The following is a 129,675-nucleotide window of genomic DNA, read 5'->3' on the forward strand; positions in this document are numbered from 1 at the left end:
GTCTCTGTTAGTGTCCTCAGTTGAGAGGAAATTATGTCTGGGGTCATCTCGGTATCACGCAGTGTTCTTCAAATGGAGAACGCCTGGCTTGAAGGCTTGCCAGCAGCAGAGTGAGGTTGGTGGCGTTGTTCACGAAGATCGGAATGTAAGTTGCTCAAACCAGCTAGGCAGGCTGGGAGCAGCCTCGGTGGAAAGTGTGGCCAACTGCGGGGCTCCCTCTAACGAGGAGTGACTGACCGCTGCTTCCCAGCCCACCCAGAAAGCCCACTTGCAGACAGCGTTTATGCCCCCTGGTTAAAGCTTCCAAGCTGAAGCAGACAAGGCTTGCAAAGGGCAAACATCAGAAGAAATGCACCAAGGGAGAGGGGACCCCCAACTCCATCATCAGCACCCACCTCGAGCTACTCCCCAAATCAAGCACCACCTAGTGTTGCCATGGGGACCCCAGGCCATTTCCCATTGGCCTTTTCCCCACTGGCTCCTGGGAGAGATCTTGTGTGTGTCAAGATGAACTATTTATCTGTGTTCCGTGAAATGCTGTAGGCCGTGGGCAAGACAGGGACCAGCCCTTCGCGGGAACCCCGCCCAGCCCTTTGGTAACACACCCACACAGGGCCCCAATCTCAGGGCTACGAAGTGTGAAGCGGTGTCCGAAATGCATGGGAAAAGTGCGACTTGAAGAGAATGGAATTTTCCCAGGAGCTTTTTGAAGCCCTTTCCTTTGTAAGCCACGAGGCATTTGGCAGGCCATGGCCCCTCCACTTGAGTTTGTCAGGCCCACCCGTTCTAGAGAGAATGTGCACAGCGATGGGGAGACGGGCTCGGGCAGAGATGGCGGAGAACCTGTGGCCTCACACGTTTAATCAAGCTGCAAGATGCCCAAAGTCCAGGGTTGGCAGAATCTTTCCGCCCTCGTGTGTGTGTGTGTGTGTGTGTGTGTGTGTGTGTGTGTGAAGCGAAACGTCAAAGCTGATTGGTTACTTTTTATGTAGGCTTAGCCATCATCATGCAAAACTGGTCAAGCAGTAAATACACGTATCCCGCGGACAGGTGTTTGCACATTTAAGTCCTTGCAAATAACGAAGCAACTAGTGGCCCAGCGGGTCCTGGCCGTGAGTCCCCGGCTCCTTCAGGCAGCGGCCCGGGTTCACCAGGGGGCTCAGGTGTTGTAAATTCTTGAAGCCCTTTTCGCTGCACTTTGGGCATCAGGCAGATCTTCCTCCCTCTTCTCCTCCTCTTCCTCCTCCTCGGTGCGCTTGTGTTTTAAAAATAAGTCAGACTTTAAGAAGCGGCTGTAGCTGTCGTACTTCATAAGATTGAAGATCTAAGGAGGGAAAGAAAACAATTCCAAGAGCTGAGGCTTATCCGGACCACAAATCATCCCATCAACCCCATATTTAAATACTTGCCACGAACAGAGAGTGCAGACATGGACAAGACCTTGCACACTCCCCCAGCTGCACACCCCAACCCCCCTGCTGCCTTTCGGACACACAGACACACAGAAAGCGCAGTCAGTCCCGTGGCGGGCAGAGCCCTGGCGTGTTTCAGGTCCGTTTTGTGGGCCCCGTGGCTCAGACTCACAGGAGCAGACACCTCTCTATTTCCCCCCGCAGCTGAGATTCACAGCACTGGCCCATGGCCTTGTGTCTCCACTGAATTCAGGCAGATAACACTGCGGCGCCCTTCTCCCGGAGCCTGGAACACCCGTCACTGAGACAGTGGTGTCGTCAAGCCAGGGCAGCACCAGATGCTGTCTGCTATTCTGCCAGGAAGCAGAAGCAGGCCACTCCAGGCAGGCTGGCTGTGGCCGTCTCTTCTAGGGAGTTGGGTGCCAGCTCACAGGTGACTTGTGCCTACTGACTCATCTGTCGTGAACAGTTTCACCTGTCTCACTTCATCACATCCAACGTGGTGAAATCCATGTGAAATTATAGATAGAAGAACAAGTAATCTGACCGTGGCTGTCAGAAGTCGGTCACCAGGCCTTTCTTCCTGATCTGTCTCAGTCTGGAAGCTCCTGTTCAGAGTCACAGCAGTGTGCAGCATGGGGGAGGGGGGGTGGACGGAGTCGGGTCTCCGGAAGGCGAGACCTCAACACTGACCAGACTGCACAGGACAGGACAGGGAGGACAGCTGCAGTCCCCACAGGAGTGACTTCAGGAACAGCCCCCAGCAGCAGCCTCCAGATGACTGTAAACACTGCACAAGTAGACCAGCTGGGAGCACAGCTCACAGCCCGGGGCGGCCCCCGATCTAGCCTAAGTTGGCTGCAGGCAGGGCTGTCACCTCGAGTACCACCAGTCCAAGACTCCCGTGGCTCCTCATTTCAGCACCCACACTCCCTGCCCATCCCATTTCGAGACCATTCATAATCCCCCCTACCTCAACCACACACCAAGCCAGTTGCCAATTGATGCTGATTCACAGGGATCCTCCCAAAAGGGGTTGAGAAAGGAGCCACAAAAAGGGGTGCATTTTCTGGGTATCATGGGAGAAGTCCCGGTAGCATACTGGGTACATGTTGGGCTGCGATCCCCAAGGTCAGCAGTTCAAAATCGGCAGCCCCTCCGAGGGAGAAAGACAGGGTTTTCTACTCCCGTTAAGCATGTCACTGTGTCAGAAACCCAGAAGGGCTGTTCTACCCTGTCCTATAGGTCACTGTGAGTCAGCATCGACTCGATTGCAGTGGGAAGCTGCTGTGGATTGGACCGTTACCCCAAACACGTGCTGTGCACCCTGACCTCACCTCCGGGCCTTACATAAACAACTCAATGTCAGCTGTCCTATCTTGAGTCAATCTCTTGTGAGACAGAAAAGAGATTAGAGGAGGGAACCGAGCAGAGCACAGGGGAAGTTGATACCAGGACACTTGGAGATTTCCCAGGAATGAGGACACAGAGCACAGGGCCACCCCGGAGAGGGCCCCTGGAGCCGGCGCCCTGCGTTTGTATTCCCGGCCTCCGCCACGGAGACCCATTTTGAGTCACCTCTCGCCTCTCTCCCTCTCTTGGATGGGCGCCTTGACTTGCAGGGCATCTTCAGTGGGCCCCAGAGGTGAGAGGAACCCCCACTACCCGTCCCAGGCCCCGGGGATGCACCAACGCAGCTCGGCAAGCAGAGTGGAAAGTTCCCGAGGCGCCTCGAAGGCTGAGTGCTGCCTGGTCGGCTTATCACAGGGATGGCAAATCCCTGACCACTCGGCCCGCCCTCTCTCCACACACAGACTATTTTGTAAAGTAAACGTCTTAAGATGGCTAAGAGTGCAGACATCTGCGTGGGGGATGGTCCGGAGCCTCGGGAACAAAGTGGGATCTTTCCGGCTCTGTTTCCCAGGCCAACGGTGATGCACGCCAAGGCCACGCCCGCCGAGACGCCTGGGGCACTCGCTGTGAGCTGAGTCCCCATCGCAGAGCGGTCTGGGTTTCTTGAAAGGATTAAATGACGGGGGCTGATCTTCCCCCGGTGGTGTAGTGGGTTGTGTGTTGGCTTGGTAACCTTGAGGTTAGCAATACCATGAAATATGGGGCTCTCTACATCCCTAAAGAGCTACAGTCTGGGAAACCCACAGGGGCGGTTCTCCCCTGTCCGAGGATCACCGTGAGTCAGCATTGACTTGATGGCAATGAGTTTGGGTTTGGTGCCTGCCCGATGGTCCTTCCAGTCTTGTTTAAAATCTCAAGCTATTCAAAAAACTGCACCCCCCTTGTCGACGGGCACAGACATCAGAAGTTCAAAATCCAACAATCTGATTGAGGTGAAGGAGGGCGGTAAGCGTAGAGACCCAGAGCCCACCCGGGGATAATGGGGCAATCCTGCACAGAGGGGAAGACGCACCCAGGGGGCAGTTTAGCCCAGATGAAGCACGCAACACTCCTCTAGTTCTTAAATCCTTCCTCCCCCCACTATTATGACCTCAAAAATCCCGCTAGGCTGCTGTACATACACTGGTACAGACGAGAGCTTTCAATATATGGAATTCAGAATAGACAAGCCCCCTTAGAAATGTAATGGGAGTAATCATTCCAGGAGATCAGGGGAAGGAAAGGGAGAGAAAGCAGGAATGGACAGCAATGATGGCAGAATAACCCCTCTCGAGGGGGACGAAGACCAGGATAGCAGGTGAAGGGACAGAATGGGCAGTATAAGAGATGTATAAATAGTAACAACAATACATACTATATAAAAGGTTTGCAGGGGTAGTAGAGAGGGTGAGGGAGGGAATAAAGAGGAGCTGATATCAAAGGGCTCAAGGAGAAAGACCACGTTTTGAAACGGTTGATGACAACATTTGTACATGTCTGCTTGATATAATGGATGTATGGATCATTATAAAATATGTAAGAGCCCCCAATAAAATGATTTATTAATTTTAAAATATTTTATAAAAACACAACTGCACCTCCTTAATCCCAATGTAGCCCCTCTCTACACCAGTGGCACACAAAGGGCTCTAGGCACAAGGTCAGCGGTTCCAACCCATAAGCAGCAACTCAGGAGAAAGAGAGGGCTCTCTTCTCCTGTAACGAGTTACAGCCTTGGAAACCCAAAGGGGCAGCAAGGCCTTAAGAGTCGGTATCAACTCGACACCAGTGATGGCAGCGATACTACTCATGTCACTCTCAGGCAGTGAGTTGGGCTGCTAACTCAAGGTCAGCAGTTCAAACCCACCAGTGGCTCTGTAGGAGAAAGATGAGCCTATCCTGGCTCCCATAAACGGTTGCAGTCGCAGACACACTGAGTTGGAATCCACTGTGTTAGTGGGTTTGAGTATTTGGTTTACATGGGTTACCAGAACCCCTGCTGGCAGCGGGGTCGGGCAAAGCCGCAGGGACCAACTCACGAGGGGCCCCATGAGGAGAAAGCCTGGCAACCTGGTCCCATAGTGATGACAGCTGTGACAGCCCCATGGGGCAGGTCTACCCTATGCCGCAGGGCTGGAGGGCAGGCAAGGAGAACAGCACACTGGTTATATGGAGGGCCGCCGGGAGGAGGTGTTTCCGAGGCTTGAGTCCCACCGTCTGCCAGGGGACACTACATGCTGCTGTGGTACTAGATAGACATGGTCGGCGGAGCTTCCAGAAGGAAGGAAAGAAGGAAGTAAGGAAGGAAGAAAGGAAGGCCGGCCGGGTAAGATCAGCCAACGAAAACACCCTGCATCAGGGATGCCATCTACAGATACCTCATCTCGGAGATGGCACAGGGCTGGGGAGCACCTCGTTCCACCATCCCCGGGGGCTGCTCGGAGCCAGGCCCCCCTCAGGCACCCAGACCCCAGCTTGCCAGGGCCCACCATCTGAGCAGGTTACCTGTGTCTGCAGAGCCTGCACATGGGGCAGAGTATCCTGTTCATCTGCAGTGGCTCTGAGGCCCCTGCTTCCAAGGAGGGAGAAGGAGGGCCCACCAGAGCTGGGGTGGGCAACAGAGAGGGGTCGGGAGTGGCCACCTAGGTGGAGAGGGGACTGGGCGGTTCATGCCAGGAGACCCCGGGAGATTGTAGCCTCTTCTCCTGCCCCCTGCGGGGAAGGGGCTGCTATTCCACAGCGGTGTGGGACATGGGCATGAGACAGTGGCCAAGGGCACAGAGGTCTTGCTCTGAGGCATAAGGAATAAACGCTGTCCCGGCCAGCAGCTGTCTCTACCCAGGTCTCCTCGCACTGGCCCCGGAGCCCCCGACAGCAGGGTCATGCAGCACAGAGCCCCTCAGCGAGGGCACTTAGCTGAGGAATTGGGAGACCGCTAAACACCCCCCAGAAAGTGCCCCAAGATGTGTGTGCTGTTGCTCACCACAGCCTTTGCTATCACGGAGGTCACGGCCACGACTGGGTGGCAGTAAATACTTACCGGGTGCATGCAGGCAATAGCAGGAGTCAGGTGGTACAGGCCCCGGCCTGACCCCAGGTCCCGCCCTGACCATGCCCACACGGGCAGCATCCGGCCACAACCCCACCTTTTTGTCCTCCCTTGCGGGCCCTGACTTTACCTAGCCAAGGCCCACTTTGCCCACCACAGTGCATGACAGCGAGGGGTGCGGTGGCTGACAGCTGGCCCTGGGAGGCACTCTCCTAACCACTGCACTCTCCTGCCGCTCAATAACCTGCCCCCATTACGCACAGGCCACAGTCAATGTACATGAACCTCAAACAACCCAAGACATCATTTCAAAAACTGCACTCAACACCAGGAACAACCATCCCATGTGTGTCCTTACGTCTGTTTGCCCGGAAGTGGGAGACACCGTCACCCTGGCTGTTCTGAATCACAATGGCCCCCTAGGAACAGAGAACTCACCCGACCCCTCCTCGCTGGATTTTCTAGGCGGTCTAATCGGTCAGGGAACAAATGACTGGGTCTCTTTTCCTGCGGAGGGGCTGCGGGCTTCCAGCTTCCACCTGCCACCCTTTCAGTTTGCGGCCTAGTGCTTAACCGTTGAGCCACCGGGGTCCCTTCAGGGTCCAAGAACTGAGTCTACAGCCCTCCTATTCTAGCAGGAAATTTGGCGGCCCCAGGGGAGCCCAGGCAGGCACGCTGATAGCTTATGTATTGGGCTGCTAACCACAGAGTGAGAGGCTCAAAACTGCCAGCCGCTCCTCCAGAGAGAGAGAAGGTTTTCTACTCCCGGAAAGAGTTACAGTCTCGTTCATCCACAGGGGTCCTACAGGGTGGCTGTGGGTCGGAATCGACTCGACAGCAGTGAGGACGAGAGAGGGGGGTCCTTGAGCAGCCCTGATGGTTCAGTGGTGCTTGACTGATAAATGATAGGCTGGTGGTTCAAACCCACCCGTGGCTCCATGGGAGATAGATGTGGCAGTCAGCTTCCATAAAGATTTCTTCCCTGGAAATGCTGTGGGGCAGTTCAACTGGACAAGGGGGTCCCTGATGGTAGTGGGTTTGGTTTGGGGTTCTAGAAAGCTGGGCCTGCTGGTGGGGAGAACTGACCCTGCTTCCCCCATCCCAGGATTGACCTGAGTCCATCTCCTGACCCACACCGCCTCAGTATGTTCCCAAGGAAGAGAACGTGTAGACCAGCGGTTCTCAACCTGTGGGTCACGACCCCTTTGGGGATTTCCCCCAATTCATAACAGTAGCAAAATGACAATGAAGTAGCAACGAAAATAATTATGGTTGTGGGGCCAACACGAGGAACTGTATGAAAGGGTGGCAGCATTAGGAAGGTAGAGAACCCCTGGTGTAGACAAACCTGAGGGGGCTCAAGGTGATGGAAGGGGGACATCAGAGAATGGCTAAAAACTAAAGCAGACGCTCAGCCTGAAGAACCGTGGCAGAGGAGGCAGAAAAATCCGGTTGGCAACTAAGCTGCATTTTTGTTGCCAGCTAGCTGCATGTGGGCCGCCCCACGTCGGGACCCCATCCTGGCGGCAGCAGGGCGCTTGGGGAACCACGAGCAGGGAGCCTGCCCTGCAAAGGTGCCACCTGGGCAGCCAGGGCAGCCCTCATCTCCAATCCCCGGGGGATGACCCTCCGACCGCCTGGTGTGCACGGTGCAGTGGCGGCCCTGGGAAAGGCGCCCTCGAAGACGCGCGAGCCTAACGCAGGCACAGCACTGCGCCCCCCCCCCCGCCCCCTAGTGGCCTGGCCACCTGCGCTCAAGCCTCCTGATCACCTGGACACTTCTCCGAAGGCCGGTCCCACGGCGCTTCCACGAGCTCGCGGGAAAGTGGCATGAAAAGACCATGGGATTCTCCCGTGGGCTCTCTGGAGGCCCTGGCCCATAGGAGATGGCCCCAGAGGGGACCTCGCACCTGCCTCTCCCCCTTTGAAGCCACCCACCCCCACGCCCCACCCATGACCTGAACAGGTACGAGGTAGGGGCGCCTTCACGCAAAGAAAGTTTTATTCTCGCGATTTCCTGTCTGCTTTAAGAATTGGGTTTAGTTTTTAAGTGAAAAAAATCCCTGAATGAGGATGGCAAGCCATAGCTGTACAGGTGGACCGGATGACATTTCTCTCGAACTCCCAGACGACTACTTCCTGAGTGCACAGTCCCCCGCAGACATGCGCAGGAGTTCTGAAGGGGGGCGGCTGGGGTGGGGGTGGGGGCACCTGCATGGTTCACCAGCGGGGGCGGGGGTGGGGGTTGGAACCAGGTTGGAACCGCTGGGCCTTCCTGTTTCAGCGCTCAGCCTGTAAACAGGTGTCCCCGTCACGACTCTTTGGTGCCAGCTTTGTGACAGTTCTGTGCTGGCTGTTGATCTTGCTGTCGAACGTGGCCCCGCAGGGCTGCAGAGTGCAGAGACTTTTGGTCTTTGGTGTGGCTTAAACGGTACCCTGCCCCCCACCCCCCAACAACGTGTCTGAAATCCTAACCCATTTGGAACGGAGTTTGTGCCCTTAACGCTCCTGAGCCCCGTGCCTATGGGGCTCTTTTTCAGTCAGGCGAGTCTGAGGCAGAGAAATAACAGTGTGGGCAGAGAAGCAACCACAGCGGTGGAAGATCAGAACAAGGATCGAGGCACAAGAGGTAGAAAGAGACAAGGGCCTCCCCCTCAGGCCTGCGCCCTGAATTCAGACGTCTAGTCCCAGGAAACGGGGTGAGAATAATTTTCTGTGAGCTACTTGGGGTGTCCCCATTGCGGAGGCACTAGATAACTAAGAGGGGTGGGTTCCAGAGAAAAATACATTAGAACAACTTCACCCAGGAACGAGTTCTGTGTGAATCAATCAACCAAAATCACACACAATCCCTGACAGCGAGCTCCGTGGGGCTTTCTCGGCCATGGTCTTCATGGAAGCATGTCACCGGGCCTCCCCTGTCTCCCACGGCACTGCAGGAGGGGCTCGACCTAGGCGCCTTTCTGTTCAGAGGCCCTCACAAACTGCTTGTACCTCCGCATGAATCAGCAATGTCTACCAGATAGGATGTCTTAACACAGAAACACACATAAAACAAGGTTATGCACAAAAAACGTGACCAGAGGCTCACGGGAGCCTGTTGACGGGATCCAGTTTTCCCTATATGCAGTGGCTCCGTCTTGGCTGATTTGGTGTTTGTGGCAACTTTCTAAACCAGTGGTTCTCAACCTTCCGAATGCCGCCACCCTGTAATACAGTTCCTCGTGTTGTGGTGACCCCCGACCATACACTTATGTCCGTTGCTACTTCATCGCTGTCATTTTGCTACTGTGATGAATCGTCATGTAAATATCTGATAGGCAGGATGTATTTTCATCATTACAAACTGAACATAATTAAAGCACAGTGACTAATCACAAAACCATAGCTAATTCTGTATTGTGAAATATTTATGTGTTTTCCGATAGTTTTAGGTGACCCCCGTGAAAAGGTTGCTCGACCTTCAAAGGGGTCACAACCCACAGCAGTGGGGAGAAGGAAGCTCCCCCTTCAGATGGTGTCAAGATGGCAGATTCCAATGGCCCCGAAGGGCTGCTCAGGTGGGGCACAAATGGGCCAGGGACACCTCCTCTCCCTCCTGGGATGTCAGTCAGGAGTGCCCAGGAGGAGGTCCTGGGGTAGGCTGGCAGAGGGCAGGCGAGAAGAGAAAGTCCTAGGCAGCCCCCCAAAGGGCCTGCAGCCTGGAGTGTGGCCCCAGCTTAATGAAATTGCCGAGGATGGGCGACGTGCCGGGGCCGGGGCAGAACTCCAAGCGGCAGGAGGCTGGGCGTGAGTGCCTGGGTGGTGATGGGAGCACTTTGCCCCGTCTGTAACACTCAAGAAAGACGCAAACCCCACGTGGCATGCTTTCTGCTCGCAGTGAAGGCATCGCATCTCTGCTTTTTGCCACTGTGAAGAGAAGCTCAGTGCTCTTCTGGTGCCCAACCCTCCCTTAAAGATGTAAAAAAAAAAAAACAAAAAAAACACCTAACTCCAAAAACGTAAAAGCAGTTCAAATCCTGTCCTCCACGCCTCACCCCTCAGAAGGCAAAGGGCTATGAGAGTCACAAGAAGTCAACTTTGACCTGAACGCCACGGCCTGCCCGCTGGTGCTGCACACCTGCCCAGACCCCCGGCTGTTCTCTGGGAACAGGCGGCGGCAGGCCTGCACGTGAGGGACACATCCAGTCTGCCCCCTCAGTCCAGGATGGGAGCTGTGGTCTTCCAGGGGCCAGGGTCTCATGAGAAGCAAAAAGGGTCTGGGGGAGGAATGGGCCCCATACCCCACATGACCCTCCCTGACTCCTGTCTCCATGGCTGGCCCAACCCTTATTTCTGTCTCGTTTCTCACTTCCTGACACTCCGGGCACAGTGAAGCGCTCGGCTGCTAAGGGAAAGGGTGGGAGGAAGCCCATCGGAGCCAGGTGATCTGCTTCCCCAAAGTCAAGCCACTGCAAAACCCTACTGAGGCTAGTTTGACTCCGATAGACGCAGGCGTGCTGCGGATCCGGGAGAACTCTAGGCCGACGGGCGGCTGGTTTCTTGGCTCAGATCCTGAGAATGGAGCCTCCGTTCATGGGTCTCTTCTCGGTCCCAGGACATGGCTGGGAGCGCAGACACCCCTCCAAGGCTTTCTGCTTTTAAACATCTGAAGTCGACAGCTTCCTTCCGTCAGCAAGGAGGCTGCGTTCCCCTCCGCCTCTCCCAGACAAGACCAGGACCAACGCTGGTCTGGGTGGAGGCAGAAAATCCTATTACTCCATGGAGGACCGCAGCCCTTCCCCCCTCACGCCTGTGGCTGTGCCTGGGGGCAGAGAACTCAGTAGTCTAAAAGTAAAGTCACCTTTCAAGATAGTCAGCCGCCTTTTGAGTATCACAAATCTTACTGTTCCCCAGGAAGAAGACTGTGTCTTGCTGAGGGACCCCAACAAGAGCTTTTCTGGTGTGTGAAATGGGCCGGAGAAATCTGTGGGACCAGGTTTTTGTTTTAAACCTTGCCCGTGCACCAACTCGCGTCACCCAGTTGATCTCAAAAGGCTCCGTTCTTCCAAAGAACTGACCAAATACCCCACCCCACTCCTGGCTCTAAGTGCCTATAACAAGGCTTCAGGCTATAGGGCTACAATACGAAAGCCACGGACTTTCCCAGATGCCAGCAAGAACCAAAAGATAAAATTAAAAACAGTGCCATTTACATAAGACCAAGGGAGGGGGGAAAGCAGAAAGACTTAGGTATAAACCATAACAAAATAGAAACAGCAATATGAGGAAAACTACAAAACTCTAATGAAAAAAATGAACTATCTCAATACATGCAGAGAGAGTCTAGGCTCAGACCCCACGGCCATCAAGTCACTCCATGACTCTTAATGACTCCATACACTGGGCTTCCGAGCCTGTCAATCCTTACAGGACCACACAGCCCCGTCTTTCTCCTGAGAACTGGCTGGTAGGTTTGAACTGCTGGCTTCGCAGTTAGCAGCCCCACGGTTAGGATCCCGACAAGACAGTAGTAGGTGTGTGCTCCTGGCTAGTGGTTCCCGTGTGGGCCTCCATGCCTAGGCTCTAGTCACAGGGCTTGGCGGATCACATGTGTGCAGCTGCTAAGCAGTCAGGGCACCGGCATTTCACTTACAAAGAAAAGCATGCTAGGCTGCGGTGACTCACTTGGCCCCTTCATCGTGTGGCTGAGTAACTGAGAGAATGCTCTACAATCAGCCGAGAGCTGGGAGCCCAGAAGCACATGACAGAAAAGGGGAGACAAGCGGGGGGAGCAGGGGAGGGAAGGCGTGTGGAAGTCAAAGCCATTGCTAGACCCAGCACAGCCCACGAGGAAAACGGTGGCCTGGATCAGAAGCTGAGAGGGACCATGAGAACTCGGAGGCCGGAAAATGGCCTTTCCAAATAATACTGATTCATGAGGAGAGCCCACCTCGCCAGAGCCCAGGGCCCTACCCAACCTACGACCCCTCTCCTGCCACACAACCTTAGGCTGGTCATGCGGATGTCCCATCAGTGGATCTTCTCGCAGGGTGAGGTGACAGGTCCCAATCAGCTGAAGAGGACAAAGTACGCCGCCACCTTGAGGAGACTTTCCCATTGTTTTCCCAGAATCCACTAAAGGGTAAAAGAACCATATAGACATTCTTGTGCTCCTCCGGTGGGGACCTAAGGTGGAGAGGCAGAGGCAGGTGAGCCCTGCCATGCTCTGGAAATGGTCTTAAGACAGGCACACTAGGACAACCTGGATGTGACTGACGTGTTGGCTTGAAGACTGCATTTCAGGAGGGTTACCGGATCCACAGCCTCTTCACACCAGATGCCAGTAGGACACCCTTTATAACAACCTGAGGTCCCCACTACCCCTCATGAGCCACTTAGATCAGACTAATTATATTCATCTTCCTGCTACGTCTTCCAGGACACACATGGTTACCACTAACGGAGCGCTGACCACATGACGTCCTCGCAGCCACCTGGTCATAACCTCACTTTCTACAGGAGGAAACTGAGCCTGAGAGGGAGGAAGGGACCCATCTTTCCCAGGCTCTCACACAGCCCCCTTTGCCCCTGAGTCTATTCTAACTCACAGCAACCCGGCGGGGGTTTCTGCCGGTGCACACACGTCTTTACAGAAGCAGACAACCACATCGTTCTTCCCAGGGGAGCGGCTGGGGGTTCCAGGCTCTGCCCCACCAGGCCTCCTCGCCCAGGCTCTCCAGGCTACTCAATCCCAATGTCCTTGAAGAAGGAAGGAAGGAAGGAGTCAGGTGTAAGGAAGTGCAGTCTGTGGTTATGCAGGAGCGGCGGTCTGACATCCGGGCACAGCTCGGGGCGGGAGGCAGCCTGTGTTTGCCTGTTTCCATAGGAGGGCACAGAAGCAGTACTCAGAAACAGGACCTGCCTGCATGGACGTCAGGTGCCACGCTAACCCACCGTGATCGGGACACGAATCCAACCCAGAGGCAGAGACTTCCGTGCCCCGTCAGCAGGCCACAGAGTGTGCCGCTGACTTTCTCTGCCCGGCCAGGTCATCCACCAGAGCTGGGGCCCAGTCAGTCCCCCAGCCTCCAGGCAAATCAAACCAAACCTTATTAGCCCAACTGGCATGTTCTATAAATAGCCACTGCTCAAAATCCCCAAAACTAAACTCAAGGCGGCAGCCTCCGGGCCTGACCCGGCCACTCCCTCCCTCTTAACTCCAACACCCTCCCTCCCAGCCACACTCGCTCCCCAAAACAGGCCTTCGCATGTGCCTCTCCCTGGAAGGTACTGCCCACAGGTGTCCCCTCACTTCCCTAGGTCACTCAGTCCCAGGGAGCCCTCTCTGACCTCCGGGCCCACAGCAGGGCCTTCTCCGACTCTGAGTCGGGCTCCTTCGGACCCGTCTTCTTCCTCTGCTGGACTGTTTACCATTCACCTCTCTGACCAGGCTGGAAGCCCCAGGTCCCAGCACAGTAACAGCACAAGAGCAGTCTCAAGGTGCATTCTGAGCCCATCATGGGGGTGGGGGTGGGGGTGGCAGCCCTTGAGTTGATTCTGAAGGATAGGTCCCCACCACCGTGACCAAACAGAACTGCCCCCACGGAGCTTGGGGCTGGCATCTAAACGAAGGCAGATCGCTAGGGGCACCGCGGTGGGTCAGAGCCTTTAGGTGGGCACTGCACACCTGAGCCTAACCCCAACCCCAAACTGACAGGGCCCAGCTTCACAGGACAGAGTCCAACTGCCCCACTGTGTTTCTCGGCTGCAGTCATCACAGAAGCCCGAGGCCAGGCCTCTGCTCACCTACTGGGGGCTTCAAACCACCGACCTTGCACTTGGCAGCTGAGTGCCTAACTGCCGAGCCACCAGGCCTCATCTCGTGCCCCCCGGGACCTGAAAATAAGGTGGACATTCTCCAAAAGAACTTAGTCTGGTGATGCCTGACCCAGAATAAATTCCCAACTTAAAAAAAAAGAAGGAATTGCAATTTCTCAAAGAAACCAACACGTCCTCAGCGGGCCTGCCCTCCTTCCTGCGTTCCACAGTGCAAGTCTGTCGGTGACAAGCAGCCTCTGGCTCCAGGCTAGAGTTGGCATGGCCAGCACGCCCCTGGGCTGCAGCTGTAGCACCCAACCACCAGAGAGAGGACCGGCTGCCCGACAGGTATCTAACACACAGTAGTCATGTACACCGCCCAAACGGCTCAAGTCAAAAAGTACAGCACATTCTTGACACGTTCCTAGGGCTATGGTCGGGTCACTTCTGCTTGGTGACTTGGGACCACCAGGCCCCCACAATGGGTCACCCTTCTACAGCCCGGGGACACTCATAGTGTGGTGCATGGGGCTGTGGGCCCACCTCGGGGACTCCGCTTACTGCACTGTGGTTCTTCTGTGTGTTTCGAATCATTTCTCTGTCCCCTCCCGCTTTCCACTTCAGATCACCTGTGACCACCCCAGGAGCCTCAGCCCTCCAGCACATCCTCATCTGCGGTGTCCCGAGAGGCTTCCAACTCGGTCTCCGTCTACACCCGGGGAGCTTGTGAAAACGCAGACTCTGGTCCCAGTCTTTGTGGGGTGGAAAGGCAAAGGAAGACCCAGTCGGCAGGGGCGGCTCGAATCTGGATGAACAACCGATAGGAAGGCCGACCTTCTGAGCCTTCAGCCGCTGAGCGGCCTCGCTGGTAGCTGACCAAACCCATGATCTCCACAGTTGTGACAGCTGTGGTTCTCCTCACCCACACATGGGCCCCGAGGAAGCCCCGTTTTCCTGAGCGGGGGACAGTGAGGCTGACATTTCACAGAACTTGAGAAAAAAAAAGTAAAACCAAAAAAAGCGCCTGGTCGGCAGCTTTGGCTCGGCCGGAGGCTGAATGGCTTTATCAGGTCCGGGCTGAGCAGGCTGCCTTCCCAGCTCAGGCCTCCCAGGATCCTCAGCCTTGGCCTGTCCTCACGGGCGGGCACTAAGAGCTAGCTCAGTGGTTCTCAACTTTCCCAATACCATGACCCTTTCAGATAGTTCCTCATATCGTGGTGACTCTGTCATTTTGCCACTGTTATAAATCGGGAAACCCCTGTGAAAGGGTCGTCGTAACCCACAGGTTGAGAATCACTGAGCTAGCTGCTATGGGGCCAGAGGGCAGGGTGGGCTCTGGAGGGCAAGCGGAAACCTGGAAGGATCCAGAAAACTGGCTCTGGCACATTAGCTGGAGGACCTGACATCACTGCTAGGGACTGAACTGCAACCCCCACACCTAAAAAATTACTATGTTTGGAATCCTCACGCCAATACCTTCGGCCGTCATCCCTTTGGGAGTGGAGTCTTCTCAGTTAACCCCACAGGAGGCTGTAAACTTTAGGTGTTCCCTAACCACATCCCTCCAGACCACGTAACACAGGATGAAGCCCACCACCCTCAAGCCTATTCCAGTCTGGATTCACAGTGACCCCACCGGACAGGGTTGAACTGCCTCCTGGGGTTTCCAAGGCAAAAAATCTTTACAGAAGCAGATCCGCATAGCTTTTTCCCCTAGGGAGCTGCTAGTGGTTTTGAACCAGTGACCTTTTACTTAGCTGCTCAATGCTTAACCCACTGTGATACCGTCATGGTCATTACATCATCTCGAGTCAACTTGAGGGTGTGATGAGTGAAGGGATGGAATGTAGCCTATCAATCAGGTCATAGCCAATGATGCCTCTGGGTGGGCGTGGCCTTCTCATGAGGATTCTGGGAACTTCTCTCCATTCTGCCATCCAAAGAGGCCACTCTCCCTGCTATACCTTCCTATTGACAAGTCACATGGAGCCATCTTCCAAGTCACATGGAGTCATGCTGACAGCAGCCAGAGCCCTGGAGCTGCAACCACCACCATTGGATCCACAAGACTTTCTACCCACTGGCCTGTGATCTTCCTGCTTCAGCCTCAGTACATGAGTCTAAAGAGGAATTTATGGCTAGTATCAGACACGTGGGCTTCATCTGGACTGGGCTGGGATGTTTTATTGATGCATCGTGACTTCTTGATATAAAGTTCTCTCTTATGCATACAGTTCTACCCTGCCCTCTAAGGTCACGATGAGTCGGAATTGACTTGATGGCAATGAGTTTGGTTTTTTGGGGGGAGCCAGACACACACACACACACACACACACACACACACACATCATAGGAGGAGTACCTACAAGCTAAGAAACACCAGAAAGCCAGGGGAAGCTGAAGGGAACCACCAGGAAGGGACCAACCAACTTAATCTAGGTGATTATCCTCCAGACCTGTGAGAAAACACAGCTCTGTTCTTTAAGGCCCCTTCCTTGGGGTGGGTGGGTGACTGTAAGCCGCCCCCTCCTTGCTGTGCATTGCCATTCCCTTCTCCCTCCATCAATCTGGTCCTCGGCACCCTTCACACCGAACCAGAACCACCAAGTCCACAAGCCCCTCGACCCGCCTTCCACCCCACGCCAAGCTCCTTCGGCCTCGTGTTTCCTGCACAATCCCTGTGGCGTGTGCCCTCTCGCTGTGTCTCTGTGTCCCCTCCCTCTATACACGCTTCTTCCCTGAGGCCGACAGCGAGGGGCCTCCTGCATCCAGGCAGGTGTGAGTTCTGAGCACACACCCAGTCCTCCTACTGCCATCCAGTCTGCTCCACTCGGTGACCCTGCGTGGGGCTCAGCCTCAGCACCACCTGGGGACGTGGCACCAACCCAAACCCTCTGCCCACGAGTTCGGGGGTTCACTCTGTTTCAGCGAGCCTTCCGGATGGTTCTGGGACCCCGCTCAAGTTTGTGGACTAAATTAAAACTCTGGTCTCCACCAGAGTAACAGGTAGGAGTGTGTAGCCTCGACAAGGTCATGGTCAGTGGAGCTCTGACTTGTGTCTGTGCCTATTTGATGACACGTTTCTGTGTAGCGCTCCCTAAGAATAAGGGACCAGTCCCTGGAGAAGGACATCGTGCTTGGTCAAGAGTGTGCGGAAGGGGATGGACTGTCACAGTGGCTGCAACAATGGGGTCCGGCACAGTCACAAATGTGAGGATGGCACAGGACCAGGCAGCGTTTTGTTCTGTTGGGCATAGGGTCACTATGGGCTGGAACTGACCTACTGTCCCCTAACCACAAGAACAGAGTCAGGAGCCCTGGTGGGGGGCAGTGGGTACGTGCTCGCCCTAAAGGTCAGAGTATTCAACCCATCAGCTAATCCCCGGGCGAAAAAGTGGCACTTTGTTTCCATAATGAGGTTGCCTTAGGAATCCTACAGGCTGCTCGACTCTGTCCTAAAAGGGTCAGTCCGGGTCAGAATCGACACATCGACAGCAGAGGTCTGGGTTTTGTAAGACGGGTGTAACATGCACACCCCTCTGAAGCTCCCGGCAAGCAGCTCAGCCTTGGGGGCAGCGTCACCCCTTTGCTTGTGAGGACTAGCAGTCCTCTAAGAAAAACTCTCCAGGAAATGAAGGCCCAGGATTTCCTGCCTTCCTGTGTGGACATGTGGCCCACGGCCACCCTCTGCACCATGGCCTGGGGGCCATGCCGGGAACTAGCTCACGGTACTGGGCCGCTGGAAGTCGTGACTCATGTGGACATTTGTGCCAAGACTCGGAGTTCTCCGGTTTGCTGTCCAGATTCTTCCCTGCAAACAGCTACCACGTGCTGCGTCCTCATAAAGGCCTCCCACCACCATCACCACCCCCGCCCCCATGGACTCAATCCCGACACATGGCCCCTCCATGGGGGCAGAGCCGGCTGTGCTGCATCGGGCTTCCAATGGCTGGTTTGGGGAAAAGAGATCGCCAGGACTTCCTTCAAAGGCACCTCTGAGTAGATCCAAACCTCCAGTCTTCGAGTCAGTAGCTGAATATTTACCGTATATACTCAAGTATAAGCCAAACCTAGTATCAGCTGAGGCACCTAATTTTACCATAAAAACTGCATTAAAAATGTGCTGAAAACTTGGCTTATACACAAGTATATACATAACTGTCTGGTCACCTGGGGACTCTTCAAATAGCACTGCCCCATCCCCTCCCCAAACCAAATCCACTACCATCATGTTCACTCTAACTCAGTGATCCTATAGGACAAGAGTTACCCAGCTGTTTCCAAGGCTGTGATCTCTATGGAAACAGAAGCCAACCCACTGCATGGAGTTAATTCCGACTCCGGGTGGCCCTGTTGAGTCAAACAGACTGTGCGTTCCAGTTTCCGAGACTGTAAATGTTTACAGGGGCAGACAGCCTCATCTTTCTCCTAAGGAGCAGCTAGCGAGTTTGAACCACTGACCTTGTGATTAGCAGCCCAATGATTAACCCACGGTGTCCCCAGGCCTTCTCATCTAGCTGCTGACCCACTGTGTGAGGCCCAAGAGCAAACACTGGAAACTCCTTTAAGTCAAATCCAGATCCCACTGCCTGCCAGACTCTTCCCTGGATTCACTCAGTGCCCCTGCCAGGATTGGAAGTGCTGGCTTCCAGAAGTCTACCACCTGGCATTTCAGTGAATTCTTCAAGGCCCAGGATAAACACAGGTTTTCTAATCAAGGCACAGGTGAGGCAGCTGGGTTACCTGGTCCTGCAGCTTCTGGAACATCAGAGGGTGTGGTTCTTCCAGAATCTTCTCATTGAGCCGAGACTGGCCCTCCACGTTAACCTGGGATGAGGCTTTACTGGACAGGAAGGTCATGTAGATCTCCTTGGCTTTGTCCTGCATCTGGAGGAGACACAGGGAGCCCGTTTGTTATGTGGGAGCACAGCCTTCCTGGCTGAGCCCAATGTGCCCCCACAGGCCAGGCGGGGGAGTGGGGAGGCAGGCGGGGGCTGCCGGACCAGAGAGCAGCCAGCCCTGCAGCCCAACTAAGCTCTCTCTTTGACAGCTCCCTGAGTCCTGCCTCCACCCGCTTCCACCTTCATGCACCTGTAACCTCATCGCCAGTCACAAACCCTGGGGACTGACAAGAGAAAGAATCACTGCCCCGTGAACATTCAGGATAATCCTTAGAAAACGTCTCCCAGCTCAGGACTCATGGGAATATCACGCAGCCATCAAAAGGAACAAAGTTCTGATGCAGGCTACAGCCTGGGGCCTCGAACACATGGTGCTAACTGAAAGAAGCCAATCACGAAGGGCCAGAGATTGCGTGGGTCCACTTATAGGAAATCCCCCAACACAGAAAGTGGGTTGGTGGTTGCTGAGGGCTGGGGGTGGAGCAGTGGGAGAGACCACTTAATGGGCAAGAGCTTTCCTTGGGTGGCAAAGCCCTGGGACTGCTGCACATCGTCATAAGTGCACTCAGTGGCACAGCACCGCACGTTTCACAGTGGTGCGCACAGCAGCGTGTACCTCACCGCCCTCAGCCTGCTGGTTTGCTGCGCCGCTGCCAAGGACCTCCTCGGAGAGCTGAAGAGCTGGAAGCCCCTACAGCTCCGATCCCGGGGGTCCCTCTGAGGACTGCTGATGGAGCGACACAGGGGCTGCCACGATGGGCGCAGACATAAGCAGTGCATCATTCCATTGCATGTGGGGTCAGTACCAACTCCACAGGACCTAACAATATTTTCACACACACACACACACAAATGTGAACAAGTTAAACCATGCACATACATCCCTACCAGCTAGTAAGCACCTACTATGTCCCAGACACATGCTAGGTGCCTTGCAGTCACAGCCTGACTTCCTTAAACCTCTTAACACCCAGCAAAGAGCCACAGGCCTGTTGTGCTGTTTCCCTGACACGGAGGAGAAGAACGTGGATGGGGCTGCAGTGAGATGTGGGGCTGGGAGCCCCAGAGTCGTGTGTTGCCACTCAATTCCCCGCAGATGAGACGCACTTGTCCCTCCACACCGTGTGGCCTGCCAGCCTTCTAGAACCGAAGTTTCTTTTCCAGGCAACAAGAGGAGATGGTGGCATCTCCGGTGCCTACTCCAACATGCTGTGAGGGACTCATCCTACTTGAACCCACAGCCAGTGCCCACAGAAGCAGCAGTCAGGAAGCAAAGAGCGCACTGCGCTGGGAAAACAGGCTCGACGCTCTCAAAGCGAAGAGGGCACTTTGCAGGCTCAGGTGCACCTGACTCACGCCGTGGTCTTTCCAATCACTTCACATGCACATGGGAGCTGGACAACGGGTAAGGAAGACCCGAGAATTCTCGTGGTGATGACGCATATCGAATATATGCCATGATGACGGCCATCAGAGGGCTCCCTGGAAAACAGGCTGTACCTGGCTGCCCTTTGACATGGCATCCGGAAAGACCCATTCCTGGGAAAGAGCCTGGTGACTGATACGGCGGAGGGTTGGGAAGGCCCACAGTGGGTGGAATGAAACTGTGGCTGTAACAAGGGGCTCACACGTGGCGACCATCGGGCAGCGGGTACAAGACAGGGCTACGGTCCCTTGTGTTCTACAAAGGGCACCAGGAGGTAGACCCAACTCAAGGCAGCCAACACCAGCCCAATAACAATGACTACATCCAAGCAATGGACTGAGCACTGCTGCCCGTCCCTGGAGTCCCTAAGCATAGTCCTGCTGGGAAGCCGGCTCCTAGAGGTTCTAGACGACTTTTAAGTCTTAGAAACAGAATCAAAAAGGCTGAAAGCACGCCGGCATGCTTCTGATTCCATCAGCAACACTCTGATGGAAGGGGACGCCACTTCTGGGTGAGTGCTTTGCAGAAACAATGTGCTCATCGGCAGGGCTGCAGAGGCCTGGCCTGATCCTCCAGGACCTCCCTCCAAATCCTCTTTTCCTTTAGAGAGGGAAACTTTCCTGGGCACTTACATACACACACACACACACACACACACACACACACACACACCCCTCCCCCGCTGCTCCCGCAGCAAAGATGGGGGCTGTTTCTCTAAGCCCGTGACCTTACTCTACAGCGGAAGCAGCACCGATTGCTTCTGAGGCGCAGAGTGATGGTTTGTCTGGAGCACAGGAAGGTGTGCGGCAGAAAGCCCAAGCCGAGCAATCCCAGGCACTGAGAAGCTGCTGACCTGACCATATGGAAGCAGGCAGAAAGTTTCAAGGCCGGATGCTAGGAAGCTGAGGGAAAGCAGTTCTTTTGGGGTGGTGTTATAGTTGTTCTGGAAGCTCACCAACAAAGGTCCCCAAGAACCCCAAATCTACCTCCTGTTCACCCAAGAAAGCCAGCCTCGGCCAACGCCTGCAGGGGCAGGCCCAGGTGGGGATCACCGCCCACGCCCAAGAGGGCAGCTGTTACTTATGATCAATTTGAACCGATCGCTAGTGTGCCACGCTCAAAAACGCAGAGACCTCCCCAGAGAAAGAAGGCTATGCCAGAGACGGGGGGCCGCAAGACCCAGCCCTTCAGAGCTGCCTGCCTCTCACCGAGGCCCCAGAGGCCCCGTTCCAAGAAGCACCGCGGGCCTCACCCAGCCCCCACCGTTAGGAAGGAACATTTTTGGGAAACCACTTCCTGTTTCAAAGGGACTTCATGAAAGCAGAATTTCAGAAGGTAAAACCCAACCCACTTGGTGTGATGAGAACCTCAAAACAGTGATAATCCGGGGGTTTTTCACGACAAAGAAATAAAAGGAAGGGCCTCAGCAAGCAGAGCTGCTCACCCACCAATTTGCATCTCCTGACTTTCATTTGCGCCTCTGCCATGAGCTGTGGAAAGCAGTAAACCCAGCCTGTCTTCTGTGCTAGTGTGCGGGGAGGACTTCCACCACGATGCATAGGCTTTGAATGTATTTTCCTCTCAACCCTGTGTTGGACATGTGAACATTAAATGCATTTGTAATTAACTGAAAAGAAAATGTTTTTAAAAAATCACATTTTTAAATCAGCAAACTCTGCATGGATCTTTGAAGGCGGGTTGAGTTAGGCTTTTTCTCGTCTTAGACACACATTCATGGACAGGGAGACATGCACTCTCACGTGTGACCTTGTCAATCCAGCCTATCTTAGGTGGTTCTGAAAGGACTAGCGGTGGCTCTCAATCTTCCTCAGGCCACGACCCTTTAAAACAGTTCATGTGGTGGTGGTGACCGCCCCCCAACCATAAAATTATTTTTGTTGCTACTTTATCACCGTAATTTTGCTACTGCTATGAATCGTCATGTAAATATCTGCTATGCAGGATGTACTTTCATGGTTACAAGTTGAACATCATTAAACATAATTAAAGCATAGTGATTAATCACAAAAACAATATGTAATTATATATTGTGAAATATTTGTGTGTTTTTCTGATGGTCTTAGGCAACCCCTGTAAAAGGGTTGTTCAACCCCCAAAGGGGTCGCAACCCACAGGTTGAGAACCGCTGGACTAGTGAGTAGCTTGGGATCCCTGGGTGATGCAGGTAATTAAGGTACTTAGCTGCTACTTAAAAACTTGGGAGATGCCAGTCCTCCCAGAGGCACCTTGGAAGGGAGGACCGTGCAGCTCCTTCCATTGGAATCCCTCTACAGAGCCTCTGCCTCCACAAACTGGACATCAGACTAGATGGTCCCCGGCTACCACTGCCAACAGCTCTGAAAGGGATCGCCTTAGGAGAGCCTAGCTAGAAGGAGAGAAAAACGTGGAACCGAACTCAAAATGATAAGACAGGCCAGGCTTTCTGACCAGGTAGACAGGTGGGACCCCCCAGACTATGGTTCGTAGTCACCCTTCAGGTCCAGGACTGAACTCGCCTCCCTGTTAAAAACCATCAAAAGAGCACATCTATCCAGGAGCAAAGTCCAGAGGGTTAGGGAAGGAGGAGCCAAAACCAGAAACAAAGGAAGAAGTCGGATACTGACGGTATGTCCAGGGGGATTGTAATAGAGTATCAACGAAATGTGTGTGAACTGCTGAATGGAAACTTTGTAAACCTTCAGCCCATTCATAGCAAAATGTTGTGGGTTTTTGTTTTTAAGAGAAAGAAAAGAAAACCCTGTGGAGCCTCTTTCTCCTGTGACACACATGGGGTCACCATGAGTCAGGGTCAACCTGGCAGTCCCGGTGTTTGGAGGACAGGTGGGAGGAGCCAGAGTCGAGGGCAGGCCCCCACCTCTGGCATCAGGCCCACCAGGCCCTCTTGAGTCTCCCAGGGTGAATGGGTAGGAGTGTGTGTGTCCCCCAAAGTGTCACCAGCTCAGCCCCAACCCTGGCTGGGGAACGGGCCCTGTGGTGGCAGAGCTTATCTGTGCAGAGACAGGAAGCGTGACTGAGAAGGGGACCCAGAGCTGCCGACCACAGCCGGTCACGGGACAGCCGGGTGTCCACAGCGATACTTCACAAGAAAGGGAAGAACCAGGACTGGCCAGCTATTTTGGTAGCTTCTCCAAATAGTTCCCATCCCCTGGATTCTAGCTGCTGGGTAGGCAGGAACGAAACACCCAGCCCGGGGTAGAGCCCCCACCAAGGACTCGCTGTGGGGCCTTCTCGTCTCTGGTCCTACAGGCCTACCCTGGCCACTGCCTCGTCTGGATGGGTCCCTGCCCTGGGCACCAGTTGTTGCCCTGAGAACAAGTGTCCTCTGGACACTCCCCCTCCAAACCCGGGGCCACGAAGAGTCAGAGACCCAGACCTACAGCTCCCCCGAGACCTCAGAAAGGCAGAGCCACCAACAGCCCAAAGCCGGGCAGTGTGGCTCCTGTCGGCTGAGGCCCCCTTCCAAGAAGCACGCTGCCACTCTGCCCACCTGGAAAGCCAGACATGGTGTCTGTTTACTCCGAGCACTCAATCAAATGGCCTCATCACCCCCAGCGGCTCAGGAAGTGGGGGCTCTGGGTCTCTCCCTCCATCTACTCACTCTGGACCCCTCCTCCGCTGCCACCCACCAGCTGCCCCTCCCCCTTACAGCTCAGCAGCCTGGCTTTGCTCAATCCTTCTTTCAGGAAGCTGCCACCTCCTTCCACTTCCCACAGGGTGGGCTGCCCCTTACCATCCCCCAACACCCCCCCCCCACCGCCATCCCTCTGTCCAGTCCAGAGAAGTTGGGGTAAGTGGGGCTCTCCTTCTCCAGAGATGTCAGCCCAGCATGGTCCTCTTGCAGCAGACATGGGGCAGTGTCAATATTGGCCATCCTCAGGGGAACCCCAGGTGACCCCACATGTGCAGAGCAGAGTCACCCTCAGGAGTGTCCAGGCAAAGCCTCATTTCCAAAGTGTCCTGCTGGGTGTGAGCCACTAATCTCTGGCAGGTCACTGAGCGCGTGACCATCAGAGGCAACAGGCACACTCTTCCGGGCCGGTGACCTCAAGTGATTTCTAAAAATGTGGGCTCAGATGTTCCCCCCTGACACCTCAACTCTAACACAAAGGAGGGACATGCAGCCCCCTCCTTATTCCCAAGAAACTGCTGAAGCCAGGGTCCCCTCCTCCACTCCTGTCACTGCCCAGAGAGGGGCAATGGCCCAGAGGAGGGCCCATACAAAAAGCCAAGGGTCACCTGGCTTTACGAATGCCAGGGGCAGAGACAACATGGAAACTATGGACGAAGTTCGGAGCAGACCCTTCTGAGAACTGGTTCAGAAGGTGGGAAGTGGGTGAAGAACAACAAAGGGCTGATTTGGCGGGTGGTAGGAGGGGTCGCCTGAGTCCCTGACACTGGGGCGTCTTCCCAGCACCCCAAAATAGCAGGAAGTCAGGGAGTCACGGAGCCCAGAAGGAATGGTTGCAGAGGGCAGCCAGGTGCCAATACCCCCACCTAAGTGTTCAGGTGCCAATCCACCTCCTCCCATCCTCCTTCACCTCCTGCCCCTGGAGACTGGAGTTTGCTTCCATGCAGAAAGGTTCTAGAAGAGAGGGGGGAAGGGGTCACAAGGTGCACATGGCTCCCATCAGATGGCTCCTACCTGGCCCCTGATATCAGGCGTGTGACCTACGAGGAGGGGAAAAAAAAGCCAACTAGCAACCTGGCAAGGGCTTCCAGGTAAAGTAGTTTCCAGGAGCGCAGAAGAAAGAACCCAAAGATGAAAAATGGGAGAAAAGGCAAACACTGTGGAAGGCTCGTGGGGGTGGGGTGGGGTGAGGCGGCAGTGCTGGATGGAGAGGAGGCCACAGAAGATGAAAGCTTCCCGGACTGGGTGCTCCCAGATGCAGAGGCTGCTCCCAGTGCCCACAGGACGAGCCGGCCCCTCCCTGCGAAGTCCCTGGCACGCACCAGTGTAGAGCAAGGGCGATGCGAAACAGCGCGGCACTCTTCCGAGAGAAAGGAGGCAACGGAAAACAAAACCAAGGAGTTTACAGAGTTGATGGCTGAGTCCCCACGAAAGTGGAAGACGGGGCACAATGGCTCCAAATTCTTAGTGAAGTTCATTCCAACCCAGAAATCAAGGAAGGGGGTGGGGGGGGGGGGTTCATTCGCATTCAACAAGGCTTTCAACTGCCTGCCTGCCATACCCCCCTTCTCGGGAACTCCTGCTGCCATGCTCCCCGAAAATGAGGGGCTGAATTGGGAGAAAAGAGAACCAGATCCTGAAACAGGAGCTGGGCACAGGATACCTGACTCCCTAGAAACCAAACTCACTACCGACGCACAGCGACCCTGGGCGACAGATCAGAACTACTTACAGAAGCAGATGCACAGCGACCCTGGGGGACAGAGCAGAACTACTTACAGAAACAGACAGCTTCATCCTTACTCCACACAGGTTCAAGTCACCAACCTTTCATTTGGCAGCTAAACCCTTAACAGACTTGCTACCAGGCAGGTTCCTTAGAGAAGGGAAAAGGCCCAAAGCTGCACCCAGAAAGAGGGTTATCAACCAGGCCGAGGGCATCGCTGGCTCAGGGGAATGACATCAGGTGATTCTACTACCTAAACTTGGGGCTGCCTGGTACCAACAAGGCGATCCAGGGAGGAAAAAGGCAACTGTAGTATCTTTTTTGGCTCAGCAGAAAATGAAATAGATGCGGTCGAATCAAAAAATACAGCAGGTGAGGTTTAAGAAAGCCCCTCTGCCCCACCCCCAGCTCAGTAAAAGGAAGTCAAGAGGTCACACCTAGGACCTCAGCACCTGGAGATGTAGCTCACAGAGTGGAAAGTAACCGAGATGAGACCCAACTCCTGCATTCACCTTGACCTTGACCCTCCGTGGGCCTCGGAGGTCTCATCCATCCAATGGGTATATGAGTAGTAACAAAACACCATGGGCTAATCCACCAGCATTTTCCCGGAATTTTCTTGGTTCCATTCAGTGTATTCCCACGCACAGCCACCCCATGTACAAGGGAACACACAGCGGTTGCACCTACTGTTGCAGCCATAATGTCACTCCATCTCATCGCGAGTCTTCCTCTTTAACTGATCTTCACCTTACCAAGCATGATGACTGGCCCCTCCTGAGACAATGCCCAACGTCCGTGAGATGAAGTTTTGTGACCCCACCTCCAGGCAGCATTCTAGCCATACTTCTTCCAAGACAGGTTTGTTTTTTTGGCAGTGCGTGGCACTTTCAATATCCTCTGTCAATACCACAACTCAAGGCTATCAATTCTTCTTTCGTCTTCCTTACTCACTGTCTAGTTTTTACGTGTGTCTGAGATAACCTACTTATGTTACACACGTGCATGCAAAAATGTATCGGAATCCTGGCCCCTGGACCTGCGAACGTGATCAGTCTGAGAACAAAATTTTGCTTTGTTAATGAGGTCACATGTGAATAAAGTGGCTTCTAAACTTACTCGCTTCTGAGTCGTGAGACCAGAGCGGACAGAGACACACAGGGGAGTGGCCTTCTGAGGGCGCTGCAGGAGGCAGATTACCTCCAGGCCGAGGAGCCCCAAGCCCTGCTGGCTACAGAAGCTGAAATAGACAAAGGTCATCCCCCTGAAGTCACATGGGGAGTCCAGGCTTCTAGCCTCCTGAATAACAAGAAAATAAATTTGCCCTTTAAAGCCAACAACGAAAATAAAAATGGGTGTGCCTATAGCAATCGTACCCATCTTGTAGGGTGGTTGAGGAAATTCAGTAACACCTGCAAACGCACCTGGAGCAGTCCCCGGGACAAGGTGCGAGAGCAAGCAAGCATCGCCCATTGTTCTTGCTGGTTTGCTGCTACTTTGCTTGGATGCTCTGTTTGCTGCTCTCAAGCCAGCCCCGCCCCCGGCGGCCCCTCTTCAGTGGGACACAAGGCCTGAGTGGTGTGAATACTCCAATCTTTTGAGTCGTCGCTGAGTGCGCTATGCACACCACCTGAAACCAGATCCCAAACGTACTGCTGGCACCTCGATTCCTGCTCACAGTGACCCTACAGGACAGAGGAGCTCTCCCAGGGGATTCCAGGCTTGCACATTGTTGCCAAGCAGACTGCCGCATCTTTCTCCCTTAGAGCAACCAGGGCGGTTCAAACCGCCGACCTCTGGGCTAACAACCTTGAGCTTAACCACTGCGCCACCAGGCCTTCTTGTGCACCACTCAGGGATGCCCATGATAACCACAGAGGCCCCTCAAATGGCCCTGCGAACACTGGACCAAGCCAAACACCTGCCTCCCTGTCACCTGTCCGTTCCAACTCACGGGGCCCTCACACGGCGTTTCCAAGACTGTCCAGATTTCCTTTTTTACTTTTCATTGTGAGCGAAGCGTGTGTGTGTGTGTGCGTGCGTTCTCCGATCAACATTTTTGTACGCTCTCTCAACCTGCATGAACTCTCCCAGCAGTCTGCACTCTGTACTCCTTGTCGGTCTGATCTTAACGTTCTCTTCACTGAAAAACCAAACCCACTGCCATTAGGTCAGTTCTGACTCAGGACAGGCAGAGACTGTAGCTCTTCACAGGCGCAGAAAGCCTCCTCTGTCTCCCCCAGAGCAGCTGGCAGGTTCGAACTGCTGACCTGGCAGTGAGCAGCCTGACAAGTAACCCACTTCACCCTCAGGGCTTCTTTGTGGACCCCAGAAAGTACAGGCTATTATGCGTGTCAGTACTAGATCAAGTTGATTACTAAAAGCCAAGCGCCACACATCATTCCCCTACCCCCGGCCCATTGTGGTTCTTACAGATCTGTAAGGGGCTGTGTCCCCTCCAGTCCAGCACCAGCTCTGGGCACATCCTGAGTCATTCTCGGACGAACAGCTCTGGGAGAGGCCAGAGCGGGGACCCACTAGGAGCTCTGGTGGAGGCCTGTGGCACATAAGAGCCGCTTTGTGTGGGAGACTAGACAGCTCTCACATGCCGCCTCATGGGGAAAGGCCCTTCACAGACGAGTATTCAACTCTCAGGAAATGGCAGAGAGGGGCGGGGGAGACTGCTCTAAAAGCTGACCACTCAGTGAAGACGCAGGCATGGAGGAAAGGGAGGGGTCACCCCCCCCCCGCCAGTCAAAGTCTTGACCTCCCTCCTGTGGATGCAGTGCCCACACTGTTCCATACGCCGGGCACAGAGCAGGGCATGTAGCTGGACACGCAGGTGTTCCACTAGCACCTGTCCCCAAGGGTTCTCTTCAGGAACCCTAACAGAAAGAACTGGAAAGTGTAGCTGCACCCCAAGGTAGACGGGGAAGCCAGCTCCTACACCTGGTCGGGGTAGCACTGAGGACGCATCTGTCCTCAGAAGGAACTGAGGACGTGTTTGCCAGGCCCTGGCTGGGGGCAGACAGACGAGATGCTCCAGCCTCCTGGAGCCAATGTGATGAAGGGGGCAACGCAGAGGACAAGAAGCAAATGGCACAGGCGCTAGAATCTGGTGAGTGCCGTTCACGGAGGGGCAAAGGTCTCGCCTTCCGGCCTCAAGGCCCAGGTCAGAGGCCCAGCCGTGCACCTCACACACAGGCTCCCCCTGGCTGTCACTGTGGTGCTGGGTGGGATTCAGCAGAGCTGACCAACTAGGAAGAAAGGCCTGGCAACCTCTTTCCAAAAATCAACCAAGTGAAAACTCGATGGGTCCGACCCGTCCCATGTGCAACCAAGCACGGGGTGGTGCAGGACTGGGCAGTGCTTCGTGTTCTGTTCTGCCTGGGCTCGCTGTGAGCTGGGTGCTGGCTGAACAGCAGCCAAGGGGAAAGAGAGGTCTTGGGGTGGGAGGAAACAGAGAAGGCATCTGACCATCGTGGCTCTGCATGGGGGATGCAGACAGAGAGGTGCAACAGGGTCTGGGGAAGCAAATCCAAAGGTTTCATCCCCCGCCCATACACACAACCCCATTGCAATTCTTCAGCGGCCTGCGTCCACTAGCTCTGACCCTCTCTCAGCCAGCTGCCCCTCAAACCCCACCCCCTCGCTCTCTCCCCAGGCCTCTGCACATGGCGGTCCCTTCCAGGAGCACTTCCCCACGCCCACCCACCGCTGGTCCAGCTTGAAAGCCACTTCCGTAGGGCCTCCCACACTGCTGCTCCCACGGCCCCACACTTCCCATTTCTGCGCATACCCCACTCCCTGTCCCTTCTCCCCAGCTTCCCCTCCAAAGGCAGGTTCCCCAGAGAGGGGGCTGCTGGCCCCTGCAGCATCTCCAGCAGGAGCCTGAAGGACTGGTGCAGAAGGGACTGGTGAGGGGCCGGGTGCCAGTTCGAGCCCAATGCTGCCCAAGAGGCAGGAGGGGAGAGCAGGGGGCACATTTCTTCTCCCTGGGCCTCAGCATTCTGTGTGGCTTCAGAGGCGGCGTGGGTCAAGCTCAGGGCCTTCCCGTGGCTGCAGCTCCGAGGACAGGACGGAGCAGTGAGCACCCAGTCATCTGCTGACACTGAGTCGAGAGCAGGAAGCATAAGGCTGGAAGAGTCCATGGCCATCAAGTGGTCTCCAACTCCTGGTGACCCCAGGTGTGGGCTCCAGAGGGTTTTGAATGGTCAAACATTGATAACCAAGTCGTTCTTGTGAGGTGCCTCTGGGCGAACCTGAACCTCAGAACTTGCCTTTAGCAGCCAGCATCAGTGCCACGAGGGCCTCCCTATCAGCTGCACAGCAAAAGGCTTCAATGATGTGGATTCTGGGTCCGGGGATGAAGAGCTACTGCCCCAAGGGCAGCAGCCCACGTCTCGGCTTTCCGAAACAGGTCCCCCCTCTGCTCTCACACTTGTCCTGAGTTGTTCTCCCTCCAGGCGGCTCAGGCGAGGAGAAGGATCCAGAAGGAAGTGGAAGCCACGAGCCACGGCCAGTGATGAGCCCACCAGGAACCTCAGGCTAAGGGGAGTCTACCAACAGGCAGAAGGCAGTCGAAGGAGGCCCAGCTGCCCATCTGGGGCCGAGCATCTACACGCCCATCACAGAGCTTTTGAGTGCCACCCAATGGCCCTGCTGCTGGTGATGCTGCACGCAGCCTCAAACCTGGCAGCCACACACCCCATGCTCCAAGCTCCAACAATCTCACTGCCAGCGAGTCGATTCTGACTCACAGCGGCCCATGGGGTAGAACTGCCCCTGTGGGTTTCCCAGGCTGTGACTCTGTACAGAGATAGAAAGCCTCATCTCCCAACAAATGTACGAATGTGCTTGACACAATGGATGGATGGATGGATTGTGTTAAGAGTTGTGTGAGCCCCCAATAAAATGATTTTTTTTTAAAGAAAGAAAGCCTCATCTTTCTCCCATGGAGCGGATGGTGGTTTTGAACTGCTCACCATTTCAGTTATGCCCCCAGGGGTTACTCCCCATATTACAGACCAGAGAGGCCCACATAGAATCCAAGTGCCCAGCTTCCTTGATGAAACAGGCAGTCCTAGGCTGAAGATGGGGGACCAATACCAGTGCCTTAGAGAGAAAGCCCCTCCTCCCCCGGGGTTCTGGGAAAGAGAGTGGGCGAGTGAGGACCCAGGTGAGCTGGCAGACAATGCCCAACTAGGTAAACAATAGCTACAGTCCCCATCACCCTATACCCACACCCCAGAAGCCTCTCTTCATTCGCACCACTCCCCTGGTCCCTATCGGCTTTCCGCTGCCAGCTAGCCTCTTAGACACACACAGATCTGTGTCTTGTCAGTACTCTCAAGTAGCAGCTGCTTTCTCTCCGTCTCACCCCAGCTTCAAAGGCTCAGGGTCCAGCGGCCATGGGAATCTGACAGCCTCTCCTCCAGGGAACAGTCAGAAACTGCCACACAGAGGGGCCAGAGCCGGGCGCTCGGTAAACAGGGAGTGAATAACTGACAATGCACCTGCCGCGAGATGCCCGCTCAGCGTTCGCCTTCCTCCACACGAAGAGCCCACAGGCCGGCTCTGGAGGAAACCACCCCGAGAAGGCATGAATCGTTCTTTTTGCCTTTAAGTACCTGTCCCCTTGAGTCCTTCCATTAAAAATGGACTCAAAAAATTAAAATAAAATGAAAATGCACTCATCCACTCTTTTTAAAATAATGACTTGATTAGCATAAGCGCCATCTAGCCTGAGGGTAATATTCCTTCCAAACCCAACATGAACTTGCTTTCTTCAGGCGGGTCCACAAGATCCTGGAACGGCCACTGTGAGGCTCGGGCGCCGACAGCAGACACCCAGACAAATCAAGGACAGCGATACCTGTTTCTTATCCTGTGTTTTCTTAAAATCTTCGCATGCTAGCCAAAACAAGACATTTTCTTCGCTGAACTCCTTTTTTAAAAACTCCTGTGGACAAAAAGGGGGAGAAAAACAATCACACAGTAAGATGCCTGTATTGTACCATCTTACTTGATCACCAAGACTATGTACGGCCCTAAGACACCCTTCAAGCTGTCACTGAACTCACCCTCCTGGCTCACCTGTTGGCCAGATGAGAAACCAAACCAAACTCACTGCCATCCAGTTGGTACTGACTCATAGCAACCCTACAAGACCGAGCCCCTGTGGGTTTCCAACCCTGTCTCTCTTCACAGGAGTCAGGAGCCCCGGCTCTCTCTTGGAGGGGCTGCTCCTGCTTTAGCTCACCTTGCAGTTGACAGACCCACGGGTAACCCCGATGTCAGCAGGGCTCCTCCCCCACACGGTGACCAGTAACCCCAGGGAGGCCCACCTCCGTAAAGCCACCAACCACGTGAGATCAAAAGGGCAGGAGAAGAGAACCACAAGTGGAAACAGTTCACAGAGGGTGGAAGCAGGAGAGGGTCGCTACATTGTAAGGACTGCCGGCAAGATCACAAAATACAATGTGTACCACCTATTGAATGGAAATTCCATTCGCTCTGTAAACTTTCACCCACATCCCAGTTTAATTTTTTTAAATTGTTGTTGTTGCTTAAATGCATGTCCCTTTGAGAACTGATTTGGCAAAGTGTAGCCAGTGAGCGTGATTCCATTACCTTTTAAAAGCCTCACCCAGTGAAACAAAGTGTATGTTTAATGTTAGCGCCAGAGTTCCAGGTGTGTTTGACTTCTTGGGAGGGGTGAAAGTGGAGCAAGAATCAGAATCTATTACAGCAATTCCAACAGGCCAATAAATTACTACAGAGGAAATTACAGCGGAAGATCTATTAGTTCCTGTAGACAGTGTTTAAACAAAGCACATTCCTTGAAAAATCGAGGCTCATTTCTTTTTTTAACAGGAGGAAAAACAAAAACCACAGCATTTCTTTAAAATCTTCAGGATGAAATGGCTGGCCGGAAGGCCGAAGGTATGTGTTCTCTGGGCAGGGGCTGGGAGGCGGCTCTCCTTCCCTGCATGCCCCCACAGCCTCCAGGTGTCTGGCTCCAGATCCCAGATCCCATAAAGGTCCCTCATCCTGCCCACAAGCACTTTCCTGGGCACGGCTATTTATCCTGGCCTGACCCAAGTTCAAAGACAGAGGTTGGCAGCACACAAGCAGGTTCAAGACGTTCTTGAAATTCACATGTGGTCCCTCCAGGGACTACCTGGGGCTTCCTCTGGGCTAAACAGTTACAGACAGGAAGCCTTCGCTCCCTCTCTCCCTCTCAGCCTGGCCCAGGGCTGCTATCCAGCCTTGCTTCCTGGGGAGCGGAGAGAGAGCGCATGTGAGAGAGGGAGCAAGCTAGCCTTCAAGTCAAACGGCCCCAGGGCTGGGACTCTTTAGGAAGACTGACGGACAAGGAAGGATCCTATAGGTCCTTCTGACTCACATCAACCCTACAGCACAGAGCAAAGCTGCCCGTGTGGTGTCCGAGACTAACTCACTGCCACGGAGTCAATGCCGACTCATAGCAACCTAGAGGCCAGGGTAGAGCTGCCCCTGTGGGTTTCTGAGACTAGCTCTTTACAGGAGTAGAAAGCCTCATTTTTCTCCCTTGCAGTGGCTGGTGGTTTTAAACTGTTGACCTTGGGGTTCGCAACTGACTACACCAGCCACCAGGGCTCCTGACAGACGGTGTTAAGAGTTGGCCTGTGGACATACCACTCACCACCCCTACACACACACGCACCCACCCATCCGCTGCCTGTAACTCAGCTCAGCCTTGGCGTTTTACATCAGTCCCCATCAACAAGGAAAACGGCAAACCCTAAATCTTTTCACGCCTTCTGGGTCTTCCAGCAGATTCTCCAGGGAGGAGGCCCACGTGGTGGTGCTTTTGAGGTTCTGGTGGCTGCTGCTGGCACTGCCGTCCCCATCGTGCATGTCTGTGGAAGACAGGTCAGACTGGTGATGTGGTTGGTACCCAACACCGCCCTGCACAAACCCACCTGCAAGCTCACTGGGGCATCACCCACCACTAGCATTCGAGGCCCAGGGTTCAGCGTTCGGTACTTAGCACAGCTCACTCCGTCTGGTCCTCCTGGCAACCTCGGAGGGGGAACCGCCATGCCCTCCATTTGACAGATGGGGAAAACCGAGGCTCAGAGCTCCAAAACCCTACCCCTCCCACCCAGTCACAGCATCTACTCCAGGGTTTCCATGGCCCTCAATTTTCATGGGAGCAGACAGTCTCATCTTTCTTACACAGCAACGCTGGGAGATTCAGACTGCCGGCTTGCCCGAGGGGTTCCTCAGAGCGATAAGGAGACTTGTCACTTCGTGTGTATGTGTGTGTGTGTGTGTGTGTGTGTGTAACAAAACTCAAAAGCATGAAAGAGAACAGCCTTACTGGTTGGAGAGAGACTGGTGGAACCCCGAGACTCTTGCCCTTAGTCACCCTTCAGGTCTGGAAATGAACTCACCCCCATGGCTCAGTTTGCAGCCAAACTAGAGAGCGTCTGTAAGGGGGGAAGTCACCCTTTAGAGAGAGACAATATAGTGGAGACAAATATTTCCGGCCTGCCGTCCCTAAGACAAGCTGGACCGACAGGGGAAGCAGCCATGGGCTCTGGAACAGGAACCACCGTGAGGCCAGCACGGGCCAGGTGGTATCTCATTGTGTTGTACACGGGGCCGCTGTGGGTTGGAACCCACTAAAAACACAGCAGCCACCCCCCTGTTTCAGGGGGTGAAAATTACTCAGCAGCCCCCTGGCAATTAAAATCTTATGTAAGCAGCCCAGCATACAAGATAAGTTTCAAGAGCTTTTTCAACCCCCATGTGTTTTTCCAGCACCTCGCCCTGCCCCAGAGGGCAGGATTGCCCACTGGGGGGAAACTGCTTAGCCTCATCAACCACTTAAGATCAAAAGGGCAGCATTTGCCCAGAACAAAGTTCAGAAGAGTTAGGGAAGAAGAGAGGATGGGCATGGAGACAGGAGGGAGAAATGGTGCAACCTTGTGGGGATGGCGATCAATGAGATGAAACAAAACCTGTCTGCTGTGCTCCTGAATGGAAAATGGACTTGCTCGTCAACCTTCCCCAACTTACAATAAGATGTTTTTGTTTTTAAAGAAAGGATGACAGCCAGGAAAACCCTCTGGGCCGGTTTGACTGGCTAGGATTTCCCAATCGACTCTCGGAACCTAACATCCGATGGCTGAAGGGCCCTGGTGTGGAGAGTGAAGGACAACATTCCTTTTACACAACTCTCATCACCCCAGCGACCTGGCAGGGCAGGGCGGAACTGCCCCTGTGCATTCGGAGACCGTGATTGTTGATGGGAGCAGAAAGCACCTTTACTGTCCCCCCTTTGTTCCAGACACTTAAAAAGCTCTTGGCACATGCAGAGGAGCAAGGGGCTGGGGGACTCCAATGAGCAGCTTGGCTACTTGCCTGCAGAAGGAAGTGGGGGCCCAGACACCCCTCAGTCAACAGTCAGGCCCTTTCCTAGTGTCATAGACTACCCCTGGACTGGCCCACAGGGCTCAAACCCCACGGGGCCAGTTCGAACTTCAGAACGCAGGGCAAAATTCTTGGGTGTAGGATGAAGGTAACCCCCTGACTCTCGGGATACCCTAAGATGCAAAGAGGCGCCTAGCAGGGTCCTCGGCTCACAACAGACTCCCCCACACACACACCAGATACCCTCTCCCTTTCCTTCAGTGACCCCTCCCAGAGCCCACAGTCCCCTTTCTGACACCCCCACCCCGCCTGCCTCAAACTAGAGACAAGTTTCTATATGAAGAACAGTTTGAAACCAGGAGAAAAGGCACTTTTCAGTAAGAAACCAGCAGAACTTCTATGGACTCTCTCATTTTCAAAGGACCAATAGGAAGTCTTACAAATAAATTATTAATATGAGATGCTGCTGCAGAGAGAACATTCTTTTTGGGGAACACTTAATAAAAAAAATGTGCCTTCACAGCAAGTTGGCTTCTCTGATGACCAACACCCGTATTCAACTCTGACCTGCTCAGATACCCCACATCCCAGCCAGGCGGGGAGACCACCTGGACCTGAGACACCCGCTGCTGGTGCACTAAAGGAAGCGGATGGCATTCGAGGGGTGGAGGGGGTCATCTCCCCACACTGGCGATGGGAGATGAAGGACTTAGGACACTCCCACCCTTCTCAGTGAGGGAAGCAAGCCCGCCGGAGCCCATCTCTCACCAAATGGACCCGACGCTTCCCTGAATCGACTCTTCAGTTCCTGGCTATTAAATCTGCTCTCCGCTATCTCCGTCCAGACAGGCTGCTTCCTGCCCACACAGCACACACCGGCCAAACGTTCCTTCCCTGGCCACCTCCCTCACTCTGCCTTCTGGGCTGGACTCCGGGCACCGCCGGCCAGGCTCCTCAGTCCCACTCGCAGGTCGCGGCTTAAACTAAACAAAGGCAGCCAGGCGGAAGGAGCTGCTGTCCTAGAAACAGTCTGCAGACCCACAACTGTCTCCGGCCAGCCGGCACAGAAGGGAGACTCTGGCCTTGAGGATTCATCCTGGGTCTGAAATCATTCCAACACGCCTGGCGTTCTTCTCAATAACAAACCACGCCATGCCGGGCTGTTCACTGTATTGAAACAACAGGTGGACCCTTGGGTAGCCACAGTGATGGGGTAACGCATCTTGGGGTTCACTGTGTGTGCAGACATTCGCTCCCTCTTTCCCTCGTTTAACACGTTATTTCGGGGGTGGGGGGTGAGGAGGGTGGAGAAGAGCATTAAGTTTCCCCGCTAGCTGTCATTTAAACAGAAAGTGTTACGACGCACAAACACATGAGCTCCACTACGTTGGCCTATGGTGTCCCCCACCCCCCAGGCCCATCATGGAGGCCCCTGCACAATGGAACAGGCACCGTCCCACCCTCATCGTCCCAGGCAGGTAAGACCGCCGAGATGCGTGGGGTTTACAAAGGCTGATGGTTGGAAGGAGATCATCCAGCCTTTCTTCTTTGTCCGTCTTAGATGGGAACCCTGCCGTGGCCTGTGCAGCCTCACAGCCACACGCAGGGCCCACGGATAAATGGTGGGGGGTGAGCTGGGACTCCTGCGTGAAGGCGGGGATTCTCAGCCCTCACGCTCCCTGCTAAGCTCTCCCAGGGCCAGTCTTTGACACACTGAGAAGCAAAGGTCCACAGGAGGCAGTGGCCCAGGGGGGTGAGGGGACCCAGCTAAGGAACCCCTGGGGTGATCAGGGTGTGGTCCCTCAGGTGAGCATATTGCCATCAAAACCAGGACTCCTGGGGGCTCATCTCTCCGACCATCTCCTTCCACCAAATGCCTGCAATCTTTTTTCACACGACAAAGGGTCTTTCCCACTGACCCTCTCCCGGAAGAGCTTCGAAAGCACACCAAGGGTTAAAAAGAATTCTGGTTGCATGTCCTCCTGGGCTGAAGAATGCTCCCCCAAACCTTTCGCCCACCTTCTGCCCCACCCACCCTTTCTCTAGGCTTCTCCTGCTCACACCCTGCCGGCCCAGAAATAGCCTCCCCTTCCCCAGAAATACTGCTTTGGGTTTTCCCAAGACTTCAGTTGCTCAAGTTGGAGGAAGCCTTCTGGCTGTCTGGATTGGTGTCCGTCCGAGAGGTAACAGAAGGGCTGTTATCTGCAAACTCCACTCACTTCGTGGTGTCTCGCTCTGAACCAAGTCACCGTCTACTGCTCTGATGAGCCTGGGCAGAGGTGGGCTTCACCTGGTACCACCTGAGGATCACCCTCCCTCACGTGGGGTCAGCTATTGCCCTGCTCTGTTTACCTTGGGGATCCGTCCAGAAAGAGTGTTTTCCCAGCCAGCCCCGTCCACTTTAAAGGTAAGGCAGGCCAAACTCACGGCCATCAGGTCTAGTCTCATGGTCGCTCATGGTGACCCTGTAAAGACGGAGTAGAACTGCCCCTGTGGGTTTCCAAGGTTGTAACTCTTGACGTCGGTAGAAAGTCGTTTTTCTCCCAAGGAGTGGCTGGTCGCTTTGACCTCGGGGTTGACAGCCCAACAGGTCACCACGGCGCCACCAAGCAGTTCAGTGACGGAAGCAAACTCACCGCATTGAGTTAGTTCTGATTCCTACAGACCTTATAGGACCGCACAGACCCAACCCTGTGGGTTTCCGAGACGTGCCCAACGTGCGCCCACCACGGCACCAGGGCCCGTTTCAATACCGGACACCTCCCTCAAAAGATCCCAGGTTTGCTTCTGAGCTAACAACCAAGCAAAACAAACACACAAACCCAACATTTCCCAGCTGCCCCCCTGGAAGCCACCCCTACCCCCTCACAGGGCTTGAGGCCACTCAGATCCTTTCCCCTCCCCCTCCTTCGCTTCCACTTTAAATGAATTATTATGCAAGAAAGCCAGTCTGGGCACGGAGGTGGAAAACACGTGAATCCTCCTTTTCTAGCTGCTTTGAGATCTCCCTGGCTAGCAAGAGATTGCTTGTGAGCCCGTTTATCAGTTTCCATTTCGTGCAGCTGTTGATGTTTTACTGTCATGAAGTTCAACTGTTAAACATTTCCCCAACGGGGAGTGGGAGGTGTGTGTGTGGGGAGGGGGGGTGGAGTCAGAGGGACCAACAATTTTTAAAACTCTCCTAGGAGCTTTAAAACATTTTAAGATCTTCAGTTTTGCATGTACAATCCTTGTTTGTTTGTTTGTTTGTTTTTAAATCAATCTCTCTTCCCATTCAATTGCTAGGCGCTAGTAATCAATAATAGTTAACACTTATAAACCACTGGCCGCTCCGTGGGAGAAAGACGAGGCATTCTGCTCCCGAGAAGAGTTGCCGTCTCAGAAACCCACGGGTGCAGTTCTACCCTGTCCAAAGGGCTCCTCCATGAGTCAGCATTGACTCAAGGGCAGTGAGTCTGGTTTGGTTTTTTAAATAGTTATAAATGTACCAGGTGTTGGGTACTGCTCTAGGAGCCCTGGAGGCAAAAAGGTCGGCTGTTCACACCCACCAGCCACTTCCAGCAGAGAAATGAGGCTGTCCGCTTTGGTAGATTCCAGCCTTGGGAGCCCCATGGGGCAGTTTTGCTTTGTCCTTCAGGGTTGCTAAGATTCATAATCTACATGAGGACCAACAGGACACAGCTCCCAAAGTTTTATAAGCAGTAAGTGCGTCGATTTCCACAAACATAATGTTCTGGTGTGGTTCTTACCACCCCCACCCTACAAAGGAGAAAATGGAGGCACAGTCTTGCAGCTGGGCGGGCCAGGCAGGCCGGCATCAGAGTGCCCAGGCTGCCCCCACAAGGCTCTGCAGCCAGTCGCTTTGCCAAGACCTGCTTGTCTTCCCACTCGTGAGCGCCCGAAGACACTGGTAGGATCTCACAGTGGGGGAAAAGGCAGTGACTGGGTGAGAAAGGTCCCCTTGGGCTTTGGTGGGACGTCCGGCAGGCCCCAGCACCCAGGTTGGTTTCTGTTCAGAGGAGCTGTGGGGGCAGCTGTGCAGCTGGAAGGCGGAGCCACAGTGCATGGCACATAATTCACGCACCTCCGAGCCCAGCGAACAAAACCCTGCTCCAAACTCGTGGTCCCTAAGAGAGACCCTCCTGGAAAGGTGGCTGAGCCCCTAGAGCCTGGGGCCCTGCTGGGGGAGCTAAGTGATGGCCCCGAGCCAAGTAAGAGTCCAGTAAGGTGGCTAGTCTGCTCACTGAATGGTCAACAGTTCTAACCCACCAAGCCACTCCTTGAGAGGGAAAAAAACCAACCAACCAGGTAATCGGCTTCCTGCACAGGATGAGCCCATATTCTGGGAGAGTTTAGCTTCACTGTCATCCAGTCGATGCGAACTCACAGCGAGTGACCCCACAGGGCAGCATAGAAGTGCCCCTGTGACTCTCGGCAGGAGTCGAAGGATGTTTCAAACTGCTGACCTTGTGTCGGCAGCCCAAGTCATAACCACTATGCAACCAGGGTTTCTTAGGAGGGTCTGTACATCCGAAACATCTCCAAAATCCAAAACCAAATTCACTGCCAACCTACTATGCCCACAGGGCTCCTCTCCAAAGGGCACCGAAAATTAAAGCCAACGAATGAGACCGTTTGAGGACAAAAGGGACATGGCAGAAAGGTGTGTCACGCCGAAATCTGAAAGTGGTTTGGTGTAACCCACTCAGAGGTACCCCTATGTGCCCGCCCACCCCCACCCCCATCCCACCCCACCAAACCCACTGCATCCAGGCTCTTCCGACTCACAGACGGGAGAAGACAGGGGAGGGCCACCCTGCAGGGTTTCTAAGGCTCTCCTCTTCAGGGGGGCAGACCCCTGAGTGGCTAGTGGCTCCGAACTGTCAGCCTTTCAGTTCACACCTGGGCACTTTAACAACTTCAAGACCTTTATATACACACACACACCACCACCACCACCCGCCACCGCACCCCACATTCTCCTTCAGACTTGCTTTGCTGAGTTGTCCCAAGGAAAGTGCGGCCACCTCCCTTGGTGAAGACCCAGCACCACCGTCACCACCACGAGGGTGTCATCTTAAACCAAGCGACAACATTTAAAATCCTCCCAACTGGGAAGCAGTCAGTTTGTTACAACTGGTGAGTCAAATTGGGTCATGGAAACATTCTTATCTAAATAGTCCAAAGTGTTTATCTGCCCCAGGATCTCGCTTCTGAGAATAACTACCCAGCAGGCATGCAATCCCCCTGCTGGGGTGATGTGGGTGAACTACTACAGTGAGCAAAAAAGAAAAAGAAAGTGGGGGGGGGGTGATTAAAAACCCAAGCCTGTAGCAGGCAGTTTGCTTCTAATTCAAAGCCACCTTACGGGCACAGTAGAACTGCCCCCCAGGGTTTCTGAGTCTGGAATCTTCTGAAGCAGGCTGCCACACCTTTCTGCAGCAAGCAGCTGGTGGAGTCCAGCCCGGGGGCCAGCTGTGCACTTAACCATTGCTTGACCAGGGCTCCCTAGAATCATACTCACAGCAAGCACCAGGGACCAAGCAGGGGACAGGGAGGGCTCAGGGAGGGCCGCGGCATCTTTTCTCAGAACTCACGGGTTGCAACACCAAGCGCCGGGAGCACACTTCTGAAGATGGCCCCAGCACCTCTCCTGCATCCGCCCCGGTGCTGCCCGCAGCCCTGCTTCACCAGGGGGTCACGTCCTTACGTTCCATGCTCTGGGGTCCACCACAAGGTCCACCGCTGCCTTGTCAATGCCGCCTGGTCTGAGAAAGGCAGGGGCCCGCAGGGTTCTCAGGCACCCTTGGGTCCAGAGGAAAAATGAGCCTCAACATCCTCTTTCAGTGGACCAAACAGCAGATGGTCACTGGTTTCCAGCCTCTCCCAGAGGGAAGGAAGTAAGGCTGCCCAACTGCTATTCGGAGCCTCCTTTGAGTCCTGGCTCTCTAGACACAGGCAGAAAAAATAAAAGGCCAGAAGCCCGCCTGAGGGTGTAAATGAAGACACTGCCTTCTCTCCGCCCCTGAAAGCCCAGGCTTCCTCCAGGAGCCAGCCCTGGATCCCAACTGACTGCATCCCCTCCCGCTCTGTCTTGAGGCCAAAGAAGTGGCGGTTCCCTGCAGGCTCAGCAGTGGGACTAAGGTCACGGTGTCTGGCCCCTATTTGTGTTTATCTGTGTTAGTCTACTAAGCAGTTTGTTTTTAAAGAAGAGAAATTAATTTTCTCACCGTGGGGCCTACAGGACAAGGGTGGACCTGCTTCAAAGGCTGTGGATCTTTATAGAAGGAAATCTTTAGGGTTGTCCTCTTTCGGGGCGGCTGATGGCTACAGACTTTGGCCAACACTATCAAGGCTTCTTCCAGATAAAGGAGGGTACATATGGCTCCAGGGGAAGGCTCTTGATCAGCTTTTGAGGAAGATGATGAATTATTCTGAGCCTCCCTTAACCCAGAGCAGGAGAAAGACTGTAAAGAATTACAGTCTCGGAAATCCATGGGGAGCAAGTCCACCCTGTCCTGTGGGGTGGCTCTGAGTTGGTATCGACTCCATGGAGGGGAGTTGGGTAGACCTGGGTTCTTTAGTAATCTCTCTTCCTTAGCAGTTTGTCTGTTTACCCTATCTGCTCTTTTTCTGCCTCCCCAAAGGGATTAGGCAGAAAGCACACCCTACAAAGACCGGGATCATTAACATTACAAAGAAAACCCTGTTATCGAATTGGATTACAATCTCAAGTATCTCAGAAACTGCCACTGAGTTGATTCCAAAGACATCAAAGGTCCTCAAGTTAAAAACCATCAGTGCAGCCTGCTCCTCTGGAGAAAGATGAGGCTTTCTACCTGCCCATGAAGAGTGAGAGTCTTGGAAAACCACAGATCCTCCAGGTCCTCCAGGAGTCAGAATTGACTTGCTGGCAGTGAGTCTGGGGTCTGTTTGGCTGGAGAAAGGAAGAAGGAATTGGAGGGAGGCAGGGCAGGGTCGGAGGTAAACATCAACTCCACCCCAACGGCTCTTGGTGACCCTGTGGGGCAGAGGCCTGAGCCAGCCCCACGGGCAACTGTGGATCCACATGGTCTCTGCTGGCTCATTTCCCACTACTGCGAGCCACGGGGATTGAGCATGAGGGGCGCTGGCTGAGAATCCACCGGGGTCTCCTGCTAGAAGGCAAGAACTTCCCCATGGAGCCACCAATGCCCACACACGCCCCACTTCCAAATCCAGTTGCACAAAACGTCAGCGGGCGCCGGGGGTGATCATGCATACCACCCCAGACTTGGATCCAAGGTTCCAGTTCTCCAACCTGCCGCTTCTAACAGACCACAAACCTTTTGGGGGGGCCCTGGGGAGACTGAGGGACAGTGGCAAGGGGGGTGGGCACTGAGCCTCAAAGAGCAGGACATGCTGGGGGTGGCGAGAGCCAGAAGAAGCCAGGTGCCTTAGGGGGAAGGGCACAGGGAGTAGAGGGAAGACAGGCCGGGCGGGGGGTCAGCACAGCAGTCATGAGGAGAGACGTGGGCAGGCAGCCTGTTCCAGACAGATCCCAGCCTTGGAGACTCCACAGGTCAGATCTGCTGTCTACCGGCCACTATGTCGGAACCAGCCATCTGGTTTGAGTGCCCAGCAGAGGATGTGAGCTAGGCAAAGCCTGGGGAGCTGGGAAAACTTTTCCCCGGAAATATGCCGGGGCTGTTTCCCTCCCAGGGGCACCCCCTGATGGCTCTTATCGAGGGGCTCTTGGGTCCCCTGCTGATGAGTACTATCTGCGGGAAGCAGACAGCACCAGGGGAGAGTAAATTTAGCACCATTTAAACTGCAAGCTCCCAGAGCCCGGGAGCACCCATCCTCAAACCTGGAGGGAAGTAGACTCTGTTGGTCGGTGAGGGAGGCCAAGGAAAAGCCAGGCAGGCTCCTGTGTGACATCGACCTGCCTCACTCAGTCGCACTGTCTGTCCAGAGCTGGCTCCAGACCCAGGCCGGGCACGTAGGTGACCACACCGACATGACCCTGACACTCAGCTGCCCACCTTGCCTGGAGCTGCAGGCCCAGGCCAGCAACGATGTTCAGGGGACAGTCGCCGACTTCCAAGGCTGCCTAGCTGCTGGTGGTTACAACAAAGGCATTAAATTGTTCCATGAGCTGTCATCTTTCGCACCTTAAGCCCAGCAAGAAACCTGAAAAGGTTTCCTTAATGGGTGAATGCAGCAGACCCAGGGTAAGCACCTATCTGCTGACAGGTAGTCTAGGGCTTGGGGTTTGTTTTTAGGGAAAGCATTCCCATGATAAACCATGTAGACCTTCATCGGAAAGCAAGGACAATGGCTAGAACCCTCTAGAGGCCCTGGCAGGTGAGAGCCAATGGAGTGGGTCACTTATTGAAAACACAGCCTCGTGTGCTTGGCACAATGGGTGTGTGTGCGGATTGTGGTAAGAGTTGGACGAGCCCCAATAAAATAATTTTTTTTAAAAAAGAAATAAAATACAACCTTAACTCCCCTCCTTTCTGTCCCAAGAAAGACTTGGTGGGTCTGAGGGCAGGTCCAGAATGGGGAATTTCGTCAAGCCCCCTCCCTACACCTCCACTTGGTGGAATATACTTTGAGGGCCTCTCCTTCGGGAAAGGAGAATCAGGAATTCCACGTCTGGAAGGGGGTAGGGGACACGGTTCTGAACAGCCTTGCTGAAAAGCAGGGCAGGGCTAAAGCAGGAGGTATTCAAGGCAGCAGGGGGGGAGCCAGGACCCAAAGCAAGGACCCAGCCTCTGCAGAGCCTGACAGTTATGTAATTTTTCTTTGAAGAAAAATCACTCAGAATTATCACAATAACCACCACCAAATTCCTTGCAGAGCCTGGGAAGGTGCCCGTGTGAGCAGAGAGCCAGAGGATCCCCCTTGCCTGGCTTCCCACTAACTCCACCTCTGGGTTCCCCTTTTCTCCCTAGACTCCCCTACGCCCACTGCTTGGCAGTGATGACCTTTCCCACCTGGGGGGCAGACTTTAAACCTAAGAATCCGAAGGAAACCCTGCCCGTGGCCCAGGTATCCAAGTCCGGTCTACAGTGCTTAGCGATGGAACTTCCCCACACAGAGTTCATTAGGCTGATCACCTGTTACTCTGAAAGGGGCAGAGTCTCCAGGGTCCCTCAAATGTCCCCCAGCCTTCCTGGGGTGCAACCTGGTCACCTGTAATAGCACTCACCACCCACGAGGTACCCAAGATTCCACTGTTCTAGGTGGGATACCTCAATATCCCAAACAAAGATACCTTCAGCACCCCAGCTATCCAAAACCCTGTGCAGGGAGGTCACCTGCCACTCTTCTGAGACAAGGAAAGGGGGGATAGGAGAGCGGCTAACAATTATTACACACCTAGCGGGTGGAGGGGGGCTGGTGAGACAGGGAGTTATGCAACTAGAGGCTAACCACAAGGTTAGCAGTTTGAAAACACCAGTCGCTCCATGGGAGTTTCTACAGGACTTTCTACTCCCATAGAGAGGTACCCACATGGGCAGTTAGACCCACACGGGCAGGGTCGCTGGGAGTGGGCACTGACTCGATGGCAGTGAGTTTTTTTGAGTCTGAGTTGTCCCGTGTTTTCTTGTGTTTCATCCTCACAATTCTATGAAATCCATTTTACAGATGAAGAATCTGATGTGGCTGGTTAACGAACTGTTTTGGGGGTACGGGAGGTGGGGCAGCATTGAGTTTTAGCATTTCCTGATTTCCATGGTGTGGGTATCCCACCGCTGCCTATTTCAAGCTCTCCACAGCTTAGCGCTCGCACTTGGCTATCAGAGGCCAGTGTGTTGCTGTGAAACTGGAAGCTAAGTCACTGACATGTGCCCACAGGGAACGTATACTTGAACCAAGAATCACTCGACAGGCCTGAGCAAGGGAATGCTGTGCCTTTAAAGTCAGGATGGGAGCCTCTCGCAGTCCTTATTCAATCTGCTGAGCAAATAATCCGAGAAGCTGAACTACATGAAGAAGAACGTGTCAGCAGGATCGAAGGAAGGCATCAACCACGTGCCCTATGCAGATGACACAGCCTTGCGTGTTGAAAGCAAAGAGAACTTGAAGCACCTGCTGATGAAAATCAAAGACTCAAGCCTTCGGTGTGGGTTGTAGGTCAATGCAAAGAAAACGGAATCCTCACAGCTAAACCAAGAGACAACGTCACGACAAATGGAGAAACGCTCAAAGTTGCCAAGGATTTCGTTTTGCTTGATCCACAGTTTACATCCAAGGAAGGAACAATCGAGACATCATATGACATCGCACTGGGCAAATCTGCTGCCCAGGACCGCGTGGACGTGCTACAAAGCAGAGCCGTCACTGAGGACCACCGTGTGCCTGATCCAAACGATGGTTTTTATTTTAATTGCCTCACACACAAGCAAAGATTGGGCAATGCGTAAGAGAGACTAGAGAAGAAATGATGCATTTGAATTGTGGTCATGGTAAAGAACGTTGAAAGTCCTATAGAGTAATAGAAAAACAAACTCGTCTGTCTTCTTAGAAGCGAAGCCAGAATGCTCCTTACAAGCAAGAATAGCAGGGCTTTGTCTCACAAACTCCGGACATGTTATCAGGAGGGACCTGTCCCTGGAGAAGGACAGCATCATATTTGGTAGAGGGCCTGTGAAAAAGGGACTCTCGGCTCAAATATAACATTCATGAGGATCGTGCCAGACTGGGCAGGGTTCTGTTCTGCTGTGCACAGGGTCCCTCTGAGTCAAAACTGACTCAGCATCTTCTCACAGCAGCATGCTTATCTAGCAAGGTCCCAGAGGTTTGCGCTCAACGAATAACGGAAACGTTAGCCCTGGGGTTCCGTGACTAAGCACTTGGCTGCTAAGCCAAACAGATCGGTGGTTCAAACCTACCAGCAGCTCCGAGGAAGAAAAGTCCTAACAATGTGCTCCAGTGAGATGACCGCCTGGGAAGCCTTGGGGGCCGGTCAACTGTGTCCGAGAGGGTCACTATGAGTTGGAATCAACTCATTGGCACAAAACACGAACCTAAAGGCTAGCAGGTGGAACCCTCACAGTAGAATGCCGCAGGAAAGGCCTGGCCATCTGCTTCCATGAAGAAATAACTGCCACGAACACCCCGGGCAGCAGTTCCACTCAGTAACACAGGAGCCCACACGAGTTGCCATCCACTCGATGCAGTGCGTGTCCTGGTTTAACCACCACTGCAACTGAGGCACAGAGAGGTCAGTCACTTGTCCGAGGGCACCGGTTCAGCAGCAGGTGTTTAGCTAAGTCTGTGTTCTGACCACTGCACCATATGCCTGAGAACATCCACAGGGAAGCAGGGGAGGGCTAAAATAAACACCCCCAAGGGAAGTCTTTAATCAAATCCACACACCTATAAGGCCACTAACACTAAGTTAGTGCTCACTTTAAAAAAAGATGGTGGAAAACTTCCATTCATTTGTCGTTTCATTTTTCCATGAACTTGCTGAAGCCCCCTCCAATCAGCTCTTTATAATAAGCCGAAGAGGGACACAGAGCCCTGGAAATGCTGTAGGACCAACGTTGACCTGCTAACCACCGGGTCAGCAGTTCAAACCCCTCAGCCATGGAGCCTGTCATCTCCCTTAAAGACTGGCAGTCTCAGTGACCCAGGATAGAGTCGCTGTGTGTTGGAACAGCAGTGGGTTTGTTTTGGGGATTAGGTGGCCCAGGTTTTCCTAACATGTTAAGTGCAACCACCGAAAGAATCAGATGGGTCAGGGACCCTTCTGATCAGCATTCCCATTCTGCATGTCCTTAGCTGCAGAGAGAGGTCAGGTTAGGTGTGGTGCAGGTGGGACTCACACCCACCCTGTCTGGCTCCAGTCCAAACTCTGAACCTCATACTAAGTGAAGAAAGGAAACGGGCCACACTATGGACTCTGGCTCTAAGCAGAAGGTCTCGGATCTTGGAGTGGAAGGTGGTAGTCTGTCTTCTCAAGAGGCAGGTAAACCTGGGTTTGAAAGATTCACTCGCCATCACCTAGGATGTGTGATTGGGGGAGGGGGGATACCCACAGGCTCGGGACTCTAGGAAAGTGCCATCAGCATGCCTACCTTGCCAGGAGTCCCCGGGGTGCAAGCACTCACAAGAACCTCAGACATAGTCCTGGCCCCCACTGGGCACATGAAAGGGTTAAGCCAACTGGGATAAAAAAAAAGCCCGGTTTCCGTCTCTACAGTGGATTCTAAGAAGTTACCCCAGGGTGGCTTCAGGTGGTCTTTCCTTGGCGTGCCCCCTCTCCCTCCTCGGGTGCCCCCAATAAGCGGCTCCGGTTGGGCTCCAGCACCCGTGTGCAGCCCGCCGCCTCTGGGCGCGCTCGGCATCCTTCCCAGCTCCGCAGCCGCAGCACCCAGCACTCCAGGAGGGGACCCCGGCGGCGGCAGCGTTCTGCTTTCGAAACCTCAGCGCAGCTCTCTCTCCAAAGTTTGGGGTGCTGCGGTGCTCCTTTGGCTCCCAGACACTCACTAAAAAGAAAACTGCCGCGGTTCCTCTTTCGGCCAAACTTCCTCCCGGCGCCCCGCGGCTCCGCGCTCCAGGCACGGGGGCGCAGGGAGAGGGCGCGGGCGGCGGGGCTCCCGTCGGGGCGCTTCGGGAGCCGCGCCCGAGCTCGGGCCAGGGGGGCACCCAGGCGGGCCCCGGGCCGCTTACCTGACGGCGGCCTCTTCCTGCTCAGCCGGCTGACGGCGCGGGTGAACATCGTGGCGGGCGGCCCGGGCGCGGGGAGCCGCCGGCGGAGCAGCCGAGACCGACAACGCCGAGGTGGAGGCCGGACGGGCGGGCGAGAGGCGCCGCAGCAGGGAGGCGGGGGCGGGGGGCGGAGCCTCACACGGCCCCGCCCCGAGTCCCCCCTTCCCCACGCTCGCCGCTACCGCCGCGTGGCGCGCACTCCCCGCCCACGCTGGTCGGGGGCGGTCTGGGGCAGGCCCACCCCGGGGTGCCTGCGCCCGCGCTGGAGGCGCTTGCCCAGGGAGCTTCGTCCGGCGACGCGGCGCGTCCCCAGGCGCCCTGGCTCGGCGGGTTCCCGGGAGATACCGCCCTGGACCCGCGCGCCGCCGCCCTCTTCCTGCAAACGCCCGGGAAGCGCCGTGCGGGCGGGGGTCCCCGCGGTTCCGAGACGGAAGCCCGTCCTCCGAGAGGTCCAGAGGGCCCGTCCAGCCCGCACGCGTCCTGGCCCGCGGCCTCCTCAGGCTCCGGCCTCCAGGGCCCCCCGCGCGCCGGCATGGTGCGGTGGGCACGGCCTGGGCGGCGGGGCGTCCCGAGAACTGGGGAGGGAGCCCGCCCGCCCGCGCGGAGTGGCGTCTTTGGCCCGCCTGGGACACTTCTCCAACTTTGGTGGCACGTGGGTGCCGCGCCGCGGGAGTCACTCGGGGCCCGGGGCGGGGGGCCTCCGCGACCATCGCTCCCGGGGCGCGCGCGCTCCACGCCCCTTCTAGCGCCCGGGTTCTGCACATCGTCCCAGACCGGGTGTCTTTAGATCCGCCTTCCTGTGTGTTTCTGGCCAGGCTTCTTTTCCTCCTCCTGTGTCTGGCTTTGTCTCTAAATTGGTCTTTATTTTTAGCGGTACTAATTGCTATTTTTCCAAGCCATCCTCCAGCCATCGGCCCCCCTCCATGGTTCCTTTCACAGTATTTTCATTCGCTGGAACTTTCTTTTGTATCTTCTATTCTGAGCTTCCTGGTCGCCTAATTCTTTTTCTCCCTCCAGCTTCCTACCGCCTAGACCGAGTGTTCCACCCTCCGGGGATCCTGCATTTCTCCCCTCGCCTTCCTGCCTGCCAGCGCCCATTAAGCACTCAGTCTGCTGCTGCCCTTAGATGTTTGTCCTGTTGCATTGCCATGGAGGGTCGCTGGGAGGAGAACGAACTGGATTGTTACATCTGAGCCCATTGTTGGACCTACTGTGTGTCCATCCATCTCGTTGAGGGTCTTCCTTACACTGTCTATTTTACAAGCGTTGGTTCCGTTTGGGTTGAGTTTGGTTCAGGGCGCAACCTTACAGGTCACGGTGACCAGGGATCTAGCCGGTCCCAGTCTGTTGTGGGACTATCCCAAGCACCCACACAGATATAGTGGGATCAGCCGGTTATACTTTTAAACTATAGGCGGGACCTTTGTCTATTGCAAGTAGAGCCTTTTCTTCTATCTTTCGTTCTTAATACATTCCTAGAGAACATTCTTTTGCACACAGAGTCACTATGAGTGGGCACCAGCTGGGCAGCATCTAACACCAGCAGCCACTAAGAGCGTTTCTGCCCAGCTGGGGCTCACATAACAATTACTAGCAGTCTCTTCAACATGGCCCAGTGTTATTCAGTCATTTCTTCAGCAGGCTGCACACAACTGAATTGTTTCCAGGGCCACGTGTGCGCCTGTGCCAAAGTCCTATGGAATAGAAGCTGGTAAAATACCTCAGTGTGCACACACCAACCGCCAGTTGGTTCCCTTGACTTTTCCTGAAGGAAAGGAAATTCTCCACCCTGGAAGAATGCTGGATATTACTCACAGAACTGCTTTTGGATGTTATCTATTCTAATACCCTCTCGCCTTTGTTAGCCGTAGGGGGTGGCAGCTAGGCTGAACTAAGGGTTGGAAGATCAAGTCCACCCAGCGACGTCACCGAAGAAAGGCCTGGTGACTGCTTCTGAAAAACCAGCCGTGGAGGACTCTCTAGTATCAGGAGTGGGAAACTGGGCCGCTACAACTGTGTGTTGTTTGGTTTGGTTTTTCTCTCTGGCTGGGACTTGATTGTCCCTGCTCTCATTCACAAGTTGAAGGCCGATCATCATTTCAACCAGTCACTTGTACCCAGAAAGACGGTAGAGAGGAGGAAGCAAAAGGTGCTCTGGGGTCCCCGGATGGTGGAGAGCTCAGGTCTGTGGGTGACAGCAGCTATGAGGACGATTAACAGCCTCTCGGAGGCAGGTCAGAGTCCTAGCTTGCACGGGCTTTCTGCTTTCCCATAAAATCGCCTAGGGAAAGCCAGCTTAGCACAGGGAGTAAGGCGCTGGACACAGCAGCTGAGCCCAGCCAGGTCAATTGAATGCTAGGTCCAGGCCCCCCACCCTGATATGGTCTGGTGTGTGCTTTTATACGCGCCCCTCCCAAGCTGGGTGGGGGCGGGGAGGCTTTTCAGATGTCTTTCAATGTCCTGTTAGCTTCTCACATAGCGCCAAAATAAAACCCTGGGATTGACGTATAACATACACAGCGTTAAACTTTTGTTTTGAAATCTTGAAAGGCTGTCTTAATAAAATGGCTATAAACACTGGTTGAAAAAGTGTCTCACTGGGGCCGTTTGACCTTCCCGAACTTCACAAGGGGGAGAGAGGATAACCATCACTCCAAACTAGAGCTGGTTCCTTCGAAACAGGCCAGGCATTCCTCCTCTCCCCGAAGGTCTTACCAATTCTCCCACCGTGCTCTGTTCGTTTACTGGGCTCAGTAAGGCATTGCGATGACCACGCAGCACTCACACGTGATGCTCACGATTTGAAGTTCATTAGGGAAGGGCTAGATTACAACTTCGGATCGGGAAGGACTCGATAGAGTTCTTGGGTCAGGACAGCTTCTTGACTGTGCACGCAGGCAGGCCTCTCCCTGGCCCTCAGCCCCTTGGGCCTCTGCCCTGTCTCGGGCAAGTGTTAAACGCCCTTTAGCTCCCCTGAGAAGTGCCCAGAGGCACCCCACTCTGTCAGCCCACTCAGCTCTCTTGCCCCAGGGACCACGAAGCCAAGCTTGCAAACTGCTGCTTCTGCTGCTCATTGTCTCAAACTGTCTTGTTACAGGGACCTTGGGGCTCAAAGGGCACTCTCTGCCCAGCTCTTCTTTCTTGGAGTACCTCCGGGAAGGTTTGTTTGAAGCAGGTAGCCAAAGTGAGCAATCCCCTCACTGGGGCTCCATGCACCTTATTGATATAGTTCCACTGGCCATTAGGAGCCCTGGCAGGGTTACAAATTGGGTTGTAAGCCATAAGGTCAGCCGTTCCAACCCCACAGCCCTGATGAGGCTTTCTGCTCCGGGAAAGAGTTTTAACCTCAGAAACTCAGAGGCAGTTTGACTCCGTCCTAGAGGGTTGCTCTGACTCAGAATCCACAAGACAGCAGTGAGTGTGGTTTGGTAGGCCGTCATTTGGTAGGAGTTATATCGAGAGACAGTACAGAGACACGTGACCTGTCAGACTGCTCCTTTTAAAAGTGGCTCAGAATCCGAACGTGCCCTGCTTCAAAGGCCAAGTATAAAGTATACAAACTTACAGCTTGTAAGGTTTTCCAAGTAACACACACACACACACACACACACACACACACACACACACACACACCCCACAAATTCTACTCGTGGTTTGCATCTGAGTTTTGTAGCTCCAGGGCCCCAGCAGCATGGCCGCTCTCACCCCACTGGCCCCACCTCTCTTCAGGGACAGTCGGGACTGGCAGGAAGAGCCCTGGATCAGGAGTCCAGTTTCACTGATGGAGGGTTCGGGACTGTCTGTTCCACTCAGCAGCCTCATAAAGCTGGTCACTTGTGGATTCCCCAAGTGGCATTTACAGTTTAGCAGTCTGCTCCCAATGGGGAGGCCGGCAGTTCAACTCAACCTAGAGGTGCCTCCAAAGAGAAACCTGGAGATCTACTTCCATTAAAAAGCAGCCACTAAAAGTCCAATTGAGCACAGCCCCCCTCTGACGCACACAGGGCTGCCTTGTGTCGGAATGGACTTAGTGACATATGTGTGCGTGTGTATTTGAGTAATTCTTAGTCTCTCTCGCAGCTCGGGTATGTATGGCAGGCATCGTGTCCATATGCGTGTGTCTAACCGAGCATAGATGGTCTTTGTCTGCGGCCGGTGAAGTAGGTAAGTAAATAAGTACCTGCCCCGCAGAGGAGAGGCCTGGGTACCACTCCCAGCTGCCTGGCAGCAGATCAGCTGTGTGTCCTCAGTCACAGCCTCTTGGGATTGAACCAGGAAAAGATGCCACCTACATCTGAAGGGTGTGGTGCTCTACAGCAGTAAGCAAGAAAGCACCTGGCCCGGTGCCCAGCCCATGTAGGCGCTCCAAGCACCCCTGGAATCTGAATGGCTTTGACTCTCCCCACAAAGTTGTTTCAGTAAGTAGTACGTGTTCGCCTACCCCCTGGGGGGGAGTGTGACTTTTTCCCCCCAATTAAATGAAGTTGGCAGGCCTGGTACCAGTCTGATGGAATAGACATTGCCATGGTTAATGGGGAGGGGAGGGGAGGGGGGAAGCAGGTGGTTAGAAGCTGTCTGCAAGGAGAGAGGCAGAGGCAGCTATGTGACCATGAGTATGTACAGCGGGCATCAGAGCCTGCCAAATGCACCAGTGAAAAATCCTACACCTGCAGTGCAGGCCGAAGACACCGCAGAGGGGTGTGTGTGTGTGTGTGTGTGTGTGTGTGCGCGCACGCGCGCGTGTGCAGTTGAACAGCGCACTTGTCTGCTTTCGGTGCTAGTTACACTTGAGTTTGGTAGCACTGGTAAGTTACCGTCTAGTCCGAGAGTGGTCCAAAACTGCGTGGTGAATATGGGGTGATTTGGAAACATGCTCATGGTAAAGCTTTCGCTGAAAAAAAGAGAAGGGCAGAAAAATATCCAGATGCAAATGGAGGGGAAAGCTTCGGGGAGTGCGGCTGGTTTGTGTGTAGAAAGCTTCAGCCAACAGACACCAAGCTGGTAATCATGCCGATCTCCGAATGATGGGACCACACTCGTCCCCTGATCCTGGATTTGGAAAATGTCTGCCAGTGTTGGGGGCCTTGCAGTCACTTCCGACCCCTTGGGGTCCTCTGGGGCAGGGAGGCTTTCCAAGCGGCCACCCTTCAGGAAGCAGACTGCACGTCTTTCTCTTGTGGGCGATGCCACCCTCGGACCTAGTGGGTGGTAGCTGAACACTTAGCTGCTGCGCCACCAGGGCCCCTTGTCTGTCCGAACAGGAGTACGGGTGGGGGAGGGGAACTGGCCAAACTCCCCACTAGGTTTAACTCTATAAACATGTAAACCCGCATTTTTACAACATTCCTTTAGCTTTTTGGAAAGCGGTAATTTCCCACGGAAGAAGCCAGCAGACAAGAACTTCCTTTCCCATCTTTGATCCGTCTGCATCTCAAGAGTCGCACATTCATGGCATGTCACAGCGGGAGGAGCTCCGGAGATCACCATGTTACACTGCACATGAAGGAACAAGCCAGCCCGGCTGGCAGCTGCATTTGAGCTTGGCTGAGACCGGAAGCTGGGTCTCTATCACACCCTCTCCCTTGGACCACACTGACATCCATGGGGCTGCCCCTTCCAAGAGAGGTTCCAACTGAGATCAGCCGCGAACCGGAGTGGCCCAGTTCTGTCAGCGGGCAGGCCCACGGCATCTCCCTCATCTCAGAACAAAAACAAGCACGTGTTCGCCTACCCCAGTGCTGTCCCTGGTCGCCTCACTGCTGGGGAGGCCATCCTCGCCGCCTCCAGCCCTCTCAGCTCCTGCTCGTCCCAGCGTCTGGAACCTTCTGGTGTGAAGCCACTCCTCCTCGTCACCGGTGTCTTCCATTTCAGGAAATCGAAATTCCCATCTCTCTTGACCCATTTGAGTCGGTGGCTTTATTCTTCCCTCTTAGAACAGTCTCCCCTTGAAAACAAAAGATGCTCCTTACACACACACTCACCTTCCTCTTAACCAGCGGTTAACCTGTGGGTCTCAACCCCTTTGGGGGGGTCGCACGACCCTTTGACAGGGATTGCCCGATTCATAACAGTAGCAAAGTTAGTTATGAAGTAACAGCAAAAGGAATCTTCCGGTTGGGGAGGGTCAACACAGTGTGAGGAACTGTATGAAAGAGTCACGCATGCTGTTAACAGTGGCTTCACGGAGGCTTACTCTTTGGCTCTCTTCTAAGCATTGGACTGTTAATCCCAATGTCGGCAGTCCACACCTCTTGAGAACAGGAGATGAGGCTGTCTGCTCTCAGACAGACAGCTTACAAAGCCGTGGGAACCCTGTGTGGGTCCCTGTGAGCGGGAGACTCGATGGCGGTAGACAGAGCATGGCTTCTAACGCCCTGTGGTTGTGATACCATTTGGGGATGGGTTGTCTGGATCCTTCTTTCCTGGGTTCCTCAGTTTCTTCAGATTTTATTCACAGGTCCCCTCCTCGAGACCCCCTGCCTGTCCTGTAAGATGACAGCCCCCCTCCCTTATGCCCTTTTTGTCCCCTTCGCCAGCATCACCTCCGCATAGACTGTCAGTCACTACTCCCGTGCTCATGGCCCATGCTCATCTGTCAGCGTGTCCTGCGGTGGTGGCTTGCATGGGGCGGCGATGCTAGCAGCTGTCCCACCGGGATCTCAAATACTCACTGCAAGGTCACTCAAGGTGAGCAGGTTTCTGAAGAGCTTCCAGACTAAGAACAGGCTACAAAAGGGAATAGGCTGTCCACTTTGGAGAGATTCCAAACCAAAAGCCAAACTCACTGCCATGGTGCCAGTCAGTGCGGATGTAGAGCGACCTGATTCCAAAAGCTTGTGGACAGAATAGCAGCAGGACATGGTCAGAGAGTGTCAGACGCTGCGCCCCGGGAGTTGGAAGGCACTCCTGGAAGATGTACCTCCTCCCAATTGCAGGCCTCTGCATCCCATCCACCAGCCTATGCCCCATGCTGTCTCTGCTTCTTCATCTTGCTTCCTGGTCATCAGCTTCCATGAGTCAGGAGAAGTCGGACTTGAATCTGACTGGATGTGTTAGTCTGGGTACTTCACAGAAACAAATCCGCAGAAATTCATATGTGTGGGAGAGAGTTTTATATAAAGGGTAAGTGCACATCAAGAAAACATCCCAACCCAGTACTGCCCAAGCCCCCAAGTCCAACATTAACCCTTATGTCTGATACCAATCCATAAAGTCCTCCTCCATCTCACAAAACACACAATGATGCCGACTGCAGGAGGAAAGCATAATCAGTGAGTGTGTAAGCATCTCAGCGCTGGCAGGGGTCTCCACACGGCTGCTCCTGCACCCAGGGCTGCATCGGGGTAGGTCCATGAGGCTTCTCCTCAGGGATGTCTCACAGGAAGTGAGTCTTGACAGCTGAAGCAGGGAACTGGCTAAGGCAGCTGCACCCTGGTCTGACCATCAGAGAGCAAGAGACCCGAGAACTAGAAAGGTGAGGCTCACTGAGCCATTTATCTGTCTGCCCTTCAATTAACCCCACGTGTGTTTATCGGCCAGGTTGGCACAGTAAACTTTAACTATCTCACTGGACTTAGCTATTTGAACAACCGTGTAAGTCATTTCTTGATAGAAATCTTCTTTCTATAGACATGTACACACATCACTGGTTTTGTTCCTCTGGAGAGCCCAGCATCACACAACAGGAAAGGCAGGCATGAAATCCAGCTATTCTGTATATAGATAGTACTGTACACAGTATACACACAAATCACATGCACGTGGCAGTTTTTCCCACCTGATCATCTCCTCGTGTGTTAGTGTCCAATGCATTCCATGACTGCTCTATGTGTGTGATGCCGACGCAGGTACACTTAATGGGGGAAAATACTGCAGTACCCCTGGACAAGGCCCATGAAAAAGGAAGAAGTCATGGAAAAGAGAGGTCAGCAAATCTGGAAGCAGATGGAGAAGTAGAAACTGATTCAACAAGAAGAGGAAGCCATGGCCCAATTCAGGCAGAGGGCCACTATGAGAACAGGCTGGCAGCCTCAGGAAACTCGAAACTGAGCTGAAACACACAGCCACAACCGCAGAGAGTGGGGAAGTGGAGGGCCAGCGATGGGGACTAGATGACAGTCTGCATAGGGAACGTCAGGTCCCCCCCACGCGTACCCCAGAAACCAGAGCCTGTTTCTATTGGAAATGAGTCGCTGAGGGGGCGGTGGGGCGCTGGGCTGGAATGGGGCGGTAAGGGAAGATCTACCTCTTTGCGGTGAGGCACCTTCCCCCCTCGCTTCTCACCAGCAGTCAGGTGGCCTCACTCACCATCAAGGAGTCAGGCCAACTCCTGGGGACCCAGGGCCACAGAGGAGGACCACCCCCATGGGCTTCCAAGACTGTCAGTCTCTATGCAAACAGAACCGTTGACCTTGGAGTTAACAGCCCAATGCTTCCACCTCTAAGCCAGCAGATCTCTTGCCAAGTGTATTGTGGTTGAGTACCACTAAGTTGGTTCTGACCCATAGAAACCTGATGTTCAACAGAATGGAAACACTGCCTGGTCGGTCCAGGGCCACCCTCGCCGTTGTTCTTGTCTGAGCTCATCGATGCAGCCACTGGGTCAACCCATGTTGTCCAGGCCTTCCTTTCTCACGGCCCTGCTACTCGGCCAAGCGTGCTGTCCTTCTCCAGGGACTGAGCTCCCCTGACAACGGGCCCAAAGTCCACGAGGCTGAAGTCTCCCCGTCCCCGGGACACCCTCGTGCAGGGAAACGCACTTCTCAGCAGTCCGTGAACTTGCAGGGTTTTCATCAGCTCCATCGTTCAAATGCTTCAATTCCCTTCTTCTTTGATCTTCCTTCTTCAAGGTCCAACTTTCAGGTGCAGACAAGGAGATAGAAGATACCATGGATTATGTCCAGTGCATCTTGGTCCCCAGAGTAACATCCTTGCTCGTCAGCACTTTAAAGGGGGCATGGGCAGCAGATTACCCGATGCAACGCCTTCATTGACCTTTGGCCTCCTACTCCCAGGATCCCTGACTGGGGAGCCATGCAAGACGAAATCCTTGATCATGTCTCCGCTTTTCATGTGACCTCTTGGTCTCGTGGTGAGGGTTTGGGTCATCTTTATGTGTGGCTGCCATGCACACTGAAGGCTGCGATCTGTGGTCATCACGGAGCGCTTCACGTCCTCTCAGGAAGCACGGTGTGTCACCGGCATCATCGCAGGTTGTCATTATCCTTCTTCCCATAGGCCAGCTTCTCTGAGTGTTTTCTCAGCAGGCAGACTGTGTGTGTCATGAACTCACCGGCACTGAGTCGAACCTGTCTCACCAAGAGGAGACAGGACAGGGTAGAACTGCCCTTGCAGGCGTTCCAAGACGGTCACTCTTTATGGGAGTAGAAAGCCCTGCTTTCTCCCGGAGAACAAAGGTAGAGTGACATCGGGAAATAGGAAATGGTGATGGCTACTTAATGCGGTGAACTTCCTGTCACTGAATGGCACTCATAAAAAGTTAAAATGAGAATGTGATAACAATTGTACGAGCCCCCAATAAAATGATTAAAAAAATAATAAAAGACCAGCATCTTCACCTTAAAAAAAAAAGTTAAACAGACAGTGTTGTTACCTGTAGTTCACCACTATAAAACAATCTTTAAAACTCACCCTTCGGTCAAGAGGAAATTCATAGATAAGCTGGTGATTAGCATAACACTCCAAGTTCATTAGCTAATGGGATTCTACGAGTCCCATGCACTGGAGGAGGGCTGGTGGCACAGCTGGCTAAGTGCTCGGCTGCTAATCAGAGGTTACCAGTTTGAATCCACCAGGCTTCTTCAGGAGAGATGTGACAGTCTGCTTCTGTCAAGAGCTCAGCCTCGGGAACCCTGTGTTGGCAGTTTTATTACGCTTACATGCTCCTCTGGGGGGAGCCCTGGTGCACAGTGTGTTGGTTGCTGCCCAGAAAGTCAGCAGTTCAAATCTACCAACCACTCCATGGGAGAAAGATGAAGCTTTCAGCTCCCACAAAAAATGGTCTCGAAAATCCCAAGGAGCAGTGAGACTCTGTGCTACGGTTTCTGAGTCAGAATTGGCTGGATGGCCATGGGTTTGATTTTTGGAGGCGTAATAGAAGAGTATATGGGACTGCAAGTGAATGTAACAGGGGTGACATGCAGGGAATTATGCAAAGCCAGCGAACCACCAAAGACTGTATGCTGCATTCTTTCATTTACATCAAGTTCAAGACAAACAAAACCCACCCAAACTCACTGTCATTGAGTAGATTTCTATTCATGGGGACCCTGGAAGGCAGGGTAGAACTGCCTCTGTGGGATCCGAGACTGTACTCCTTATAGTAGAAAGCCCTCTCTTCCCAAGTTCAACAGTAGCCACACTACTAGACAGCCCTAGAAGCTGGGACAGCGGTTCTCAACCTGTGAGTCACGACCTTTTTTTTTTTGGGGGGGGGGTCAAGCGACCCTTTCACAGGGGTCACCTGATTCATAACAGTAGCAAAATTATAGTTATGAAGTAGTAATGAAAATAATTTTATGGTTGGGGGGGGGTTACCACATGAGGAACTGTATTAAAGGGTCATGGCATTAGGAGAACCACTGAGCTAGGGGATAGGTGGGGGGTCATAGACGGGGGAGCGCAGGAAGTTTCTGGGGTGGCAACAGTACCAAATCTCCTGACCTGGGTGCCATTTACAAGAACAAATTCACCTGGTGAAATACAAGCCGTACATGGGATGTGGACCCTTCTGCGACCCTCTTTCAGTCTTGAGTATAGGTATGGGGACCAGGTGGGAAGCTGTTACAGTGGCAGCGGTGAAAGAAAAAGTGAAAAGATCAGGCCTAAAAAGTGATGTTTTTAAATTTACATTTTTTTTTTCACCAGTCTATTAAAAAACCAACACATTGAATGTCAAAACCAAGCACTGGCTTGAAAGGAGCAGGAAACTGGAGTGTGAAAGCAGGTGTTCTGGTGCTATTGTGGTTATGCATTGGGCTGCCAACTGCAAGGTCAGCAGTTCGAAACCACCAGCTGCTCCAAGAGGAAGTTTTCTACTCCCATAAGGACTTAGCCTCAGAATCTCACAGGGGCGGTTCTAGCTTGTCCTAAAGGGCTGTCGAGTTGTCATCACTGCAGTGGCAGTTAGTTTAGTTGGAGCTTCGTGTGTAAACGCAAGTGATTTCTAGACAGGATGAGAATGGTAACACTTCCCACATTTGGCAGCCCAGCCCTAGGTTAAGGGCAGGGAGGTAAGACTCAGCCAAATTAATAAGTGGCCTTCAAGAAACATTTACCTTTCATGACAAAAGGACAAAACACCAAAACAAACCCTCAGCCTTCGTTAATTCGGACTCATATGCCCTACAAGGCCGTGTTTCTGAGACTGTAATTCTTCAAGGATGCAGACAAGCCTTCCTCCCAAGGAGCAGATGGTGGGTTTGAAGCAACATTCCGAAGGTTAACTCACTCACTGTGCCTGCAGGGCTCCTCGATAAAGGGCGAACGAAACGTTAAATAACACATGCTGGCTGATGGTGCCGTTCCAAGAATATCCGATTGTTAAAGATCAACCCTTAGGGTTACTACCATTTTTATTGGATTGCTGTAAACCTTTTATAAGTCGTTTCAGCATTCTAACGTAAATGATGAAGACCTGTCCTATTCTAACCAGTACATACACTGGTGCCCACGCCAACTTCAGAAGTCCATGCACTATGTCACTGCCCCTTTGAGGTCTTAACGGCCATGCTGACCTCGGCTGTGACGCGCAGGTAAATCCTGCAGGAACCCACTCTGAAGCCTGGCAGCCCCTCAACCCTCCACTAGCCTTCTCGAGGAACCATGGTCAAGAGCTCGGTTGTTCAGTCAGCAGTTTGAACCCAGCAGCAGCCCTGTGGAGGGAAAAGAGCAGGTGATCTGCTTCTGATAAGCAGGACGGAAAAGGCCTAAGTCAGAAGCCTCACAAGCCTCCGGCACTGGGGCCCAGGGCCGTCCACTTCTTCCTGCTCCTCCAGCTCCTATCATTGTTGAGGGGAAAAGGAGCCAGTCCTTACCAAGGCCAATGAGCTTAATCCCATGTCCGACACTCCCCACGCAACCACTGAGCCCCCGAATCTGCACCCTAGCCAGCAGCCCAGCTGGTTCTGATGCAGGCTCCGGCAGCTCACCAGGGCTCAGGGGTGATCTTGTTTATTTCGTGCCTTGTCACCTTCACACACCACCCACGCACACTGTTCAAGACCCTTCCGTTAGCACATGGCAGTGTGAAGTCCCTGTCCCCCTGGGGTTTCCATTCTTGAAGCTGTCGATCAAAAGGGCACAGACATGAGCCACCAGGGAACGAGAGGGTCCATTTAAAAAGGAAGACTCCCGCATCTTCTTATAAGGTGCAAACCCCATCATTTTATTGCAAATGATCAAGGCATTTTTTTTAAAAAAGTATTTGCCCAATATCTAAGACGGGTGTGGACACAGAGACATCTTAAAGGAAATGAAAAGGAAGCTATCGGGCGGGCGGCGCAGTGAGACAGAGGGAGATGTCTGTAACATTGTAACATTGCTAAGTCCCCTACTGTTTTTACTTTCCCACAATATAAATGGTTTTATTGTCACAATTCATGTATCATACAATCCAATAGTTCAGTCGTATTTTAAAACCGCCACAATCAATTTTGGATTAATCTCTTCTTTTTTTGTGCCCCCTAGTCTTCTTGGAGGAGCCCAGTGACGTAATTACACTTTGGGCTACTAAGCACAAGGTCAGTAGTTCCAGACCACCAGCCACTCTGTGGGAGAAAGACAAAGCTTTTACTGACAGCAAACGTTTCTCAGGGGGGGTGGCAGAGGAGGTTGAGGGGAATGGGGATCTAAAAATGAGGGCATGAATGAAAAAAATATAAACTCATCCTGAGGCGACTGAACTACTGAATTGTATGATTATGTGCATTATATGCCAATGAAATTGTTGACAGACTAACCATGACCCATGACTAACCATAACTAACCATGAACCCAAGAAACCAGTGTAGACTGTGTCAACAGATGACCATCAAGTGCAAAGTGCCATAAAAAGTTGATTTTGGAATGTGCAAATATGCTTGATGCACAATTGATGGATGTATGCACTGTGCTAAAGAGTTGTAGTAGCCCCCAATAAAATGATTTTTTTAATTACGTTTTTGTTTTGGGTCTACTTAGTAAAGTGTAGTCTTACATAAAGGAACATCAAAAAGTTCCTATTCGGGCACCCCTGGTGAGAAACAAACACTTTTCTCTGTTTCCCAGATAAAAATTTAAATTCTGGCACATGCAGGTGGTTGTAAAAGCAGAAACCCTAAGCTATTTACCATATGAATCAGAGTAGCTCCCCTCCTGCTGAGCCAGCCCTGTCTCAGTGACCCTGAGTCAACCAGCCAGAGCGCAAGGGTGATGAAAAGCAAGCCACATGGAAACAATTAGGCCAGTGGGCAAACGGGCCATAGTCTCCACATCCCGAGACTACACGAGATGGTGCCTGGCTACCACTCCCAGCTGCCCTGGAAAGGTTCACACTCGGTCCTGGGTAGAGTAGGGAAAACTCGAACTCACCAGACAGACCAGGCTTACTGGTCAGACAGACAGGAGGGCCCTTAGTAACCTTGGAGGTTGAGGACAAAGTGTAGAGGGTTAGGGGCGGAGAAGAGGAAGAGGAGGGGAAACATGGGGAGGACATAGGTAAGTGACGGTGCACAGAGGGGACCACAATCTTTTGAGTTGAAACAAAATGTGTATGAACCACTGAATGTACAACGGATGACCTGCTGTCAACTTTCATCTCATTCACAGTAAAGCTGTGTAATTCCTTCTTGTCAGTCCTTAAGAACACAGCAGAGTCAGGTGAGGCCAGCTGCGAGAGCAACACCCAGGCGTGTTTTTAAACATAGTCAGGCTGGCTTCCTCGGACTGCTATAAACCAGCATGTTCTATCCCTGCTTGCAAACTTCCCAAGCTGGCTTCCAGACACCGGACATGGGTCACGTGGACGCCTGAGTGAAATAGTCGGTGGGTTCTGACCACGCTCTCTGGTGAAGTTACGATTTAACCTAAGTATTAGATCTGGATTGAGGATCTTAAATCTGTATTTTCCTCCAAGCAAAAGTCCAATTCTTATAAAAGCCCAATTCCTACTAGAGCTTCCCTCCCACCCTACCCCTCAGGTAATATTTTCTCCATTTCCTGGATAAAAAAAAAAGGAATTAATTAAGGTAGTTCTAAAACCAGAAGCCCTATCTATCATCCCTGAAGATTATTTACAGAGTACCAATGTATGCACCAGGACACCTAGCTTACCTACACTTTCAAAGTCAGAAGCAGGTAAAGAGGGGAGTTCAGGTTCCATATTGATATGCTTAAACAAAATCAAATCAGCACAACTTGGAATGACATTTTAAGTCATAATTTTTAACGTAATCTCCAGGTAAAATATACACTAAAAATGCAACTTTGATGTGCTCTTTTGAGAAGCCCCAATTTAATTTTAGTGTCCAGAATATTTCCATAAAATTTACTCTTTATGCTTAAGAACTACCAAAGATCAACCAGCTACTGGTAGCTGTCATCAATTTCTTGAGACAGCTGCTCAAGAGACACTTGGTAGGCTGTAAACTGTCTAGCCTGCGTATCCCTCGGAGGGGCTGATGGGCTTGAACCAATAACTTTTAGTCAACAGTTGAGTACTGAACCACCATACTATCAGGGCTTCTCAAAAACTCACTGCCAGTCAATTCTGGCTCAGAGCAACCCTACAGGACAGGGCAGAACTGACCCTGTGCATTTCCAAGATTGTAACTCTTAATGGAAATAGAAAGCCCCATCTTTCTCCCAAGGGGTAGGCTGGTGGTTTCGAAGTGCTGACCTTGAGGGCAGCAGCCCAATGCATCATCACTACACCCCGATTTCCTAGGCATAGCAAAATGATCGCTCCCGTATTTGGGGATGGAAAATTAATACGGTTTTACTACAGTCAACAGCAGAGCACACACTTTTGGGAGGATGCCAATGTCTACACCTCCACACGGAGATTAAATGTTAGCACCTGTACAGAGTCCACAATGCCAGGAACATGCTCCCCCACGGTTTGTCCCGTGGCAGTCTGGGAGGATTAGGCAATTAAAGACAATAAGAAAAAGCCACTTATTAATCTAGTCTTTATTGAAAGACTTACTTCAACTGCGAGTTACAACTTTGGCTTAAGTTGGCCAGTCAGTCATGTCAGTCTCTCACCACCAGCAGACAGAAAAATCCAAGGGGGAATGGTATTGAGAAATACTCATCAATAATTAAAGCAAGAAGATGGTAGTCAGAAACACATCACCAGCGTCAATCTCAAAATAATTCTGAAACAAGAAACCATTTTCTCACAAGCCCAAGAATCCCTGCTGCTGTTCTGAATAATCATGGAAGAGGAATGGTAACGATTCTTCGGCTTAAACTGGATCGAGAGAGCACTTGACTTCATTTTGTGTTCCAACAGTCTGATTCCTGTTATCTTGACAGTTCTATTTTGAAATGGTGTGCCGGCTTTGGATAAGCAGATTTACATTAAAATAAAAAAATCATTGACTGTGAAATAACTTCCACTAACTGAACTGACCATGAGATCTTGATCTCGTGCCGTAAAGGACGCTCCAGTCTGAAACTTACATGGCAACATCCCCAGCCCGGAGACCCAGGGAATGCTCCAGCTGTCCTCAGCTGTCAGTTTTCTCAATAAGCATCTTAATTTACTGGCATGTCAAAAAAAGCAAACTGATAATTTGGTAGGCTCTATCATCAATATAAGAAAGTCGTTAAGTCATTCAAGTTGATTAATATAACTTTTTGGATGTTGTCCTTATAAAATATAAATTTAACCTCTTCAAAAACATTCCCCAAAGAGACTATGCATGAACCAAAGAAACCAGGGTAAATTTTGTAACAGATGCCCATCGCGGGGAGGACTGAAGAACGTGCCATACGGAAGATGGCCGAGACGAACTTCAGACCCTCCAAGTTTGTATGCTGACTACATTTGGCAATCATTTGCAGATGGGCTACTGGGGAAAGCAATACCAAAATCACGGTGGTTACTAATTTATAAAAACCGTCACTCTTTTAAAGATAGTTGTTTGCAAGACTTGAAGGTTGTAAAAAATAGTAATTTGTGGGTACAAGTTGCATCCCGCTGCTTAACCGTCGGGTTAGTTTCGCGTTTTGGTGCGCAGGCTGCTTTGTGTTTCAAACGCGGTGCCGGGGCACGTGCGCCCCCTAGCGGTCACATTTCACAGAGGTCGGGTTTTATCCGTTTTCCACTCCTGTTTTGCTAGGAAGCTGAGGCAGCTTTTATCTGTGTAGGCTGAGAAGTACCTCAGAAACTACCCTGGAGGCTTCAGCATCTTCCCGGTTGATACAGTAACAAACTCGGCACACAACACAGCCTCCGTTCAGGCCTATCGTTCCACACACATCCATGGAGAGGGCAAGCACAGATCAAAGTCGACTGTATACTACTTAAACGGAAACTCCAATCACAAATGGGTACACTGAGCCAGCCGTCTAAAGATGTGTCAGCCATTGGCTACAAAATTCTCGGGCAAAATATATCTGATTTTAAAAAACACCTAGACTACACAACTTAAAGGAACCTTGAAACTGAATTGGTTTACAAGGTTTTGAATCAAGGTATTTACATACCAAATAACATAAAGCAAAAAAAAAACCCCAAAAAAACGAAACCAACTGATTTCCAATGACATTTAAAAATGTACCAATGCATTCAAGATTTGTATGAAATTCAAATTAAGGCTTTTTCTGCATAACTTGTGTAATTTTAATTTTACACGGTAGCCAACCTTGGAAATGTCTTAAACAGGCTCATCGTTCCACTGCCCTCAACGCAGCGGAGTGGGTGAAGTGTCGCTGCAGGTAATTACATTGCTGCTACTTCTATGTCGAAGCATGCTTTTTAAACATATTGACAAGGTGGCGTCGAAAAACCACAGGTAAAAGCACAAGTCTGGCTGTCTGACCTGAATACAAACACCATACCCGAAACCCCTTCTTCCCAAAGAAATGCAACCTACTAGTGTTAAAAACCAACACTTGATGACGTTTTAAAAAATGTCTGAACGTGGATCCCAACATTCACTCAAGTCACTCAGACGGCGCGGGTCCTTATTTGGGTGGCCAATATTCAGTGTCAGTCTGCCTTCGGTTCTGTGGGCACAGAGCAAGTATTCCTCCACAGTGGCTCCCAAACCACGCACTTCTTTAGCATGCCACCCCTTGTTCCGCCGGCTGGCCTCCAGGGTGGTCCACCTTGGAGGGAGGATCAGGACGACCTTATATGTGATTCCCAGATTTTCACAATCCTCCTTTAGCTCATTTTAAAAACACAGTGAATTAAAATACTGAACAGCAAGGTAAAAATGGAATCATATCTAAGATCCAAAATGTATCACCCACTTCTATTATATCAAAATTTGAAGTCAGAATTGTCTTTATTGACTTTATTTTCGTTTTTGTACACAAAGAAAAATCATGTTCATATCCATCATGAACAAAAACTTAAAAAGGCAGAACTAGAAGACATGTGTCCTTCACCAGAGCAAAGCTGTGCTAAGGGTCCAAACATTTCAAGGTTTAAAATAAATATCTTCTTTTTCCGATGTCTACTTTCCTGTCTTCAGAGTGTCACAGGAAACCGAAGCCTATCAGGAATCACAATTTTGCTTAAGAGTCCCGGCTCGCTCACTGTGTTTGGTAACTTGCCATACCGTATCCAGCTTGGTTTGGAGGAGGTATTACAGGGGGAGGAGCTTGTCCCTGGGGAGGCTGAGCACCAAATCCACCCATCCAAGCAGCAGAAGGTGATTGACTTGGGAATGGAAAAAAAACACATCTTCAGCAAACAAAGGAGAGAAAAATCACCTATGCATTTTTACCCAAATCTAGAAGAGCCTGCTCAGACAACTACCCATCAAAAAACCTACACCAGATAGAGCAAAGGAAAAATAATACATGAAGAGGCTTCAAAGAGTATGTGGAAAAATGGAAACAAAAGATAGTGGAATTTTTTCCATGAACTTTTTGAAGCCTCCCAATATGGGTAGAATATAATCTTCTAATAGGAATACGATTACTTGTAGTCGTAAAACTTTTAAGATAACCACCTTAATGCTAACTCTTCTCCACAGGTTATCTGAAAACTAATTTTTAAAAGTGATGACTGCATAATAGTGAGTGAAATAAGACAATCACAAAAAGGCAAATGAGACCACTATTGCAAATATCAAACAAACAAATACACAAGCAAACAAAAACAAGAAAAGAAATTCTTAGATGGTACTAGAGATGGGAGGGAAAGGGGAAAGCCACCAGGGCCGGGGGGTAGGCATGGGTTAACCTGGGTACAAGGGAAGGTGATAGAGGCGGGGGAAGATGCTGGGAGAGTCCAAGAGTTAAGGGCAACAAAGGTAAACAGATACTGCTGCATAAACACAATCCTGCAGGAACAGTGCATGCAGACTGAACAGGTACTGGCTGGAGAGTGGGATCATACTCACAAATACCCCTAGGCTTTAACAAAGGACAGTTCTGCATGTGCATCTAACTGAGCTGCGAATATATTCATCAATGGGGCAAAGCACACAGGGGACAAAGCTATGAAAACATCTCAGACATATCCACACACTCTTAAAGAAAGAGTCACTGGGCTGTCCTCTATCTCATGCTGGTTAGCAGCAACTACGGTCTAAAATGCTTGTGAATAGCTATCTAACGCACAACTATTGACGGCAGGAAAGCAAAGTGTGAAGAAAATCTAAGAAACATGGAAACAAGTAGCCCAATGGAGTCACGGACCATGAAAACATCGATTTCCAGGGCCAGTTACCACCACCACCTGTTCTGCCAAGGACCACACAGAAGTCCTAGATGGAGCGAAAGAACAATGTGGAACAAAACTCAAAACCCCAAGAAGACCAGGTTTACTGATCAGCAGACTGGGGAGACTCCCTGAGATTATGGCCCTTAGTTACTCTTTAGGTCTGGAAATGAACTCAATTTGCTGTTTTTAGCCAAATAGACAGGTCTATTTGAGATCAAAAGGACAGCATTCACGCATGGATAAAGTTCACAAGTGTTTGAGAAGGAGGTGTGGAGATAAACGGGGAGGACGTGGGCTGTGTGCTGGGTACTCTAAAGAGTGGTACACCGAGTGGGTTACAATCAGTGAGATCAAACAAAACGTGTGGATCGTTGAGTGGAAGACCCATCTATACTGTGTAAACCTTGACTCAAGTCACAGTACAAAGCTAAAAAGAGAATGATCAAATTTCCAACACATCATTTACCCACTCTATTGCACACATAACACATAAAAACTTCAAGCAAAAGTTCGTGTGGAAAAGGCTCTCAAAGGGGCACGCACGAGCAGTACAACAGAGCAACTCATTCTAGTAACAAAAGGGGAGAAAAGGGTATCAGATACATTTCAGACAATTATCTTTTGTGTGCAAAAGTAAACACACCAGAAATGTGAACAAGATTCTGCTAACACCTTCATGAATTACATTTTATAAGATGTGCTTCTCTAATGTGTACGATGCCAACAGCTCAGTGGATTAATTTATGCTTATTGTCCTTATGAAATGTCACTAAAGCATTTTTCAGACTCTTATTTGCTTCTGTACTACAAGAACACAACTTACTCGACTCCAAATCCTTGTTGATTCCATGGCTGGCCATATACTCCATAAGGTGGGACTTGCCACCCATTTGCCATGTACTGCCCATACTGTTGGGGGTTTCCATACACTTGGCTCCATTGGCCCCACTGGCTGTAGTCAACCTAGGAAAGAGCAAAGGAATGTTTCAGGAAACAGGAAAGAAAGACTGCATTTGAAGAAAGTATGGGAGACAAGGAAGAGACAAACGAAGCACCCTTATGTGACTAGGATTCTGTTATCTATCATTGTCTAAGCTTATTGGGGTGGTGACACCTGTGAAAAGAAAGTATTAAGATTCAGTTAATACCGCAAAAACAATCACTTTTGAAATAGCATTAATAATATCAACTGAAAGGAGCTACAGATGCATTATTATCGGGTTTTGTTATTTTCGGAGTTTCCAGAGTCTGTGTATATATGTAGGGTGGATACTAGTATGTTTTATGAGAAATCGAATTACCTGTTGGAAATTCTTAGTCATATCAGGAGATTCTTTACCCCAATAGCATTTGACAACATGGCCTTCAATCGCGGTGCCATTCACCGAAACAATGGCATGGGCTGCGCTTTCGTGGGTTGAAAATCTGAGAGGAAGACAGTAAGATTTTGTTTATTTTTTAAAGACTTAACAGAGTAAATCGTACAGAAATCCATTAGCTGATATTTGCCAGTTGGTGTTTTTCCTAAAGTACATTAATAAGCAGTTGATCTTGGAGTCAAGTGAACTAACGGAAAGGCCTGGATCAAATATGAGTCATGATGAATTTTTACCTGACGAATGAATAGCCCTTCTCTGGAAAAACTCTGATTTCCATAATTTGCCCAAATGGTGAGAATGTCTGTCTCATAAGCTGATCTGAGGAACAAAAACAAAATACTCAGGCATGGGTATGCCATGAAAGAGATACCGAACGAGAAAGTGACCGGAAAGCAAAACGCTGTACCTGTTAACCCGGAAGCAATTCCTCCACAGTAGACAGTACAATTTTTGGGGCTTGACTGGTTTACTACATCTTCAAATCTCAACTGTTTAGTGTTGTCTGTATGCAGAGAAAAAACAAAAATGCTAATTATTATTCAATATTACATTTGTTAAGCACCATCTACTTTAGAAAAAAAGATTCTATGTTTTGGGTGATAACTGACACAGTAAGTCAGGTTCCCATTTACCATCTACATTTTGTCTACAGCAGTGGTTCTCAACCTGTGGGTTGTGACTCTTTTGGGGGTCGAATAACCCTTTCACAGGGCTTGTCCAATTTATAACAGGAGCGAAATGACAGCTATGAAGTAGAAACGAAAATAATGTTATGGTTGGGGGTCACCACAACGTGAGGAGCTGCATGACAGGGTCACGGTATTAGGAAGGTGGAAAACCGCTGGTCTGCAGTAGGTGCCACACTGTCTCAATAGGCAGGAAAAAAGAGAAACTTTTCCGGTAATGCCCTGATTTGAAACCAAGTGGTTCAGTTCCAAAAGTAAACCCACTGAAGCCCAGGCTTCTCCAGACAATCACACTCCAGATGGAGTGAGCCTTGCCACGCTCCTAACACGTTAAACTTTAAGAAAGACATGGGGTAAGGATCTTATGATGAATATATGATTTTAACATAAACAGCAGGCATGGCTTACTTTCTTGTGTACTTTTTGGAGCAGGTGGCTTACGAGTGGCCCAATTGGTTCTGATTTGACGACCACCCAACCACTGACCTCCCATATGCACAATTGCATTTTCGGCGTCCTACAGAAAGAAGAAAGCAATCACAAACAAAAAAAAAACAAAACACTGATATCAAAGCCTAAGGGAAAACTAATATCGGCACTGCTAGAATCAATAAATCTCACTAGTACATTCACTGAGCATTCTAAAACAATCAAAATGAAACTCCACAAAAAAAAAAAAGGTTCCAAATTGATTCATTAAACGGTTTTTATTCTTAGGTTTCAATATACCAGGGCAGCATTTAAGCATCCAGTGAAACCCACTGTCAACAAGTTGATTCTGACTCAGAGTGCCTTTATCTGCAGAGTAAACTATGCCATACAGATCACAACACTGTACGTGTTTATGGAAGCAGACTGCCTCATTTCTCCCACAAAGCTGTTTGTGGGTCAGAAGCAACGGGAGGGTTTGAACCTTTGACGTTAGGTTTAGCAGCCAAGCGCTTAACCATTGTGCCACCAAGGCTCCAGTGGTCTAGTCATAACAAAAGCATTTAGATGATCAGAATCTATGTGGACTTGCAAAAGATCTTAGCAATGATGGGAATTGATGTCTGTCTTATTTTACTGCTGCAAACAAACGCAGTTCCAATGCTGAAAATTTCCTCAAATTCCAGTATTAAAGCCTACTTACCGTATATGCTCGAGTATAAGCCAACCCGAATATCAGCCGAGGCACCTAATTTTACCACAAAAGCGGCATAAAAAATATGCTGAAAAACTAGGCTTATACAAGAGTATATGGTAATTTTTTAATTAATGACAATGAAAACACGGAGCTATGCTGATAGCCTCTCTTTAAAGAATATATGTAAATATCAAAATGACTGGTTTAAATGTTCATATATATAACTTACCACATGCACATTTGAGTTATAACAGTATAGTTAATAATTAAGTTTTAAAGTAGTTTCTTATGGTTAAGACTAAACAGAATTTACTCTACCCCCTCAAATTCTCAGATCAGAGTCACTTATTCCAGTTTGGGGTCTACTTTAGCATCAGCATATCTTACCCTCACCAGCACACACCTTTCAATAACCCACCTTACAGCGTCACTGCCCTGTATCGTCGCAGGTAATTATTTCCAGTGTACAGAAAAAGGGAATGCATACGCTCTCTCTCAGTCACACACAACATCCCAACACTAATTTTGGATAGATGTTAATGACTAGATCTAGCATTATACAATTTGAATTTAATAATAAAAACGTACCAGTTTGTTATAAAAAGATACAAAACCATAGCCTTTGGATTTCCCGGTCGCCATGTCTTTAACTACCCGGGCATCCCTGTGAAAAGAAGCACAGCTAAATGAGGGAAGTCGGAGTTACCCTCAAAATAAAAACTAAAAGGAACCACACACACTGTATTGTGAGCATTTTTAAAAATAAAACTCCAGTTAGCCCTAATTAACTACAGCCATTCCTGAACTCTCCCTAATGTTTCTTTACCTGTTAGAAAAAAGCAGTAGGACAAAAACATGTAATAAACATGCAACCTAATCAAATAGCCTGTGCTTTCTATACTAAATGCTCAGCTTTGAAGATTAAAAGGAACAATCGTCTTCTCTTCTAATACTCTATTGGCTAGTGTCTTCTACGGTTTACTGAGGCTATAAATTACTGTAACAATGCTAACTACTTTACCATGCAATCTCTAAATAGTTAAATGTCTTCTGCCTAGTGATACAAAATATATGAAATATTAAAAAATTGAAAAAGAGGAAAAAATAGGAATTAAAAAGGCATACATGGCCTGTTAACAGATTTCTTTATTTTTCTTGGTCAATTCTCTACCATCATTTTGGAGTTTGGGCAGCTGTAAATTTTGAAAAATTGACATTTTCAGAAATTTAAGAAAGGAGAATAAAAAACTAACAACAATGCTAAGCACACCAGTACGAAAACAACAAATTTACACAGAAATTTTAGTGAGTAAGTTAAAATGATTGGAAATATAGAACTCCACTGAATATAGAATGTTAAAATGTAAATACTAAAATATGTATATATAAATAATGTATAATAAGAATAAATAGAAATGAGAAAAAAATCTACAACTGAGTTCCAGTGTGCACAGTTCCTTGCAGTTAGCCTTCAAGATCCTGTCCATTCTTATGAGCAATTCTGCAAAATAACCAGAATGCTATTACTTTTAATTGTGACTTGGACTTTAAAAAACTGTAGGTCTCAGGTATAAATAAAGATCGAAAAACAGCAACCTGTATCATTCTTCATATTGATTTTTAAAACAGTACTACTTACCACATTTAGTGATTAAAAAGCAAAGCAAACATCAAAATAGAAAATTAACAATTAAATCTTTCAATTAAATATATAGAACAACAAATTATATAAAGAAATTGTTGTTCTTAGTTGGAACATATTCCTGTAAAGTAGTATTAAACCATTTAATTTAGATTCACAGGAAGCAAACATATAAACTGGTTTTATCCAGAAAGATAAATGGTGATAAACATTTTATAGAACTTTTAACTTTCAAATATATTAGATCAAGAGCATAAAATTTCTTAAAAAAACAAATTACATTTGCCCTCTAACTAAGCAAAATCCAAAACCACTAACCAAAATACCTAATTAACCCCACCCTATGACTCCAATATCGAAACATTTTAATACTGTACGATGACCATTTTTCACTATGCTAAAATATCAAAACAATTATTATAATTAAATATAGACATTTCTAATCTAGTCACAATACACCCAAGGATTTATCTACTTTCCACCACTGATAAACTCCTCCCCATATATGTTTTAAATATGCAGTGTAAATCATTTATTTTTAGTACGCCATCATCCATAACCATCGAAATTATGAAAATATTGACAAAAGTTAGACTTTGAGAGGTTTTTTCTATCCAAACATCTGCTTAAAAGATAACAAACAGAATCACTTAAAAATTTCAAACACATTTTGTACAGGATTAGGTGAAAACAAGACCCCTCCCCCCCAAACACTGAAATGACATCAACATTTCAACCACATCTATGACTCAAAAAGAAAAGAGACACAGACAAACAAACCCCACACTAAGGAAAGAAAATCTGGCTTCCAATACAAGTTAATTATTACAATTTTGCCTATCACTACTTAGTATAATATTGATTATGATACTTACGATATTTTACCAAAGGGGGCAAATGCGGATTTGATATCTTCTGTTGTAATTTCTGGACTCAAATCCCCAACAAATACGTGGAAGTGATCTGAAAAGAAAGCATTTGGTAATCAAATACTCAAAGAAGCCAGCTACCTTTTTTTAGGGGGGGGGGCTGGGGGGGTGGCGGGGGAAGACACGGGACCCAACACTGAAAGAGGGGAAATGCTATTTGGGCAGGTAAAAAGTTACAGGTCATTTCAGAACTCTTCCACACAAACTGCAGCAGGAGTACTTACTGGAAGTATCTTTTTTCTGGCTACTTGGTGTTGTGGCCCAGTTTACTTTGACTTCCTAAAAATAAAGATAGTATTTAGTCCAATTATTAAGTATATCATGTTATGAATCCTAGTATGACATAGCAATTCACTTATCAAGCAGGATTTGGTCATGTAAAAGCATTTGGCTGAGTAAGGCAAAACCATCCCCCAGCAGTAAAACTTAGGAAGAATTAAAATTTGACATGCGGTACACACACATACACACACACTCATTTTGTATGGGTTCCATCAGTCGATGACCTTACCTTTCCCAAAATTTTTCTCCCATTCATAGCAGCTAATGCAGCAGCTGCATCCCTGTGTTCATAAAATTCCACAAAGCAATATGGGTCATTGCTTGTATGCTGCAAAACAGAAAATCCAACAGAAGAGTTGACCCTTCTGCTATCGGGTTGCTGAGAAGAAAATCCAGAAAAAACATTACTGACAGCTAGGATTGGACACAGTGCGACCGCATATGCTTACGAAAGCCTAGCACTTTAAAGACCTGACACCGCAACTGCACGGAAGCCACACCATAAAAGCAGTCAGTGTGGACTCATGACTATCCGTGATTAATTAATACATCTTACTGTTAGGATGTTTCAGATAGATATAAGCAGACACCCCCACCAAAGACTAAAGACAGAGCAATGAAAAATGTACAATGCAAGTCTCCACTTTTAGATTTCATGGCTATTTGTGGAGGTACTCAATTAACTCACCGATAAAGATCAACATTCAGACTTCTGCTGCAGTATGTTACACACGGAACTGAAATGTATTCTGGACCAGACAGATGCTCCCACTAAGACTTTTGAGAGATGAGGACCACTCCTTACCACTGCTTTACTGCTCTACATTTTTAAAAGGATGAATCCTATTTATAATCCTTCCTTCTTAAACTGTATCTCATGGCTACTAATAACAATGGAAAGAACCAAACTTGACCATCATTATTCCTGAGAAAAACCTGGATTAGGTCTGGAAACGACAATACTCTTTCAAAGATTCAGGGGATTCTATATATTTTCTTTTCTGGGCAAGGCAAGAATAAGCAAAGAAACTGAAAATTCAAGATTTATAACCAACTACTGAAATCAATATTCCCATATAATAGAGAATCCATATACTTTGAATTTGACCTTCCCTCAAAACAGCAATAGAATAGTGATGAAGAATTTCTGGAAATGTGTTAGAATAAAATATTCTAAGACAAAGTTATATTTCTATATCCATGAAATCCTTATTCTTATATATTCTACAACAACATCCTGGTTGCCAGTAGGTGGCAAACAGAGATTTATAGACTATGAAAAGTAGCTAGTGCTATTAGCTACTTACTAAATGACAGCAATGTTATCATTTATCATGGAAGTTAATTTCTACATAATTATGGCCTATATAGAAATGTTATCTTTTTAGGTCAGGTTAAAAAGGTTCATCACTGTTCGACATGAAATGCCCTAAAAGGATGATATTGATAATGTAGATTTCTACTTGGACTCAGAAGGGAGAAAAACGCCAGACAAGTAAACCATCTTTAAAACAATCTCTCTCTCTTCCAGGGACAGTTTAGAAGAAAAATAAAGACTGAGATCCTAAAACAATCGGGCCGAGGCAAACCCTAGGCATTTCGTGAGGGGGGGGGCCACAAATGTGATCATTAACACCAACACCAGCACTATTAGAGTTCTCATACAAACCCCTAATGTGAACGTAGTTCTCAGAGGGAGAGAAAGAACTGGGGGAGGGGGACAGGGATGCCAGGAGACGGTGAAGACAGAGATATGTCTCCAAGCAAACCTATGCACTTAAAGGTTCTTATGAATGAGTTGATATTGACCAGTAATGTTCACTGAAGGAAGGATTAAAGAGCAAGTCTACCGACTGACCTCAAGTCTGCCTGGCAGGCAGCAGGCCAGCTCCCAGTCAATGCCCCTTCGTAATCTAACACTGAACTTCACAGAATTTAAGACACTTTTTTTAAAGCCACATCCCAAATGTCCACGATGTTATAATTTTTAAAATGTTTACTTTAATCAATAATATACTTTATTATAGGTAAATGGGGAAGCTTAAATCCAACATAGAGATCTAAAGTAAAAAACCACAAAACTAAGGAGAGGAAAAAGGAGATATCTTGATAAATTCACTTAATCAACCAGAAGGCCCGCGCTCTGGCTTTTGGAAGCTCCCCGTGTCACACCATCGCCAGGGTGCTTACCTCCATTAGTGCTGCCACCAATTTGTTGAATGACATAAAACGTCAAGACAGAAAAATATTAGCGTTCACAACTTATTTAAAAGTCCTTATCTAAGTAGTTCTAGAATAGGGATACATTACAAGAATCCTTTTCAAATCTTTCTATCCCCCAACTGGTGGGGTAAATCCATAAGGTTTTTTCTGGTACTGTTTGGATTAAATATTGTTAAAATAGTCTTTATCAAGTATTTCTCAAAAATTTTTAAATTACTCTTCTCTCTCACATCCCATTCTCTCCTACATCTTCTCTAGGTGAAAGCCAGGGCCACTCTGTCACATCCTCCTGGATACCGCTTGTCTTCATCTTGACTTCCAAGCAGTGGCAGTGACTCTCCACCTGGGCTCCCCCGTGCTTCTTTTGGTTTTCATGTTACCTCACTGGAGACTTCCTCAGATGATGGATCTTCCTCTTGCCTCGACCTCCTCGGGTTGAGGCAGCCCCGGGCTCAGGCCTGTGCCCCTCTAAACCTCTCTATGTCTTCTCGGAGGTGGACAAATTATACAGCCTCACATATCTGCAGCAGTGGTCTCTCCACACTTCCAAACCAGTATATCCAAATATCTATAGAACACATCCATCTAGGTGTCTACCTTAAAATCAAACAATGCCTGATTCCCATCACCCCTATTTTAGTGACTAGTAGGACAATTTACACAGACACACAAACATAAATCGAGGGCTTTCTTGCTTGTTTGTTCTGCCTTACTTCCCACAGCTAATATATTCCTAAATTCTACCCCCAAATTCACCAACCTTTTTCTCTACAGCTGCTACCCTGGAGTAGAAGCCCTCATGATTTCTTACCTAGACAGTGAAATATACCCTGCTGCCCCTGCCCCTCCGGTCTGTTCTCCACACAGTCATCTCAAAACGCTACTACTGCAGCCAGAATAAAATCCAGCCAGTGCCCGCAGGGACTCCACACCTTGCCTGCATCTCTGGACTTGTTTCCCACCATGCCCCTCCATCACTCACCAGCTTCCAGCCATCCTGGTCTCTGGTTCCAGAGCACACCAAGCTCACTTCCAACTCGGGGCCTTTGCATTTGTTCTTCCCTCTGCCTCCAACTTTTAGCATAGGTGGCTCCATCTTGCTATTCACGTCTTAGCTCAAATAGGTGACACCTGCCCTACCTCCCCTCTCATCACCATGGCAGCATTCTGGTTTATTCTCTCCAGCTCTCACCCCTCTCTGAAATGATCTTACATATTTGCTTATTGATAATACGCTCATGAAGATGAGACCTCACAGGCACCTCATTTGTCTGGCTCTCCACTATTTCCCCAGAGCTTTGAATAACACCTAGCACAGAGTAAAATCTCGATTAATGATGAATGATCAGAGGGGAAAGGAAAACTATCCACCAGAACAAAATGATGACTGTCGTTCATTAGGAAGATGATCAAAAGGCCAGTCTGCTTAGTTTTTTAGAGGCTTCCCTCAATCTCGGGACAACATACACTTTTTATTTACATGGCTCTGCTTTATGCCAGCTCCCAATCTAGCCTCCAACCAAGGCACAGGCTCTGGTTTTCCCTCTTTCTCTCACAAGTGCTGCTAAACCGAATCGAGGCTCTTTTCTCCACCTACTAGAATCCCTTTCCCCCAAATCCCTTTCAAACCTGTTCTCACTACTACTCTGCTGGGCTTCGGTGTAGATGCTGATTCCTACAAGAGCCTCCCCAATCCTCCTAGCCATGTCCTGGATCCCCTAGCTTCCCTCTGAGCTCCAACAGTGCCCTCAGCTGCCTTCTCCAGCAGTGATTATTTTCTTGGTTTCCCTGACTTGTTGCCGGAATTCTGTAAGGCTAGGGAGTTCCTCACCACTGTTCCCCTCACACCTACATAGTAAACACTAAGGGGGAAAAGTATTAACAAAGAAACAAAAATACACGGAAAAAGCAAAACAAAATAGAAAACCTGAGTTTCTAGGCATTGTTATAATGTCTACACCTGAGAAATATAAAAACTGAGTGACTTTTGAAAAACAAAACAAAAAACCCTGAGAATAAGATTATTAACCTAAGAACTTAAATACCTTTGACGACATTGACACAAAGTTGTCTGGTTAGCATTTACGCAAAGTATAAACACTGTACTGTGCTGCTCCACAAACCTGATAATCTGCTCTTTTATATAAAATTATCTTTAAATGTCTCCTCTCTAATGCAGTAACTTCTTCCTGGACTTAAGAAATTCCACCTCCTTTGCCACTATTCTGAGATAAGCTCTGTGGGGCCATCTACTCAGTCCTACAGCGTTTGCTATGAGTTGGAATTGACTTGCCAACGGAAAGGTTTGGGGGTTTTAAATCATGCAGGATGATCACCCAAGACTAGTAGCACAGAAATGTCACCCTTACAAGTAAAACACCAGTCTACACAGTGTGTCAGAAAACCAAAGGGACAACCATGAATTTCTTTCTGAGAACATGTTCTGGCTTAAAATTACTTTTAAAAAGGATACTAATCATGGATCTCAAAATCTTAAACTCCATGCTAATTGAGAGCACACAGAATTGAGAAGATCTTACCTCTGTGATCATTTTACAGCTTTTACAGGGTCCAATCTGACTAAATAACTGAAGGATAAGGACTTCGGTCACATCTCTGGAGAGGTTACCTACGTATCTGTACAAGAAGGAAAAACAAAAACAATCAAGACATTGTCCTTCAGCTGACTCTCAGTTGTTATCATTGAATCCATCATGTTATCTTTTAACAACTTCCTGTCTCCAACCCTAATTTAGGAAAGTAGTAATTGTCCCGAAGCTAAAGTACCACCTCAGTGCAGACACTGTAAAGAACTAATGAGTGTAACCTTGCACACACCAAAGATGTACTATTCTGCTCCCTCTCTGAGGGTGCTTCAAATACTCTGAAAAAACAGAATGAAGAGATAGTGGGTTTTCCCCCATGAACTTTTTGACGCCCCTCTGATACCATTTTCTAATTTTATTCTGTTAAAAATTACAACTATTCTCAATATGTGAACTGCAGGTTTTGGACAAGACACATCACTCTAAATAATAACAAATACTGATTCATTAAAGCACTTGAATAGGACATTAAAAATAAGGTGTATCTTAGACTGCAACCAAAGCAATCACACGAACACAAAGGGAATTAAGAATGGAGTTATTAACACACAGAGATGAGAGGCACGCCCCCCCTTTTCTTTTTGACACAAATTGTTATCCATGATAAATATCTTCACTTCTTTTCCTTTGTTTTAGGAGTGCAAAGTAAAATCCAAAATTATCTTATTTCGGCATCAGAATCAAAAAAGTACATCTTATGATTAGGGCAAAGACTGTACAGATGTGCTTTATACAACTGATGTATGTATATGTATGAACTGTGAAAAGAATTGTATGAGCCCCAATAAATTGTTAAAAAAAATTTTTTTTCTTAACAAATGAGACCCCCCCCCAAAAAAAAAGAATCAAAAAAGTACATCTTTATACAGACAAAAAAAGAAAACAAATATAAAATTTCCTTAGAAATTCAGAAAAAATGAAAATACATATATAAATTCCACTAATGGCATTTATAAAGATTGAGGCCCCCCCCCCAATTACAAATTAAATACATGTATTTCATACCAAAATGTTGAACTGCAGAGGAAGTTAAAAAAAATTTTGGAAGTTTAAATTTTTTTTAAAGTACTTAAAAACCTCCATTGAGATGATCACCTTGTACCATGGATTGATCACAGTACACCGCCAAAGTTTATTACACCTGTAATAAGCCACCCCACAAACCAAACAAAATTTGTAAAATTCAACAGTTTCTTGTGGAAAGCAAAAGGACCTAAGTTTTATTTTCCTAATATATAACATCTGGAAACTGAACACTTAGCCCAAAATAAGCCGACATCCACCGGTTGCCATAGTAAATACATAACTGCTTTCAGATGGAAATGGTTGAGGCCCACAACACCATCTTTTCCTTAAAATTAAAGAAAAGCTCATCCCGGGTGGGCCAGGCAGTGACAGACTTTTTCCAGCAGTCGCGCAGGGTTAGAGGATTATGAGCTGGCCACACATATACTAAGTGCTTGTCCCAGTTCAGCTCACAAGATTCGTGAGCCACTGTTCACTGACTGATTTCTTGTTGTACAAAATAAACCAATGTATAGGAAAATGCATTAAGTGGCCTTCAGCTACCTAATGTAAATGTAAAGGTCTACCTATGACACCTATAAGCAATCAAAGAGGAACGAACAAAATGATTCTTCACATGTGCAAGTAGCAAAACTGAATCAGAATTACCAGCTTAATAACATTAAATTTAAGTAAGTAAAATGTACATTAACAAAAAAATTTACACTATTGTTTACCCATAGGTTCCCCCCACTCCCACCCCTCTGGAAAAATCTCAATACTCATCACAGTAAAAGCTGTTACTATTTAATAGTAACCAAAACCAAACCAAACCAAGGCGAGTGCCATCAGATGGATGCCAGCTCACAGTGAGTGACCCTATAGGAAGGACAGTTTCTGAGACACTGACTCTATGGGAGTAGCCACCAGTGGCTGGTGGTTTCAAAATGCTGCCCTTACAGTCAACAGTCCAGTGTGCAAATCCACTATGACACCAGAGGTCCTCGACAATCCAATCAAAGCATTTCGCATCCACTATGACCAATCAGTAATAGTTTGAAGAATTTCTAGGGATACATTTAGATATATTATTTCTAGCACAAGTGCTCAGGGGTAATATATCATTAGGTAGAATAACAGAAATGCAACTTTAAGGTTTCTTAAGTTTCAAGCATCTCCAGTAAAAGCTAAGAGATAAGAAGCAATTACAACTCCAAAAATAACCCCCACAGGCCTTCCACGCACCACGCTGGTTTTGTGCATTGAGTCCATTCTGACTCCTAAGGATCCTATACTGAGGAGTCAGACTGTCTCAGAAACGCTTCCATTTACAGGCACAAACTAACCCCAGGCCAGCCCTGTTCAGCATCCTGATTTAGCAGAATGAAAAGGGCCTACCATATATACTCAAGTATAATCGAGTTCTCCAGCACATTTTAAATGCAGTTTGTGAGGTAAAATGAGGTGCCTTGGTGGATATTTGGGTAGACTTATACTCGAGTATATATGGTAATTAACCAATTGCAATGAGGGACAACAGAAATGTAGGTGAAGGGAAACAGCAGTCAGTGTAAGATATGAAAATAATAATAATTTATAATTTATCAAGAGGTCATGAGGGAGGGGGCGGGACAGCTGATACCAAGGGCTGAAATAGCCAGTAAATGTTCAGAAAATGATGGCAACATATGTACAAATATGCTTGATACAACTGATGTATAGAATGTTATGAGATCTAAGAGCAGGGAGGGGGGGAAAGAGCTGTAAGAGCCCCCAATAAAATGATTGATAAAAAGGAGGGGGCCATAATTAGCTATTTATTTTACCTAAAATTTACCCAAATTTCAGACAGTCTTTCCCTTAACACAGAGTTCCATAGTTGATCATTAATTTTCAAGACACATTATGTAATGTTTAAAATACTGTACTGCTTAATTCATTACAAAATAGATACTAACAAAACTATTTAAGACAAATGCCTAACATCTGACCTTGTAAGAATGTCATTCCCTGGTAGCACAGTGGAAGAACACCTTTACTTTACTTTCCAAAATTAATTTTTAACTTTTCATCTTCTTTCTATTCTGGTCATACAGTTAATACAGTCTAAATTTTAAAGACAGACTGTCCACTTGAATATATACAACAGGGCTAGACAAATGGCTTAAAATCTTGCACCAAGAGGTCACTTAAATCCCAAATGATTATGCGTAAGAAAATAAAGAAAAGGCCTACCTTACCCATCATTTGTTTTCTAAGAACAGGCACTATAGGAATTAAAGCATCCAAATAGGAAAATGATGCTTTTATCCCTAACATCGGGGGTTAAACTCCAATCTGAGGCCAGAAACTTGGTGATTTCACAGTAGGCAAAAGTTCACATTGCCAAACTTCCTATGTCCAACTGCACAGAATTTTTAAGTTGAGAGCAATAGTGCCTTAAAATGAATCATAATCTCTGAAACACTAGTGGGGCTCTCCCTCTGATACGATGCCTACCAAAGGCCGAAATTACCAGCATTTCTTACACACAATAAACTGACTTAATTTAAATCACAATGCCTGCTTTTATTCGCGACAAATTCCCATCTAACAGATTTTGCAACAATACTCTTCAGTAGACCACAATTAACTGTTCAATTTGCCAATATTTCATTTTAGGGAAGAATCAGAATGGAGGAAAGATGCAGACAGTACAAGTGAAACAAACCAACTATGTCAGCGAACCACACGCATGAATTTAAGAATCAGAATGTAAGTTGAACCAGGGGCCTAATTATACTCACGATATAACAAAATCCATATCCACCGCCACCGAGGGGATTCCGACTCATAGTGACCACACAGGGGCAGACTATAACTGCCCCTTAGTTTCCCAGGGTGGTAGGTAACCTTTCGAGAAGCTGATGGCCAGCTACATCTTTCTCCCACGGAGCCACTGGTGGGTCTGAACACCAAACTTTCAATCAACAGCTGAGTGCTTAACTACGGGTCACCAGAGCTCCTTAATCCATGGTATAACGAGGCCACTTTGTATTTTCTTTCGCTCTTACCCTTAGATGCTCAGCTTGTCCTCTAAATCATGAGTTATTGCCACCTTCTGACTGAGCTTCGACCATGAAGAACAGCAGTCAAGAATGGCACTGAGAATGTGGCATGATCCCAGATCCTCCATTCCTGCCACGGATTTTGGTGCACTGGGCAGATGAAGACAAACTCAAATACAGCAGAACAGGACTGCAATGTAGTGTCTCCTTAGGGACTCAGACAGACCATGGGTCAAGTAACTGCACTGCAAAGCTACCCCCAGCCAAAGCCTGAAATGAGTGCCCTAGAATGCCAGGGGGTGGGGTGGGGTGGGGTGCAGCAGCCCCAACAACAGTGTTACTTGGCAAGATTTGTTTGTTCAAGTTGCCCAATACATTTCACCCCCAAATAAATGTCGAATGGGAATGAAGACCACAGGAAAACAGCTTAAAGCTGTTGAGCTTTAGGTTCCACATCAAAGCAATTCTATACCACTTAAATGCCATCAGATAAATTAGTAATACTGTAGGTAATGAATAGTTAAAAGACCTACCTAGGCTATAAACACCATATTGTTTTCTGAAGATAGAACCATATGTCTTAGCTTGTGTGTGTCTGCAGGGAAAAAAACCTCACTAGTAACACACATGGATTTTAAGCAAACAGTTTAAGGTAAGTTTTGTTAAGAACACATTTAGAAACAAACAAAGCAAAAACATATTATAGCCACTTGAAACCCTAATATACAAATCACAAAGCAAAATATGGTCATAATCTCCATAAAAACAAAAGCTTGTAAGACATCAACCTCTAAAATAAAGTTCAAATTTTTCATTCAAGTTACTTGTATATAAGAGATTCCTTGGAGGAGAAATATGTAGAGGTATACTTAAAACAATCTCCTATGCATTCTTTTCACTAAGTTTTGACAAAAATCCTACCTGTGACATGTTTGTATCTCAATACTTTACATTTCAGGGGCTTAAAAATAAAAATCAACAGACCACACCATGGATGACAGCAGTAGCTACCTATAATTTTAAATCAATTAAAATGTTTAGAAAAAGAGCTTAATAGTAATTAAGTGAAAGAAGTATAGTCATTGTAAACTATTTATTGAGTACCTCTCTGACAGGGAAGTAAGCGCGGCAGGGTTAAGAGCTGGGAGGATGTCAACAGCCGTCTAAAGAGGCCTTTCTTAACAAGGAGAGGAGAGAGTGGGGGGAAAAAGGTAGACAAGATCGTCAACATGCACGCCTGACACGCAGGTACAACAAAGCTTCCGATGTCTACTTACTCTTGTGTATACAGGTCACATTTGTAGACAACCATGACACTGACCTTTTAAATGTGACTTAGCAGAGAAAGGGCAGAAGACTAGGGAAGAGAGTGGCAGCGTTAGCTTACTGGCCTATTACAGAAGGTCCAATGTGGTCTCCATCAGGTAACAATATATTAAAATTACTGTTAAGATACTGTCTGCAAGACCAACAAAGGGAGTCCTCTTTCTAGGAAAAAGACACGATGTTTATGAGAAAAAGGCTATGAAAATTTACCTATTTCAATAGCTATTATGATGCAATGATGACATCCCTGATTTTTTGGATACAAAGTAACTTTCATCTGCTCAATAGTGTGGCCTGCTGGCCCTAAATCGTTTTCCCAGATGTTTCTGGTCAAGCATACTTTGCTAACTACATACCAAGACTTGGCTTCCACACATAGATCTTCACAGGCAAATGTCAAGTTTGTCCCCATTCTCTCTCTTTTTTTGGAAGATAGTAATGTACACTTAAGTTGGCCTCCGATTCTTAAAACAGTATGACTGATTTTTTTTAGTAGAGAAGCAGAAATGAAAAGCCTGCCCATAGGGCTGAATCGTGCAAAACCCAGCACCATTAATATTCAAGAGACTTTATCTTCTTCACGGATTTCTTGGTTAAGGTTGAAGAGATGAAAACTAATCCTGAATATCCAACTTCTTCTACCTGCTGCGCCCCCCCCCCCCCCAAAGCAGCTGCCCCATCAACCAGCAGAGCCAAGTGAACTATGGTCAGTCCTGCCCACGACAGGCAGGAGAGGCGAGAGAGACAAAGCAGTCTGGGCTGGGCCCCTGGAGGTGAGGCAAACCCCAGGGACCCCATTGAAACATTTCATTCCAAATTATTTGGCCTTATAAAACAAAAACAAAGGATGCGGGAGAAAGGCGTGCCACACTAGGGGGAATGGGGAAGACAGACGCTGACTCATCAGCTTCTGGAGGGAAGACTGGAAAACTGGAAGGATGGAAGGGGCGATCCATTCATTAGACTGGGCTCCGGGGTCTAATGCCACGGCCAGACTGAGCCCCAGAAGCCCCCCTGGACGGCAGGCCAGGACGCAGGAGCCAATTCCGCAGGTCGCAGGTAGGGAAGCACAGCAAGAGGCCACCCCCAAAGCGCGAAGGGGGTCGACCCCTGGCTGTCAGTGTGGCGGGGGCCAGCGCGCCGAGGGAACTTCGTCATCCCAGAAGCCGAGATGCTCGCGCGGCTCGAGGCGGCCCTGGGGCACTTCAAAAGTAGCGGGCACTCAGCGGGTGTCCCTGACAGCGTGGGCGGTGGCACGTGGGGCGCGGGGACAGGGGCTGGCCAGGCCAAGGAGGGTCCCGGGTCCCAGGAGGGCTGAGCTGGCGAGAGGAGCAGGGGCCGCCGCTGCAGACCCACCCCCGGCAGGCCCGGCCAGCCCCGGGCCCCGGAGAAGGGGCGCGGGCGCTTTCGCGGGCCTGACAGCCGCCGCCGGGCCTCGGAGAGGGTGGGGAGCAAGACGCGCGGGGAGGAGGTCGGGGCCAGCTCCAGACCCCAGGAAGTGGCTGTGCTTGGGGGAAGGGAGGGTTTCCCTTCCCAGGAAAAGGGGACCGAATGAGGAATGCATTTTGTGCCCGCGCGGCCCCGGCCCAGCAGCCGCCCCGAGTCCCGACTGGGGTCCCCGCTCTCTGGCTCTCCCCCTCCGCGTCCCGAGGAGCCCGGGCCTCTCGGCGACTGGCACCCCGGTCTCGGGTACTCACAGAGTCCGGGGCTGCCCGTCGTCTTCCATCATGGTGGGTGCGACGGAGCGATCCCGGGACAAGGGGGAGGGCAGGGCTGGGGAAGGGAGGGGGCGGGGAGGAAGGGGAGGGGGGTTCCGGGCGCCGGCTAGGGACAGAGGAAAAGGCACCGAACCCTGGTCTCGGGCTTTCTCCCCCTAGTCCGCTCCGGACACTGCGCTCCTACCAGGAGGAGCAGGAGGAGGAGGAGGATGAACAAAATGGCCGCCGCCACCAGCCAGGCAGGAAACGGGGCAGAGCGCAGGCGCGGCCCGCCAGGTCACCGCTCAGGCCGGCCGCGCTGGCCTGCGACGAGGACAACTGAGGGGCGAGGAGAGGGGGCCGCTGGGGAGATCCTGTGCCCGCTGACAACGGCTCACGTCGTCGATTGGGCCGACCGGCCCCCCTGAGCCCAGACAGCTCGAGAAGAGACCCAGTAAAAAGAGAAATCCCGGGAAGCAGAACTCTCTGGGAATTATGGTCCTGGAAATGAGAGAGGGAAGCGCTTCTCCAGAGGGCTTCTGGGAACTGTAGTGAGGAGGGCACCGCCGGCGCCCGCGCCGAGCTAGGACGCGAAGTGGAGACTTCTGGGTATTGTAGTCGTACGTGGAGACGTGCGGCGACCAGGAAGTCGGCGTGCTGGCAGAAGACGGGGAGAATAAAGGCGACGGTCCGGGGAGTGAACTACGAGTCCCAGAGTGCTTCGCGCGGAGGGCCGTCTTAGCTTGGCTCCGGGCATTTTAAGGCGCTTCCGTTGGTTCAACCTGAGCTGCTGCTCCGCCTCCATCAACCCCGAGAGCGGTTTCTTCAACTGCTGCTGAGGCAGCGCTCTTCCTCCGCGTGGTGTGCGAGCCGGGCGGCTTTGCCCATTCTTCTCTTAATCAAAACGCTCGCCCCACGGTTGTCAACGGTCGCCTCGCGCTATGTGTTGGAGAGAGGCTAGCCTGGCTGGGACCCCCGAGGGAGCTGGACCTGGGGCCGGGACCCCTCGGGCTTCCCACGGGCCCACCGTGTCCTATGGGTGTGTTTTCCCGCTCATAAGTATTCTAGATTGCGATAAGTTTCCAAGGTTAATTCATAATCAGTCCTCCTTGACAGTGACTTTTAGACCCAGTGTAAGGTGCCTTCTTAAATAAGTAAGGTCCCTTACATAATTCTTGGAGTAAAAAAAGAAATCCTAAGACGACTCAGGTGCACGAGAAGCTTCTTAAGCAAGCGCGAAGGTGCTCCAAGTCATTGGATGCTGGTCAAACTGGTGTCTTTGCTCCTCATCCATCCACTGGTCCCCACCAGCTGAGAGAGTCTCCCGCTGATCACTTTCTTAAGAAACAGGCTTACGTATGCTCTCACTGGAGATGAAGTTAACAAAACTTGCATGCAGCCGTTCATTAAGATTGATGGCATCGTCCGAACTGGTAGAACTTACCCTGCTGATTTTATGCATGTTGTTTGCATTGACAAGATGGGAGAGAATTTCCGGCTGACCTATGACATCAAGGGTCGCTTTGTTGTTCATCATGTTACACCTGAGGTGAAGGACAAGCTGTACAAAGTAAGAAAGATCTTTGTGAGCACAAAAGGAACTCCTCACCTCATGACTCGTGATCCTCACACCATCTGCTATCCTGATCCCCTCATCAAGGCGAATGACACCATTCAGATTGATCTGGAGACTGGAAAGATTACTGATTTCATCAAGTTCAACACTGGGAACATGGTAACTAGAAGTGCTAACCTGGGAAGAATTGGTGTGATTACTAAGAGACCGACGTCCCGACTCCTTGGATGTGGTTCGTGTCAAAGATGCCAATGGCAATAGCTTTGCCACCAGGGTTTCCAACATTTTCGTTATCGGAAAAGGCCACAAGCTTTGGGTTTCTCTTCCCAGAGGAAAAGGTATCGGCCTCACCATTGCTGAAGAAAGAGACAAGAGACTGGCTGCCAAACAGAGCAGTGGGTGAAATGATCTTTAGGTGATGTGAATAAGATAATAAATACTGCATACTTTTTTTAAAAAAAGAAAGGAAAAGAGATGTCCTTGGGGCCAAGATGTGCAGAGACTTAAGACAGCATTTACAGCTTGAGGACGGAATAAAGTCCTGCATGAAGATAATAGGGAGCCCATTCAAGCTGACTGTGCAGCTCTACAGCATTTGTTTCCACTGTCAGGGGCTCACAGTGCACCACCCTTCATCCTCACGTCAAGCACCTAAAAGGAGTCCTCAGGTGGCCCCCAAATTGCCTGGCAACCCATGAAGAAGTGCCTCGGAAAAACCACCTGGTGCTCTGCTCCTGACCTAGCCTTAAAAACCTTATGCAGCACAGTTCTGATGGGCTCACCGAAGATTTTCAGGAGTCAGAACAGCCTTGGCAGCAATTTGTTTTTCCTTTAAGCACTGTCAAGAGTCATTGGCTGCTCTAAGACAGGGCCAGGGCTCTTGGTTGCAGCATTCCTCAGGTGCAGCCAGCACTGGTCTGGGTGCTAGAGTGTGGTGATGCCTCACAGCTTTCAGCAACGCTTGCAGGCTGAGACAGACTAGAACAGTGGTTCTCAACCTCCCTAATGCCGCACCCCTTTAATTCAGTTCCTCATGTTGTGGTGACCCCCAACCATAAAATGATTTTCGTCGCTACTTCATCACTGTAATCTTGCTACTGTTAGGAATCAATGTAAATATCTGATATGCAGGATGTATTTTCTTTTTTTTGTTTGCTGCTTGAAATAGTTTATTGTATATATGTAATAAACCCTTATGGAAAATTATGGTTTGCTTTACCTCTCTGCAACCTGTTTCCTGAGCTCTGAGGAAGCTTGCCTTCTTCCAAGCTACCCGATCTTTCTTCTTGGCAAGAGACATTTTGGCACGATTCACCTCTTCTTTTTCACATCTCTCTTAGGCTTTTCCTCATAGACCGGATTCTCTCGTATAGCGGCCTGTGCTTCCTTGTACATCTCCTCCATCATGTCAGGAGTTGTTCTTTATGTAATGAGAAAATTGTTTTTTGTAAACATCTTCATCTTCCATTAGCTAGCGCATGTAGTCTGCGACATTCTGACCCAGGATGTGTTTTCGATGCACTTCTGCATTGAATTCCTTGCTTTCTGAATCATAACCTGGGAATCGCTTGGTACTATGAGGGATAGACAAGCCTCCGTCCACAGCACCCTTCAGAGCCCCAAACACTTTATTTCCAGCGGTGGTCCTGGCAAGGCCTGCATCCAGATAAGTGAAGGTACCAGGTTGACCATCAATGCTTTCCACATTGTATTCATCTCCAGTTACTTCCACTTGGCCTTCATAGATTTTGGCCATGCTAAACCTATTAAGAAGCCTGTGGGCCAGCAGCAGGCCAATACAATATGCTGCAGCATAATTGGTCAGGCCAACTTTCCAACCATACTTGGGAAGTTCGTGAGCATAAGCTGCTCAGACAATCATATCCCCTTCTATACGGCCATAAGCAATCTGGCAGATGATATTCCTGTTGGTTACACAAACTATCATCCTGCATTTGGGTGTATTGTACTTATTTTTATCTTGGATTACCAAGCGTTTTCGAGCACAATAATCAGTTTTGCCCTCTCGTCGTCTGGAAAAGAGCAGCGTCCTCGGATGGCCACAGACCCGCAGGGAGAGCGGCTCTACAGGGGGTGGGAAAAGGCGGAGGCCTGTGCGCAGGCACAGTATGTAGCATTTGTGATCAAGCAAGTGACATGTTAAAGAGTGCAGGATGTATTTTCATTGTTACAAATTGAACATAATTAAAGCATAGTGGTTAATCACAAAACAGTATGTAATTATATATTGTGAAATATTTAATTCTAATGACAAATAAATGGAAATTTGTCTTGAAGCATGGTGTAGCATGGGTAACAGTCTTTATGCCTGGTACTTGTATGTGGGCATATCTGCATGTGGGGGGACTCACCTGGAGACAGACAGAGGAGCAGTGTCTTGGTTCCTATGATGACCGAAAATATGTGTTGTTTTTTTCTAAAGAAATGGGTAGCCGGGGAACAGGGCACTAACCCACCCAAGGAGAGGGTATTGTTTATATCACCATGGGGAAAGAGGGACCAGCCTTCAACCCCATGCCCCAATATGTGAATGCAACATACCCACATGAAATAGGGAACCAGTAGAGAGGTCTGAGGGGCTGGCCCCAATCCCAACTATATGGACAACAGCCGCCCCTCCCCCCAGAAGAATTTACTTCAGAGGACAGCACTGAAGCTACAGCTCAAGGAGAGGGACATGTCTGATCAGAGCACATGGGAGCAAATGAAGGGGGAGGAAGAGAGAGCGGAGCATATTCTGGCCCTCTAAGCCTTGAGGACGACATCCCTGCTTACAGCAGCCAATGCACACAGAGGACCATATGTCCCCTACAGGGGACAAAACTGGAGACACAGTGTGGGAATTGCACCCCATCAGACCCCACCACACCAAGGCAAAACACCAAGCGTGTGCAAGATAACAGCAAAAGGAGCTGAGCAAGGAAGTCCCGAGGGAGTACTAAAAATAGACTTTGAGGCCAGGGCGTGGCATCCCATCAGACTTGACCTGAAAAACACTCCTAAAGGTCAACAAGCTGATCTTGAACTATTTACAGGCTTTTTGTTTGTTTGTTTTTAAAATAATTTTATTAGGGGCTCATACAATTCTTATAATCCGTACATCCATCCATTGTGTAAAGCACATTTGTACATTCATTCCCCTCATCATTTTCAAAACATTTGCTCTCCACTTAAGCCTCTGGCATTAGCTCCTCAGTTTTCCCTCTCCCATTTCCCTCTTCCCTCATGTACCCTTGACAATTTATAAATCATTATTTTTTGGTCATATCTTACACTGTCTGATGTCTCCCTTCACCCACTTTTCTGTTGTTAGTCCTCCAGGGAGGGGATTATATGTAGATCCTTGTAATTGGTTCCCCCTTTCTACCCCACCTTCCTCTACCCTCCCAGTATCACCACTCTCAGCACTGGTCCTGAAGGGATCATCCGTCCTGGATTCCCTGTGTTTCCAGTTCCTATCTGTACCAGTGTACATCCTCTGGACTAGCCGGATTTGTAAGGCAGAATGGGGATCACGATAGTGGGGGGATGGGGGGCTGAAGCATTTAGCAACTAGAGGAAAGTTGTATGTTTTATCATTGCTATAATGCACCCTGACTGGCTGCTATCCTCCCCATGACACTTTTGTGAGGGGATGTCCAATTGGCTACAGATGGGTTTTGGGTCTCCACTCTGCACTCCCCCTTGTTCACAATGATATGATTTTTTGTTCTAATGATGCCTGATACCTGATCTCTTCAACACCTTGTAATCGCTCTTCCATGTGGGCTTTGTTGCTTCTGAGCTAGATGGCCGCTTGTTTACCTTCAAGCCTTTAAGAACCCAGACGCTATATCTTTTGATAGCCGGACACCATCAGCTTTCTTCATCATATTTACTTATTCACCTGCTTTGTCTTCAGTGATTGTGTTGGGAAGGTAAGCATCATGGAATGCCAGTTTAAAAGAGCAAAGTGTTCTTGCATTGAGGGAGTATTTGAGTGGAGGTCCAATGTCCATCTGCTACCTTAATACTAAACCTATACATATATGCACATAGATCTATTTCCACATCCTCATATATAAATATATTTACATATGTACATGCCTTTACTTAGACCTCTATAAATGCCCTTTACTTCCTAGATCTTTCCTTGCTTTCCTTTTACTTTCCTCTTGTCCCACTATCATTTGGGTTTCAGTAATTCCTCTCAGTTACATTACCCTTGGTCACACCCTACCAGGCCTCCTACAGCCTCCTCATCACCGATTTGGATCACTTGTTCCCTTGTTCCTGGGTTTGTTAACACCACTTCCTTTCCCCCACCTACCCCTCTCCCATGTCCCCCCCCATTTTTTTCTCCTCCAGATTATTCATCCAGCCTATCTTATTTAGACAGACGTGTGGAGATAATAGCATGCACACAAAAAGACAGTAAAACCAAGCAACAAAATAAAACAAAACAACAGCAACAAGCCTATCACAAAACAAAACAACAGCAACAAGCCTATGACAAAACAAAACACAGCAACAAGAAAGAAAAGCTTGTAGTTAGTTCAAGGACTGTTGGCCTTTAGGAGTGTTTTCCAGTAGAGTCTGATGGAGCACCAAGCCCTGGCCCCAAAGTCTATTTTTGATATTCCTTGGGGACTTCGTTGTCCTGTTCCCCCTTGCTGTTCTGTTGCATGCCCTTATTGTTTTTCCTCGATGTGGTAGGATCAGATCGGGCACAATTCCCACACTGTGACTCCAGTGTTGTCCCCTGTAGGGCTATGGGTCAGTGAGGGATGTTGTGTCTCATAGTGGGGCCAGCCATATGGTCTTCTCTGTGGATTGGCTGCTCTGAGTGGGAATATGGTCCTCAAGGCTTGGTGGGTTTCCTCTAGTTCTTAAATGTTTCCTTCCCCCCACTATCTCGATCCTAATTCTACCTTACAAATCCGACTAGATCAGAGGAGGTACACTGGTACAGGTAAAAACTGGAAACACAGGGAATGCAGGATAGATAGATGATCCCTTCAGGACCAGAGTGGTGATACCAGGAGGGTGGAGGGTAGGTGGGGTCAAAAGGGGGAACTGATGACAAGTATCTACATATAACCTCCTCCCTGGGGGACAGACAACAGAAAGTGGGTGAAGGGAGACATCAGACAGTGTAAGGCATGACAAAAAATAATGATTTGTAAATTATCAAGAGTTCATGAGGGAGGACAGAGCAGAGAGGAAGGGGGAAAATGAGGAGCTGATACCCAGGGCTCAATTAGAAAGCAAATTTTGAGAATGATGAGGGCAAAAAATGTACAAATGTGCTTGACACACAATGGATGTATGTATGGATTGTGATAAGAGCTGTACGAGCTCCCAATAAAATGATTTAAAAATATATGTGTGCGTTTTTTGATGGTCTTAGGCAACCCCTGTGAAAGGGTCATTCCACCCTCAAAGGGGTCGCGGCCCATAGGTTGAGAACCATTGGGGGGGGAACCGCTTGGGGGGTGGGGCTACTGATAAAAAGCCATTGAAAACACTACTCTTGAGTCAGAATCAACTCAACAGCCTCTCATTTGGAAATGGAATTGTTTTTACTTCGGTTTTCTTTCTTTCTTCTTTTTTTGCTGACACGCCACAGAACCAAACGTGCATCCCTTCGGAATTTCCACATGAGCAGTTTGATGACACTGTTACCTGGTTCCCATTGGGTCCCTATCGTTTCAGTGCCATTCATGTCGGCTCTCTGCCCCTTGAAGCTCTCAGCTGTGCTCAGTATGACGAACTGCTGTCAGGTTAAGCTGCTGCAGGAAATTCTTTGTGGGAACCCTGTGTTAGAAACACACATTGTGTGTATTAAATGGGCTCAAGTCTATGCTCTAGGATCGCTTTAGTTCAAGGTTTAGAACTGATTTCCAGACATCCAGGAGTTTCCCTCTCCTTTCAAGTCATCCGGTTTCTACATACTAAAAAGACATTGTCACCCACCCGCCCTGTCCCCCAAAGATGGTGCTATCAGTTGTGACTCAAGGTGACCCTGTGTGTCTCAGAGGAGAACTGCGTCCCCTAAGGGGGTCTCCATGGCAGTGACTTTTCAGAAGCCAATCACCGGACTTTTTTTTCTAAGGCAAGTCTGGTGAATTTGAACCACCAGCCTTTTGGTAAGTAGCCCAATGCTTACCTGTGTGTGCCACCCAGGGGTTCCCCCCAATGAGTGTTATATTGTTAAGTGCTGACTCACAGTGACCCTCTGGACGACATAGGAAATGCTGTCTGGCTCTGCACCATCCTCAGAATCTTGATCTGCCTGAACTCATTGTTGCAGCCACTATGTCGATCCATTTTGTTGAAAGTCTTCTGTTTTTTTCACTGAGCCCCTACGAAAGCTGATTTCTTTTTCCAGGAACTGGTCTCTCCCGACAACATGTTCAAAGCACGTGAGGTCTCTCCATCTGGCTTCTAAGGAGCATTCTGGCTGTCCTTCCAAGACATTTGTTTGTCCTCCTGGTAGTCCATGATACTTGTAAGCTCCGTCACCAACAACATCATCCAAAGGCATGAGTTCTTCCGAGGTCTTCCATACTCATTGTCTAAAAATGGCGCTTGGTATAGTGCTTGCCAATTCTGGGAGTCATCAGCAGCCTGCCAGCCTTGGGTCCATTCACCTCTGCAGCCAGAAGCCTACCTCTGACCTGCTAGTCTTGGTTTCATTAGCCCCTGCAGGTGTATCAGGCAAGAGAAGCCTCCGGCCTGACATCTGACCCACAGAGTTGGAACATACTCACCTCCACAATTGTGTGAGGCATTTTTTTTTATATAAACCTCTATGGATGTACAAGCTTTACTGGTTTTGCTTCTCCAGAGACTCCAACCTAAGACCATAACACACAAGAGCATTTACTATCTGTTGAAATAGAAGAATTGTTTATAGAGACAGGATAATTGTACAATACTGTATAGTTATTGTCTTTAAAATAACTTGCATCCATAAAGTTTTATGGATCCAGAAACAAATTAAGGTACCTTCCTTGAGACTAATGCTTTTAAGAATCCATGTTCTTGTGTGTGGCTGCACATGATTTTGACTGCCATATAATATTCCATTGTGTAAACATAATGCAATTTGTCCACTAAGCTATCAATGTGCATTTGGGCTGTTTTCAGTTTCCGACTATTAACGAATAGTGTTGCAATGAATATGAAATAAAATGTTAGTTATATGAATCCCTTTCCTGAACATCATTAACCATCCCCTTGACACACAGTATAAAACCCAAACTCCTTACCCTGACAAACAAGATAAAGCCTTTCCAAAATGGCTCGTTCCAGCCCACTGTGCTGCTGCGTGTCCCTCCACTCTCTATCCCTGTCTTGTTCTCGAGGCAGACATCCAGTCCTGAGTTTGTGAGGACAGGTGGCACTGTGAACTTCCCTACTGTGCACATCCTGCATGTGTCCTGCAGACGCTTCTGCCCGTCTGCCCCTCGCTGTTCTGGTTCCCGGCAGCTGACCTGGGTGGCTGCATGCGTAGGTTCTTCTGCTCTTGCTGGTTCAGCCAATGGGCAATGCTGGTTGGGTTTGCAAGATAAAATACACACAGCTGAGGGAAACTTGACTTTGAGATCAGCAAGGACTGGTTTTCGATACAAACAGCCCCCAAGTTAGGAATATCTGCCCCAAATACAACCCACAATTGTGAACCAAACCCATAAAACCGATTACACTAGAAATTCAAAGCATAGACAATGGTTCATAATAACAAGCAGCAGTATTCAGTGATATGCATCAAAGCATTATAATTATGACTGTATTACTCTATTATAATTTAGTGTATCTAGAAAGGAGCGCTGATGTCATAGTGGGTAATATCTTCGGCTTCTAACTGCAAGGTGAGCAGTTGAAGGCCACCAGCCACTCCGAGGGAGAAAGATGGGCTTTACTTTAAGAGTTACAGTCTCAGAAACCCACATGGACACTTCTACTCTGTCCTATGGGAATCGACTTTGATGGCAGTGAGTTTGGTTTGAGTTTTCAAAGTGTTTCCCAAATTATTTTTTATGCATAGAAACTACACTATAGACTAAGACAAGCATTTGATGGACTTGACCTACAAACTGAACCTAACTGTTCCGACTTAGGTACAAACTCAACTTAAAGACAGGGGTTGCCACTATGGAAATTGGTCTAGCGATTTCTAAAACAGTTGGAAATGGAGCTACCATAGGACCCAGCAATCCCCCTACTGGGCACATACCCAGAAGAGGCAAGGAACAAACCAGGGCCAGACATCTGTGCTCCAATGTTCATCACGGCACAGTTCACAATTGCAAGGAGTTGGAAACAACCCAAATTTCCATCAACAGATGAATGGATTAAAAACTGTGATACATACATACAATGGGGTACTACGCACCAATAAAAAGCAGTGATGAACATATGAAACATATCGTTGCATGGGAAGAACTGGAGGAAATTATGCTAAGCAAGTAAGCCAACCACAAAAGGACAAGTGCAACATGAATCTGCTGAAGTAAGCTTTAAAAAATGCAAAAGAGGTATAGGGAAAAAGCTACTGTATACAAACATTCCTGGGGTGAGGTCCAGCTAATATGGCAGGGGCCAGACTAAATCCAGGGATACATATGGTAGCCAACTAAAAAGGAGGGAGGGACTAAAAAAGAAATGGGTAGTGGGGGAATAGGGTACTAACCCACCCAAGGAGAGGGTATTGTTTATATCTCCACAGGGAAAGAGGGAACAAACTTCAACCCAGTGCTCTAAGATGTGAATACAACATGCCGGCATGGAGTAGGGAAACAGTGAAGAGGTATGAGGGGCTGGCCCCAATCCCAACTATGGGGACAGCTGCTTCACCCTTCCCCAGAAGAATCTACTTCAGAGGAGAGCACTGAAGCTACAACTCAGGGAGAGGGACATGTCTGATCAGAATAACACAGGAGCAAATGAAGGGGGAGGAAGAGAGAGTGGAGCACATACTGGCCCACCAAGCCTTGAGGAATATCCCTGCTCAGAGCAACCAATGCACACAGAGGTCCACCTGGCCAGCCCCACTATGAGACATGACCCAAAACTCTACACTGACCCATAGCTCTACAGGGGACAACACTGGAGACACAGTGTGGGAATTGCACCCCATCTGACCCCACCACACCAAGGCAAAACACTAAGCGGGTGCAAAAGAACAGCAAGGGGAGCAGAGCAAGGAAGTCCCGAGGGAGTACTAAAAATAGACTTTGGGGCCAGGGTGTGGTACCCCATCAGACTCAACTGGAAAACACTCCTAAAGTCAACAAATAGACCTCGAATTATTTACAGACTTTTCCTTTTTTTTTGTCATTGGTTTTTGTTGTTGTTTTTTCTTTTGCTGCTTTGTTTTGCTCTGTCTTGTTTTTGTGCATATTATCTCTGCAGGTTATCTAGATAAGATAGGCAGGATAAACAATCTGGAGGAGAAAACAAGGGGACCAATGGTTCCCAGGGGACATAGGAGAGGAGGAGGTGGGGGAAAGGAAGTGGTGTTAACCAACACAGGAACAAGGGAACAAGTGATCCAAAATCAGTGTCAAGGAGGGTGTAGGAGGCCTGGTAGGGACTGATCAAGGGCAATCTAACCTAGAGGAATTACTGACAGACACCCAAATGAAGGCTGAGTATGATAGTGGAACAAGAGGGAAGTAAAAGGAAATAGAGGAAAGAACTAGGAGGCAAAGGATATTTATAGAGGTCTAAATACAGGCATGTACATATGAAAATATATTTATATATGATGATGGGGAAATAGATCTATGTGCATATATTTATAGGTTTAGTGTTAAGGTAGCAGATGGACATTGAGCCTCCACTCAAGTACTCCCTCAATGCAAGAACACTTTGTTCTATTAAACTAGCATTCCATGATGCTCACCTTCCCGACATGATTGCTGAGGACGAAGCGGGTGAATAAGCAAATGTGGTGAAGAAAGCTGATGGTGCCCAGCTATCAAAAGCTACAGAGTCTGGATTCTTAAAGGCTTGAAGGTAAACAAGTGGCCATCTAGCTCAGAAGCAACAAAGCCCACATGGAAGAAGCACACCAGCCTGTGCGATCACGAGGTGTCAAAGGGATCAGGTATCAGGCATCATCAGAACAAAAAAATCATATCACTGTGAATGAGGGAGAGTGAGGAGTGGAGACCCAAAGCCCATCTGTAGGCAATTGGACATCCCCTTACAGAGGGGTCGCAGGGAGGAGACGAACAAGGCAGGGTGCAGTGTAGCAAAGATGAAACATACAATTTTCCTCTAGTTCCTAAATGCTTCCTCTCACCCCCCCCCCCGACTATCATGATCCCAATTTTACCTTACAAATCTGGCTAGACCAGAGGATGTACAGATAGGAGCTGGAAACACAGGGAATCTAGGACAGATGAACCCTTCAGGACCAGTGGTGGGAGTAGTGATACCAGGAGGGTGGAGTGAGGATGGGGTGGAAAGGGGGGATGGATTACAAGGATCTACATATAACTTCCTCCCTTGGGGACGGACAACAGAAAAGTGGGTGAAGGGAGACATCAGACAGTGTAACATATGACAAAATAATAATTTATAAATGATCAAGGGTTCATAAGGGAGGGGGGAGCGGGGAGGGAGGGGAAAAATGAGGAGCTGATACACATTCCTGTTGACAAGTCACATGGAACTATGCTGATGGTAGCCGGAGTCCTGGAGCTGGAGGAGCCACGTGGAGAACCCTGCCAGCACTGAGATGCTTCTAACATCATTGGATCCACAGACTGGCCTGTGATCTTCCTGCGTTTGGCATCATTGCATGTGTTGCATGAGCCTGAAGAGGAATCTATAGACTGGTATCAGACATATGGGCTAATAACAGACTTATGGACTTGATCTGGACTGGGGTGGGACATTTTCTAACATACAATTACTCTTTAATATAAAGCTCTGTCTTACACACATATAAGTGTCTCTTGAATTGTTTCTCTAGTCAACCCGATCTAACGCACTCAGAGAGAGTGAGGACTATGTTAAAGGGGGCCCCAGACTTTGTCTGACCCCAGAGTGCTAACTGTCCATGTACATTATGTGAACATTATTCATCTATGGCAGCAGAGAATTGCTGTCTGCGACCAGCAGATTGCTGTAGGTTGTTACGATGACAATTATTTGAAGATGGTGGGGCCATATCAGGACTCTGGCTAACAACCTGAAAGCTTCCAGCTACTGAGCCAGCAGAGGGAGCTCTGTCCCTGAGGAGGCTGACCCAGTGGGGAATAAAAATACAATACTTTTCAGAATCAAAAGGTTTGGGAAAACCAGCCTTTGGGTTAGTAATCACGTCTTTAACCATTGGTACCACCCAGAGACTCTCTTTGTATGGGTAACAAACCTATTACCATGGAGTTAGACTCGCAAGGTTTCCAAGACTAAATCTTTTTTTTTAAATCATTTTATTGGGGCTCATACAATTCTTACACAATCCATATGTACATCAATTGTGTAAAGCACACTTATACATTCGTTGCCCACATCATTCTCAAAGTTGGCTTTCCACTTGGGTTCCTGGAATCAACTCCTCATTTTCCTTTTTCCCTCCCCCTCCCTTCTCATTCCCCCCTCCCTCATGAGCCCTTAATAATTTATAAATTATTATTTTTTTATCTTATCTTACACTGCCCGGCATCTCCCTTCACCCACCTTTCTGTTGCCCGTCCCCCAGAGAGGAGGTTATATGTGATCCTTGTGATTGGTTCCCCCTTTCTACTCCTCCTTCCCTCCCAGTATCACCACTCTCACCGCTGGTCCTAATGGGTACATCTGTCCTAGATTCCCTGTGTTTCCAGATCCCAACTGTACAGCTGTGCATCCTCTGGTCTAACCAGGTTTGCAAGGTAGAATTGGGATCATAATAGTTGGGGGGAAGAAGTGTTTAAGAACTAGAGGAAGGTTGTGAGTTTCATTGTTGCTACACTGAACCCTGAGTGACTCATCTCCTCCCCACTACCCCTCTGCAAAGGGTGTCCAGTTGTCTACAGATCCAAGACTAAATCTTTATGGGGGCGGCTTCCCACCTTTCTACCCTGGCGGGTTCCAGGGTGACCTTTCAGTTAGCATCCTAGCGCTTTAATCATTGTGCTACCAGGGCCTCTTTTGCATGTCGACATATGTCTTTAGTAAAAGGTGAAAGATTTACACGATTTGAAGAGAAACCAGAGTATTGACATATATGTCTACATAGAAAATATGTACACAATATTTTCATTTTAATGTCAAAATGTATTTATACTCCTATTAAATGGTATCTTCTTTAAATAGGTGTGCGGGGAGCATAGTATTCTACAAGAAGGAGAGCGAGAAAGGGGGGGCGGTAGGGCAAACTAGTGGGAGGTTTGAAAGGTAGGTTAAGTTGTTGAATAAAAAAAAATAATGACTTGAAAGATAAGCCCACACTTTAGTCACAGTAAAAAAAAAGTTGAAAATACAAAAAAGGTTTGGGACAGAATTTCATCATAGGAGCCTATAGATTTTTTTAAATCATTTTATTGGCAGAGCCTACAGATTTCTTGAGGGAAGGAAAAGGAAGCAAATTTTATTCACAAACTCAACTTCGCTGCCATTGAGTTCTTTCCGACTCAGCGACCATACAGGACAGAGTAGAACCGCCCCCGTGGGTTATCCAGAGCCATCAATCGTGGCAGAAAGCCTCACCTGTCTCTCAGGGAGCAGCTGGTGAGGTCAAACTGCTGCACCTGTGTAACCCAAAACTTCCCAAATTTCTGAAGCACTAGGATTGTACTCATTTACTTTGTAACATATTATCTTGGAGCTGCCCTGGTTGAAGCGAGCTGTCTTTCATGAGAAGAAATTCAGGATCCCCTTCCTAGCAGGGGCAGATCACTCACCTTGCTAAGGTAAGCCTGGTTTCCTTGTTCTTACGTACTAATCTCTCGTGAACAGTTTTGCATGGGTTGCCCCACCGCATCACAGCTGTTCAATGCAGTGTCGTAAGGATGCACAGGGAAACTTGTGCTGCCCTTGATTATTGGGAAACACAGCTCCTGCTTCCTGGCCTCCTCCCACCCTGCTCTTCATTCCCCTCCATGGTTCACAGGAGCCGCTTTGGAGTCGACCACTTGACTAACGAGAGACTACAGAGGAGAGGGGACCTGAACACTGGCTCCCTGAGTCTCCCTGCCCCAGACCTGTCGTAAAGACCAGGCCTGTCCTCACTGAATGCAGGACAAGTGACCCACCTCTTGCCTTTCTTTCTGGTAACCTGCACCGACTCTGTCCTGGGCTCTAGGGCAGCGGTTCTCAACCCTCCTAATGCCTCAACCCTTTAATTCAGTTCCCCATGTGGTGGTGACCCCCAACCATAACATTATTTTCATGGCTACTTCATCACTGTCATTTTGCTACTGTTATGAATCATCATGTAAATATCTGATATGCAGGATGTATTTTCATTGTTACAAGCTGAACATCATGAAAGCATAGTGATTCATCACAAAACAATATGTAATTATATATTGTGAAATGTTTTTTTCCAATGACAAATAAATGAAATGTTGTTTTGAAGCATGGTGTAACATGTGCTAGTCACTCTTAGGTGGGCGTATCTGCATGTGGGCGGACCCGCCTGGAGACAGATAGAGGGCCGTGTCTCTGTTCCTCAGACCATTGGAAATAGGTGTTTTCGGATTGTCTTAGGCGACCCCTGTAAAAGGGTCATTTGACCCCCAAAGGGGTCTCGACCCACAGGTTGAAAACCGCTGCTCTAGGGCCATCTTGGGCTTTGGGTACCTCCTCCTTGAGGTGGGTGGATCTTTCCTCTCAGCACGGTGGAAGGAAATCACACTGGCGTGCTCAGTGGTGGAGGAGTGAACACTGCATCCCAGAACCTGTGAGCAGGAGAAGGTGCCGCCTGCTGACCAGCCCTGCTTGGCCCACTCCGTTAGGGTGCGGAGTCAACAATAAACAGACCGTCTCCCTCTCACCTGCCATTCTCTCTTTTTAAAAAATTTAAATTAATAACCCATTTTATTGGCGGCTCTTACAGCCCTTAGAACAATCCATATGTCAATTGTATCAAACACATTTGTGCAGATGCTGCCCTCATCATTTTCAAAACATTTTCTTTCTGCTTGAGCCTTTGGTATCAGCTCCTCTTTTTACCCTCCCTCCCTCACCCTCGCACCCTCATGGATCCCTGATAAATTATAATTTCCATATCTTCCACCAGTCACTTGCCCACATTTCTGTTGTTCATCCCCCTGGGGTGGGAGAGGGTTATACATCAATCGTTGTAGATGGTTCCCCATGTCTCCTCCTTCTCCCTCCACCTTCCCCTACCCTTATGGTATTACTAATCCCATTTTTGTTCCTGAGGGGTTTGTCTACCCTGGATTCTGCATGGTGAGAACTCTTATCAGTACCAGTGTACATGTTCTGGTCTAGCTGGATTTGTAAGGTAGAACTGGGGTCATGATAGTGGGGGGGGGGGAAACTAGAGGAGTGTTGTATGTTCTGTCGGTGCTATGCTGTACCCTGGCTGACTCATTTCTTCCTTGTGACCCACTGTGAGGTAATGTCCAATTGTCTAAAGATGGGCTTTGGGTTTCCTGTCCAACCCCTATCATTTGCATCAAACCCCAATGTTTGGGGTCTTCTGAGGCCCATACCTGATCCTGTTGACACCTTGTGATCACACTGACTGGTGTGCTTTTTCCCTGTGGGCTTGTTGCTTTTCTACCAGGTGTCCGCTTGTTTATCTTCAAGTCGTTAAGACCCCAGATGCTCTATCTTTTAATAGCCGGGCACCAGCAGCTTTCTTCACAACATTTGCTTATGCATCCACTTTGTCTTCAGTGATTGTGTAGGGAAGGTCATTATCTCTTTTGTGCATAGAACTGCTTCTTTGGAATCTTCTAGGAAGAAATGATAGACCAACTACCTCTCTCCAAAATGCCATTTTAACAAAATCATGTATGTAAAACATACAGAAGAATTATGTGTACATTAAGTTGACTTTCATATATTGATCTTGTCCATTGTTAAACTTTAATTATTGTGAATCATTTACCTACATATTCTTTCGGGTTTCCTGTGCGAACAATATTAGAATCTATGAATCATAATTTCCTTTTCTTTCTAATCATAGGCCTTTTTTTCCATTTCTATGTTATTGTGCTTATGAGTCCCTCCAAGAGGATGTTGAATACAAACAATAATTGTAATATTTATTTTGTATCCTAAGTGTTTAAATATGGTGCTTAAATTTATTTTTTAATTTTCATTAAAAGATAATTTTATTGGGGGCTCTTACAGCTCTTATAACAATCTGTACTTTTTTTTATTATAGTAAAATAGATGCACCAAAACTTTTGTCAATCCAATGGCTTCCATATTTACAACTCAGAGACACTGATTACATTTTTTCATTTGTGCCAACCTCATTGCTGTCCTTCAACAAAACATTCCACCACCATTAACATCGATTCAAATGCTCCCCCAAGCAAACACTCCCCTTGTCCCTCTCCCTCCCACCCCTGAGCACCAGGACTAATCTTTAGCTGTTGTATATGCTTTTCAATTAAGTGAGATGGTACATCATTTCTCCTTCTGCTCAAAACAACTTGAATTCTTTTGCCGAGACTAATGTTTTCAGGGCCCACTCGTGTCAAAGCCTGCAGCAACGTCATTCTCTTCGTGGCTGCGTGCCATTCTGGTTCAGGATATGCCCAGGAGCCCGGGAAGTGCAGTGATTACGTGCTTAGCTGCCAACGGGAGGGTCTCAGAAGACATCAACTGAGAGAAAGAGCTGACAGTGCTTGGCTCTTTGATCCTCTCTACTCTTCTTTGCTCCGATAAGGGACCAGTAATTGCGTCTTAGATGGCTGCTTGAAAGTGTTAAGATCCCAGTCTCTAGCCACCGTAGTATCCAGTGCTCCAGGGACTGCGTTGTGCCAATGGACTTAGATAACCTCAGAGAGACAGCACAGGATTGTGGAGGATGTAATTCAACCCTGAACTGTTCTTTCTAATATGTCCCCTTTCATTCCTGGGTTGTTAGGCCTTTTATAAAGTCTTATAAAGACTTTTGCTTGTGTTTATTGAGATGATCGCATGGTTTTCCTCTATGAATACCAAAAACCAAATTCACTGCCAGCTAGTCCTTGCTGACTCCCAGCGACTCCCCGTGGGTTTCTGAGACTGTTAACTTTTAACGGAAGTAGAAAGCCCAGTCTTTCTGCGGAGGAGCTGCTGGTGGTTGCCAACTGCCATCCATGAGGCTCGCAGCCTGACGTAGAACCACTATGCCACCCGGAGTCCACAGGAGTAGAAAGCTGTATCTTTCTCTTTCGGAACGTGGCTGGTGGTTTCAAACTGCTGACCTTGCAGCTAGCAGCTCAAAGCATAACCTCTGCACCACCAGGGCTCCTTTCTCTATTAATAGATTTCCTGATGTGAAGTCATCCCTTGCATTCCGGGGATAAAACTCAGGAATTAAAAAAAAATCTTTTTGGATATGTCCCTAGTCACAATTTGCTCATGTTCCATTTGAAATGTTTGTTGGCATCTATTTTCATGAGAAAGACTGAGAAAGTGTTCTTTCCTCTACCATCCTCATCTGGTTTCGATATCAGAACTATATTGTCTCACACAGAGAATTGGAAAGTAACCCCTTTTAAAAAAATCATGTGGAAGAATTTGTCTAAGACTAGAATGACCTGTTTCTTGAAAACTGCATGCAGTTCCCACAGAAAGCCATCTGGGCCCGGTGCTTCCTTTATGGAAAGACACCATTTCCCCGCCCCCTAGGGACTCAGTGTCTTGAGTCGATTGGGGTAAGTTAAGTGTTTCTAGGTCTTTATCCATTTTATCTCTTCTCACAGGTAATGATATATGGCTATTCATAAAACCAGACCCGAAACCCCCTGCTGTGGAGTCCCTTCCAACTCAAAACAGCCTTCTAGGACAGAAGAGCACTGTCCCAAGGAGTCGCCATGGCGGTCAATCTTTAGGGGGGCAGACTGCCACCTCGTTGCTCCGTGGAGAGACCTGGCTGAGCGCTTTAACTGCTGCATGACCAGGGCTCCAAAAGTTATTCCTAGTAGCCTCTTATTTTAGACTATGTGTGGTCAACCCTTTTCAGTCTTGATATTGTGGGTTTTCTATTCATCCGTCTTGTCAGACTATTTGTTTATTTACTTGGCTCTGTGTCTCATACCATTGTTTTGGGTGGTCCTTTATTATTCCCTTCCCTGTACTTTCTTTAGAGAGCCCGGGCGGTGTAGTGGTTATGCCTTGGGGTGTGATCCGCAAGGTCAGCAGTTCAAAACCACCAGTAGCTCCTCAGGAGAAAGACAGGACTTTCTACTCCTGTAAACCGTTACAGTCTCAGAAACCCACGGGGGGCTCACGATTGAGTCAGCATTGACTCGATGGCAGTTAGTTGAGTTTGGGAATAATGGGTTGTGAGTCAGAAACCCACAGGAGCAGTTACGCTCTAGTTTATAGGGTTGCTATGAGTTCAAATCAACTTGATAGCAGTGTATTCGGTACTTTCTTTGGGCTTATCCTGTAATTTTTCTCAATTTCTTAAATTGGATATTTAACTCATTAATTTAAAGGCAATTTCCCCCTAGTATAGCACTTAAGGATATATTTTCTGCTTTTTTGTATGTAATCTTTTTGTTCATCCATTATTTTATTCTAATAGAGCTATGGGCTATTTAGAAGAGGGTTTGGGGAGGGGGAGGGATAAAAGGAAAATGAGCTGATTCCAGGAACCCAAGTGGAAGGCGAATTTTCAGAATGACGAGGGCAACGAATGTATAAGGGTGCTTTACTCAATTGATGTATGTATGGATTGTGATAAGAGTTGTATGAGCCCCAATAAAATGATTTATTAAAAAAATAAGAGGTTTTTATTTTCAAATTTTCAAACCCATAAAGCCCATAAAGATGTTTTAAAATATGTCTTTGATGCTGACTTCTGAGTAAATTGCACTGTGATCAAGGCATGTGGTATGGGTTATATTGATTCTTTGGTAGTTGTCATTAGCTTTCTTTATAGTTAGAATTGTCCATGATACTTGTTATCATGGTATAAATGTCATTGGGGTACCTTTTATTCTCAAACTTGTCCCAATTTGAATGATTACTCACTAATGGTTAATGATGAAAATTTTCTGGTAATGTTAGTGGGGGGGGGGAAGGCAAGGAAGGCAGTGTCAGTACCATATTTAACATAGATATTAGTGAATGAAACATAAATCTGAAAATTTTACCCATCAGAGAACCAGAGAAAATGGAAAAGACAAAAGAGATGATGAGGTGTGGATGAAGGAGTAGAAGGTCTAAAATACATCACACTGAAGTCTCAAAAAAGAACACATAGAAAGAGTGAGCAATAACAGCAGCGGATGGAGTGGCTGTGAACTTTCTGGAATGGAAAGACATGAATTCTTAGAGTTAGAAATTGTAATTTATACTCCTGGCCATTGAGCCCATTCTGACTCTTTATGACCCTATAGGACAGGGTATAACTGCGGCTTTAGGTTTCTGAGATTGTAACCTTTCATCGGAGTAAAAAGCCTCATCTTTCTCCACAGGAGCACTAGTGGTTTTGAACTGTTCACTTTGAGGTTATCAGTCCAACGCACAATCCACTATGCAACCAGGGCTCCTCACAATGTATACTAAAAAAGACCCCAAATGAAAACCAAGCTCACTGCCATCGAGTCCATGCCGACTCACAGTGACCCCCCCTGTGGGTTTTCATGACTGTAACCATTGATGGGAGTAGAGAACCCAGTCTTTCTCCCGAGGAGCTGCTGGTGGTTCCCAACTTCCTGCCATGCAGATCTCAGCCCAGCGCGTCACCACTACACCACCAGCAAGGCTCCTTACAATGTAGACCAGGAACGATAAATCAAAAGAAACCCACAACTCAACAAAGACGAAGATAGTCTTGACAGCAACCAGATGAGAAGCCACACCCAGCTTGCGAGGGAGTGGGTTCTCACAACCTATATCTCAGATGCTCAGACCAGCTTAGTGTTCAGAAGTTAAGCTCTGGTACTGTAGATGTCTACACACACATACATATATATACGTACAGTGTATCAGATTTTAAATTCTGAGCATCCAATTTGCAAAAAGACTACAATGAAAACTCAAAATCCATTTGCTGAGTCCCCACATGAATTAAGCCTCCACTGAATTATTTCTTGGGATAAGAATGGGACTTTCTACTCCTATAAAGAGTTAGTCTCAGAAACACACAAAAACAGTTCTACCCTGTACTGAAGAGTCACTATGAGTCAGCATAGCTGCCATGCTACGTTAGTTCGCGTGGACTAGAGAAACAAATTCAGAGGCACTCACGTGTGTATAAGAAAGAGCTTTATATAAAGAGTAATTGTATGTTAAGAAAACAGCCCAGCTCAGTTCAGATCAAGTACATAATTCAGATATTAGCTCATATGTCTGATCCCAATCTATAAATTCCTCTTCAGACTCATGCAACACATGCAATGACACAAAATGCAGAAAGTCACAAAATGCAGAAAGACACAAAATGCAGTGGGTGGAAAGTCTTGTGGATCCAGTGGCAGTGGAAGCATCTCAGCACTGGCAGGGGTCTCCATGTGGCTCCTCCAGCTTCAGGGCTCTAGCATAGCTCCATGTGTCTCGTCAGCAGGAAGAAAAAGCAGAGTGTGTCTGGCATCCAGTGAGCTATTATTTATCTCCTTTGCGCCTCCAAATGATGTCATCAAGCTGCGACCTGATTGTCAGGCTAGACTCCACCCCTTTGCAAGTTGACAGGAGATTATGTAACCGCCACAATGGCTGTGAGTGTTTTGGTTTTGAATTCCTTTTGACCCTTCCCTAGGGACAAGAACAGCCTCGCCCTCAGGCAGGGTGCATTGGGAAGTTGGTTCCCTTTACTCTTCTCTGGGACGCCCACAAGGGCAGTGTCTTTTAAGGGACTTGCCTCGGGGTGTGTTCAATGAAGCATAGTCACGAATCTTGCCCTCACTGCCTTAGTCTGAAGGCCCTGGACCAATTTTGAAAGCACTAACATCTAACATAATGTCCGTGTCCTCATCGTGGTTCTGTTCCTGCTTCTCTAGTCCCACCTGCAGCAAGGATGTGTTATTGATCTGCCACCAATTGTGCTTTTGTAATGGTTTATTCTGCATTCTCATGTCCTTTCAGAAAGCTGGGCATCTTAGCAAGTCCTGGATGCCATGATGGTCTCTTGCTAAGGCTCTGCCCTGTCTGGATAACCTGTCTTTGTCTTTGCCTTGTCTTTGTCCTGTTTAAGACTTAATAAATGTTCTTCTTAAATTATATTTAAGATTTGGGGTTTTTCGGTACCCTAAAACAATATAGACAAACACATAGAGAGAGTTATAGGAGTTGGCTCTGTGTTAGAACTTAAATTCTGAGCACTAAATTGACCGAAGCCTGTGGTTTGCAGTAGAATCCCTAAATCCACTTTTTTCATCTCCATGTGGATTCAGCTGCCATTCAATTCCTTTGGACCATTTAACAAGAGCCAGCCCAGGGAGAGGTGGCAGGGAGCTCTACCATGATAGAACAGAGCTCCTCTTTGGGGCTTCTTGGGCTGGAAATCTTTACAGGAGCAGAAAACCACCTCATTCTCCAGCAGAACGACTGGTGGGTTTGAACTGCTGATCTTATGATTAGTAGCCCAACGCATAATCCTCTAAGCCACCGAGGTCCTATTATCTCACTGCCTTCTAGTAATGCCGATGCACAGTGACCTTATAGGACAAGGTAGAACTGCCCCTGTGGGGTTCCAAGACTGTAACTCTTTACAGGAGCAGAAAGCCTCGTCTTTCTCCTGAGGAGCAGCTGGTCCCTTCGAACCGCTGACCTTGCAGTTAGCAGCCTAACAAGTAACTCACTACGCCACCAGGCTCCTCTGATCTAGAATGGTCTTTCTCAGCATTTCCAGGGGCTTAGCCCTTCTCTCCCATCGGCTCTGAGCTTATTCGGTCTCTTTCCTTGTCTCTTGTGGAAAGTAGATGTCCATTACTCTCTATCACCTCGCTGTTCATATCCTTGCTAGTGTTGATCATAAGCATCCTATTTACCTGTTTATGTGAGTCTCCCCAGCGAGAGCGGGTCCCTGTCTCCTCCTCTTCTCACTGTCTCTCCAGGTCCCGGCCCACATCTGGCACATTCAGCGAGCCTCTGTGTTATTGGCAGAAGATGTGCTGGGTGCTCCGGGCCTGGTCCTCTGGGCGCCATAGCAAAAGTCTTTTCTTAGGCTCAGGGGATCTGCCCCCCTCCGCCCCGGTTCTGCTCAGTTCCCCACCAGCCAAGCTTCTGTCAGCACTTACAGGGACCCCAGGAGCCAAGAGTAGTTGAAATGCAGAGCTAGCAATCGTTTACCTCCGTAAAACGGACTCCCCGGTGCTCCTTGGGATTAACTCTGGGTTCAGGCCCTTCCATGTCAATTAAGGCTTGGCACATTTCAGGATCTCTCGGAACAGCAGGACGCTGATTGAAACCGAGGGGCCAGGAAGCCGAATGGAAAATAGACTAGTGAAACCACGGGTCCTTTTACAAAGTCATTAACAGCCTGAGCACACAACTATTACACCTCCTTTATCGCTCTGCTCGGTCCAAGGGAATCTGGAAGGAGTGTAGGAAAGGCACTGCTTACGCTGCCCCGCTGAGCATGTGTGAGTCAGTCCAGGGCGCCCTGGGCCCTAGGGCCGGCTTTGACGGCCTGCAGCACTGGCCCACACAACGTGGGCCCAAGGGACAAGGCTTGCGAATGACGGACACTCAAAAAGCCAAACTCACTGACATCCAGTCCTTTCTGACCCATGACACCTTCAAAGGACGGGGTAGAACTGCCCCGTGGGTTTCTGAGACTGTCAGCTCTTTGTGGGAGTTGGCAGGCTGGTCTTTCGCCTGAGGAGCGGCTGGATAAACACATGCTGTGTTGGAATCACAGGTGGGAGTCCAGCCAGACAGGTGGCGCTGCTGTCGGACTCCCCACTGGTGTCGCTGAATTCTAAAATGCCGCCTTTTCTCTGACTTGTGGTGGGTGAATTTGACTCCCTTGCTTCAGGGCAGAAAGTTTCCCCCCCCCCCCCCAGTGGTAACAGCGAGGCTCATCTGTGTATAAGAAAGAACTTCCTATCAGGAAAGAATTTTTTATCAAGAAGGCATCCCAGACCGGTCCGACTCAAGTCCATGGGTAAACTGAGCTCCCCCAAGTGCCCAGAGGCCAACACTACACTCTCAGCAAGCCTCCTGCCTGAAGGTGGTCAGTGTTCTTGCTCCCAGGGCTGGGAGCCTACTGGGCTGGCTGCTGGCCTGTTGGTTGTGCTGCTACTGTTTCTCTGGGGTTGTTCCTGGCAATATGGAGCCCTGGTGGCAGAGGGGTTACACATTGGCCTGCTAACCACAAGGTCAGCAGTTCGAAACCACTAGCCTCTCTGAGGGAGAAAGATGAGCTTTCTCCTCCTGTAAAGAGTTACGGTCTCAGAAACTCAATGGGGTAGTTCTACCCTGTTCTGCTGGGCCGCTATGAGTCTGGCAGTGAGTTTGGTTTGGTCAGATTCACTGAAGTTTCTCACCCTGCGACTGCAAGGTGTCACAGCCCTCCCTGTATCGGCGGGTCGAGAAGATTCTCCACGCAGGAGCGCTAGTGGTGTTCCCCTCCTGGCTCTTCTTTCTTGATGTCACGAGACTTCTCCTTTTCCAAAGCCTCTGGGATGGCTCCTTTTCAGCCTAAGAAGGTGGCAAAATCCCAACTGTAGGGTTCCACACACCTTGTTTGTAGGGTCCCATCCACAGTGGTGCCCGGCACCTTCCTTACCTTGGTAACAAATCATCGAACCTTGTGGTTGGGCCACAAGGGCCCTCATTTCCACAGACCAGTGGTTCTCAACCTGTGGGCCGTGGCCCCTTGGGAGTCGAACGACCCTTTCACAGGGGTGGCCCAATTCATAACAATAGCAAAGTGACAGTGATGAAGTAGCAACGAAAGTAATTTTATGGTTGGGGGTCACCACACCATGAGGAACTGTATGAAAGGGTCGCGGCATCAGAAAGGTTGAGAACCGCTGCCATAGACCTATCCAGTCATTTGGTGAGAGTTACAAAGACTTTGGCTAGAAGGTCCATATTCAGTATCATCTTGGACCATATCGCCCTAATGCCACCCCAGACTTCCCAGAAATGCGTTCTGTGGTCAATGGCCGATGCCCTCCTGGATTGATGGCCGTGGGCAGGCGGTTTTTCCTGAGCCCTGGATCCTCCACATCCGTGGACTGGCTGCTTCACCATCCTCCACAAACTCACAGCCACACAGTCATTTCCTAATGACTCCTAATGAACCCTATGGGACAGGACAGGACATCCCCGGTGGGTTTCTGAAATGGTACATCTCTATGTGAGTAGAAAGCTCCATCTTTCTCCTGCAGGGGACTGGTGGTTTTGAACTGTTGACATTGCAGTGAGCAGCCTACCTCCTAACTACTAGGACACCCACTAAGCCTTAATTCTAATACCTAAATCACAAAGCCTGGAAGTGTAAAACGCTGACTCACAGTGACCCCCCTGTGGGTTGACAGGAGGAGAAAGCCCTGTCTTTCTCCCTCACAGCTGCTGGTGGTTTTGAACAGCCAACTATGCAGATCAAAGTCCAACTCATAGCCACTACACCACCAGGGCTCCTCTGCACATCCAGAAGGACGTATCAAACTTGAACCTTAAGCCCTAGAAATCTGGGGCCTGAAGCCAGGGTCCTCGGGAAGTTCTGTTTCTACAAACCCTGGTGCTGGACAACCATGTGTCCAGCCAATCATCTCCAGGCCCTTTCTGACACTTTGTTCCTGGGCTGCCTGGAGGTCAGAGTGGGTATGTACACATCGACAAAGCCATTTTCATCCCCCTGGAATCCAGACTTCTGGGTCCCAGCAATAAGGATGACCCACACAGTCCCTGGAGCTCGTCTTGCCGACCCACAGAACTAGAGCTGAACACCTTCAACCCGAAAAGCGCTTTGTAATGTTGCCCGAGAGGCTGCGTGGCTGAGTGGCCAAAGACCAGAGAGAAGCCTGCCTGTGGGCATGGGTGGGAAGAGGCAGAAGAACTGTAACCTGCACAGTTCTGATCCTGAATTGTAACCTGCTACATTCTCTAGTAAACTCCATAAAATGTCTGTGTGTGCTGTGTGGCCATCGCAAGGGACTGTTGAGTCAGCAGAGAAGTGGACATTGCCCTGGGACAGATGGTTGATTTGGGAATTGGGAAAGGGGGTTGGCTGGCAGAGGCTTGGCTGATCTCGGCACTGCTCTGAGAACCTTAAAGGTTCTTCTCCTGGTGAAGTCACCGGATATCACACACCACCTCCACACACTTCAAGCACTTGGACTGCTACCAGGCAGCCCGCCCAGCAAGTAGGTTAGCTACCCTGGTCCCGGGAGGGCAGCAGGTGTTCCCCAAGTGGCAGCCCGCTCGTCCCCAGTAGAGAGATTTCTCACGTTCCCAGTAGAGAGATTTCTCACGGCAGCAAACGCTAGATTCATTGACTATGTAAATGATCTGTGGCCAACTACCTGCCTGCCCTAGCCAAGCCCCCTGAGATCCAGTCTCAGTGTCAGATGCGGTAGGTAGGTTTTCAAAGCCCTGGGGCCCTAGACCTCTCACAGGTCCCAGGAAGCTAGGAGAGGAAGAGTCAGTTAAGAAGCCACCTCCTGTGGAATGCGGCTATTCCAGTCCTGGGTCTACAGCTGAAAGACATAAAAGCATTGTAGCCAACAGTTAGTTAAAAAAAATCATTTACTTGGGTACTCTTACAGGTATTATAACAATCCGTAATTCAATGAGATCGAGCATAATTGTACAATTGCTGTCACTAAGTTTCAAAACATGTTCTTTCTGCTTGAGCCCTTGGTATCAGCTCCCCTTTATCCCCTCCCTCCCCACCTACCCCCCAGGAACCCTTAATATTATATTACATGTTATTTACTATTTTCCATATCTTACACCATCCAATGTATCCATTCCCCTACAAAGCTGCTATTTTATTCCCTTCGAGTGGGGTTATACAGTCATCATTGCTATCAGCTCCCCCTTCTCCCCTTTCTCCCACCCCTCTTCCCATATCCTCAAGGAATCATTACTGCCGTTACAGTTTCTGAATAGATGCTTTTTATCACATGCAGTTCTATTCGAAACAGCCCAAAGCTAGGAACAGCCAAAGTGTCAATCAAGAGGTGGAAGAATCAACAACAGTCTCAGCCCGCTACAGAGTTCAGATGGGACCACCATGTCAAGGACGAGCCTTGAAAACATTGTAACGGATGAAACAAGTCAGACATACGAGGACGAGTGTGGCACGACCCCACTCACCAGAGTAGGATCCCCCTGAGACCTGGAATAGGCCAATGTATAGAGACCAGAGAAGCTGTGGGAGCACAGGGGCGGTGGTAGTTACATAATCTGGTGTCAACTTGAGGATTAAGAGTGTAGGGGTGGAGTCGGGCCTGTGAATCAGGATATACCCAAAGAGGCCTCTGTGTGGGCACGGCTTTCTCCGGAGGGTTTTGGGCACTCCTGTATTTCCTCCTTGGAGGCAGGAGACGCTCTCCCTCTGCTTACTCCCTGGGAGATGCTCTACTGCCAAGACACATGGAACTGTGCTGGAGTTTTGGAGCTGAAGGAGCCACGTGGAGACCCCTGCCAGTGGTGAGATGCTTACAACGCCACTGGATCCATAAGACTTCCCACCCACTGGCCTGTGATCTTCCTGCATTCAGCGTCATTTCATGTGCTGTGTGAGTCTGAAGAGGACTTCATAGATTGGTATCTGACATATGGGCTAATATGGAACATATCAACTTGATCTGGACTGGGCTGGAATGTTTTCTCAATATTCAATTGCTCTTGTATATAAAACTCTTTCTTATACACATATGTGTGTTTATGAATTTGTTTCTCTAGTCTCTCCAGACTAACACAGGGGCTAAAACAAATGGAAAGGTTGGCTGTTCAGACGTACCAGCTGCTCCTGGGGAGAAAGATGAGGCAGTCTGCTTCTGTACAGATGACAGCCTTTGGAGCCCTGTGAGGCAGGTCTTTGCTGTCCTATCGGGTCGCTATGAGTCCAAACTGACAAGGTCAATGGAAATAGAAACCAGCATTACTAAGGGCTGGGGAGAAAGAGGGGGCTTTACTACCCGTAACGAGTGACTGTTTCAGAAACCACAGGAGCAGTTTACCATGCCCCATAAGATCGCTAGGAGTCAGAAGAGAACTGACGCTAGGGAGCTGTGAAGGGCAGAGGGGTAGAAGGGATGTTATTACTTAAAGGATATTGAATTTCTGTTAAAGTGCCCAAAGCAATAATCAGAAATGGTTTGTCCCGATGATTGTACAACATGGTGAATGTAGTAGACACCACTGAATTGATCATGTAAATCCATGTTGAAGAGGTAAAGTTGTGTTCTGGGTGATTTTACCCCAATAAGAAGGCAGTAGCGGCCACCTGAGGCTACCAGCACTCAGAGAGGGGCCTCCCAGCCTCCTGGTGGGCCCCCGAGCTCACTCACAGGCCTGCCTGACTGTGGGCAATTTATGGAGCTCTGTTATTAGTTAATGAACTATCGGAGTGATATTTCAGTAGTGATCCAGCCAGCACCAGCCTCGGGGTGCTAATTGTATTTGAGGCTATTTTAAAACATTTTGTATAGAAATAGAGTCTGAATCAGCAGAGGGTGATTAGTAACCCTGCCATCCCCCATGTTTGTTGAATGCTGCTATAAATGTCCCCGCTGAGTAGAGCAAGAAGACTGCACCCACCGTGCGGCCCTCGCTTTCCCAGCAGGACCAAGAGGAGCCACGAACAACCCACTGATGGCCAAGAGGGAAGTGCTTGAGGGAACAGGTGCCAACCTCTGGTTTGGAACGGGCTTGTCAGAGATGCTCTCCTCTGCTTGGCCACTTAGCCTTTGGTTGGGAGGGAATTCTCCTCGTCCTTGCTTTGTGCCCAAGGAAAGCACTCACACATCCTCTGAGGTCTGCTTTTCCGTACGGGCATCTTTGAAGACCTAAGAGAGATCCTGCTAAAAGAGCGTGGTTATGACTAACTAACCGTCCGGCTTCCCCACCCCCATGGGATGGAGCCATTGTGGTTAGTTGAGTTTTCCTTGCCTGGTTTCCTTGGCTGCCAGGCTTTTCTTCCCACTGTGTCTCAGCCTGGAAGCTCCTCTGACACCCACTTAGCATCTGAGCAACACTGGGGCCTCCATTGACAGCGGGCTGGGCACCAGGCCTCCCACAAAAACCCCAACCCAACTCACTGCCATTGAGGTGATGCCAGCTCACAGTGACCTTACAGGACAGGATGGAACTGCCTCTGGGCGTTTCCGAGACGGTAACTCTTTATGGGAGGAGAAAGCTTCGACTTTCTTCCTTTAAGTGGCTGGTGGTGATTATGAACTGATGACCTTGGAGTTAGCTGCCCAATAATCACTACAGCACCAGGGCTCCCATGTGGAGGCTGAGAATACTACAACCAATCACCACTCCCCTCCATGAAAGGCATGTCTTCACTGGTCCAAGCCACCAAGACAACTCCCACTCTGAGCGACCCCATGTACCAGAGAACAGCCCATTGGAGTTTTCTAGTCTGACCTCTTGACAGGAGGCTATCCTCTTGGTAAGAGCCCCAGTAGTGTAGGGGTTACAAGTTGGGCAGCAATCAACAAGGTCAATAGTTCGAAACCACCAACCACCCCTTGGATGAAAGAAAGACAGGGCTTTCTACACCTGTGTGTTAGTCTGGGTTGACTAGAGAAACAAATCCAGAGTCACTCATGTGTATAAGAAAGAGCTTTATATAAAAGAGTAATTGTATATTAAGAAAACATCCCAACCCAGTCCAGATCAAGTCCATAAGTCCGATATTAGTCCATATGTCTGATACCAGACTGTAAATTCCTCTTCAGACTCATGCAACACATGCAATGACACTGAGTGCAGGCAGATCACAGGCAAGTGGGTGGGAGATCTTGTGGATCCAGTGGTGGTACAAGCATCTTGGCGCTGGCCTGGGTCTCCACATGGCTCCTCCAGTTCCAAGGCTCTGGCTGCCATCAGCATAGCTCCATGTGGCTTGTCAGCAGAAATGTCTCACAGGGAGAGAGTCTCCCTTCTCCAGGGAGGAAGACAGGAGTTTCCAGAATCCTCTGGAGAAAGACATGCCCACACAGAGGTCTCATTGGCTATGACAGGCTAACTCCGCCCCTTCGCAAGTTGACAGGAGATTCTGTAACTGCCACATGCTATAAGGAGTTAAGTCACAGGAACCCATGGGCAGGACGCTATGAGTTGGCATGGACTCAATAGCAGCGAGATTCCTTTTTTTGGCTAATCTTTATAGTAGTAGATGGCCAGGTCTCTCTTTCATGCTTGGAACCCCTGGGGGGTTTGAACAGCTAGCTCTCAAGCTCTCAATTATGGCCTGAGCAGGGCTCCCCTGCTACCAGCATAAAACCCTGGTCGGGCAAAGTGGTCCTGTCCTGTTCGCTTTCCAAGACTGTACATCTTTCTGGTGCAGACAATCTGATCTTCCTCCTGCGGTGGCTTTGAACTGCGGACCTGCTGGTACAGAGTCCTATGGTTAACCCACACTGCCACCAGGGCTCCTTCTGACAAGCCCGGGCATGGTTTAATGAGCCACCATGAGCCTCCGTTTCTGCGCCTGTAAAGTGTAAGCACAGAGACGGCGGTGAGCACTCACGTGTCAGATGCTGTCCGAGTATCTCCACATGGATCACCTCAAGGAACCCTCAGGATGCCCCAGGATATCCAAGATACTCCTGGGAGGTCCTTCACGTCCTCCTCCCTGAACACTTTTGTATTAGCTGATAAGCCACTTCCACACCAGCTTTGGAAAAATTCTCAGGCAGCACTTCCATTGGTCTGGGCCCTATGCAAAGGAGCAGTTGGGTCCAGGACACCCTCCCTGGACCACCCTGAGCCATATGCCTGAGGCTCTAGTCATGACTAGGCTACACAGGGATCATGGCTGGCTGGGAGATGCCTTCTCCCATCATCCGGGAAGTCACAGCCAGTCATAGAGGTCACAGTGTGGCAGTGGGATGACACAGGTCACAGCTGGATGGAGGGGAGTGGAGGGAAGGCTGGGGAAGGGCCAGATCCATGGAGGGATGAAGGGAGGCAGGGGACCACATGAGGGCCTGCAGGCTGGGGCAGATGGAGGATGGCTGAGGTCCCTGCCCAGGTGGACAGGAGGAGGCCAACAGTGGCAGGTAACAGTTGACCACCACCACCACTCCCACCCCCAACAGGAAGGAGGGTCACCCACACCAGGCAGGCTGTGAGGTACAGAGTTTTGGGGAGGGGAAATCTGGAGAGGCTCACAGCACCAAGATCGGGGACACAACCCCAATTCTCAAGTAACATTAACTTCACTTAACCTGGTTTTTGGAATCTCAACATGACATGAGTGGGTGTTTGTATCCTCATTTTTGGTTAGGAAACCGAGCCACGGAGAGGTTAGTTAAGTAACTTCTGTGAGATCACATCCCAACAAGAAATGGCACCGAGGCCCAACTTCAGGAGACTGATGTTGGAGCCTGCACCCTGCCCACTCTGTCCTCTTTCTCATGCGGTTGTCATGAGGAGCCCGGGAGATTGATGAAATCAATATTTACTATGTGCCAAGTACAGTTCTAGGTAGTGGGGCAAAAGGACAGATACCTGTCCCCAGGGATCTTACGTTCTCTAGGGACGAAGCCTTTCGTACAACACTCAGCCGAAAGCCGGTGATTGGTCCCAGGGTGCCGGGCTCTCGAAGCTTCTGCATAGTAGTCTAGTTACTTCTGTACATGTTTGGGGGAGAAAGAAGTGGCTTTTTACCCCCATCAAGTGTTTTAGTGTCAGAAACCCACCGGGGCAGTTCTACTCTGTCCTATAGGATCCTTATGAGTTGGAATCGCCTTGACGGCAGTGAGTTTGGTTTTTGATCCCTATGCATACTTTAATGCTCCTACTGTATTATAAATTTCTCAAGAATGAGATTGATCGATGCTTCTCTTTATCTCTCTAATTCTTACATATATTAGAAACTCAGTACATATTTATCAACCAAACAAGTCTATGGATCCTATAGATGATTATTAGGGTTGTTGAGTGCCATTGAGTCAGGTCTGGTCCACAGCATCCCTCCATCCAACAGAAGGAGACATTGAGTCAGGTCTGATCCACAGCATCCCTCCATCCAACAGAAGGAGACACTACCCCTCCTTGGGGGGTGGGGGGCATTCTCACAATCCTTCTTGTCTTTGAGCCCATTTGGGGGGGGGCCCTGTGTCAATCCCCATGCTTCATTCGTGCATCGATGCAGAAGTCCCCAATGACAAGTTCATCAATACCTCTAACTGGAGCTGAGGTCTAGCACTATAGATCATGTCAGTTGCTCAGGAAGACCCCAGTAGACATTTGCAGGGTCCTGAAGGATGAGATGGAGTTTCCCTAGTGAAGAACATGGAAAGACAGCACTTCCTGCCGGAAGGAAGCTGCGCAGGGATTCAGGGGAAGGTGAGAAGGGAGGAAGGCTGGCAAGGTGGGCTGGCGGACAAGGTGGGTCTGCTGGCTAGGTGGGTCTCATGAACTTGGTGGACACAGCCAAGGGTGCCCTTGAAAATGATGATGCAAGCCCCACCGATTAAAACAAAGCAACGACGAAACATCCAGCAATAAACAAGGGCAGGAAGATAGCTACCACAGAGGCTGCTCATCCAGACCCCTGCTCTGCTCATACCACCAGCGACGGGAAACTCATTACGAGTTGTGAGCGTTTCTTCCAGACTTCGGCCTCCTTTGTGAGACTGTATTCCCTTGACGACAGTGGATACCTTCCTGATAACCACAGGTCTCCCTTCCCACCACGCACCGTACACACACCACCCTGCCTCGGCTTTCTTTTGTCTCTCATGCCCTTCATCCAGATAACCCTCACCCACCCTCCAGACCCTTGGCGAGATGGATTGGCACAGTGGCTGGCTCAGGGTCGGGCGGTGTCTCATTCTGCAGTTGATAGAGTCGCTGTGCGTCTGAACAGATAGCCTCTGACACTCCTCCAGCCAGTGATCCCTCTGGTAACCATCAAAGAAGGTTTCTGTTAGTGGGGGGGCTTTTTCTTGGCTTTGGACAACAGTGGTCTCATACGATACTTGTCCTTCTGTGACTGGCTCATTTCACTCAGCACAGTGTTCATCCACAGACGCATTGCTATTTTCTAACAGGCATACTATTGCGTGACGCTTTGGGCCTACCTGTTTTCCGCACATGCAGTGAGCTGCTGCTAACCAGCAAATGTGTCCCCCAGTGGTCAGAACCCACCTTTCCCACTGGTGGGTGGTCCTGGAAAGGCGTGTGGACTCCCAGTGGGGGTGTGCAGGCTGACTGCCCCAGGCACGGGTCCCCCCAGATAATTCCCAGCATCTTGCGGTCAGCCAACAGCCTGTACACCCCCACTGGATGACTGGCGCGTGCATCCAGAATAAAACTAACCTGAACAAATCTACGGAGACGGTACAGGATGAATCATTTCCCAGGGGCTGGCAGGGGGGGTGGGGGGGAGAGGGGCACGAACAACTACAAGGACCGGTAGAAGGACCTGTCTTAACATTGATTGTGGTGATGATTGCACAAGCCTTCTTAACACGACTGAATTCTTGATGGGGATGCTGTGTGAATCATATGTCAATGAAACGTCTTTATTTTTAGGAAGGAGTAGGTTAACTCTTGTATCAAATAGCCTCAATTTTTAATGGTTCAAGGAAATGAAAGTTTAATGCTTTATTTTTTTCCTACACACACACAGAAAAAAAACAACAACAACCCGGAACCTAGCAACACAAGAGCCTTGGGAAATCATGGCAGTGTTTTCTCAGGGACAAGTGGACTATGGTCAGGGCGGTTTGTCAGGACAGATCTGACCAACGGAGAAGGGTCAGATCAAGGCTTCATTTTGACACGAGTTAAAAATTCCAGGTTCCGTTTTAAACCAGGGTGCGTTTTAGATGTTATGTGTGGGCTTTCAAGGCGCTCTGGTAACGTAGTGGTTACGTACGTGCTCTGCTGGGCACTCAAGCCCAGCAGCCCCCCACCCCCGATGGGGGAGACACCACCGCCCTGGGCGCCCCGTGGGGCAGTTCTCTCTACTCGGTCGCTGTGACTCGGGGTTTGACTCGATGGCAGTGACTTTGGGTCTTGTTTTGCTTTTCTCTGTGCTTTCAGAAATTATTCACATTGAGGGAACCCAAAGCTCCACAAGGAAAGCAGTTCTAAATCTTCCACTCCACTTACGACCGACAATGCTTCCATTTAGAAGTGCAACGTGATCAAACAAAACCAGTTTGGCTTGTCAGGGTAAGTAGTTGCTGCCCAGTCTCAGAATGTGATCCTTAAACACAACCACCCACAAAAATATAAAATAAATAAATAAATAAATAAAGTGAAAGACTAAACTAAATAAGGAGGCTGAGTTTCCAGAAAGATCTAAGGGCAGACATGAATACCTCCCCTCTAATTTAGTAGCCCCCTGTCTTCTGGGAAGTTTTCCGAGAGGCTTGCTCACCCCTGCCTTGGAAGGGGACGAGAGAGTGTGTTGAAGTACAGTGACAGTACAGTGGGATGTCCGGCTGCCAAGCAGTGGTACCAGAATACCAGGAGAGGACATCGAAGGAGCCGGAAGTCAGAGCACGCTGTTTTCCTTGCATTTCACTGGCTAACTCTTAGCAAGCTCAGTCAACACGAGGGCTGCGGGCCAGGAGCCAAAGACCGGACAAGGTAGACAGGGATCTGTGATTCTCTCTCCATCTCCTCCTGGGCCTGGGCACGGACCGCTGACCATCTGTTGTCGACTTGTCGGCCTGACCTGATAGGCTCATGAGTCTGTGATCTAAAACAGGAAGCAATCTTAGTATTTGCCCATTGGGGTGAAAGTCATGGCCCAAACCGTCACTGCCAATTTCTTCTTCTGAACCCTGGTTAGAAGAAGGTAAGGGAGTTGCTCTGATTAGGACTATGATGAAGCCTGGTTTAAAACTGTACCTGGAATGTTTAACTCCTGTCAATGATTACGATTCAGTGGGCTGGGGAGGATGGAGGTGGATTGACTTGGTCTGCAATTACTGATTCCACTCCGACTTGTGCTAAGAACAGAACTCGATGGTGGCGGTAGGTTTGCATGTGGTACTGAGCTGATTCCTGACTCAGGGCCACCCGGTGCCTGAGACCAGGATGTGTTCCACCGTATTTTCAAGGCTGTGCCTGACCTTTGGTAAGCAGATAGTCAGGTCTGTCTTCCCAAGCTCCCTTAAACCAGAAACCAAACTCACTACCACCAAGTGGATTCTGACTCATAGTGATCCTGTAGGACAGAGTTGAACCGCCCCTGTGGGTTTCCAAGACTGTAAACCTTTATGAAAGCAGAAATACCCATCTACCTCTTGGGGAACATCTGGTGGATTCGAACTGCTGAAGTTGTGGTTAGCAGGCCCACATGTTACCCACTGTGCGACCATAGCTTGTGAGCCACCTTTAAAACCCAAAACCCAAACTCACACCATTGACTCAATGCCGACTCATAGTGACTCTACAGGGTAGAAAACCCATTTTTCTCCCACGAGGAGCAGGTGGTTTTGAACTGCTAACATGGTTGTCAGCTCAACACGTAACCACGACATCACCAGGCTCCTTTAAAATTTAAACTCACAGTCATTGAACTGATTGTGACTCACAGTGGTGACCCTATAAGGACAGACAAACTGTCCCTATGGGTTTCTGACCCTGTGACTCTTTATGGAAGCAGAAAGCCCCCCTTTTCTCCTGAGGAGTGGCTGGTGGTTTGAAATTGATCACATTGTGGTTAGCAGACCAAGGGAACCGGCTGGTTTTGAACCGCTGACCTTGTGCTTAGCAGCCCAGCGCAAAACTACTATGCCACCAGGACTCCTAAGTCACCTCTCAGTGAAGCTAACTCAAGAGCTTAACTGCTTGTGCCACGCCGGGACTCCTCCAGAGCCAGGTCAACACGGGGGGATTATTTTTATGCAAAAGCACCAGTGTGTGACCTAACAAGGGTGACAGGTGTTACACTCGTGGCCTCACTATCAAGAATCCAGTTGAAATGGTGAGAGTCGCCATGGGGATGATCACAGCTTGGTCCCTGCTTGTCCTCACTGTGTCCTCCGCCTACATGCTCTTCCTTTGCCAACCCAGCTGGACCTCGCTTCAGAATCCTCCTCAAACTCCAGCACCTGCTCCAGGCTCCCCTGAGACGGCAGGGGCTCTCTCTTGTCTCCTCCCCTTCACTCGTTCACCCTGGCCAACTGCTAGCCATGGGGATCCTGCAGCTCTCTCCCCGGCTGGAGTCTAGCGTCGTGGGAGATGTGGACCAGTCCCTCCGCATCCCTGACTTTCCACAGGGGTATTGTCAGGAGGAGTTGAAGGCCTCCTCAGAAAGCAGAGGAATAGAAGGCAGCAAGCGTCTGCAGAGCCTCTGGATGGGATGCGAGGCTCCTGGAAACAACATGCGCTGTATGAACTACAAACCCAGTGCAGTGGAGTTGATTCCAACTCCCAGCAGACCCGTTGGACACAACAGAACTACCCTGCAGGGCAGCGGTTCTCCACCTTCCTCCTGCCGCGACCCTTTCACACAGCTCCTCATGTGGTGGTGACCCCCCAACCATAAAGCTATTTCTGTGGCTACTTCCTCACTGTCATTTTGCTATTGTTATGAATCGGGCGACGCCTGTGAAAGGGTCATTCGACCCCCAAAGGGTCTCCACTCACAGGTTGAGAACCGCTGATGTAGGGTGTCTTCTGTGGAGGGACCAGTAGGTTCCAACCACAACCCTGTAGCTATCAGCTGAGCAAATAACGAATATACTTCCAGGCCTTCCTGGATGCATGACCAGCATCTGCCTGGACCCAAGAATGTAAACCACACAGCAGCAGAGAGCCCCCAAAGCACAACCCTTTCCTGCACTCTGTCCCTGAAAGCAACTCTCGCCAGAGTCTACTCGATGTTACCTTCCCAGCCAGCAGTACTGTTTTTCCAGGCCACTGGGTTCGTTCTGACTCAGGGACCCTAGGTACAATAGAACAAAGCACAGCTCAGTCACACACCGTCCTCACATTAGCCCATGTGCTATTGTGGTTGTATTAATCCATCTGGTTGAGGGCCTTCCTCTTCTGCAGTAACCTTCTACCTTACCAAGCATGGTAACCTCCTCCGGAGACCGTTTCCCTCTGAGAACCCGCCCCAAGTACAGGAGATGAAGTCTAGCCACCTTCGCTTCTAAGGAGCATTCTGGTTGTACTTCTTCCAGGACAGATTTGCGGTTCTTCTGGAAGTCCATGGCATATTCAATATCTATGTTTAACAGCAGCATGATTCATATGTATCGATTATTCTTTGGTCGTCCTAATGCATTACCCAACTTTCCCATTCATATTAGGTGATAGAAAATATCACAGCTGACGCAATGGATGGATGGATGGGGATAAGAGTTGTATGAGCCCTCAATAAATTTATTTTTAAAAAGATAAAATATCGTAGCTTGTGTGGGACACAACATCTTTGCTTTTTAATACTTTAAAGAGGCGTTTTTTTAGCAGCAGATTTGCCCAACACAATAACAGGAAACCCTTGAAAATTTCAGTCTTCTCCATTCTCAGGGTGCTATCGATTGGTCCTATTGTGAAGACTATTGCTTTCTTTTCAATGAGGTACAATCCCTACCGACAAACCCAAACACCACACTCACTGCCATCTAGCCGGTACCGAACCGTAGCTACCCGATGGGGCAGCGTAGAACTGCCCCTGTGGGTTTCCTGGACTGGAAACCTTTTTGGGGGCTGGAAAACCTCTTCACGTTTCATCAGGAACGTTCTTTCGCCTGCATGTCGCAGGCTGTTAGTTAATGAGTCTTTCTCCAATCCGGGTGTCACTTTCTTCATATTGTGTAGCGTCTAGGATTATTTGAGTAAGGGTAGTGAGAGGATACAACCCCGACTACACTTTGCCTCACTTTAAATCAGTAGTGCACCCTTGGTCTGTTAGAATGGCTTCTTCTTCGTATGTGGTTTCCTCGTGAGCACAGATCCGTGTTCTGCAATTCCCATTCTTTGCAATAGATAAGGATAGATATGAACAAAAATGTCTGTCCATTTGAGTTTTAATTCAGTGCATCCCTAGCTAGTAAAGAGGAACCCTGGGGGGGGGGGCGCAAAGTGGTTACATAATAGGTTCCTAATCATAAGGTCAGCAGTTCAAAACCACCAGCCTCTCTGCAGGAGACAGACTCGGCTTTCTACTCCCATAGAGAGTTCCAGTCTCGGGAACTCGCAGAGGCAGTTCTGCCCTAAAAGGTCGCTATGACTCGGCATGGACTTGATGACCAGGAGTTTGGGGTTATTGGGAGTTTTGGGTTATTAGTTAAGAAGAAACAAAAGAGCAGCGCAAAGGATGTTGGCTGGGGAAGAAATTCTCATCTCTGGTGATCTTTAAAAAAAAAAAATCTATGACCTGGTTTCTACCTCCATGTTTCTGCCAAAATGCAAAACCAGAAACCAAACCCATAACTGTCAAGTCAGTGCTGACTCATAGTGCCCCTACAGGGCAGGGTAGAACTGCTTCTGTGAGCACCAGAGACTGTAACTCTTGATGGGAGCAGAAAGACACATCTGTCTCCTGCTGGTGTTTTAAACTGCTGCCCTTGCAGTTCACAGCCCAACACGTAACCACCACACCACCAGGAGGCCTCCTGGGCTTCTCCTGAGCAGCTCGGTTACTGAGTCACGTAACTAGTTCCCATCTGGGTCCACTCCCCGCTGCCTGACAGAGCCTCCCTCAGCCCCTGGAGAGAAACCGAGCAGCCCTGGAGGTGAGGTGGTGATAGGGTGGCCATGAGCCAGAAAGGACTCCACAGCTTGGTTTTCGCTCCGGAGAGAAAACCAGGTTCAGAGATGGCACCTCACAGTCGTTTCCCCAGCCAATTCCGCATCCCAAGCAAAAACTCCGCCCAACATCCAAGGTTCAGGTTTCCCCAGATGGGCTTCCGCTGAGCCCCAGGTGAGGGAAGGTCAGGCTGGCAGTCCCCAGCTCCTGGAGTGAGATTAGCAGGTCCTCAGCCCCACGGTGACGCCCCCCACGGTTATCTGGGGTGGAGCTCTCGTTTTCTCTCCGCTTCTGCAAAACTCCTTTTCCTCCCTCCTCAGCCCTGGTAGAAAAAACGGGCCGAGGGTGGGTACAGACGGTTCCCAGAAAGGAATTCTAGAAGTCTCCCAAACACGGTGCTCCGTGAGGCCTGTCGGAGTGGAGACGCAGATTTAAAAACACTCGGGTAATCTCGCAGGCTGGCTGAGTTAGGCGACACGGTCCAGTCAGATTGTGGGGAGACAGCGCGCTGGACACCTGCAGCCTCACCTTCCCTGACCCCCTTGAAGAGCGAGCTGGCCACCGCTCTCCATGTTTCAAACACACTAGTCTGATGATCCAGCCAGTCCCCTTCCAAGTATCAGTAGACAGATGCATGCACCGATGCAAAATGACTGGCGTGTGTCCAAGGATATGCACTGCTGCCCTGTGGGGCGTAGCAGGAGACTGGGCACCGGCACAGCGGCCATCAGTGGGCTCTCAGCTGGGCACATTATAATACATCCTTGCACAGAGTGGCATACAGCCATCGAGCGACATAAAGAGCTGTCCGGACCAATGGGAACTTGCTCAGGTCTTTTGTTAAGTGAAGAGCCCGGTGGGTGTGATAGCTGTTCTGAGTGCACCTTTGTGGGTACATGCCTGGGGCACCTCTGGAAGAAGATGTATTGACCTAGGGATACGACGGCATAGTGGGTTATAACTTGGGCTGCTAACCGCAATGTCAGTGGTTCGAAACCACGACCCACTCTCATAGGGTCACTGTGAATTGGAGCTGACTTGGCAGCAGTGAGTTTTTTGGTTTGTTCAGAAGCAGATGCCCGGAGAACCTTAGAGAGGGGAGACTGGCTTCTTCGCTGATTCCCCTCTCTGTCTTTAGACTTCAGTATCAAGGGGGTGTGAAAAATTCCAAACTCACTGCGGTAGAGTCAATTCTGATTCACAGTGACCCTCTGGGACAGGACAGAACCTCCCCGGTGGGTTTCTAAGACTATGACTCTATGGGAGTAGAAAACCTTTTCCTCCAGGGAGTGCCTGGTGGTTTCCAACTGCTGACCTCTGAGATACCAGCTCAACTTGTAACCCAGTATACCATGATAGCTCCTTTCATGTGGGTTTATTTCCATTTAAAATTAAAACATTAAGAACACAAATGTCCGTTCCTCTGTGAAGCAGGAAAGGGCTCAGGAGTATTGAGCCTTGTGGAGTAAGCACAGGGGAGTAAACTCAGGTAGATCTGGGTTCAAATCCTGTTTCTCCCCACTGGCCAGCTGGGTGAACTTAGGCAGGTGACTTAACATCTCTGAGCCTGCTTTCTCAACCGTGAAAGGGTCTATTCCAAGTCCTGAAATCCAGCTGGCTAAAAGGACCGGGCAGGGTAGTTCACCCTGAAGAAGGCCAACAGCTTCACCCAATTATATGGGTAGAAATACTTGACCTGGTGCAGGTTCTGCTGTATAGATGCTCAACAACAACAAATCTTTTTAAAAAGAGGTGAAGGTGGAACTATTAAGTTTGCCACAAAGATTAATCAAAGCCTGGCCAGCGCGGAAGAAAAAGGGGGAGTTTATTCTGTGCTTCCCAGGAGGAGTTCACGGACGCCCAGGGAGTCAGACAATCCAGGGAGAGGAGAGAAGGGAAAGGGAAAGGCGGGAGGCCTGAATTTCCAGGCAGACAATTCCACAGGGTCCATTGGGGGGACCTGAGAAGTCCGGCTCATCTGTGGTGGAGAGTTTTCAGCTGGAGGCGGGTGGGGAGGGTAAAGCATTAAAGGGAGTGGGTGGAAACCGCAGGTGGGCAAACTAGGAGTGAGGAGAAAGGAGTTACAGCTGCAGGAGCTGTAAGCAGCCTCCATAAAAATTCCAAGGTTAGGGTGGTGCTCTGATGGTTTGGCACCCAGGCAGATAGCTCATTGATCTGTGTGCAGCTCTTTGGAATTATCCACAGGGACAGGCTGGCTTCCTCCGACCGGTACCTGACCCATCAGAACAAGGACATCTGATTTTAAAACAAACACAACACAAAGCCTGTCCCTCCTAAGAATGATTTTTAGGCAGGATGCTTGGGACCAGGTGCTAATGCTGAGAGCAGTGTCTGATATTTAAACAGTGAGCTTACAACACTGGGTTGCTGGCTTCCTTGGATCCTGTCATCCTTGGGAAAAGAACAGAAACAGTTACTAACCAAGCCAGAGTCTTGATGAAAGGCCCAGCTGTCTGGTACAGGGTGTACCTGGGCCAGGAGGTCAGAGTGGAGGGCGGTGGCCTGGCTGGGACAGGGCAACTCTCATTTTTAATAAGAAGCAGATGCAGAGCTGGTACCCAAAGGCTAGCCTCTGTAGTGGCTCTGCAGGATTCCTGAGGGTGTAGTGGTTACTGGTTGGGCTCCTCACCACAAGGTCAGCAGTTTGATACTACCAGTCACTCTGAGAGACAAATATGAGGTTTCTACTCCTGTAAAGAGTTGCAGTCCCTGGGCCAGTCAGGGTGCAGTATAGCACCAACAAAACATTCAGCTTTCCTCTAGTTCTTTAATGCTTTCTCTCCCCCCCTATCACGACTGCAGTTCTACCTTTCAAATCTGGCTAGACCAGAGCATGTACACTGTTATAGATAAGAGCTCAAAACACAGGAAATCCAGGACAGATAAACCCCTCAGGACCAATGATGAGAATAGCGATACCAGGAGGGGAAGAAGAAGGTGGGGGGAGAAAGGGGGAACCGATCACAATGATCTACCTATAACCCCCTCCCAGGGGGATGGACAACAAACAGAAAAGTGGGTGAAGGGAGACAGCAGTTGGTCAATGAGTGTAAGACATGAAAAAAAAAAAGATAAATTATCAAGAGTTCACATGGAAACCTGCCCCTCCCCCCAAGAAGAATTTACTTCAGAGGACAGCACCGAATCTGCAGCTCAGGGAGAGGGACATATCTGATCAGAGCACACAGGAGCAAATGAAGGGGGAGGAAGAGAGAGTGGAGCACATCCTGGCCCACCAAGCCTTGAGGATGAGACTCCAGCTCAGAGCAGCCAATCCACAGAGAAGACCATATGGCCGGCCCTACTATGAGACACAACATCCCCCACTGACCCATAGCTCTATAGGGGACAACACTGGAGACACAGTGTGGGAATTGCACCCCATCTGATCGCACCACACCGAGGCAAAACACTAAGGGAGTGCAACAGAACAGCAAGGAGAAGAGAGCAGCGAAGTCCCCAGAGAATACCAAAAATAGACTTTGGGGCCAGGGCTCAGTACCCCATCAGACTCTACTGGAAAACACTCCTAAAGACCAACGAACAGTCCTTGAACTAACTACAAGCTTTTCTTTCTTGTTGTGTTGTGTGTTTTTGTCATTGGCATGTTGATGGTGTTGTTTTCTTTTGTTGCTTGGTTTTGCTCTGTCTTGTTTTTGTGCATGTTATTATCTCCACAGGTCTGTCTAAATAAGATAGGATGGATGAACCATCTGGAGGAGAAAACAATAGGACGAACAGTTCTGGGAGGACATGGGGAGAGGGGGAGGGGGGGAGGGGGGAAAGGTAGTGGTGTTAACATACCCAGGGACAAGGGGACAAAAATTATCCAAATTGGTTGTGAGGAGGGTGTAGGAGGCCTGGTAGGGTGTGACCAAGGGTAATGTAACCGAGAGGAATTACTGAAACCCAAATGAAGGCTGAACATAGTGGGACAAGAGAGGAGTAAAAAGGAAATAGAGGAAAGAGCTAGGAAGCAAAGGGCATATATAGAGGTCTAAATAAAGGTGTGTGCATATGTAAATATATTTACACATGAGGATGGGGAAATAGATCTATGTGCATATATTTATAGGTTTAGTATTAAGGTAGCAGATGGACATTGGGTCTCCACTCAAGTACTCCCTCAATGCAAGAATACTTTGTTCTTTTAAACTGGAATTCCATCGCGGTCACCTTCCCGACATGATTGCTGAAGACAAAGCAGGTGCATAAGCTAATGTGGTGAAGAAAGCCAATGGTGCCTGGCTATCAAAAGATATAGCATCTGGGGTCTTAAAGGCTTAAAGGTAAACAAGCGGCCATTTAGCTCAGAAGCAACAAAGCCCACATGGGAGAAGCACACCAGCCTGTGCGATCACGAGGTGTTGAAGGGATCAGGGATCAGGCATCATCAGAATAAAAAAAAATCATATCATTGTGAATGAGGGGGAGTAAGGAGTGGAGACCCAAAGCCCATCTGTAGGCAATTGGACATCCCCTTACAGAAGGGTCTCGGGGAGGAGACCAGCAGTTCCTAAATGCTTCCTTTCCCCTCCCCCCCCACCCCCCACTATCATGATCCCGATTCTGCCTTACAAATCTGGCTAGACCAAAGGATGTACACTGGTACAGATAGGAACTGGAAACTCAGGGAATCCAAAGCAGATGATCCCTTCAGGACCAGTGGTGAGAGTGGTGATACTAAGAGGGTGGAGGGAGGGTGGGGTAGAAAGGGGGAATGGATTACAGAGATCTACATATGGCCTCCTCCCTGGGGGATGGACAACAGAAAAGTGGGTGACAGGAGATGTCAGACTGGGTAAGATATAATAAAATAATGATTTATAAATTATCAAGGGTTCATGAGGGAGGGGGAAGCAAGGAGGGAGGGGGAAATGAGGAGCTGATACCAGGGGCTTAAGTGGAGAGCAAATGTTTTGAGAATGATGAGGTCAACGAATGTACAGATGTGCTTACACAATTGATGTATGTATGGATTGTGATGAGTTGTATGAGCCCCTAATAAAATTGTTTAAATGAAGATGAAACAATAAAAGTGTGTGAAACAACAAATTATCAAGGGTTCATGAGGGAGGGGTAGCGGGGAGGGAGGGGAAAAACGAGAAGCTGATACCAAGGGCTCAAGTAGAAAGCAAACGTTTTGAGAATGATGATGGCAACAAATGTACAAATGTCCTTGACACAATGAATGGATGTATGGATTGTGATAAGAGCTGTAAGAGCCCCCAATAAAATGATTAAAAAAAAAGAAAAAGACTTGCAGTCTCAGAAACTCACAGGAGCAGGTCTACCCCCATCCTTTTGGGTCACTACGAATCTGAATTGACTCCATGGCGGTAAGTTCTTTTTTGTGGGAGTAGTCCTGCTGCACTGCTGTGTCCCCCTCACCAGGGTGACCATGAAAGCCTCCACCCCATGATCAAAGTGTACAGCTCCTATTCCCTCATCCTAACCCCTTCCTGCTGTGACCCCACTTTCCTCATGCATGGAGAGAGGCCATGGCTCCCCCATCTAGCCTGGCCTTCCCTTGTCCAGGCTGCCAGAGTGGAAAGGTCCACAGAGAAGGGGTGCTTGGCTGCAGAAATTGGTCCCTGATAGCAACACTCCAACCCCAACCCCACTGTCATCCAGCTGATTCCAACCCAGAACAACCCTATAACACAACTCTTCAGAGTTTCTGAGACTGTAAACCTCATTCCCCGCCCCCCTCACTGTGAAGTTGGCGAAGGGTTACAGAGCAGATAACAGTTCTCCCACATTGTGTTCCAGCTCACCCCTGGCCACTCCCCACAGCGTACCCCCACATGTTCCACTCCGTCCCTGCGTTTCTGTCTCCATCGCTCCTTCGAGCCAGACCTTCTGTACTTTTTCCTCGGGTCGGCCCTGTCCTTTAGATCTTGAATGATTCTTTCTCTAACATGGGGGAGGGAGTCCTGTCCAGGGTGAGCAGCTCTGAAATAAGCCTGGTCTCCTTCATGATTTGGGGTCCCCCTCCCTCTTTTCCTGAGGGGTGGACAGTCTCCTCTATTCTCCCTCGGAGCAGCTGGTGGGTTTGACCCGCTGACCTTGCAGTTAGCGGCCCGCTGCTTAGCCCACTGCCCCACCAGGGCTCCCTGAGAACACCCCCCCCCCACCCCAAAGACAAGCAACATCACCATTCAGGCGCTTTCCCACAGATCGAGGGGAACTGACTGTTCTCTGCCAGCTCATGTGCTCCACTCAAGATGAATGGATTCATCTGATGTACATCCAGAACCGCCTGCAGTCTCTTGGGCGACGGTTTCATGGAAAACTCCCCATGGGAGCTGGGCCGGGGGCTGAGGTAGGTGGGCTGGCTGGTGAGTTGGCAGGCTCTGACTCACTGGCCTGGTCTGGCTGATAATCTTCCCGGCAGCCCCTGCTTCAGCATTGACAAACGCGTGGGCACAGAGCTTGCTTGCAGACTAACAATTGCTTTCCCATGGGGCGTACCAGGACAGAACATTCAGCTAACTTATCGGATTTATGGAGTGCCTGCCTGACAGTGTGGAGGAAGCCCTGGTGGCCCTGTGGGTTAAGTGCTGTGACCCACATGACCGAAGTTGGCTTGGTTTTTTGTTTTGGTTTGGTTAGTACTCAAAAATCATACTCACTGCCATCGAGTCAATTCCGGGTAGAATGTAAATCTTGATGGGAGTAGAAAACCTCATCTCTCTCCTGAGGAACTGCAGGTGATTTCGAACTACTGA

General features: G+C 49.4%; 2 protein-coding genes and 2 pseudogenes across 7 annotated transcripts; 1 reads left to right on the forward strand and 3 right to left on the reverse strand.

The window, feature by feature from the left end:
- Positions 1–970: 970 nt before the first annotated feature.
- On the reverse strand, positions 971–47,634 carry RGS10 (regulator of G protein signaling 10). 2 transcript variants are annotated; one of them, XM_075533661.1, is made up of 5 exons: positions 47,448–47,634; positions 33,141–33,259; positions 31,231–31,317; positions 18,397–18,540; positions 971–1,324 (listed from the first exon to the last, which is right to left on the reverse strand). In XM_075533661.1, exons 1-5 carry the CDS (start codon positions 47,494–47,496, stop codon positions 1,160–1,162), a joined length of 564 nt encoding a protein of 187 aa, XP_075389776.1. In that variant the 5' UTR covers positions 47,497–47,634; the 3' UTR covers positions 971–1,159. The 2 variants fall into 2 exon arrangements, with proteins under 2 accessions (XP_075389776.1, XP_075389777.1); XM_075533662.1 differs by lacking the exon at positions 47,448–47,634 and adding an exon at positions 35,547–35,622.
- A 17,352-nt stretch (positions 47,635–64,986) lies between these two features.
- TIAL1 (TIA1 cytotoxic granule associated RNA binding protein like 1) lies at positions 64,987–84,857 on the reverse strand. Of its 5 annotated transcripts, none has more exons than XM_075533387.1 (12): positions 84,342–84,857; positions 77,201–77,297; positions 72,667–72,816; positions 72,380–72,434; positions 72,102–72,189; positions 70,173–70,248; positions 68,867–68,975; positions 68,179–68,274; positions 68,006–68,090; positions 67,695–67,818; positions 67,217–67,356; positions 64,987–65,382 (listed from the first exon to the last, which is right to left on the reverse strand). In XM_075533387.1, exons 1-12 carry the CDS (start codon positions 84,371–84,373, stop codon positions 65,256–65,258), a joined length of 1,179 nt encoding a protein of 392 aa, XP_075389502.1. In that variant the 5' UTR covers positions 84,374–84,857; the 3' UTR covers positions 64,987–65,255. The 5 variants fall into 5 exon arrangements, with proteins under 5 accessions (XP_075389502.1, XP_075389503.1, XP_075389505.1 ...); XM_075533388.1 differs by having other exon boundaries at positions 72,667–72,765; positions 84,342–84,856; XM_075533390.1 differs by lacking the exon at positions 84,342–84,857 and adding an exon at positions 81,852–81,870 and having other exon boundaries at positions 72,667–72,765.
- Positions 84,858–85,282: 425 nt separating this feature from the next.
- On the forward strand, positions 85,283–86,706 carry LOC142428684 (small ribosomal subunit protein eS4, X isoform-like; annotated as a pseudogene).
- On the reverse strand, positions 86,433–91,642 carry LOC142428685 (large ribosomal subunit protein uL18 pseudogene; annotated as a pseudogene).
- Between the last annotated feature and the right edge of the window lie 38,033 nt (positions 91,643–129,675).

The sequence above is a fragment of the Tenrec ecaudatus genome, chromosome 16 (genome assembly GCF_050624435.1).
Source record: "Tenrec ecaudatus isolate mTenEca1 chromosome 16, mTenEca1.hap1, whole genome shotgun sequence".
In the NCBI taxonomy this organism is placed as follows: Eukaryota; Metazoa; Chordata; class Mammalia; order Afrosoricida; family Tenrecidae; genus Tenrec; species Tenrec ecaudatus.

Bases quoted from the DNA above. Each gene is read 5' to 3' on its own strand.
- RGS10 (XM_075533661.1), bottom strand. From the start codon at position 47,496: ATGTTCACCCGCGCCGTCAGCCGGCTGAGCAGGAAGAGGCCGCCGTCA. The intron at 33,260-47,447 runs GTAAGCGGCCCG...TGTCTTCCACAG, and splicing joins CAGGAAGAGGCCGCCGTCAG to ACATGCACGATGGGGACGGC. The intron at 1,325-18,396 runs GTAACCCAGCTG...TTCCCTCCTTAG, and splicing joins TCCAGAAGCTGCAGGACCAG to ATCTTCAATCTTATGAAGTA.
- TIAL1 (XM_075533387.1), bottom strand. From the start codon at position 84,373: ATGATGGAAGACGACGGGCAGCCCCGGACTCT. The intron at 68,976-70,172 runs GTACGTTTTTAT...TTCTTTCTGTAG, and splicing joins TATCTTTTTATAACAAACTG to GACGCCGAAAATGCAATTGT. The intron at 67,819-68,005 runs GTAAAAATTCAT...TCTTCCTCTCAG, and splicing joins AAGGGCTATTCATTCGTCAG to ATTTTCAACCCACGAAAGCG.